Below are 133,926 nucleotides of genomic sequence, written 5' to 3' on the forward strand. Positions count from 1 at the left end.
TGGCAGACCCAATCTTGCAAAGCACGGCATCTTTTTGGGGGAAATAAAACAAAAGGGGCCTTGGTGGAAAGGTTGGCCGAGGTGAGCACTCTGTTCTCCCCCCGCTATAGAGGCTGTGATTTTGTGGTTGGGGAGGGCATGCTAAAGGAGAAACACATGCCAGAGGAGAAACCAGACGGTGTCTCCGGACAGATCCCCCCCAGCCACAGGGACCAGCATTGGGGTTTGAGATGGCCCTTTCTCCAGCCAAATTTTAGAGTCTGGAGACAGAGTTCTTCACAATTAGCAGCCAGGAACTCTCTGGCCTATGTGACACTTAACAAAGAACACCAGAAATGGGGACCATCGGTGCACTAGCTAATGAGTGACAGGATGGCCTACCCTCTTCAGAGACCCTCCTTCATCACCCCTGGATACCAGGACTGGGCTGTCGGGGGCCTGCCCAGTACATGGGTTATGGATATTGTGCACAGAACTATTTAGTCTGGATATTACAAGAGTAGACACAAGAGATGCCCATCTCCCAGACTGACAGCTTGAAGGACTCCTAGCTTCATGAATGTTCTGGTTCACTGTCAGGCAGAAAACCTTTGTAGGAAGTCTGGTTCTCCTCCCCATTAGGCCCAATCCACTTCCCTGAGCAGCAGTGTGGGAAGAAACCAACAGAAGACAGATTCTAATCCAAATCCTGCCACTCTGTGGCCTGTGACCTCGGGCCCTTGTGTCCTCGGTTATTCTGTCTGTGGAACGGCGACAACAACCTTGATCACATGGATCCAACAAGACAGTGTCTGGGGACATGCTCAGAGAACGTACTGTACAAGCCCTCCGAAGTTTCATCTGCTCCCTTTGTCCAGTACTTCGAGGGAGTAAAACAGGGTTAAGTCATTGCGTGTCCCTTACAAAAACCAACAAGCCTCCGAGCGGCATTCTCTGGACTGAGCCCTGGAAATAGTCATTTGCCAAACACGGACATTCTAGCAACATCGTGTTTTCTACAGAGAGGAGGGGGGAAATGTCCAATGAAGTTCAGGTTATCGGGGCCATGCAGCAATCACTGAGGCAATCCCATTTCCTCCCACCTCCCCGAGAGAAGCTTCGTTTCTTCAAGGTGATGCAAGTGTCCTGAGTGATAGAAAAAAACAAAGGGCCTCCTGGTCTCCATCTGTTTTCAGAGGACAGGAGCTATCTGTACCAGGGAAAGGTGTAGAGTTTGACCTCTAGGAGACCCTGAGGCCACCTGAGCTCTGACTGGCCAACTCCCTGTGGGAACCAGGCAGCGTGGGAAGGCTTTGTGCTCCCAGCTCCAGTGGACTGATGTATTTCCAGAAGCAGAAAGTAGGTACTGCACTTTCCCTTCCTCCTGTCCGTGAATAAGTAAACAGAGGCCTCCACGTGGCCTGACATCGTCTGTCACCTTGAAAGTTCGGGGGTGGGGGGAGGCTGGGTGATAACAGGAGGCCCTATGAGGAGAGGAAGGAGGACAGTACCCCCTCTTCTCTCCTCCGGGCAGGGACCCAAAGGGCAAGACCCAAAGTGTCTGCAAAGGACACTCCCTGTGCAGCTGCTCAGATGTGATGTCCCATTGTAGGACTCTGGGAAAAAGAGAATGGCCCAGAACACGTCTTGGAACAAATCTACAGGGAGTGGGCAGGAGAGGCACACCGTGTTCTCCTAGGAGAGGGTGAAGCAGAGGTGCTTAGGTAACACATAAGGAATTCCAGAATACGAACACGACGTGACAAATGGGCAGGACAACTTTCTTGTTGCTCTTTCCCAGCCATGTCACTAGGATTCACCCATTTCACCTTAACCGGCCTTCCTGGAGACTGCTGGAGATGTCCCTCCAGGCCCTGGCGTCAGGCTCCCAGGAGATTCCCCCGCTGAGAGCCCAGGCTAGCCACACCCCCTCTTGGGTCCTCAGTTTCACACCCGCATCCGTAGAAGGGGAAAGAAGACCTACTTCCAAAGCGTTGTGAGGATTCAGCGAGAGGGTGTGTGCGGAGTCTGACAGGGGAGGAAGGGTTTGCTGGGAAGTCGGCTCCTTCCGTCTCTCTGAGGTGGAAAGCAGTAGACCAGATAGCTCTAGCCGCTGCCACCGTCCTGCAGGGGAGAAGGAGGCATGCGGCACCGCTTCCCCTCACTACCCCCGTTGCTATCCTGTCCAGGCACCCCACCCCGTCCCCTCGGGATCAAGGGCCCGCCCTCCCAGTACCACTCAGATATCCCATGCCCGTATGGTGAGGGGCAGGTGGCCGCAGCCAGGACCCTCCCCGGCCAAGCCATGATGGGCCACCCGGCCCCCGCGCAGGGGGAGGCGGCCAGAACGGGCTGCCCCGCTGCTCTGGCCGGACTCGGAGGGCAGGCCCGAGTCGCTGGGCTGCCCCTCGGCTGAGAGCCGGGCGCGCAGGAGCTCCCCGGGCGGCGGCTCGGAGTAGGCCTCCCTGGGGCCAGCCCACGGCGGCAGGCAGAGCTGCGCGCAGAAGGCGGCCTGGAAGCCGCGGCGGAAGTTCTCGTTGAAGTAGCCGTAGATGATGGGGTTGGCGCTGCTGTTGAAGAAGGCCAACCAGTGCGCGAAGGGGAAGGCGTATACGGTGACCAGGTGCAGCTGAGGCTCGCTGAGCTGGCTGTAGTCAATGAGCAGCAGCAGCGCCCAGAGCGGCAGCCAGGACAGCGTGAAGACCAGCGCCACCATGACCAGCATGTGCACCACCCTGGCCCTGCGCCGGGCCCCCGGGCGGCCTTGGGGCGCGGTCTCCCCGCCGGCGCGCGCGGGCCCGGAGGCCTTGCAGAGCTTGCGGGCGATGCGCGCGTACATGAGCACGATGAGCGCCAACGGCGCCAGGTAGATGTGCGAGAAGAGCACGGTGGTGTAGACCCGGCGCATGCCCTTCTCAGGCCAGGCCTCCCAGCACGAGTAGAGCGGGTAGGAGCGGTTGCGGGCGTCCACCATGAAGTGGTGCTCCTCGCGCGTGACGGTCAGCGTGACGGCCGAGGGACACATGATGAGCAGGGCCAGGGCCCAGATGACCGCGATAGCGACCAGCGCCTTGCGCACGGTCAGCTTCTCGCGGAAAGGGTGCACGATGCAGCGGAACCTGAGGGCAGGGAGGAAAGAGAAGCCAGCTCGCCACCGGCCCCAGGGTCCCTCTCTCCCCACCTCCAAGAGGGGTGGGGGGGGGGGGGAAGCTACCCCTGGTGGGAGCTGGAGGTGTGTAGGCACCGTCGGCAGCTTCCATGGGCAGCTCAGGAAGTTCAGGTTCTTTGGCAAGCAAGTTGGTTCTCATCTGCAAGGGAGTCGGTATTGAGGAACAAAGGCAAAACCAGGAAGGGGGAAGGAACTGGGGGAGATGTGAGAAACAATCCTGTCTGTGCACTTCGGGGGCGTAGGCTGATTAGCTGGCAGCTAGCAAAAGGATCAGCCTGCACATTCTGTCCTCCAGTAGGCTGATTAGGTAGGTGCATCAAAGAACATTTTTAGCTGTTCAGGGATTCTCCAGAAAACCCCTGGTGTTCAGCGACCGACTCTACATGACCGGCTGTCCCTATGGGCCAGCATCCTTGCCTGCCTCCCATGCTCTGGGGAAAAATGCCCAGAGGAACTCTTAGTGCAAGAGCTCACGGAGGTGGGATGAGGGCAGGAGGACCTATGGCATGCATTTGAGTCAGTTTTATTGTTTGCGAAGCTTCCTTGACCCCTGGCTCCATTCCATTAACCCACTCAGTCTAATCAGATAATCTGATGCAATCAAGGGCTGGAAGAGACCAGAAGTAGCTTGAGGTAAGGAAGGGGTAGATGGGGAGCTAGGAAGGCCTGGGCTGCCAGGGACCAGCAAGGAGGCTGCAGGTGGGCTTGGGAGGAGTGGGGAAGGGCAGTGAAGGAGCAGGGCCACACTCTGACCACACCCCCACACCCCCACCCTGAAACTGATTTTCCTTGCTCAGACTCCTGGGTGGCAAGATTCTATGCTCAGGAAACAAGGACTGCCCTCAAGCTCTCATAGGACCCAGGAATCCCTAGTAAACCTTCACAGGAGCTGCCTCCCAGCCTTCTAAACGAAGGTGGTGGTATTCTTTGCAGGTCCCCTAAGTGTAGAGAGCAGCCAGCCCCACAGCCCCTCCCTTTACGGTTCACGGTTCAGTCCCAGCCTCCTGGTCGGCACAACAGTGGAGACGGTGACTCTTCCTAGAGCTGGGCCCCTGTCGGCCGAGGATGACCCAGCCAGGAGCCCTCTCACCTTTCCACAGCAATAGCCACCAGTGTGAACACGGATGCTGACACGGACATGCCCTGCACCAAGCCGCTCATCTTGCATGTGGCGTTGTCAAAGGGCCACCCTGCAATGACAGAGTCCACGACAGAATGAGTGTCTCATCCACAAAGAGATGGAGACCTTGGGCCATTTAGGCCCCTCTGTGGCTCTGATCTTTCCTCCATGTCCTGCTAGGTGGTCATCCTCTGCTTACGCACTTCCAGAAGCGACAAACTGACCAGTCTATACCACTGTGGTCAGTTCTCACTGTTAGAGAGACAGTCTTTATATTGACTAGTGATTTCTCTCCAGGAGCTCTGTACCCAGCCAGGCCTAGTCTGGCTTTCTGCTCCCGTAACCCTGCCTCAAGTTCTAGGCCAGCAGTTCTCAACCCTGGCCACTCACTAGAATCACCTGAGGGCTTTGAAAACAGCCAGTGCCCTGACCATGCCAGACCAATTACAATCAGCATCTCTAGGGGTGGGACTGGACATCAGTACTTTTCAGATCTATGCAAGGGATCTGAGTGGAGGCCAGAGTTGAGAACCACTGGGACTGAGTGAGCCTGACTCCCAGGTGGGGGAGACACTAAGCAGATCTAGCCTCGCCGGTGTCTTGCTCTGATTCCCAGGCTTTCGCTCTGTCCAGAGACCAGGACTTGGCCTCAGGACTGATAGCGGATCCACATCTTTGTTCCTTGAGGCCATGTATTGGTCACTGCCTGGTGTCTCTGCCCCTGTAGGTCTGGGGGGTCCCACCTATTCTGTCTGTTGTGCCTGGCCACAGGAGCCCTCTCCCAAGGCTGGTCCCCCCTTCCCCAGCAGCAACCCCCAGTTACCTTTCTGCCTGCATGCTTGCTAAGAGTGCCAGGCACTGTCTCGCTCCATCCTCCCAACAACCTTAATGTGACCTCCTGTTTACAGATGAGAGAGCTGAGGGGTCATGAGTTAGTTGGTTTCCTGTCTCTTTGCCCCTGAATCACTATGGGTGAGTGTGAGAGTTTGGTGTGGGTGCTGGGGAACATCACGAAAGCCCACATCACCATGAAGAGCATCTGATTCTGTTTTAGAAAAGCAGGAACATGCAAATGTCCTGATTCAGCAAGTCCTCTCCCAAGTTCATATCCCAGACGCATTCCCTCGTAGTCCAACTGTTCATAGTGCTGGAGAGTGGGAGGCATTGGTGTGCTGGTAAATCAGCTCTTAAAAAAATTAAATTTAAATTTAAAAAATGCTCTGGGGCGCCTGGGTGGCTCAGTGGGTTAAAGCCGCTGCCTTCGGCTCAGGTCATGATCTCAGGGTCCTGGGATCGAGTCCCGCATCGGGCTCTCTGCTCAGCAGGGAGCCTGCTTCCCTCTCTCTCTCTCTCTCTGCCTGCCTCTCCGTCTACTTGTGATCTCTCTCTGTCAAATAAATAAATAAAAATCTTTAAAAAAAAAAACGCTCTGATTTATAGCATTTGCCAAGTCCAATACCTCCCCACATGGCCAAGTTCCTACTACCACCATGATGTCACTGACCCAGGCAGCTGGCTTTAGCCCACCACTGAGTAGAGGACACTGGGTGTCCATCCCTAGGAGACCAGAGGGTAAAATGGGGCAGAAGTACCCCCCATCCAGGAGCGCAGCAGGGAGCTCTTAGCAATAGCAGGTGAGATGTCCGCAGGGCAAAGCAAATAGAAGCCTTAGTGGCAAAGGTCAGAAAAAGAATGAGTTCTGTAACACCAAACCACACCATCAAATTAACAACAGACCCACAAGAATAACTAGGAAAACACTGACCCAGAAAAATGACAAGGGAGTAGTTGGGGGGTGGAGGCGGGAGATGACCTTGTTCTTTATCTTGACCGTGGTGGTAGCGCCATGACTGTGTATGGCCCTCGACACCTGTGGAACTGTCCACAAAAGGAAGAGGATTTGTGTGCATATTAAATTGTACCTGGACAAAAATATTTCAATGTAAAATGTGCACACATTTGCAATGCACAATTTGTAAGAAGGCATACAAGTAAAAAGACATACGTTATGTTGAGTAGAATGTTTGCCTAGAGGGCAAGGAAGGGAATATATAGTCGGGTAGGGCCACAGAAGGGAAAGGATAAAAAATAAATGAGGGTCTTTACAACAGAATGAAGTTACATAGCACCGGGAGCAGCAGATGTAAATAATTCAACCTTTTGCACCTTCCTTCCAAAAAAGAAAAAAGAAACGCTAGCTGTACAAAGGTTTGTTCTATTGCAGAAGAGTCCATTAAAAATAACCTAGATACCCATCAGAAAGAGCCTGGCTAAGTGAGTTACAGTACGTTCATAGAATGGAATGCCAGGCAGTGGCAAAAAGAATGAAAAACTCTTTTATTTATCAATATGGAATAACTCCATGTAAACGGATTTTAATAAATCCTATTTACAATCTACACACTATATTTTTAAGCTGGAGAAAAAAGTAAAGATGCAGAACTGACTGTTTTGGAAGCCAGCGTGTCCTTAATTTGCTTGTTCTTGGATAAAAGTACTTTTAGAAAGAGGGGCACCTGGGTGGCTCAGTCAGTTAAGCATCTGCCTTCGGCTCCGGTCATGATCCCACGGTCCCGGGACGGAGTCCTGCCTTGGGCTCCCTGCTCAGCGGGGAGCCTGCTTCTCCCTCTGCCTGCCGCTCTCACTGCTTGTTTGAGCTCTCTCTCTCCATCAAACAAATAAAGTCTTAAGAAAAGATACTTTTGGAAAGCAACACAAGAAATTGGCCATACTGATTTCCTCCCAGGAGAGAAGCAGGGAGGCCAGAGGACAGGGATGGAAGCCACATTTTTCTCTGGAAACCTTTTGATAGTTTTTGACGATTGAACCATGTGAATGTGTTATTCCAACAATTTTTTAAACGTAGACGGGTGAAAAGGGCTGGCAGACACCTCTGTAACCAACTAATGGCCTCACCGTGTCATTGTTAACTAGTGCGTGTGTACGTGCGCGCCTCTAGGTTGTGCACCTCTGCGTATGTGTGTGTGCACACCTATGTGTAGGTCTAGGTGTGCTGAGAAGGAGAAAGATGAACAGTTTATGTTCAGCAGCGCTGGCGGAACCTGAGATCCAGCTGTGAGTGACGGTCCCTCCAGACAGAGCCAGCGCACTCAAAGGAAAGCTGATGGCTCTGGCTCTACTTCCTGGATCCTGAAATCTACAAAAACCCAGGCTGTGACTCCCCTGCCCCAAAGTCAGGTAAGTCACTCCCACTGGAGCGATCCAGGCTCTGCAGCTGAGCTCCCTGGCGCTCGGAGCTCAGAGCCCACAAGCTCAGATCTCTAGGCATCTCCATGGCTCTGGAAACCAGTCATTCCCCAACTAGAGTCTCAGGGTCTGAGTAACCTTATTCTGAAACAAGAAAGACTAAATCACATGAGGGAGAGTAGACGACAGTGTGAGCCTTCTGCCATTTGTGGGATGAACAGGCAGGAATTTAGAGGTTAAGTGGTTTAGTTCTGCTTCAATTCCTTCTACCAAGTCACCACTGAATGGCCAGCCAGTCTCTACTTGGATACTCCCAGTGACAGGGAGCTCACTACCTGAAGGACCGATCTCTCTTTGGTTGGAGAACAACTCAAATAAGTGGATTATTAGGTCCATGTTCAGAGGAAACCTGTGGGTTCTAGCTCTGCCCAGAGGAGCTACCCAGGAGAGTAAGACTAAATGGTGTAGTGATTAGAAATACGGGTGTGAGGACATGGGAGTGGATACTTAGCTGTGTAACTACAGACCTGTCCCTCATCACTCTGAGCATTAGTTTGCCCATCCCTTAAAATCAGGATAATAACAACAACGCATAATTCATTGGATTGGTATGAGGATTAGTTAACGATGGAAGAGTAAGTCATACAACCGCCATGAAGAGAATAATTAATTCATTGTATCTGTTATTTCTTAACCTAATCCCTCAGCCACAAGACTGTCTGGGGAGTTTGAGACAATGACATTTTGGCCAAGAGACCAGGCCAAGCAATGATTTCGGGGGTGGCGGGGGCTCCCGCTGCCTCCCTCCCTTGCCTCCACTCACCAGTGATGAGGTTGTCCACGAGGGTAGTGGGCATACAGAAGATACCCACCAGCAGGTCGCTGACGGCCAGGTTGAGGATGAACATGTTGGTTACGGTGCGCATGTGCCTGTTCTTGAGCACAACGAAGCAGACCAGGGCGTTGCCCACCATGCAGAGGAGGAAGATGAGCACGTAGGCCACAATGAACATGGCTGCCACTGGGGAGGAGTGCTGGTAGTAGGAGGAGAAGGTGAGATTTGCAGCTGGGGTGGCCTTGGCCTGACTTGTGTTCTGGCTTGGGGGCCAGCTGCTGTTAGGAGGCTGGGAGGGCTCCCCTAGAAGCAAAGGAGCATACTGGTCAGGATCGTAGGCAAAGAGGAGATGACTGACTTCTTGCCCCTGGTGACACTGTCCTGTGCTCCAAATCCCGACCATGCCCCAGTACCCCAATTAGGGGCTCAACTGCAACAGCCACTGAATGCACTTTCAACCCACAGCACCCAAACCCTGATCTCATACCTTTGTCTCGTCCCGTCCAGAACTCGTTTCCCAATGCTGGCTCTTCTCCATTCCCATAAGGCCCACCCTGCTGCCCCATCTGGGCTCCGAACTTGTTAGCCCTGCTGTCTGCCCCAGAGGCTGACCTCTAAGAACTACATCGGCCAGGTTCCCTTGCCCTCTGGTTTCTGACCCCGTTCAGCCAATGGAAAGCACTGAAGGAGATTGAGGGACGGGAGAAGACAGACATCAGGGCATTTGTCTCCCGACTCCCTCCCTGCCTGGCCCAGTTCTGCCTGCAGGGCTGTCTTTACGGATACAGCTCCTGTTAGGTGACCCTATCCCATGACTCCAGCTCTTCTGGGGCCAGAGTGACACCATGTTCTCTCCTTGCACCACAGCTTCCTGTGATTGCCAGTGCCAGTCCTTGCCCATTGTTTGCTGGTTCTCACCCTCCCCTTCCCCCTGTAAAGTCCCTCTCTTAGAGTCTTCTGAGCCCACCACCTGTTTTCTCCTGAAATAGTCTCCTGACTATTATACCCTCAAAATCTTTGTTGCCCCTCCTCAGCTCCTCCACAGAATTTTAGCTGGGAAAGGCAAGAAGGCAGTAAAGGAAGGGCTAATGGAAGAGGACTCTGAACCTGGGTAAGGAGCAAAGGCACACACGAAATTTACCAGAAGACCATCCAAAGCCAAGGCTACCACGCATCCTTCACTCTCTCCCACCATGGTCTCTATAGCTTCATTCGCACAGCCTTTAACAAAACACTTACAGATGCATTATTTTGTCTAACCCTCCCAATTAACCCCTGAGGGAAACCTGTGAGGTATGGGCCCCATTTGAAATGGGAGAACTGAGATCAGAGGGGTTCTTCTACATTCTGCTGGGAGCTCGGGAGTATGTCTCCGAGGTGGTTCCGCTCCGTGTGTCTCTGGATCCCATCCAGGCTTTAGCAGGTGCCTACCCAGCCACCTGTGGGAAGGAGCAGTTCCAGGTCTGACCACAGCTCCTCTGGGAAGCCATTAAATGTGGTGACTCATGATACCGTCTCGTAAACTCTCCTCCCGCCTTCCTCTGGGACTGGATGTAGCCTGTTCCAGGGGATGAAGAGTCTTCTGTCACATCCAGAGCTAAGCCACTAGCCTGGAGACCCACCGGAGGCTTGGGATCTGGAGGCTAGAGACGCTCTGGGGCCAAGGAGCTGGCATGACCAGGGCTGGAGGTCCCAGCAGGAGCAGCGGAGGGGAGTAGGGGAGCAGGTGGAGGGCCTGCTGGTGGAGGTGGAGATGCTGTGGGCTTTTGGGGCACAGTGAGAGGAAGAGGTGCCAGCCCCCTGCTTAGCCGCTCGCGAGCGTCCAGGTGCCCCCAAACACCTTTATGTTACTACGGAAGAAGTCAAGCTTGGACAAGAGAGAATGGTATCGTGGACATACACAAGAGTATGCAGCTTAATGAACTATTACAAGAGAGAAGAGTATAAAGAGCTCCCACGCATACATCCTCTACCTTCAACAACAATCAGTCCAAGGCTAATCTGATTTCATCCTAACCCCCACCTCTCTTTGGAATAGCACATCACCTCCTTTCATCCGTCAACATTTCCGTTCGTATCACTAAAAGATAGTACTAAAAAAATCTTCACGTAACTGGAGTATCAGTCAGTGTTCCACCTAACAAAATTGAAAACGATGTCTCATATTATCAATTGCCCAGCATCCAGCTTACAAATTCCCTGATCGCTAGATAATTTTTTTACAAGGTTGTTTATTTATTTGTAGTAATCTCTCTACCCAACGTGGGGCTTGAACTCACAAACCTGAAATCAAGAGACCCATGCTCTTCCAATGGAGGTGATCCTATTAGCTGTTCACCAATGGTTTTGGCAGCAGCCACTAAGGATTATGGCCTAGACCCCTCACTGTCCAAGCTCTGACTTCGACTGCCCGGATGTTCTGTGCTCTGATTCCTGCTGCCACCTCTGACCTCACCCCCTGCCACATGCCCGTTTGCCCACTCCACTCTGGACACCTTGCGCTGGCTCCTACACATGCCTACTTTCTCCGGCCCCAAGGATTTTACCCCTTTCTATTGCTCCTGCCTCCTCCTCCCCTTTACCTCTCCGCTTAGACTAGGCTGTCTTCTCAGAGAGAAGCCTGACCCGGTTGCTCTATTTCAAGTAGGGGCCCTCCTATTTGTTATCTCTCACAACGTCTTCTTTCTTCTCCTCCAGCTGTCAATATTTTCTTTGTTTTCAGGTTGACTGGGCTTTCTTCCCCACCCTTGAAAGTCAGGTCCTGAAGAGCAGTTGGCAGCCCAATCCACAGGGACTCATCAGTGCCTGCCTATCATCAGTGTTCAGTACATGGTTGGTGGATGGATACATAGTTGCGTGAAGGGAAAAAGGAAGGGAAGATGGACTCTGAAACCAGGTGACAGGTGACATGCTGGTGTTGGAAGGCCTTCAGGGGCTCCTCTGGAAGGAACCCCATCAAGAGTCTGTTGGGAGCTTCCCCAGGCAGCTCACTCCTCCTGAGCCCCAGATCAGCTCAGGATCGGTCCCCATGATTCAAAGAAATCTGCGCGTGTGCGCATGTAGAGGAAATTGACACAATCTGCCTCACGAGACTCCAGTCTGTCTGTCCCTGCTCTTCACTTGGCCTCAGAAAACTGCTTAGGGAGCTCATATTCTGCACTCTGTCCTGAGAAGTGCCCAGAAGTGACTCTGCCCATCTCTAGACACTCCTCTGGGCTGGGCGTCTGTCCCCACCCTCAGTGCCAGTTGTAGCATTGCAGAATGTTCCTTTCTCGGGGAGGATTCCTAGCAACTCTCCTCGGTTGGGGTGAGCTGAGCTGGGAGCAGGCAGCCCTCCGACTCCAGCGGATCCATAGCAGCATCCAGAGACCTCACTAACACCCTGGACTTGCTCTTTCTGGACAAGGGCCCTTGTGGATACATTAAAGCTGGTGAAAATCTTATCCACTGAACCCAATTAAGTCATTCCCCTACCCCAGGAGCTTCCTGGAGGTCTCAGGATATAATCGTGGTTGCCTCCAAGGCATTTTGATGATCTCAGAGATCCAGCAAGCCCTGGGCCACGGAAAGCCCAGGGCCAGAGAGAAGATGGGGGTACACTGATACCTCCATGGGTGGTCCCGGCCAGCAGCATCTGCATTGCGAACTTAGAAATGAAAGGATCTCGGGCTTCACCTCTGATCTAGGGAACCTGAACCCAACTGCTTTAACACATTTCCCAGGTGATTCTGATAGCACACTCCAGTTTGAGAACCACAGATTCAAAGGGCTTGGACCAAAGGCTCTGGAAATAGTGGACACACCCCAAATGGGAAGTCCCAGTCCTCTTTCCTGTCTCCTTCCTGGTGCCTCCAGGTAACTGACTGTGTCCACTCTGTGTCCCCTCAAAATTCACAAATTGAAACCTACTCCCCTGTGGGATGGTATTTGGAGACGGAGCCTTTTAAATTCCACTGGCAAGCTGTCATGAATGGAATTAGCACCTTTATGAAGGAGACCCCAGGGAGCTCCCTGGGTATATAGCAGAAAGAGGGCTGTGTGTGAACCAGGAATTGGGGCCTCACCAGACATCAAATTTGCACCTTGACCTTAGACCTTCCAGCCTCCAGAACTGTGAGAAACAGGTTTCTGTTGTTTTGAAGCCCCTCACACCAGTGTTTTGTCACAGCCTGCCCAACGGACTGAAACACCGCCTCCCCTCTGGGGGAACTCAGGGTTCCCATCTTGAAAATGGAAACACACAGTTCCTAGCTAGGACCTAGCACAGGGCACGTCCCCTCTCTGGAAATCAGAGTTCTGGTAAGATGGGGATAAGCTCACACGAATGAAAAGAGGTGCGGTGAGAGCCAAAGAGATGATGGGCGAGAAGACCTCAGTGCCCCATGCACTTTGGCTCCTAACCAACAGTATCAACAGTGTCAACAACACAACTGTGAGGACGAGATCTTTATGATGCTCTTGGTCTGGACCTCCCCGCCAAGCCCGAAAGATGTGCGGGAGAGAAAACACCACCAAAACCACGGTCCTGAGCACGGAATCAGACTGGGTATTTGCTTCCCGGAATTCTCAGCAGTTCCCACTAATAAAGTCATCGTTATCGCCACCTGCTGATCTCTCCTAGTACCACAGGGAGCTTCACCCCCGGCCAGAGACCTGGGGCTCACCATTCAAGAGCCACTTCCTGAGAGCCTCCTGGGGGACCTCGACTTGGATGGAGAGGCGCCAGGGACCTGCTGAAGGCTACAACACAGGAACAGCACAAATGGCTGATAAACGCGTAAGACAAAAAGTTTAAATTCGTTTGTGATTCAAAAAAGGCAATTTCAAAGAACAACGTTTTCATCGATTAGATTGTCAGAGAAGAAAAGTGCTCAGCGATGGTCAGCGGGTGACTGTGCCCTGGGGGGACGGGGAGGGCACAAAGCCCCTCAACCCTTGGCAGCTGGGGCACATCCATCCAGCGCCCTGAAAAGGGACCTGCTCCAGGATCCAGCCATTCCACTTCTAGGGACTTCTCCCAGGGGATAAGATCTGATGGTGTGGGAGGAAATACTGAACCTGGGTTGTAATAGCTACAAAATAGTATATATTATAAATCTGGATTCTATATAAAAGGGTGTGTACGTGTGTGTGAACAAATGACAAAAAAAAAAAAAAAAAAAAAAAACAAGAAGAAGAAGAAGGAGAATAGTATTTATCCACAGGGAGGTTTCAAGTGATTTTTATTTTCCTGTTCGCTAACTTGCATTCTGACCTTTCTAATCAGAAGGAAGCTCTGATAAGTGTGATTTTAAACTGACTGCATCAGTGGTTCTGAACTCTGACTCAAGTCAGAATCACCTGACTTTTAACAATACAGAACTCCCGCCCCCAAATGAATCAGAATCTCTAGGGGTCCCAGCACTGGTATTTTTCTGAAAAGCTCCCCTGGTGATTTCCAAGGACAGAACCACTGAATTTCCAAGTCCCTGCCTCCCGAGGTGCTTACAGTCAGTGCCTGGCATTGTGGGAGTTGCCAAACTCTCCGAGTCTCTGACGCATCTGAATTCACTTCACAGATGCTTTCCTAGAGCTTTGTCCTGATAGGCCAAGGAATGCCTCCTGTCCAGACAGAATCCACAGCCTTTGGCAGCTTTGGATCGTTTCTCAAAAAGTGCACTGATGGGCGCCTGGGTGGCTCAGTAGGTTAAAGCCTCTGCCTTTGGCTCAGGTCATGATCTCAAGGTCCTGGGATCCAGCCCCACATCGGGCTCTCTGCTCAGCAGGGAGCCTGCTTCCCCCCCCCCCCCCCCCCCCCCCGCTGCATCTCTGCCTACTTGTGATCTCTGTCTGTCAAATAAATAAAAAAAATCTTAAAAAAAAAAAAGCGCACTGGTTATTCAGTTTCAAGGGAACTGCAGACATTTGCGGTTGTGGTTCACCTCGACCCCATTACCCCTTCTGGCCTTAGGGAGCAAGCCCTCTCTGTGGGCCCTTTAGAGAGATTGTCAGTCAGGAGTCTGCAATGGCCCCTGGCCAAAGGATAGCTGATCAGACCTCTTCTGCTTCAGATTTGACTCTGAGTCTCAATAACACAGCTTTTCCTTCTGTTGGATGATCCGCCCCTACTCTTCCAATAAATTTGCATTATTGGTTAAATTAGCCAGAAACAGTTTCTGTTGCTTGCAGCCTATCATCTTGACTAATACAAGGAGATCAAAGCTGGTCATCCCTGGGCCTCCTCGGAATCTGGGGAGTCCAGGTTCAAAACCCCAGGGACAGCTGGAAGGGGTGTGGCTGGGTAGGATAGAAAGCCCCAGGATTCCTGCTCCCCAGATCAGATTCCAGCCCTCCCTATGCTTCGTCTCACAGGCCACACGATCTTCCACGGAGCCTTTGCTGGCGCAGACAGGAAAGGACACTGACCTTGCAGTCAGAAAACATGACTTTGAGAGTTGGCCCAGTGGTGGTCACTCCGTATAAAAGGGGCTGGTGGGGGCTAACTTGGTTTGAAGGAAAAGCTTAGCTTAGGAACTTGTCCTAAAGTTGCTTTTGCGCGGTTTTGACAAGGAGGTGTATTTAGTTTGGGATTGTTTGGGGACTGCTGATGGGGGAGCTCCATCCTGCATGCCACCCCTTGGTACTCCTCTGTGAACTTGGGAGCTCCCCGTCACCTCCTTGTGTTGTTCTTGGCTTTTAAAAGTGGACGGCCTGGACTTCTTGTATCCCCCCACCTCATGGCGTTGTTAGATAAGGCTCAGCAAGATATCAGAGTAAAATTATAAAGGGCCTCACAGACCTAAATAAGGGCTGTGTCTTGGCTATATTAGCTCTCCACCAGGCAGCTGCAGGGGACCAAGGGGTGACAGAGAGGTTCCAGCTCATTTGGGTTTATCCCCAAGGAAACCAGCCTGGGCAAGACAGGTGAGGGAAAGGTGGGTGTGTAGGGAGATCACTGCTGAGGAGGGAGGCTTTCTGAGACCTGAGACCTCACTTCCCTTCTTCCCTCCCTCCCTCCTGGCAGCTGAGCTAAAACCCACCACATCCCAGGCACCCACCACAGCAACAGGGATCTCACCAGCCAGCTCCTTGTTGGTGAGGAGAAATGGATGGGCCTCCTAAGAATCCTTTGGGTTGACAAAGGCCAAGGCCGATGGCTAAAGAGCTGCCGCGGCAGCCAATGGGAGCCAAACTAGCCTCTTTCTGCACTTTCCCTTCTACTCTAAACCCCTTTCATTTCTCCTCGCTTCCTTCTAGAGCTCTCCAGTTTTCTCTGTTTTACTCATCAAAATCTGGATTCAGGAAAGAAGGTTCTGATGCAAATTGTTTACCTCTCAGTAAAAATTGAAGTTACTGAGCTGCTCTTTACTCACATCTTAAGCTTATACTCTCAGCACACTTAGAGGAATTCCAGACCTTAGAAAAATAAGGGTAGAAGAGAGTGTCTGGATGGCTCAGTCGGTTGAGCATCTGCCTTTGGCTCAGGTCCTGATCCTATGGTCCTGGGTTCAAGCTGAGTGGGGAGCCTGCTGCTTCTTCTCCCTCTGCCCCTTCCCTTGCTTGAACTCTCTTGCTCGCTCTCTCTCTCTGTCAAATAAATAAATAAATAAAATCTTTTAAAAATAGTAAAAAATAAAAGAAAAAGAAGGGTAGGGGGCACCTGGGTGGCTCAGTTGTTAAGCACCTGCCTTAGGCTCAAGTCATGATCCCAGGGTCCTGGGATCAGGCCCCGCATCGGGCTCCCTGCTCAGTGGGAAGCCTGCTTCTCTCTCCCACTCCCTCTGCTTGTGTTCCATCTCTTGCTGTGTCTCCCTCTGTCAAATAAATAAATAAAATCTTTAAAAAAAAAAAGAAAAGAAAAAGAAGGGTAGAAAAGATTTAAGGGAAGAGCAGAAGGGGAAAGACTTTCCTCTCTCCTGCTCTAGATAAGGCCAAGCATATGCCCAGGAGCATCTTTCCAGGTTCTATGATTACTTCCTCTCTGTCTGCCTGTAGCACTGCTCATGTTCAGTTTCCTATTTCAGCTATGTACAGAAATGTTTTTTCTTCCACGAAGGTGGAAATGTCTTAGTGGCAGAAACTTTGACTCTTTCATTTCAGAGTAATCCCCACTAACTGGCACAGGGCATAGACCATGCAGACAATTAATAAATGGTTGCAATTAATACAGATCCTGAGGCTATGAATTTTCCTCTAAGGACAGCTTTAGCTGTATTCCCTAGGCTCTGATATATACTGTTTTCATTTTTTGTTGAAATAAATTTCTATACAGGGACACCTGGGTGACTCAGTTGGTTAAGCGTCTGCCTTTGGCTCAGGTCATGATCTCAAGGTCCTGGGATTGAGTCCTGCATCAGGCTCCATGTTCAGTGGGAAGTCTGGTTGTCCCTCTCCCCCTGCTCATGCTCTCTCTCTCTCATTCTTTCTCTAAAATAAATAAAATCTAAAAAAATGAAAAGAAATACTTTTTATACAGCATCAAGTTATCTCTGACAAGGAAAGGAGAATTTTTCATTTCACAGATAGGGAATCAAAGCTCAGAGCAGAGACATGCTCTTAGAACACAGGAGGCCCTTGGCTCCAGGATTCAGGGTCCCTCAAGTAGGCTGGGTGACCTAGTCTGAGTTTCAGCCCCTGCACTTTTTCTGCCACCTCTGATCATTTTCTTATCCTCTCTTGGTATTATCAGACCATCTATTACGACCTCCAGTGTCCCTTTGCAGCAACTGGGGATCTTTGATTTGAGGGGTCCCTGCCTCTCTCAGGCTCCAGCTGCAAAGCTGACACCATGAATACTACACGGGTCATCTGAAACCTTTCCTGAAGAAGCAGGCACACAATAGCCAGAGGCAGAGCCAGGCTACCTTGGGCTCAAGCGAGAAGTAATGGAAGTGAGCGCCAACTCCTTTGGGATCCATTCTTCCCCCACCCAATACTTCCCAACCAGGCATCACTGCCTGGAGCCTCAACATCCCTGTCCCAAGCTACTTATGCACTCTCTCTCCCCATTCCTAGCATGATCTTCTTTCAGGAAAGAGTCTGATGAATTTGTTCACACAGATGAGGAAATGACTCATAATGGCTTAAAGTGCAGTGTCTCTTTTTGGTGTTTGCATTTCAAAGGGAGTCAAACCTTAAATCGGAAAGAAAAACAAAGCTCGGGGCGCCTGGGTGGCTCAGTGGGTTAGGCCGCTGCCTTCGGCTCAGGTCATGATCTCTAGGGGTCCTGGGATCGAGCCCCGCATCGGGCTCTCTGCTCGGCAGGGAGCCTGGTTCCCCCTCTCTCTCTGCCTGCTTGTGATCTCTCTCTGTCAAATAAATAAATAAAATCTTTAAAAAAAAAAAAGAAAGAAAAACAAAGCTCTGGTGGTGTAATTTCAGTTATTAAAGAGAGAGTAGCAAAAGGTTTTTCAGGAGAGACTGAATTGAATTCTTTTCTATTTGTATCTTCAATAGATCTGATAGAAATTAGCTGCATTGTCAGTTCCACTCTCTGTGCCTCAGTTTCATTTCTAAAACCAGGGTTGACCACAGCTTACCCAGTCCTCTCTTGGCTCTAATAACCTGGGGTCTCTGCAATGGAATGGCCACCCAGTGACTGGAGCAGAAATATTTACTGCAATTATTGTCTCAAAGTCACTGCCAGAAGCAGGACAGACTGCCTTCGGACAGAGAGATGGCTTCAGCGAGAATCAGACATCTACCTACCTGGCCTCTGCTTCCCCAGCAGCAGCTGAGACCCCGCCCATTCCGAGTCTCATAAGACAGGAAGGGGCAGAGGTCCTCAGGACATAGCCGGAGAGCTGGACTCCACGTGGATGGCAGCCCTAAGTGTCCCTAGAATCTGGGTAGAATCTGGGTCTTTGGTGCAGAAGCCAGCAGACCTGCTTTAGTTCAAGCCCCGGCAAGCTGCACCTTCTAAGCCCAATTTTATCACCTTAAATGGAGGTGATGCTATCTCCCTGCCCACTTCCTTATCTGGATGAGCTGCTCCAAGACGTGAAGTGCTTTGCAAAAAATAACAGGACACAATGCCTCTGGCAGCATCTCCAGGGGCATGGAAAAGCAGGACCCACTTGAACCTCCAAGATACTTCTGTGTCTGGCACTGGAGGGAAACCAGCTGGCTTGCTCCTCTCCTTCTCCTTTCTCCTGTGACCTTCTCCCAGCGCCTGGGCCACTGCCCCATAGCACACCTACCTTCAGCTAGTATGAGCCTACATCCTCTCAGCCTCCAGGCCTCCCTCAGCCACAGAGCTCCCCCAGGTCCAAGCAGCAGCTAGAGAGGCTGCCACGGGCTCCAAAGGGGCCACTAGATTGGGATGGGACTGGGAGTGGGGGTGATTTGCTGTGCTCTGCTGACTTATAGTCCTGCGTACCACCGCCAAGGCCAGTGGGAAGTCTGATGGGGTTTGTTGCCTGGCAGTCCCCAAAAACTCTGCAGGTGGCTCAGCGGACCCCAGCGTCCACCTGCAGGTCCTGGGAGAAGGTTTCTGGCCCCCAAAGATCCCTCCAGGCCCTATTTTTGGTCCAGCCACCCAAGAATTCCCCCTTCAGGCCCCCACCAGACCCCCTTGTCCAAGCTGGATCATGAGATCTGGTGAGGAAATAGCTTCTAGGCCAATTTTGAGTGCTAGAAAGTTCTTCCTGACAGCTGAGTTGCATCGTCTAGTATAACTTGCCCCTACCTGTCCTAGTTCTGCTCCCTGGAGCTTCAGAGAGCAAAAGTGAGCCCCTGGCCTCCAGGATCATCTCCTTTTCCCTACCTTTGTCCCACTGGAACCACCAGGGGCTCTTCAGGGAAAGGGGTTCTAGGCTCACCACACCATCAGTCTGCTTTCATCTGCCCAGGAATTTACCCCCTTATATTGCCCAGGAATACAAACCAGAGCTCCCTCATCTTAAATGTATACAATTGACTGTTTGGACCAGAATTAAGGACTTTGCCTTCCACTTACGTTTACATTTCATTTTCTTGGTTTTGCTCTGGATGTTGAGATAGCCTCAAATCTTGAATCTGTTGCCATGTGGGTGTTGTGGCTCTTATCCAGAGATCTGATAAGCATGCCTTTTATTTTCCCTCTACATTACTTAATGTCAGGTCAAGGCCAGAGCCCGAGGGACCTCTAAGCTGCACTGAAGCCTTTAAGGAAAGCCCTGCTGGCAGTCCTCCAGCCCCTTCCCACATCTTTCTATCACTTTCCAGGGCTCTCACCAAAGATCTCTGCTATGTCCTGCTGAAATCCTGCAATCCATCTCTGTTCCTCTCAGAAACCCACTCTGAAAGATGAAATTTGGTGAGTTTGGTCTGATTTGCTTTAGTGAACACTGCTACTGGGTCTTCTTGTTATATTCTTTCTTTTTGCAAAAAAAAAAATTGGTTTTGTAAAAAATGATGTGCTTCTTATGAAATAGTTCTGAGTGCTATGAAAGAACAGAATGAATGTCATTGAAATTTCACATGCGGGGCAACTTCCAGGGCCCGTGTGTATGGGGATGCTTCTTGCCACATCTCGGCCTGAAGATCCCAGCCGTGGTGGACTGTTCCTTGTACTTCCTGTGCCTGGCCTAGCCTGCACCCAGGCATCTCTCTGCTCTGCTTTCTTTGAACCCAAGAACAGGAACCTTCTAGGAGTGCAGAAGAGGTAACCCTCAACCAGCAGAGAGGAGCAAACAGCAGGCCCTCTCCTTCTGGTGTGAGGCAAACCTTGGGTATTTTTTGCATGCTGCCCAGAGGGTCCCAAGAGGGATAGAGCCCTCAGATGCCCACAGTGAAGCCCCAGTTCATTCCTGCACCCATTTTTCTTCCTCTCCCACCTCACTCTCTAGACCTCGGCTTTCAGGCATCAAACTCCCCGGACCCGAGCCCTTGTCTTAGGGTGCACTTTCAGAGGCAGGGCAATCCACACGAAGATGTCTCTCTGCATATGGTTTACCTATATATCCAATAATAAGCCTACATAATTTTGCAAAAAGGGGATCATACTACACATGTGTTCTAAAACCTGCTTTTGAAAAATTACTCACAGTAGGCACAGAACATCTTTTCATGCCCATAAATAAAACCCTAAATGCAGTTCTACTGTCTACATACTATCCCATTGCAGATGTTTCATCCTTTAATTTACTTAATTATGGACAACTCGATGGTTTCCAGTTTTGCACTAAGCTGAAAATGCTCAGTCTCATCTCTTTGCAAGCGTACAGGATGGCATCCTTTGAAAAAATTTCGAGATGTTCCATGGCTTTATTGTCTCCTAAATGTTCACTACGTGTTTGATAATTTACTCTGGAATTTTAATAGAGGCCGATATTAACCTTAGCAGCTTAGAGATTTTTTTTTCTTCTCTAAATCTATCTTTGCTTCCTTTTTGAAAATCAGGACATCTGCCCATCTTTAGTTTTCTGGTTTCCCTTTATTCATTGTCATTTCCTTTAAGGCAGTGATTACATTCGCAAGGCCTCCCCATCCCCGGAATGTCATTTGTCTGGGCTTCGATGCCTTTTTACCATCACCTATCTTAGCTTTCAATTTCCTCCTTATGCTCTTTATTTCATCATTTGGTATAAAATTGCCTGTGTTCTGCTCTGCTTGCCCTCCCTTGTGTGTTAGATTACACCCCATATCCCCAGCCCTGAGCAGATTCCTTCATGATATTCTTACTTGGACTTTGAAAGAGCTTTGCTCTGTCTTTGTTAATTTCCCCCGGCTTCTGTTCACTCGGGCGCTGCTGTTTTGCTACCACTGTTCTTACAGATCCTGCCAGTCTTCCAGATTCATCTTGGGTTATGCATTCCTTGTTGCATCTTTGTGTGCGTGCACTTTTCAAATCCAATAAGCGCAGCATGCAAGAGGTTCTGTGAAACTCTTTTCCTTCTCACCAGCAGTGTTTGCAATTACTTCCTTGGAATTTCAGGGTTTTATTATCTCTGGAAGGAGCCTCTCTTACCGGTATGGATTTGTTCAACACATCTTATCTTATTTTACTCTCACAGCCACCTATGAAGCCAGCTAACTGTAAATTTCTCCATTCAACAGGTGGGTGAACCAGTGGCACAGAGAGGTTTCGACACCACCCCCAAAGACGCCCAGGAGGCCAGTAGACCAGCTCTTAGTCTTCCAGTTTCTTAGCCTAAATATGGTTTCCCTTGCCCACCTTGGCTGAGATGGGAGTCTGGACCTCCACTTGGTAAGGTTGGAGCAAGCAGCCTTATGCCTGCTTAGAGTCCTGGTGATCAGGTCCATAAATCCACCTTTTCTCCAGGGAGAAAAATTCTCTCTGCATGGAAGAAATCTTGTCTGGAATTCCATCTCCCCCAGAACTCCCACTCCTAGCAGGTAAAGTCAATGGGTCACAGTTCCACTGAAGCCAGCGGCCAAGCTCAGGTACATGGAGGCACCTGTCTCTCCCTCTCTCTGTCTCTCCGTCTCTGTCTCTGGCACACACACATACACCACACACAGTACAGAGCACTCTAAGTCTTTCTGCGTCTCTCAGTGTCTCTCTGTCTCTGTCATACACACACACATACACACAAACACACCACACGCATGCACACACACACACTGTCACAGTGTCTGGCTCTGGACAGCCTTCAGTGATCAGGTACCCCAGCCCCTTCGCTCTCCCTTGGCTCACTGCTCCTGAGTCAGTACCTGACCCACTCCCACCCTCAGCCCACCCTCGGCCCCAGCTCCGGGCTCACTCACCCTCCATGCTGCCCACTCCCGCCAGCTCTGGAGAGGGCACAGCGGGCCCCTCCGCCCTGGCAGGGGGAGGGGGTCTCCAGACGCTGGTTGGCCTGCCCGCGCCTCTACCTCTGCGCTCCAGGGATCCAATCTGGGACCCTGCGGATACCGGCGGAGATCGGGTGGGGGGCGGTGCGTGCGCCCTCAGGAAGAAGCCCTTCGCGGGGTCTCACTCCCCCTAGGGGCCCAGAGTTAGCCCCGCGCAGCCGCCTGCCCCACTCTGCAGCCCGCCGCCGGCTGCCCCGCGCTTCCCCTGGCGGGAGCGAGAGAGAGGGCTCGCACGGCGCCGTCGCCATGGCAACCGGCACGCCTGTGCCCGCCGCAGCGGCCCCGGCCGGCTGCGCCCCGGCCCGCCTCCCCATGCACCTCTCTCCGCAGGGGCCGAGCGCCCCTCCAAAGTAGGGGACACACCCCACTGGAGCCCTGGCAGCAATGCCCACTAACTCTGTACCTCTCCCCGCGCCCCACGTCCCAGTCCCTGTTCCCTTTCCTCCTCCTCCTTGCCCCATCCCAGCTTGACCCCCAGACACCCACCCCGGTGTCCAGGACCCTGGGTTCCTCCTGAGAAAGAAATAAGAGGCAGCTGTGAATACATGAGAGCGCCGAAGGAGGGAAGGGGTGGCTGCTGCATCAGCTCTGAGCTCTGGGAGGAGAGTGGGGACACTGTCTCCTCCATGACCACTGGCTTTGGCAGCACTTGGGGGCATTCCGCACTTTTCCCCTCAGGCAAGTCTCAGTTTCTGCGTCTGTAAAAACGGTCTCCAGGAGAGGAAATGAGATGCCACAGCCTCCGCCCAGCACATAGTAGAAGCCCAACAAACGGTCCCTCCAGCTGGATGGGAGGCCACCTCCCTCTCATTGCTCTATCCCCTGTCAAGCCCGACAACCACCACCATAGACTTGTGTCACATGAATGAAGATCCCAGGTTCCAAGCAGATGGGAGAGAGTGACTGACCCATTCCTTCCTTTACTGGGGGTGGGGCCTCTATCCAGACTTCTGAGGAAAATGTTGGAATCCAGCTTTTTCCCAGTCTCCCTCCAGCTCCTCCTCTGTCCTGAGTGGCCGGCAGACTTTCAGAGCTGGAAGACCTTGGAGACCAGGGAGTCTAACCCCACCCTGGGCCAGGGCTCCAGTTCCTAATGCCCAGTAGTGGGTAATTCTGCCTCGCATCACCCTCTCTTTGCCCAGAACAGCCCAGAGGGAGCAGCAGGGAGGGAGAGCTCCCTGTGGAGACCCCCTTCTGCAGGCCAAACATCTGATTTTCTTTGGGCTTTTTTTTCTTCCTGTGGCTTGCCTGAGGATAATCTGTAAAACGGGACTAATAACAGTACCTATCTCCCAGAGTCGCAGTGAAGATGAAAGGAGTTACTCTATGTATCGCATGTGGAACGGTGCCTCGCCCATAGTAAGTGCTCCATAAATCTTAGTTATTCGTATCATTACTATCTTGAGCCCACCTCCCTATGGAAGTGCTCACAGTTCTCAGAGTCCCTCTGACTGTCAGGACCCAGAACTGTGATAGGTGATATCAAGCCCCCTTGACTGACTCGGAGTTCAGGGCACTGCTGTAAAATCTGTATAGCCCAGCATTGCAATTTATTGTCAGCGTGACTTTCAGAATGTTATATAATCGCTTTGTGTCTCAGTTTCCCTGTCTGTATAGCCCAGCGTTGCCATTTATTGTCGGTGTGACTTTGGAAAAGTTATATAATCTCTTTGTGCCTCAGTTTCCCCAATCTACAAAATAGGGATAATAGTACCCACCATAAAGTCACGCACTGACAACAGTGCCTGGCACATAGTAGGTACTCAATAAATACGGGTTGTATGTTGGGTACTAGGCTTTGAATAATTCAATCTCACTTTTTCACTCCCCCCCACCTTCTTACCCTTTCCTCTGCCTTTCACCTTTCCTTAGCAGCCACATCATTCTAGGGCATTAACTCAGGCTTGTGGCCAAGTTCCCCCATTCCCCATCTTTTTTATTTGAGTGGTTCTGGATCATGAAGACTTTTTTTCTTCCTTCTGCCTCCTGTTCCACAGACTTCTTTCCTCCACCTTTATATGGTGCCCAAATATATGAACATGCCCAAATATATGAACACACGTCTCCGTGGGGTCAGCCTCTGCAGGGCAGGGAGGGCAGTGCCATGGATAGAAAGACATGCATGTGAATTCCTCCTCCACCGTTTATCACTGTGTGACCCAGGTGATAAGCCTTCCGACTTCATTTTCCCCACCTATATAATGGGATTCACAATCCTCCTCTCAAGGCTGCTGTGAAGACTGAGTCAAGTGCCGGTCTTACAGTGCCCTTCCTTATCCCCAAAGCCACGGGAAGAGGCCAGATAGACTCGGTAATATCTCTCCATGCAGATTTAAAAAAAAAAAAAAAAAAAAAGTGCCTCCTTTCACTCCCCTCCTTACCCCAAAGGGGCTCCCAGGAAACCAGAGGCACCTCAGTGTTCTGTTTTAGATCATGCCTTCCTCCCGGGCTCACATGATGGCAGGGCTGGGGTCCTTCCCAGTCCTAAACTGCGGATCCAGAGCCCCTCAGACAAGCAAGGCACACTTGTTCCTGTTTTGCAGGTGAACCCAGTGTCTGACCCAACCCTGCACGGCCGGGCAGTGGCAAAAAGAGGAAAAACACTCTTCTAGACTTCTTGGGCATTAACCCTGCTGCTCCTACCCCAGCCTGCCTTCAAGGTTCTTGGCCCTCTGGGAGCATCTGAGAAACTATGGGTACAGTTGTCCAGAGCACAGAAGCGATCCCTGTCCGTCTTGAGGAGGGCCACCCCCGCCTTGACCTTCAGGGGTTCTGACTTGGCCCATTCTGGCCAAGCTCTTGGCCTGGCCCTTCCTCCTGGGTTGAGGGGGGGAGCTGTGCCCCATGCTGACCTGCCTCTATCAGCTGTGGCCTAGGGAGTCTTTCCACAGAAAACCCCACTGTCCTGGAAACTGATTTCCATCTGAAAAGCTGGGAACCAGGAGGTGGCTTCTGGGCAGTGGAATTCCGAGGAGCCTTGGTGCTGAAGCATTGATGTGACCCCTGCTTGGAGAAGGGCTAGAGAAAGCAGGGGAGGACTTAGAGTGGGGGATCTTCTCAGAATCAAACTTTCTGGAGGGCAGTGAGGGAGGTCAAACGGGACCCTACCATGACTGAAGGACTTCCTTTCTCCTTGGAGGTTTAAGACCCTGGTCACAGGCCTTTGCTGGGTATGGCTGGAAGGCACATGAACTCTGTCTCTTCTCAGCCGGGTCAGAGGTGCATTTTGAGATGCCTGAGAGTTGGCAGGAGCCTGAGAGAGGGTTGGCATGAAGCCACAGAGTGCCCTGTGGGGAAGCTCCCCGGTGGTGGGGAAGCTCCCCGGTGGTGGGAAAGCCAAGCATCTCCCACAGGAGACCCAGTCTCTCTCTTCCGGGCTGGAAATGGAAATGCACTTGGGCCTGTGGAGCGAGGAAGGCCACTGGCATAGCCCTCATTTTGGAAAGGCTCAGATCCACGGGGAAGGGGAAGGGAAAGGGGACTCTGCCTGGTGGCAATATGGGGGTCCCTGGGAAGCAGAACCCAGCACACAGCTGGCGTTTTCAGCATCTACTTGGTGGTAGTGGGGGGAGTTCAGGGAGGGGGGCCTGTTTCCTGGAGGGTGAGGTCGGGAGGTGCAGAGAGGCTGGGTTGGACTGAAGCGGGGCCCCTCCCTCTCTCCTGCCAGCCTCTGCGGAGCCCTTCCTTTAGAATGCTTTCAAATGCTTATTAGTGAGCTCTCCCCAAGGAAGGAGGCCAGAGTCGTTATCTGCATTTATAAATGACAAGCGAGGACTCAAAGGACTGACTCACTTGCAGGGCAGGCACAGCTAGGGCAACACAGCCCTGGAGGAGAGGCCAAAATGAGGGCTCAGCAGAAGAACTCCCAAACGCCAGGGCCCTGCAAGGGCCCCAGAAAGAACCCAGAGCAGGAGCTAGGAAACCTGCCCCTTTGTCTGGGCTCTGCCACCTGCTCGCTGCCCATTCTTGGGCGGGTCACCCCACATGCTCTTTGGAACACTCTGTCTGGAACTCAGCATTTTCACGTGTAAGACAGGAAAGGTTTGGGTCAGAAGAACTTTCTTACTTGGACAGTTGACCTTGTCCTCTGGAGAGCCCAGGGTAAGAAGTCTCCTCTTGAGGAGGGGGTGGGCAGGCCCCCCGCCCAGGGAACCCTAGCTCTCTGGCTGGGGTCTTGCCCCCTGGGCAGTGCTGCTGTAGGCTTCTGGATCAAAGTGGGGTTCGGGTCAGGCTCCCCAGTGTCAGGAAGAACACGTACTTGGAAAAGGTGTTGAAGCCTCTTGGGAAAGGTGGGAAGATTTCTGGAGGCAGCCCAGGGGCCTCCTCCAGGGTAGGGGGGACTTTTGTAAACCATTTCCTGGGGCCCTGGACGACAATTCTAAGAAACAGGGACTCTGTTCAAAAGGCCAGTTGCACTGTCTGACCTTGGCCAGGTTCCTGGTCTACTCCAGTCCTCAGTGTCCTCTTCTAGAAAATGTAAACACAAGTGGTAGTGGGCTCAGACGTTGCTGTGGGGATTAAGTGGGAGAAGAAATGGGAAGTACTTGGCATAGTCACAGATATGTGGTAAGCTGCTAGCGTATATTTTAATTTTACTTTCACCTCCTTTGTTCCTTTTTTTACGTTCCCCCTCTGTTCCTTTTGGCAGCCCTGGTTCTTTCCTTCTCCTCAAGTTTTGGATCCTTTAACAGGAACACAGAGCTGGCCATCTGCTTGGTCCTGGGACGATTCACGCCCTTTCAGGGGAATCTGTTATTAGGAAATCCTACCCAAGCCTAGAGATGAGTTGCTGTTTAACAGGCCGGCCCCTGAGAATGTTCCACTGTGGCTTTGTTAGTTACCGTTCATGGAGGGCATAGGCTCTGAGAAGGTACAAGTGAACTTGTGGATTTGTGCTACATAAACTCCAGTTCCTCAAAAGCTCTGGGAACCAGCTTTACCGTCCCACTGATTCCTTCATCGATCAATAAAATTGAATAAAATTTTGATACCTGCTCATCCTATAAGAAGACTCATGTTTTTAGCTTCTGAAAATTATGCTTTGTCACCGTCTATCACTGGGACTTGGAGTAGGTTCTGAGATGGGGTCTCAGTTGTCAAAGTCTGGCTCTCAAACTTCAGTGGGCCCACAGATGACGTGAGGGTCTAGTTAAAACACAATTCTGACCCAGTGGTTCTGGGGAGGGACCGGGCCTCAGCAGTTCCAACACATGCCCAGGTGCTGTCGATGCTGCCTGCCCGAAGACCACACTTGGGAGTGACAAGGGCCCGGGCAAACACTCGACTTTTTTCTTGAAGGAACCCCCTTCAGCATCCTGGCAGGATTTGGCATATGATCACAGGGAGAGCCTAACCAAGAGCAGTGGTCTCATACTGGTGGGACTTCAGGCACAGTGACAGGCTGGTGGGGGTACTGGGGGAGTGCCCCCACTCTCTCGGCTTGTGCCTACTAGCTATGGACCACTCCATTTAGGAAAAACCCCAGCCACGGTACCAAGATTTGTGAAGGATGGGAAGAAGACCAAAGTAGGGAAGACGTCCCACTGCTTGTCAGTCCTTGGGAAGCAGACTTCCTTGGTGAGATGCAAAGGCCCTGAGGCACGGATGATGTGGAATATTAGAGGAACCACAGAAGCCAGTGTGCCTGGAGTGCGGTGAAGGATCCAGAGGCACGAAACGAGCAGTGATGGAGGGAAGAAAACATCAGGCTCAAAGACCATTATAAGAATGTGGCTGTTATGTTGAAGTACCATGGAGAACTGCTGCAGAACTTGGGCAGATGAGTGATTTAGGATTCAAAGGACCTTCCGGGGACACCCAGGTGGCACCATCAGTTAAGCATCTGACTGTTGGTTTCTGCTCCGGTTGTGACCTCAGGGTTTTGAGATCGAGGCCCGCGTGAGGCTCCATGCTCAGCACGGAATCAGCTTGAGATTCTCTCTCCCTCTTCCTCTGCCCCTCCCTCTCATCCTCTCTCTCTAAGATAAATAAATAAATCTTTAAAAAAATTAAAATTAAAAATTAAAAAAATAAAAGGCCCCCGTGGGTGCAGTGCAGGAGAGAAACAGGGACTCTTCAAGGAGCAGAGGCGTGGGCTTTGCTTTGAGGCTGGTGTACTGGGAACCTTCATCTCTGTGGGATCCAGAGACCCGGTGCCACACCCTGCACAACTCCAGCGGCCCCTTCACATTGTTCTCTAGGTGCCTGGCACCGATTAGCTGGAGTCCCCAGCAGGTGACATCTGCGGGGCAGGGCTGTGCAGCTGCCTGCCACATCCACCCTTGAAGACACCCACCTTGCCGGGCTTCCGGTCTACAGGAGCGAGGGTGCCCAGGCCCTTGGCTGTAAGAATTCGGATGTACACACAGTCCGCCATCAGCCCCGGCTGGCCCTGAGCCAAGGCCTGCGACAGAGTTTCAGGGGTGCCCGAACTGTGAAGGGGTGAGTCAGCGGGGGGGATCTTTCTGTCCTCTAGTGCCCTGTGGGAGTCAGCCTCCCACCAGCACCCGGTGTGCCCTGGGGCTGCGTGACAAGCAGCGCAGCCCTGCCCGGACCCCCATGAGGTTCTCAGCAGGAAGGGCTGGGCTCGCATGAGGCAGCGGTGCTCCCCTGGGAGAGGAATGTTCGAGAGTGTGAGATGGGTGTGCGGCAGCCCCCCCAGCGCTGCTTACCTGCACCATATGTTGTGAAGCCCTCTGACGTGAGGGAAGGAAGGCAGGGGTAGCACCCATTTCCCAGATGAGGAGAGTAAGGCGCAGAGAGGCCTCTTCACGGGACTGTGATGGGAAAGGAAGCGTGCGAGCTGGAGAACGGCATCGCTTGTCCTGTCTGAGCTGGTCTCCCTGTTCAAACCCCAGCTCTGCTCCTTCCCAGGCCCATGCTAAGCCCCGAACTGAGCCGGCTTCCTCATCGGCACAGCAGGCACCAGGAGGGGGACTGCTAAGAGTAATGGAGAAACATCCACGTGCCTGCCCAGTGCTCAATAAGGACTAGGAGCTCCATGGGGGCTCTCGCCCAGACCTCAGGCAGCCAGCTCGTGGCCCTTTCCTGAGGGATGGGTCTGGCTCACCTGGCGCTGAGACACAGGTCCCTAGCATGGTCCGGCTGCTCCTGGCCCCCGCCTGTCCTGGCCTTGGCATGTCTCCCAGGGCTACACTCAGGGATTCTGGGGCAGACCCTCCCAGGAGCCACTCTCCACGCCAGGGCTGGCTTTCTGAGAAGCAATAGGCACATTTGGTGTAAAAGGCAGCTCCAAAGCAGGGCTCTAGGGTCCCACATGGTATTTTGGTGAGACTGAGAATCAGTATCCTCTATGTGCCGTGATGGATGTTACCAGAATTCTGGTGCTGTTCTTTTCACAATAGCTACAGACTCAGTATCGTGGACACTTGAAGACTTGAAGCTAACATAATGTCGTATGTTAATTACATCTCAGTAATACTTAAAAAAAAAACCCTCGAGTCCCACACACCTGTCTACATTCATAAGACTTGGTTATACCCCTGTCTTCTTCAACATAATGGTATCGTTCCAGGAAACTCCTGCCCGAGAAGGGGAAGTTGTAAATAACTTTATTGTTCATTCCGGGGCTTCCTGAATCATTTAAAGGAACAAACCACTCAATTCTTCAGTAAATAGCATCGCAAGAGTTTACATCTTACAGACTTTGATTTCCTTGTCTCAAAATGCCCCTCTGCTGTGTCCGCCCATCCCAAACCAGACCATAATCCTCACCTAGTCTCAGTCAAGGTGTCGGTCTTCCACTGCATTGAAAACCCACCTGAAATCACACTCCGAAATCTAATTGCCGTGACTTCTGTCATCCCATGGGACACACTAACTAGTCAGATGCTCTCAAGGCAGAGTTTTGTCTCACCAAGGGGCCGAGCCTGTGCGATTTTCGGCGACCCAGAGTTTGACCAGAAGAAATGGAGTCCTCTGAGCTTTGGGGCGAGGGGTGGGCAGTTTGCATCCAGGCTCATCCACAGGGGACAGATACAGCAAGGCCCCAGAATCAAGAAATAGGGATCGATGTTCCAGAAAGGCCTTCAGGGATCTTCTTCTTTTTTTTTTTTTTTAAAGATTTTATTTATTTATTTGACAGAGAGAAATCACAAGTAAGCAGAGAGGCAGGCAGAGAGAGAGGAGGAAGCAGGCTCCCTGCTGAGCAGAGAGCCCGATGTGGGTCTCGAACCCAGGACCTGGGATCATGACCTGAGCCGAAGGCAGCGGCTTAACCCACTGAGCCACCCAGGCGCCCCCTTCAGGGATCTTCTGGTGCAGTCTCCTTATCAACAGGACAGAGGCCTGGAGAGGGAACAGGATCTGTCTGACTCCCAGCTTGCTAGGGTTGTTACCAGGTCAAATGAGTTCAGCTCTGCCGTGTGCTTAGACGCTGCCTGGTACCCACTAACCTCAGTGTCGTTACATAAAAATAATGGATTGCGTGGCCCACAATTCGGAATAAACTCAAGAGGCCTTTCAGATTTAGGAAACAAAACCCGACTTGAACTCCGAACTCTAACTTGAGCAGGCAGCGGACCCCCCAGAAGTCTTGATGAAACAGGGTGCCAGCCGGCTCACCCCGTGTCTGATTCTCGAGATCAGGGCAGGGGCCGAGAATGTGCGCGGTTGGCCGGCTCCCTAGGTGTGCTGGTCCAGAGGCCTCTCTCCGAGAGCCACAGACGCTGAGGAATGAACTGCTAAGGGTGTCATTTCTTGCATCGGTAAGGGAGAAACTGGGGGGACAGCAGGTGCCTTCATCCTTTCCCAGGTCTGTGGTGCCAGCCAGGGCTGGGGTCTGGCAGTCTTGTAATAGCACAGTTGCAAGCCATGTATCACACCTACCTGGTCACCTCTGCGGCCGCCTGTAATTATTCTGAGTATCACCCTAGGGTGACTCCTTTTGAAGCTCAAGCTTTCAACAAGAGGAGCCCCTCAGGTTTGACACGCAGGCTACAGGGCGGGGTCGGGGCGTTTTCTGTGTGGAAAGAAATGAACCCAGCACCAAGCAAGCAGATGAAACCAAAGCGTTCTTTATTGCAGACTGAAGCTAAGGGCTCATTTACACTGTGGGCTCTGATCTGGGGGCTTCTTCTGCACCTCAGGCTTTCCCACACAGGCAAGGGCAGACTCTCCCAGCAGAATAGAAAACAACTTCCAGAAGCAACCCCTTCAAAAGGGCCTGATGTGAGGACGTGGGGAAGCAGGAGCTGGCTATGCGGAGGGTAACCAGAAAGGCAGTGGCCAGAGGGCCAGGCAAACCCAACCCTCATCTCCTGGGGACTTCAGGTCATTCCCTTCGCTGCAAGAGTCACGTGGACTCTGAAAAGATCTGAGAGGCCTGAGGTGTCCTGGGGCTGGTTTAGGGATGGGAGTGGGCACAGCCTCAGAGACCTGGAGTAGCAGGGGAAGGGCTGAGAACCTCTGTCCTCCACTCCAAGGATGAGCCCAGGGTCACCCCTAGGCCCTGGCTTCTCAAACGATAAAGTGCTTCTAGGAATCACCTAGGAATCCTGTTGAAATGCAGGTGCTGCTGCTGGAGGTCTGGCATGGGGCCTGGGATTCTGCATTTCTAACAAGTTCCCATGGATGCCAGTGCTGCTGGTCCCCAGACCACACTCTGAGTTGCGAGGCTCTGGCCACACAGTGCCTTTGTGCCTCTCAGAAAAGTGCACTTCTTCTTTGATGCCGCGACACAGGGTCGGGAGGCCAGGCCAGGCTAGCCCGGATGGGGCCACAGTTCCCACTTGTCCACAGCGGAGCCCTGCAGGCCTGAAGATCCATCGGACCTCCCTGCCCTGCAAACCCCTTTCCCAGAGCACAGTCAACACAGCATCTCTTGGGACGCTGAGCACTCTGAGCCAACAATGGTCCAACCTGTCAGTCCTTGCTAGGAGGCAGGGGGCCTGAGCAGAGGCGGGCCCCAGGGCTGGGGAGGGGCCAAGGAACACGGCATTCTGAGAAGGAGGGTCTGGGGTTGGGAGAAGCTTGACCCTGGGTATGGAAGTGTGGCTTCCAATGTGTGGATGTAGGGTTGGGTGGCCTGGCCTGCCCCATGTCCTGGGGTCTCATGTATCTCCCACAGACCAAGACAAAGGTCCAGGCCAGATGGGCTCTAAGTCTGTTGGCTCCACAGATGAGAAGGTGGGAGGTAGATGTCTGGGGGATCAAGAGGTCGGGGTTCTCCACACCACAGATATGATCAGCAAGAGCCCCAAGCCCCTTGCTCATAGGAAACCAGCTGTCCCTGTTTGCCAGGTACTGTCTCAGCGGGAGCACTGCAGTCCCATGTCCCGGGAAACCTCTCAGTCCCAGTCGTATGGCCCGGCCACATCCTAGACCCCAGGTGGAGGGCCCAGAAGTGACTAGGTGCAGGGTTTTGGGTGGAGGCTTGGGAGTGGGCTAGCCACAAATCCGATGGTCTATAGTGCGTTCTGCCCCGGGGGGGACCAATGAGGAGGCGGCCAGGCTGCTGTCAGAAGGAGACCATGGTGGTACCCAACTACCTTGCACCCAAGCCATAGGCACGACTGGCTTGGCTTCTCCTGGGCCACCTCCTGTGTGGCTATAAGGGCTGATGCCAGGCACACCTGGTCTGTCCTGCGGAGCCCTCAGAACTGCCTGCCCCGCTCATGTCTTCATCACCAAGGACCTGATCTGCTCCTCTTCCTGGCCTGATGGGCCTTGGGCTCCTCTATAAACGTCCGCAGCCCAGCTCGAGCACAGAGCCACACTCTCCCCACAGCGTTCCCACGACTCCTGGCACCGGCTCCCGCCAATCCAGAGACCCATGGGGCTGCAGATGGCGCCCTGTAGAGGGCCCCATGCAGGTCATTCCTCAGGAAGCAATAAACAGAGGGAGGTTGTCTTCTAGTCCTCTCAGGGTGGCAGCTGGCTCTCAGTGCCAGAAGCAAGGCCTCAAACCCACAGTGGCCCAGAAAGTGATCTGCGGGCTCCGAAGGGGCCTGATGACCTGAAGGCAAGTGTTGCCCAAAAAGCCTTCAAGGAGCTCAAAGGACTGGCAAAGCCCCCACCCCCACCGCTGCCCCTTTGCCCAAACAAGGCTCGTAGAGGGTGGGCGTCTGTCCAGATGCACACAGAAGCTGCAGGTGCCCAGCATCCAGGCTCCAGCCCCTGGGGACCCCAGGGCCCACTACTGCTCTAAGCTATCTATCCCGGGCTGGCTGCGCCCCCTTCCAGCAGGGCTCTCTGGCCCACCCGCCCCCAGCACCCCCCACCCCAGGCTTGGCCTCCCAGGGGCCTGTGGGACGCCCTCCCCTCAGGGTGCCAGCCCAGGTGGCCTCAGTCCCTTGCCGGGTGGCCATGAGAAGGGAAGCCTAAGGTGGAGGGGGCCGGGCACCCTCGGGGGACACGAGCATGTCGAACTTGATGAGTGGCGGAGCGATGACGCGCACCTCAGAGCTCAGGGGGTTGAAGCGGAGGTTGACGCTGCGCAAGGCGGGCATGGTGGCCAGCTTCTCCACAGGCACATCTGTTGAGGAGAGAGAACAGGTTGGGGGGCCGGGGTAAGCAGGCAGAGAAGGACAGGCAGCAGGAAGACGTGGATACAGCTCTCCATCACCCACCGCACGTGGGGGCTCAGCGGCTAGCACCCAGGCCCGGGTGGGGGGCCCTCAGAGCCCACTGCACCGTTACACCCACATGGAGGGAAGCACCCCCCTCCCCCAACACAAACACAGTCAAACGCTAGCATTGCCTCGTCTCTCAGCACAGTCGCTTCTGGGTAGAACCGGAACAAGTGAAAACAGGTGCTCAAGCAAGGACGTGGGCACAGACGTCCCCAGCAGCTGAGTGTCCCGCCACAGGCAAGCGACAGACTCAGTTTAGTTACGTCCCAACAGCAGAACGCTTCAGCTAGGGGAAGGAATGAGGCATGAGTCCGTGCCCCGAATCTCCAACACAAGATGCTGAATGAAAAAAGTCAGACACCAAAGTTAACAAAGCATACAACTCCATTTGTAAGAAAAGTCTGGGAAAGTCACCTCCACGGAGACTGAGAGTGGACAAGCGACTGATTGCTGGGGGCTGCGGGAATGGGCGTTGGGTCTCCTTTGTGGAGGAGGAAAGTACTTTGGAACTAGGTAAAGTGATGGTTGTGAACACTGTGAACTAGATACCACTGAACTGTAGGTATGCTTTACGATGGTTAACTTTGTTACATGAGTTGTACTTCCATTAAAAAAAAAAAAGCAGGGGCACCTGGGTGGCTCAGTCATTGGACGTCTGCCTTCGTCTAGGGTCATGGTTCCAGAGTCCTGGGATTGAGCCCCACATCGGACTCCCTGTTCCCTGCTCGGTGGGAAGCCTGCTTCTCCCTCTCCCACTCTCCCTGCTTGTGTTCCCTCTCTGGGAACTTCCCTCTCTGGGAAATTTTAAAAAAATTTTTAAAAAATCTTAAAAAAAAAAAATAGCAGAGGGGCGCCTGGGTGGCTCAGTAGGTTAGAGCCTCCATCTTCAGCTCAGGTCATGACCCCAGGGTCCTGGCATCGAGCCACCCATCGGCTCTCTGCTCCGCAGGGAGCCTGCTCCCCCCCCCACCCCCTGCCTGCCTCTCTGCCTGCTTGTGATCTCTGTCTGCCAAATGAATAAATAAAATATTTTTTAAAAAAAATAGCAGAACAAGGCAGCAGCTGTATTAACTTGCTAACAGTCTACAGCACCTCACCCCTAACCTTTAGGATCACCCCATCTTTGGGTCAAGTCCCTGGAGTCCCCGTGAACAGCTGTGAGCCTAAAGGACATCACTAACTATCATCATTATCACAGGACATAACTCGCAGGGCTGCTTGGGGATGAACGGGAGAGCACATGCGTTCTGCACAGGACTCCCTGAACATCAGATGTGACTATGAAAGGAAACAGAGACCCAGAGAAGTGAAGTAACTTGCTTAAGGCCCCAAAGACATCATTAGCTGAGCCCAGATTAGAATCCAAGTTCTCAAAAAAGACAGCAGGAGTCCATGGAGAAAGGGGCCAGGCTGGACACAGAGGTGAAGGCTCAGGTAGGACCTGAAGGGTAGACGGGGTCTGAATGAGGGGAAGGGGGTATTTGTGGCCAGAGGGAAATAGGGCAGAAGAGTGGGGCTAGGATGCCAGAGCGAGAGCTGGGGGCATCGGGGGGACTGGAAGGTTCTGTCGATGGCATCTAGAATGACATCGTCCCAGCCTGGATCCTGAGGGCACAGCTCTGCACGCAGCTACGAACACCAAAGCCTGTAGGACCTCTCAGCCCAGGGAGCCAGGCCCTCCCATCTGGGCCCAGGGACATCTGTGGGACAAGCAACCTGTGCTTCTGTTCCCTGCCTTGGACCACCCATGATGGAATCTCTACTCAGGTGGCTGGAACCCAGGCCACCTGGGTTCAGGCTCTGGTTCTCCCATTTTCTAGCCATGTATCTTTGGGCAAATTGATCCAACTTTCTGTGACTCAGTTTTGTCATCTGTGAAATGGGAGAAATAACACCATCTTTCCAACAGGGTTCTTATAAGTCTTAGATAATACAAGGCACTCAGAACAGTGGCTGGACAGGGTAGGCAGCCAACAACCAGGAGTCAAGGCTCTCACACACACAGGCCTGGGGACCAGTGCCCCGGAGGCAGACAACCCCCAACCCCACCTTCCTCCAACCCTGCAAGCCGCCCACACACCATGTGACCTCCCACCCCAGCCCAAGACAGGGCCAGGACCTCACCCCTGAGTCTTGCACAACCTCGGGCCATCAGTAATGGCAAGAATCAACTTCTACCTCTTTTGGGCACCTGTATTGGGCAGAGGGAGGGTTTTCTGGTTTTGGTCTTTCATTTTAGACGACTTCGGCATGTTATATGCTATTTTTAACATCTGTTTCTGTGGTTTTTTATTAAGCACCATTTTTTTTTTTTTTTTTTTTTTAGATACACACACAGCAAAATGCCTCAAGTGCAGGTAGATGTACAAATAGGCACACACTCCTGAGACCTCTGTCCAGAACATGCTAGAACACATTTCAAGTATTTCCCCAGGGCTCTTGTGCCTCTTTGCAGCTTATCCCCACCTGCTTTTTCTCACCACTGATTCACTTGCTTGATCAACTTGACCCAAGTGGAACCTACCAGTATGTCTCGCTTTAGACCTTCATGAGACAATTTTTTACTTGGGGACATTTTAAATACGATTTTCTCAAGTTACTTTTTTCACCTTTTTACTTGGAAATAATTCCTTACTTATAAAAAGCTGCAAAGGGAGAAACAGCATAGAGAACACCACATAACCTTCCACCGAGATTCACCGGTGGTTAACACTTTATCCTATTTGCTTTATCGTTTGTGCCTGGGCCTTCTCTGCACACGCACGTGCGCGCACGCGCGCGCACACACACACACACACACACACAATTGTTCTGAGGGTAACATACATATACCATGGCCCTTCATCCCTACTTCACTGTGTATTTCCTATGAATGAAAACAGTCTCTGGGGTGCCTGGGTGGCTCAGTTGGTTAAGCGTCTGCCTTTGGCTCGGGTCATGATCCCAGGGTCCTGAGATTGAGTCCCGTATCGGGCTCCCTGCTGCTCAGTGGGGAGTCTGCTTCTCCCTCTCCCCGGGTCGTGCTCTTTCTCTCAAATAAATAAAATCTTAAAAAAAAAAAAAAGACATTTTCTGCCATAACCACAGCTATTGATTTTTTAAGTTTACACTGACAGAAAGAACCCTTCCCTAACACATGGCCCATATTTCAGTTTTCTTGCATGGCTTAATCATGTCCCTTTGAGCATCCCCCCCACCAGGATCCAGTGTAGGGACAGGTGTCGCCTCTCTGTGCTCCTTTCATTTGTCTTTTGTGACACTGACATTTTGGAAGAATATGAGGACAATCATCTCTGTCTTTAATAAAGGGTCCCATGTTTTGGGGTACCTGGCTGGCTCAGTTGATACAGCAGGTGACCCGTGATCTCAGGGTTTTGAGTTCAAGCCCCAAGCCAGGTGCTGGAGCCTACTTTAAAAAAAAAAAAATTGTAGGGGCGCCTGGGTGGCTCAGTGGGTTAAGCCTCTGCCTTCGGCTCAGGTCATGATCTCAGGGTCCTGAGATCAAGCCCCACATCAGGCTCTCTGCTTGGTGGGGAGCCTGCTTCTCCCTCTCTCTCTGCCTGCCTCTCTGCCTACTTGTGATCTCTCTCTGTCAAATAAATAAAATCTTAAAAAAAAAATTGTACTCCTCCCTCTCTCTGCCTGCTTGTGATCTCTGTCAAATTAATAAATAAAATCTAAAAAAAATAATAAAAATAAATTAAAAATTTTTTTTTAAATTGTAAAAAAGAAGAAAAAGAGTCCCATGTTTTGTGGTTGTCTGACACTGCTCGCGGCGAGACTGGGACTATGGGTCCTCGGCTGAAAGAGGTGGTAGGGTTTTGGGCTGTCACGCCGGAGGCACACAGTGTCCACCCATCAGTCCCTCAGATATGATGTTAACCATCATCACCCAGTCCGGGCGTTACTTGATTTCCCCACCGTGTGATTACTGGTTTTGTTTTGTTTTTTCCTCCCTTGCAACTTGTAAGAAGTCTGCGGGGACACACTTTAGGAGCATTCGAATATCCCGCTTGTCAGAATTAACATCCATCATCCCCAGACGTAACACCTGCTGACTCTTGCCTGATCTGATCTTTACGCAGGCTGCAAACTGATTTTCCAGCACCAGCAGCCCCTCAGCATTTTGCTATAGGCAAGAGCCTTCCCTTCTCTCCCAGGATCTATTTATTGTCAACGTGGATGCCTATGTTTCTAGCAGTTTAGGGTTCCCTGATGAATTTCATCACTTCAGTGCTCAAACTGTCCCAGATTTGGCCAGTGGGAGGCCCTCTGATCCGGCTCCCGAGTCCTGTGACCAGCTGCTCCCACGCCCTCTCTGGATGCCCTTCCTGACTTTGCAGTAAGGTTCATCTCCAGGCCTCGCTGTCCCAGCCCTGGCATCAGCCACCAGGAAGTCCTCTTCCTCTCGGTGGGAAGAGCATCCGTGCCCAATAGTCATGGTGCTGGTGATCAAACCATGTTTTACAAGCCACCCATGAGGCCCTGTGCACATCTGATCTCTCTGCTTCGGACTGTGGCCTAGAACACCAATCCTGCGTCCTCACCACACTCTAGCTCTCCACTCTGCCAGTGACGGACAGCCAGGTGCCTCTGGCCTTCAGGGTCGGTGTGCTAACGTCTTTGGGTGGATGCCGGCAGCAGGGCTGATTGCTCTGTCCAAGGATATGTGTGTATATTTCATCTCATTGCTCTCTAGAAACCGTGCTGAGTTTCCAACAGGCTCCAGCCACCCTGGAGTCCCAAGGCTTTCAAACGAGGCTGCCTGGGCCTGCCGGCCCCAACCTCCAGGCCGAGGGGCCCCTGACCTCTGGCAAGGGTTCTGCATGTTCTTCCCTTCCCCTGCACGGTGAGGGGTGGGCAGTGCCTGGGGCTCCATGGTCCAGGAAGAGGGTGAGCGGGGCCCACCCTGGGCTCTGCTGTCCACCCTTCAGAAAGTGCCCCACAACAGAATCCTCTGAAGACATCTATTCTCCTCCCTTCTGAACTTGGTGACTGGGACCCAGCTACCCCCTAGCTCTTCCAGAAGAAGGCAAGGGGAGGCCACAGGCTCAGTTAAGTTCCTCACAGGGGCCTGTCCCTCAAGTGTATGCAATGCTCCCACACTTGATTCTTCCCAGAGCCAAGGGGTAGAGCATCACAGGTGCTCCTCGACCCACCTTACAGACGAGGAATCTGACCTTCAGGGGTGGCTCATTCACAGCACCCCCCAGAGCCCAAGCCCAGCCTTGGTGGCCGCGGGTGGGGAAAAGCAATCCAAAGGCCTTAAGTCTGCCTCGGTGGGCGGCTTGGTGACCGTGGGAGCCTCCCAACCCCTCCACAGGCCGTCAAGCCCACAATGCTCCCAGCAAAGTGGGAGTTTGAGGCCATTGGGATCTCTGCTGGTGGGTTGGTGGTTTTCTGTTTAACTCATGAGTGTTGAGTGCTTGGTGACTTAAGCGCCTTAGGCTAAGTTTCTCCATCCTCACAACAGCCCTACAGCCGAGTACCAGCTTCTCTCCGTTTTATAGATGAGGAAGCTTATGGAGAGGTTAGGTAACTTGGCCACGTCACACCGGTGGCAAGTGCTGGAGCCAGGATATGAAGCCAGGGCAGCTGGCTTGAGTCTGTGCTCTTCACACCACCTCCCACTGGGCCCTCCAGCCGGGCATCCCATGCCCCCATCCCACCACCAGAGAACCCTCCACAGGTCCCCTTAGTCAACAGGAGACAGAAACCAGTCTTCCTGGGACCCAGCAGGAGTGTGTGGCTTTCAGACCCCAGCACTCACAGGTCTCTGAATCATCCAGCGAGGAACGGCTCCCTGCCATAGTCCAGGGACTCCCCCTTCAAGGGGGAAGCCAGGGGCACATAAACTCAGAGCTCTCTAATGCCGCCACAACAGGCATGGCATCTTTGCTGCCCTGCCCTGAAAGGGTTTCCTGGAGATTTCTGATTCATTCTAGAATCTTCCATGCCTCCCTGTTCTGCTCTGCATCACAATCCAGAAGAAACCTGTCCCTTTTTCTATGATAAAAATTTCTGAAACTGGTAGCCCCAGACATACTTTGGGTGCACGCCTCCCTCCCAGATTGTTTACTTCATGTGATATGTTGGGGGCAGGGAGTAGGTGGTGGTTAAGACGCTGAGCAGAGCTTTGGAAACAGAAAGGTAAGACTAGCTTTGCCATTGCCTGACAGTTGCCTCAGGCAGGAAACCCCTGAACCTCTGCTTTCTCGCCTGGGAAATGCAGGGGGACGGTGAAAGCGAGGGGATGACTTTACAGTGGCAGCGCACCTGCTGCATGGGCTGCTGGCCAGGGGATGGCTCCCTCTGCAGCCAAGCGCCCCCCTCATCCCCCCAGAACATGCCTTCCCCCGCCCCTCTGCCCCCACGCTTGGCCAGCTTGGAGGCCAGCAGTGGGTTCGAGCTCCCCAGGAGATGACCTGGAGGGAAGATCTGTGCAGGGCAGAGGTGCTGAGCCCCAGACTTCCCCACAGTTCCCCAGCCCCCCACTGATTGGAGAAGAAAGCAGAAGGCTGTCCATTATACATGGCCAGATAACCTGCAGCCCACTGACAAATACAGAGTATAACCCTCCTCCAGGAAGCTCCTGGCTTAACGTTAACGCCTTGCTGGAGGGATAAACAACCTTGGTTTGACAAAAGCAAGTCCTCAGGTATCCAGTGAGTCTTCTTTAGTATACGAAAATCCTCTTGAAAATTCCCTTATCTTTACTGCTCCCCACCCCCATCCCAAAGTGTCTCATGAGACCCTCCCTGCTCGCAATCCCAGGGCAGCAGCTCCTTCCGCCCACGGTCCCGTCCCTGGGCTTTAATAAAACCATCTTTTAGCACCGAACACATCTCAAGAATTCTTTCCTGGACGTTGGCTCTGGACCTCACCAACGGACCTCACCAACCTCACCAACATTCCAAAACGACCTCACTCACCACCACTCAGGAGAGGTCAGGAGCCTGGGATATGGCCTCCACTGAGAGGACCAACCTGAATGTCCCTCGAGCTCCTACTCATGGTTGCTGGGCAGGGGCTATACAGATTATGGCAGAGGGACTGTGAGAGCTGGGAGGAAGTTGGAAACTGAGGCACAGTGGGGGAAGGAACTTCTACCCAGATCGCCAGCCCCAGGGTGGCCAAGCTGACGAAGACACGGAGGCCTGCTCAGAACGCAGAGGAGGGCCTGCACAGGAGTCCCTGGGCTGGGCTGGGCCCAATCCCCTCCCAGGAGCTCGCCCTCCCTTGGCACTTTGAAGGACCAGGCTAAGAGCTCCTTGAGCGCCCAGCTCTCTTTGTGAGCACGGGGCCTAGTCCCTGGCCTGGTGCGCTGCCCCCCACCCCCTGCCCCAGTGGCACAGGAAACTCAGGAGCTCCTGAAGATGGGGGCTCCTCTTTGTCCTTGAATCCCCAGGGTGGGGGGTGAGCTGGTCATTACCTGTCTGAGGCAGATGCCTATATGTGAGGGAGGCAGTGGGAAGGACCCAGAGCCCAAGGCGCACCTGCAAGTTCAGGGAGAGAAGGAAGCAAAGCAAAGGCTTTCCCATAGGCAGGGTTTGAAGCACACTTCCCTCCTGGGAGCAGAGGAAAAGCAAGTTGAACCCACCCAGCATTCACCTGCACTCATTTTTGTGCTGATGTCCTGTCCCGCCTGGCCAGCAGCCTGCTCAACTCCCTGCAGTTCAGTGGGCGGGGCAGGAGTGGAGGCTCCCCACAGCCCTTCAGGCCTTCCCCAAGAGCTGCGCTCCCATTCCCCTACCCCATGGCTGGGACGAAAAGGGCTACCTACTTGCGAGCCTTACCTTCTTCACTGATCGGTGGCAGCTTTTTAACGGTCATAGCAATGGGGCCAGGGTAGGGGGGGGCCCTACACCATGCTCCCTGCCCCTGATCACCCAGGTAAGAAAACCCCTTTGCACGGGCTTTTAAGAGTTGAAGTCATTTCATGAGGTATTGTAACCTGCATGTGACACAGAAGGACATCAAGGCCCGGGAAGGCTGAGTACCTTGTGTAAATGGGCCCAGCAAAGGAGGCTGCTGGGGTCTCCAAATAACCCATTTTGCAGATGAGGAAACTGAGACTCCAATTCTTGGTGCTCACAGATTCTCTAACTCTACTCGGCTCCCCTGAATTTTTCCAATTAAAATGAAAAGCCTGACTTTTGTGCTTCTGTGTTCAATGCTCCCAGTTTAGTTTAGAATCCTGCTACATTGCCTTAGCCAGAACCCTCCCCACTTGGTATCTGATCAGATTCTTCATCTTCCTCCACAACCCCCCCAACCAGGTGATGTCTGCTTACCCTGGCCTCCAGCCACAGGAAGCCTGTGGGATCCCCCAGCCTCACTCACCTGATACCTCCTCTTTGTCATTTCCACCCAATGCCCCCACCCTGCTCCTGTGCTCTAAGTTCCCACGTGCCCATAATGCATTTGGGATAGAGCCTGGCTCTACAGTGAGTCCCCTTCTGCCCGACTGCAAGGGTGCCGGATAAAAACTGCTTTTACTGCTTCCACTACTGCCCAGCTCTGGTTTTTCTTCGACAGGGCCCAGGGTTACCAAGACAGTAAGTGGTGAAGGCCAGATAGTTCCCGATCCCAAAGTCCATGGGCTTCGTCCCCCAACACTGAGGGCAAGGCCAAGGCCAGAGCTGGTCTCTACCTGCCTGTCTCTCAGCCCCCGACAGGAAATCACAATAGGCACATTTCACTGGTGACTCACTAAGGGCTAGACCCCGGGCTGAGGGCAATATAGCCTCAACTGTCATTACGGCTTCAATTCAGGGTGCGGGCTGAGGCTCAGAGCCACTAAGTCACCCCATTTCCTCAGCTGCCACTGCAGACTGAGGTCCTGCCTCAGTTTCTCCAGAGGGGGTTCGATTGGGACATTTTTGTTTCTGGACTCCTGACTCCCCTGCATCCCTGAGCCCAGGGGTCCAGCAGCCTACAGCACGGCTGATGCTCATGAGAGTGGGAGGTGCCTTAGGTCTGCTGGATGTGACATGAAGCTCAAGTGTGGCCCCGCCTTGGAGCAGGTCCCCAGGACTCCAGGCCTAGAGACAGCAGTGCTGCCCCAGTTCCTTGCTGTTGTTTCCAAATCAACCACCCGGCCAGCCTCTCCAGGTCCTGCAGAGCTCTCCGAACCACTCAGTCTCAGTCAGCGATGGCTTCTTGAGTACAGAGCTGGGTGTAGGGGGAGCTCCTCGCCCTGATGGAACCACTCAAGTTGCAGAAGCAGCTCCGAGGCAGGAGCAATGGGGCCACCAAACTGTCAAAACCAGCAGAGTCAAAAGACTAGAGCAGCCAAGCTAGCAAGCAACAAGCCCAAGAGGCCAACTAGAAGTTTTTGGATAAGGCTTAAAGAAGAAAACTTATGTTCACAGCATCCTGACAAGAGAGACAGAGATGGTGGGAGGGTGGAGGAGGATATGAAATGATCGGCATTTTGTGGGATGGGAAACTGAGGCTGGAGAGGTTAAACAAGCTTCCCAAGGCCGCAAGATGCGTCGGCATCATGGAGGTAACAGAAGCCAGTCTTGGGACTTCGGCGCATGTGGAGAGGAAGAGGGCCTCAATTCTCCTATCTCCTGTGGGACCCACCCCAGTGACCATTGGGCAGTGTCCTGCTCACCCTCCTATTCCAGCTCCAAGGCCACCTCCTCTGTCATTCCCTGTGGTCCCCAACCAAACTCCCCTAACACTTTACCCCAGATAGGCACTGCACATTGTGTTCTGTGACCAGTGAATGTGCATCCTCGCCCTGTAAATGCAACGCCAGGCACAGTGCCCACGGGGTGCTCAGTAACTATGTCGGATGAATGAATGGATGGCTGGCTGGATGGGTGGGTGAACAGATGAATGGATGAATGAAAGGATGAATGAATGGATGGATGAAAGGATGGATGGCTGGATGGATGGCTGGCTGGCTGGCTGGATGAATGGATGGATGGATGGATGGATGGATGAAAGGATGAATGAATGGATGGATGGATGAAAGGATGGATGAATGAATGGATAGATGAATGGATGAAAGGATGGATGGATGAATGAATGGATGGATGGATGGATGGATGAATGGGTGGATGGCTGGATGAATGGATGGATGGATGGATGGATGGATGGATGAATGGATGGATGGACGGATGGATGGATGAACAAATGGATGGATGGATGGATGAATGAAAGGATGAATGAATGGATGGATGGATGGATGGATGAATGAATGGATGGATGAATGGATGGACGGATGGACGGATGAATGAAAGGATGGATGGATGGATGGATGAATGAATGAAAGGATGGATGAATGCATGATTGTTTTGTCTCCTAAACTACAGCATAAGCTCCTTCAGGCTTGGGACCATGCTGGGCTCCCACCATCACCACCATTTGCTTAAGCGATTCTGACCACAGCACACTGGAGAGGTAGGGCCCTTTCCCCGGTCTGACCCATCCTGTGCATACCTGCCGGTCAGGACCGGGCATCTGTGGACCAACTATGACAGGTTGCAGGCCTGTTAGCAGCAGTTATCCAGTTCAGAAAATGAGAAAACACTGATCATCTAGAACCAATCACTGGTAATGTGTCGGTAGATGGCCTTCCCCACTTACTAATATGCATGTGCATGTAGGTGCATCTAGATTTCAAAAAAGGCCTCCTAGTTACTACACCATAACATGAATTCTTGATGATGTAAATACCTTGTCAGATTGCAATCAGCGACATTTCTAGGACCGCACGGGAGCCCATGGCATACAGAGGGACACTCGGGTGGTTCCCAGGGTTCAGTATTACAGATAACGAGAGGCGGAGTCCACGGGCATTCTGGGCTTCCTTCATCTTTCAGCCCATGACTGCAGAATGTAGGATGGTGGGTTCTAGAATCCTTTGATGAAGCCAGAGTCCTGCTCCTCTGACTTTCCCAGGGCCCCCAGTACCTTGTGGTGATGGTAAGAAACCGCTGCTGTGAGGCCTAAAGCCACAAAGAGAGCCCTGGTGGAGAAGAAGGCCCTCAGCCTGGACTGAACACCATGACTGCCGTCTGGGTGAGGCACAGGACACTGCCTCTTCCTGTCACCTCACACGGCTGCAGCCGGTGACCCCAAGCCCTGCCAGACTCTCCTCTCATGGCAGACAGCCATCTAGACTCTTGCCTGTGTCTGTGGAAGCGTAAGGTAATCAATAATAGCAGAATCCGAGCGGGAAATGTTTAGAGGAAATTACCTCCCTGAGGTCGGCTTGACCTTACCTCCCCAATCATTAGCATTACTGCCTGGCAAACTTGTTTCGTGCTGATGAGACCTGCTGGAGACAGGATGATAAAAACGATCACTCCAGAGCGCTAATCTTCATACCTGTGGTGTTCAGGGTGTAACAAGACCCTGAGAGGAGGAGGGGTCTGGGCGCAGGGAGTGGGCAAGGGGTACTAAGGGAGCCGCCCAGCAGAGGCCAGCCCTCTAATTCCTGCTTTGGGTGCAGCTGAGCCCCATGACCTCTGAGGTCCCTTCTGCAATCAGGGTCTGAGGCTCCCCAGCCTGGTGGCCCAGGGCACAAGCTCTCTGGATTCCCAGGCAGCTTAGAAACCAACACTGGGGGCACCTGGGTGGCTCAGAGGCTTAAGCCTCTGCCTTCGGCTCAGGTCATTGTCTCAGGGTCCTGGGATGGAGCCCCACATCGGGCTCTCTGCTCAGCGGGGAGTCTGCTTCCCCCTCTTTCTGCCTGCCTCTCTGCCTACTTCTGATCTCTCTGTGTCAAATAAATAAATAAAATCTTAAAAAAAAAAAAAAAAAGAAAATCATTAAAAAAAAAAAAAAAAAGAAAGAAACCAACCATGGCGCCCCACGCCCTGCCACAGGCTGGAGTATCCTAGAGCGTTCACAGGAGGCAGCTGGCTCACCTCTGATCTGGACAAAAGTCTCTGGTCAGAATTCCTGCCTTTGCAGGACTCTGGGGAGTGTGGAGTCTGCACCTTTGGGATACGCCCTCACAATGGCACCCGAGGCACTGGGTAAAGATGCGGGGGGTGGCACCCCAGCCTAGTGCCTGAGAAGCCATCTCAGCCTTTCCAGGTGACTGTGGGCACATTCATGCTCAAGAATCCAGACTGTCTCGAGGCTGGGGTCTGTCCCCATTCCTCGGCCTGGATGCGACAGTCGGCAGCTAGAAACCTAACCAAGGTTAAGGATGCAGTGCTGAGCTGAGCTGAGCTTCGTGTCCCCACTCGAAATGCCGCAAGAGACAAGCAGGCAAACTATGGTAACATAGCAGAAAAGTCAGGCCTGTAACCAGAGAGCTCCTGAGGCACACTCTCATTCACATCCCTCGCTCTTGTCATGCCCGGGTCTGTCCCTCTCAAAGGCGGGGGCAGGGACTGAACCCACCCCAGAGCCCAGGCCTGAGCATCCTAGTGGGGGTGGGAGGGGTCAGATGGTGCAGGAAGAACGCGGAGCGCACAGCCCTGCTCCTCCTGCAAGCTGAGACCCATGGCCCTCAGGGAAGATGGTGTGGACCGGGAGTTGGAAGCCCCCCGCTGACAGAGAGACCAGCTGGGTGGGGGTGGACAGGGCAGAGATCCCATCCTTAACCTTGGATCTGCCATTTAGAGTCCCGGGAACTCAGGCACGCCCCTTGACCTCCCTGGAGCCCCACCTCTTGTCTTTCAAATGCTTCTCTGCCTCCTGGGGTTACAGGGGCCACCATGGAGGGGACCATCAGATACACCCCAAGGAGAACACGGTTACCAAGCCGTGGAGGGTGCGGCAGATACCCCGGTGAGCAGACGGGGCACACAGAGTGTGGAAGAACCCATGACCGAAGCAGCACAGTGTACGAGCTAGACAGCAGCTCCCCTGGTGTGAGCATTGCGTAAGGGGTAGACTTGCGGGGTCACTGTCGTACAGCTGAAACCCCTGTTGCATCGTGTGTCAACTGTACTCAGGAAAAAAGAGAATCCACTGATGAACCTAGAGACACTTTTTTCCTCTTCACTACAAGCTTCGGGGAAAGAAAGGAGGAGGAGAAAAGTCCATGCCGTGAGCCCCCCCACCCTGCATCCATCCCCAGCTGGGCCGGCAAAGGTGGGCTGAAGGGGCATCAACCCCTGCACACTCCCCCCTGCCAGGCTGAGAAGCGGTCAAAACCGCATCATGACAATTTTCTTCATAAGTGATAGAGTCTTACTGGCTGCTCTGGAGAAGGGAGTCAAGGCAGCTGCCCCTTATCTTCCCAGTAGGATTTCCAGTCTTTGCTCTGCTGTCCTCTCCTTACCCCCTGCCGAGGTCCCTGTTCCCCCCCCCCCCCATATCCCTTTCACTTGGGCCACTGGAAGGCACCTCCAGGGCCACCACCCCCACCCTGCCCCCAACCCCAGGCTGTTCCAGGTCTCTTTTAGGGCTTCCAAATGCCCAGAGAATGACGGTTTGGTTGTCAGCTCTAAGTGTCTGCCATGTGCTCCCTCCACTGGCAGGGTGCGAATGGAGGACCCGAACTGTCTAATCTGCGGTGTGTGTATGGCCAGCATCTAGGGGCGGGACAGGATATGCAGATGGAAGACTAATCACCTCTCATAAAAGTTCTTCTCCCTGGGCGGGGGTCGGGGGGGGGCAGTGAAAATGGCTCCTTTGAAAAATCCTTCTCCATGCTTGCAAAATAAGGTTGCTAACACTAACTTTACAAAACTGCTCAGGTTTTAGGCCATTGTCAGAGAACTAAGACCTCCCTGACTATTGGAAAAAATAAGAAGAAAAGCTCCTAAGATAACCACCAGGTAGGAATGAGCTACCTAACCCACCCCCAGGGAAACCAGCTTCTGGGAAACAAAACTTAGGTGGAAGGTAGGAGATGGGGAGATCACCAGGGGTGTGCTGGCTAATAGTTCACAATCCACTCCCCGAGGAGGATGTATATGTATATGCAAATGTATAGCTGATGTATAGCATCTTCGATGTGTCCTGTGCAACATACTCCCACTATGGCCAATTTCAAGCTACTTCACCTGATTGAGCACCCCCAGAACACCATGGGGGAGCCATGTTGAGAAGCCCACCCCAGGACTGCTGCATGACAGATGCTGGCGCTCAGGCCAACTCCACACTTAAACTAGAAATCTCTGACATAAGCTTGTACTCTGGGAACTGGCCCACTGTTTTATTACCCATATGTTGGTGGTTGCCTTTGGCTTCTGGATCAAGTTCCTTCAGAAAATGCTAGGTAAGCATGCTGTGCCATGGGCAGAAGAGAGTAATTTGTGGGTGTTGGGGGAGCAGAGCACCATGCTCAGAGTGGGGTACATGTAGGGGACAGCAGGGTCGGTGTAAAAGGGGAACCCCAAGGGAAAGATGCAAATCCACAGAGCTCACCCCTGCCCCCCTTCCAGCCAAGTGTCAGCTGTCAAGGCCAGGCTGTGGCTTTCCTCATCCTGATGGAGCTACAGACACACACAGCAGACAGACACTGGGAGGAGGAGGAAGGCTACAGCTTCTTCAGGAGGGAATGTGGGTGATGATGGAAGGTCTGGTCCAGCTCCATGGTTCTATCACGCCTGCATTTTGGAACAAGCTGGAGAGTTTTGTGGGAGGCCGCAATAAGGCTTGACATGAGGACCAAACCAGGCCCTGACTTGTGCCTCCTTTAAAGTCCAAATAACCTAACAAAAGGTTTAGGACAGGAAAAGTTGAGTAGCACTGAGAAAGGGTCTGTGCTATGTGTTGTGCACTCACCTATGTGACTTCCCACACGCTTGCTAAACAAATGAGAACAATTCGGTTGGGGTCATAGTTCATGGCTGGTCCTTGCTGCCCTAGTACAGCCCATAAATTACTTTCAGGTTTGCTGTATCAATACAGAACAATTGTACTGGCATCAGCCATTTGGCGTCACGAGGTCTGCTTATAGTTAATTGTGAAACTTATTATGGGAACCCGTGGTTGTTTAACTAGACACAGATGTATTGCTTCTCCTATTGTAATCTCATTATATATATGGCCTTAATGCTTTGAATAAACTTAAGCACTGTTGGACATCCTCCTCAGTGCTCCTCCTGCCCCCATGTCTTTGTCTCTTAATTTCTTTTCACCATCCTCTTACCCTCATGTTCCTGGTCAATTTGTTGTGCTGGCTGCGACAGAGTTTGAAAAAAATTTTCAATCCCAAAACCCACCAGCAGAGAACCTGACTTAATTGGCACGGAGTGTGCTCCGGACATGAGGGTTTCTACAAGCTCCCCAGATGATCTGAACGTATGACTTAGCTTGAGCACCACTGGTCTTACCTGTGAGGCTTAATGGGAGAATCTGGTGAAAATCCAAAATAGCACTTCTGTCCTTACATCCTTCTCTCTACCCCAAGGGAGCTTCCTTCTGACCAAAGTTGTGTGTCTCAGCTGTGACATTGCTGCAGCTTTCTATCTCCCTACAGTGATGTGCAAAATCTGCTCTCCCTGCACAAAGTGCGGTCCTGAATAACCAGAGTTCTGCGGCAAGGCCATTTGGGCTGGAACCCTGGCTCTGCGTAGGCATCACGGCCAAGTTACTCAACTTCCCTGTGCCCCGGTTTCCTCGCCTAGGGAGAAAGACCGTACCTGCCTTACAAGGTTGTCATGACAATTCAACAAGAGCACACTTGAAAAATGCTTAGAGAAGGTCCGACGCAAAGTAAACAGTCTCTGAGTACCAGCAGGCGTCACCAACCATTCCATAAGCCCTGGGAGACCGTGGCACGTGCTCTGCCCATCTCTGACTCCGGCGCGGCGCCTGGCACACGGCAAGCTCTTTGATCGGAAAACGACCATTGAACCAACGGACATTTCTAATACCTCGGTTTGTGCCCGTGCCCCCACACACCGCGTTTCCTGAGTCGGGCACGTGCGGGGCTGAGCTCTGTGGCTCAAAGCGAAGTAGCTGCTCTCCAGCACACTCTGGACGGGGCCAGAAGGCTGGCCGGAGACCGGCTGGCTGGCTCATGGAGCATGCAAGTGTTTTATTGTTTTAAACAAACGTCGAACAACCCTTTTCTTTCTTGCTGTTTCCCTGTGTGCTGCCGACAGAATGCCAAGAACATCCTGGATAATTGGAGGCTCCCAGTAATCGAGGCTTTACCACACAGTGGTTGGCACAGAGAAAGCCATTCCGTTTGGGCAGAGACCCAGGGTGTGAGGTGTTTTGCCCAGAGACCCACTTGCTTGGTTCCTGTGGGCAGACAACACATGAGCAGGGGCCGAGAACAGGAGCTTGCCTCCCCTGCTGTCCAGGGTGGGGGCATGCCTAACTTGCACTAATTGCTGTTAAAGCCTGTTTATTTACTCTCCCTCATCCTGGCTCTGTGGGTGGCCCGTGCTCCCTGCACCGTGTGTCTGATGATTACCTCCCCGAACTGCCTGCCAGCTCGAGGGATGCCTGCACCCGCCGCTCACTGCCTGTGGGCACAGTGTGGTACTCTGCGGTGCTGGACAAGGGCATGCCGGGACATGGCAGGAGTCTGCTGTGGCACTCAGTCATTGTCCCCTGGGCCCTGTGACAGTGCTTGAGGGAGGGGGCAGGGCAAGGCTCAGACAGCTATCAGCTGGCTGTGCTCAAGGGACAGCCAAGGCCAGTGCCCAGGGTGGGGACTGGCTCCATGTTCCCCCAGTCTGGGTTGGAGCCCCAGGTCCAGACTTAAGAGAGAAGTGCCAGGGGTGTGACTTCATCCTCCCAGACCTGCCAGCCTTGTTGAATCCCTGCCTGGCTTGAAGGCTGCACCCAGTGATCACGCCCTCTTCTCAGCTACTAAGTGCCCTTCTTAAATCCCTTCCCACCGGAAGCAAGAGTGGTACCAGGAATGACACGGCAGCCTGCTACAGGGTGTGTGTGTATCTGGTGGGGGTAGGTGAGGTGGGTTTCAGGGGACCTGGGTGGGTGCCACGATCCTGCAAGGGGCTGGCCACTCAGAATCCTCTGGAAGGACAATTCTGGCAAACGTTTCTTGGCCAGCTGAGCCCTGCCCTGGATGCTGTGGCTCACTCATCAGCCTCTATCCAACCCTTCAGCTGCGGCCCCTGCAGCCTGTCCTGGCCCCTGGGTAATTGCAAGAAGAGGTCTAGCAGGCTGGAGGGCAAGGAGTGAGGGAAGAGGTTGAGCAGGCCGCACGAGGTTGGGACTCCAGGCTGGAGTGGCAGAAGGACCAGCTGGTGGGACGTGACTGCAGTGAATCCGGACACCAGCTCCAAAGGGGGAAACTGCCCTCCCCACTATGCAGCAGGGATGAAACAGAGGTGTGCAGAGGGGAGGTGATGTGTTCGTGCTAATGATTTAAGTGGAGCCCCGGCCCTATGCCTTTTTAGCTACAAAACTCTGCTTCTGTGATCACCATGGTGGGGGGGGGGGGGGCTTCCCTTCTGTCCAGAGTGACAACAGGCAGGTAGGCAGGCCAGGGAGGTGGGGTGGGGTGGGGGGCAGGGAGTGGGGGGGGCGGGGAGTGGGGAGGGCGGGGAGGGAGGTAAACTCTAAGAAGCTGGAATTCCCTGCCTGTTGTTTAAGCTTCCTCCTGGGCCCAGGGTGGGTTCGAAGGCGGCACGTGTTAACAGATCAAGGCACTTGCCCTGGAAAGCTGGGGAGATGGAAGCGCCCCCATTATGTCACTGCCTGGTTGGCCAGGAGGCAGGGTCTTGGGTCCAGAAGCTTTTGTTTCCCTACTCGTTGCTCCCTTTTCCCATGGAGTGTTGGTGGGAGGGAAGGGCTGGTGCAGGGTGGGTAGCAAGCCCGACCTCTCAAAGCCCTTGCGGGCTGGACACAGCCCCTCTCTGGCCATGGCAGTTCGGAGGGACAAGGACCAGAGCCTGGCTAAACCCGGAGTGGGACGAGGTGGAAACTGCAGGAGCTCAGAAGAGATAACCAGCTGATTCCATAAGTTACTTCTGTAGCTCTGGGCACAGGCTGCTGGCCGAGCAGCTTGTTGGCACTGGAGGGCACAGAATACACCACTGACTCATCCGTGGGCACACCAGACCAGCCCCCTCCCCCAGTAGAGCCCGGCAGCCCGGCAGAGAAGGGAAAGGAGGGCCAGAGGCCAGCTTCTCGGCTTAGGGGCTGACAGGCCTCTCACAGCAGGCAGCGAGCTACAGGAAGTCGGTCCTCTTGGAAACCACCTGATAATGAGGACTTGCAATGTATCCTCTCCTGGGAGAGCTTTCTCTGCAGCCTCAGGCTCATTCCAGGGCTGAGGGAGGCCAGTGGGCCAAAGCTGTCCCTTTATAACCTGCCAACTTATTTGTGGGTGCCTATCAGACACATGGCATCCCTCACTTGTCCCTTCACACAGCTACCCACACCCTCCTCTCCCATCGAATGAAGCCACGTGGGCTTCAATGGCCAAAGACCTGGGTGAGAATCCCGCCACCATCGAGTCCTTGTGTGGGCTGCCTGACCTCTGCGAGCCTCTCTTCTCAGCTGTCAAGGGGTGGTCCAGAGTCCTAGCCAGAAGAGAGGCTGGAGCAGGTTGAATGAGATCGTTGCAGGAGACCTGAGCTAGGCACCCAGAGCGATTAGGTTTTGCAAAGTCCATGCACTTCTGTCTTTTTAGCTCAAATAGAATATTATTTCTGCTTCTGCTCGTCCAGGGTTTTCTCTGTTTAAAAAAACATTTTCCAGGCTCTAGTGAAAGAACTAGGGAGACTCCCTGCCATCCCACCAGAGGGACCTGTCCCGCTCACTTCACCTACTCCAGGAAGTCCTCCCCACCCCGCCTCCAAGGGCACCACTCCCTCAGGGCGTGGAACTCAACACGTCTGCCCCGCTGGCTGCCACACAGGTGACACACAGGTGAGTTCCGAGAGCAACCACAGTGAAACAAAGCCACCTTCCCTCTGCCTGTGACACTGATCGCTCTTCTCTGTGGCACAGACAAGGCTGGAACAGCCCTGTGAACTTCGGGGAGGGCGACCCTGAGGTCCTGGCTGGCATCCATGCCCCCAGGCTAGGAGGATAGCGGAGGAGGCTGCCTTCCTGAGGATCTCTCCTCCTGCTGGAGGCCAGGGCAGAGCTGCGGCTGCCTGGAAGGATCTGCCCTCCCCTGCCTGCCGGAGAAGGGAGAGGATGCTGGGACCCAGGGTCCAGGCCCCCTGGGATACACTGGGCCAGGGCAGTGGTACAGGTGACTTCTAGGCCAGCCATGCTCCCTCCAAGTCCCCATGGTGTCCCCACTCCCATCCTTGTATTGCAGGGACAACAGGGGTCCTGTCCTTGGGGAAAACCTGCCCTGTGAGGGCTGGTACCATGGGCCAGATAAACTACAACAAAGGACTAAAGCCCGTGATGTGGGGGTGGGGCCCAGATTCTCAGTCAGCACACGGATGCCCACCTCCCTCCCCCTCCGCCCCCGGCCCTTTAACAAATGTGGGTTCCTGGGCCCATGTGCACAGATTCTGACAGAGGACCTGGGAGCCCTCCTCTCTAGCCAGCACTCTGGGGGGACCAGGATGTGGAATCTGTGAGGCTTACAGAGCAGTTATGCTTAGGGGTGGGGGGTGGGGACAAAAGCACAGCTGGTGGCACCTGGTGGTTTGTGGGGTGGGGAGTCCCCACCCCCAGCACTTCCCAGCCTGCAGGATGCACAGAAATCACCTGGGGATTGTGCTCAGATACAGGTTCTGACTCTGAGGCGAGGTGTAGAGCCTGGGGCTCTGTATTTCTTTTGTTTTTGAAAGATTTTATTTACTTGTTTGGCAGAGAGCACACGAGCAGGGAGAGCAGCAGGCGGAGGGGGAGGGGCCAGCTTGCTGCTGAGCAGGGAGCCAGATGCTGGACTCTATCCCAGGACCCTGGGATTACAACCTGAGCCAAACGCAGATGCTTAAGTGACGGAGGCACCCAGGCGCCCTGCGAACGTGACTTTCTAATGAGTTCTCAGGCGCTCCAAGACCCCCCTTGAAGAAATAAGAGTAACCAGATGCACAGCCTGAGTGAGGGTAGTCAGCTCCCGGGGAGCACCAAGGACTGGCACCAGCACTGGCTGGCGGTTGGCATCAGAAAGCAGACGGGAGCATCCCTGTCTCTCCCAGCCTACGGACTTAGTGAGGCCCCCTCCCTGCTCCCCTCCATGAACTGGAGCCCTCATTCTGGGCCAGAGAGGAGGAGGATCAGGTAACAGCCCTACTGAGAAAGCAGAAGAGGATGGAGTTGCCCTCGGCCTCTCTCGGAGTGCTGCAAGTCTCCCGGGCTCCCGGGGGCCAGGCGGGAGGCATCCTCAGGGCAGTCCCTTCAGACAGTCTACTGATGCGCGTGGGGGCTCGCTTCCAAGCTGCCCGTTCTCTTCTCACCGAACTAAAGCTTTAAAGCAACCCATGCACCTCAGATTTATTTCTCAGAAGAAAAAACCAAAATGTTTCCAACATCTTCTGTGGGCTCTTCAGGGGGAAAAGAAGCCACGCTTAATGCATCCTAAGCTCCTACTACAATTTTCCCAATGCGATCCTGCAGGAGACGAGCTAAAAGTGTAGCAAGGGCAAAGCTATTTCAGTAATGAAGGCTGGCGCAGCCGTCACCTTCCGCACTGTGATCACGGCCCCCTCTGTGCGGCCAGGCTAGGAAGGCGGGCCTGCCACGGCTTTGCGAGTTAGAAGCAATCCAAGAAACAGGGACGGATCAAGGAGAGGCAGAGAATGGAAGCGAGGAGACTCCAGCAAGGTTACAGGAGCCGCCTCCATGGGCCCCTTCTCTCCGTGAGGGATATATGGCAGAACAGCCAAGGCCTCCTGCAGCGGAGTGGGTCCTAGGATCAGTATAGCACCTCGGGGAGCCTCTGCTGCCCAGGGCAGTCCCCAGCACCCCTATATCCCCTGCACCTGGCCAGGCTGGCCTGCACCTCTGCTGCAGGTGGACCTGGCCGGAAACAGCCCAGGGTCTGATGCCTCTTTCACCCGGCCCGCCATACGACAGGCACCTGGCCACAAAGGCAAGGGAAAATCTCTTCCAGTCAAGGCTTCTACATCTATCAGATGGGCCTTGGCCCTGTGCCTGAGCATTCTTGGTAAACTGTAAGAGGCTCCCACATGTAGCTGTTACTGTCACTGTGCAGAAGGGAAGAGATATCTACACAAGAGAACGTATCAAAACAGCCCATCTTTGTTGTGGGAACTGTTGCTGCTAAGGGATGTCGTGGGCCTTGTGGGAGGGGAAGGACGGGAGGATCTGGACCATGCCCTGTGCACCCTGCTTCCTACAGCAGCCGGCACAGGAGATCATGTGCCCTGCTCCCCGGCTTGGGGCCGAGCTCCGTTCTGGGGTGGGGTGGGGAGAATCTCGGTTTAAAAGCAGAGAAGAAGCCGGGGCTCAGAGAGGTGACATGGGACTTCCGAGGCAGCTGTCGGGAAGTGGGGAAGCCAATGGCCAGCACTCACCCTCACCTGCTGCCCGAACCTACAGCTCTGGGCTCAGCATCAGCTGGCTGATGGCCCTGCTTGGGAACTACCCCATTCAGAGAAGCAGCAGAAGGAAGCAGAGCCATCAGCAATGGCCTCAAAGAACAGGAGGCAGAGAAGGAAAGACTCAGCAAGGAGGGCCTGGCCGAGGATGAAGAGCTCGGGGCCAGACCCCAGACAGTGATGGCAGTGTGGGAGGGAGGGAAAGCTTCATGGTGGAAAGGCCCTTCTGCGCATGCTCCTTCCAGCTAATGATGGCACAAGGGCTCAAGGGACAGGTGACCAACTCTGGAGCAAGGTACTCAGGGATCCTGGTCTTGGGAGGGAAAAGACCAAACCAGAGCCCATCCGTGGGGCTTTTGGAGTCCAGACAAGGAAACTCATCCCAGGCATAGGACTGAATCTGAGAGTTACATATCCTCATCCCAGCGGCATCTCTACCGTCTCCCTGTCCGACCCGATGCCCCCTCGTGACTCCTCCCAGCCTTGGTCTACTCATCTGTAAAAGACTGGATCCCAAACCTCAGAGGTTAAGTGGTCCCACGCCCCCTCAGCCAGGGCCAGTGTCCTGCTGGCGGCATTGCTGACAGATGGGACATTCAGCACCCCATGCTGGCGACAGGCACTCTCCATCCAGCTCCAAGCCACTGGAGAGCTCTTGCTTTTAGTCAGATGGCATAATGGCTGTGAAAGCAATTACATAAACAAAAGCGGCTCTGAAGGGGGCTATTATGGACACTGCCAACATTAGAGGCGACATGAGCAGGCACCAAACAGGGCTGAAGACAGCTTCTGAGGAAGCCAAGGCAGCTGGAGGAGGGAGATGAGGAGGTGGGGCTCCTCTGTCAGGGGAGATCAGGCAGCAGTGGGAGAGGATGCTCATATGGACATGCCTCAGGAGGAGGAAAGGACCACTCGCTGGGCCTGCCCTCTGCAGAAGGCAGAAGGTGCTCTGAGCCCAGGGAGGGAGACCCTCAGGTTCTTTGGGGCAAGTATGTGTGTGCACTGGAAAGCTCCGAGAGGCTCTTCTGAGCACGGCTGCCTAGTGGCTCCTGGGTACTAACAATTTAGAGCTCACTGTGGAGGCCAGGGCAGGGGGAGATGGGGGCCCTCAGAGGGGAGTACATGGATACAGGGTCCCAGCTGGAGAGTCTGGGAGGCAGCCTGGGCCGGCAGACAGTGAAGTGAGACAGAGCTCGTGGGCCAAGGCAGCGTGCTGGCTCAGGGCAGGCTGGGAGGAAGCCAAGGCTTTCCACCTGCCAGGTGAAAGCAGCGGTCCGTCCCAGCCCCAGCAGGCAGCAGGGTCTCCTCATGCTTCCCTTCCCAGGCTCAGGGCCTGTGCTCAGGTGTCTCAGACCAGAAAGCTCACCCTTACCCTCTTGTCTGTGACAGTCTGACCCAAAAGCCCCATGTCCCCCTCAGGGGGAGGAAGTGCAGGCAGTGGGAGCTGCAGAGGCCACATGGCCAGGGCCGCTCACCCACGATGTAGTTCTCCTCCAGGTTGATGGTCTCTAGTGCTGGCAAGGTGGTGAGCTGCTCGGGGAAGTCACGGAACTGGTTCCGGGAGAGGTCGATGGCCTTGAGGTGCTGCAGGGTGCTGACCTCATTGGGGAGGCGGTGCAGGAAGTTCCCTTCCAGGCGGAGCTCTGCCGTTGTGGGGGGAAGAGAGAGAGCGGTGAAAGGGGGCAACCAGCCACAGGCAGTCTTCCCAACGGGGCTCAGTCCGTGTGTGTGCAGGAGGGCCTGCCCCACCATGTCAGCTGGGCTCCCGGGGGGCTTGGCTCTCTGGAACAGAAGACTCTCCCGACAGAAGGGCGGCCTAGACAAAAGGTCAGGATGGGCCGACTCCTCCCTCAGACGAGGCCTCAACTCTGGGCCTCACAGGACAGGTCAGGGTGGGCAGTCCCTGGACTCCCCACATCCACAGCCCAGCCGAGGGACATCACTTTCTAGCACCTTCCCTGCTTGAGGAGCCACCAGGGCTGGCCAAGGCCTTTTGTGTCATGTGACCCGGCTCCCCTGCTCAGCCACAGACGAGGGTGGTCCTCTGCAGGAGTCCCTCTGCTGGGGGTAGGGGAAGCCGGAAAGCTGTGTTCTGCAGACAGAAGCCGGGGGGGGGGGGGGGGGGGGGGGGGGTGGGGGAGCCTGGGCAGGGAGAGGGATGAGGGGCAGAAACCAAGAGTCAATGGGGAGGGAGTTTAAGGCAGGGCCCTGCGCTCCCCACTGCCTGGCTCACATCCCAGCTGTGCTGCCTGAAAGCTGTTCCCTCCATCATGGAACCACGTTCCATCTTAGTTGCCTCATCCGCAGACAGGGACTAATACCACTACCACTGGCCTCGTACTGTTTGTCACCGGGGAGGGCCCTCCGTTGGCGTGGGTAAAGCATGTGGTGTGGTACCCAGCACGGTGAGCGTTCATACACGCTGCCGTTCCCATCGCAGCACGGGGCTCTACGAAGATGGGGGAATGCCAAGGGCTTAGCACACGGCTGGCACACAGTAGATGCTCAATAAACACTGGGGAACAGCCTAAGGAAGCAGAGGAAGCCAGCTGGCAGCAGGAGAACAGGGGAGACAGAGAAGCAGAACCATCACGAGCCTGAGATAAAGAGGCTGGGCCAGCGGAGGCCTTGGTTCCCGCTGCTCTCCCAGCCCCGTCCACATGGGACCTTGCCGTCCCCCCCTCCTTTGCTACCTGACTCAGGCACATCCTGTCACCTTGTCTGACCTAAAGGAAACCGAGGCCCAGAAATGGCAAGGGACCTGAACAACCTCACTCTTCTCCCCGGGGCTGGTTTCGCGGGCCTGGGACTGGTGGAGTCACGTGGGGTCCTAGGCTCAGAAGGGTCGCACACCCGAGATTGAACGTTCTATGCTGCCATTCTGAGAGTCTTAATTTTATCCTGGAATCTGTGTTTGATAATTAGAGCTGGGGTCATGGAGAGTCAGGACTCCCCCTGCCTCCCTAGGACACGTTCTCAGCAGCCGGCTCTCCCTGCCTCTGGGCTGGCCTCACCAAAGTATGTCTGGTAGGGGGCAGCTGGTGACTGGGTCCAGGCGGGAGGGAGCCTCTCGTCCACCCCAAGGTTTGAGCATGTCCTGAGGTAGAGGCTTAAAGATCCTTAAGGGGCCCCTGGGTGGTTCAGTCGGTTAAGCATTCAACTCTTGATCTCAGCTCAGGTCATGATCTTGGGGTTATGGGATCAAGCCCTGTGTCGGGCTCTGTGCTCAGCAGGGAGTCTGAGGGTCTCTCCCTCTCCCTCTGCCCATTCACACATGCTCTCTCTCTCTCAAATAAACATATCTTAAAAAAAAAAAAAAAAGATCCTTGAGATGTGGGCTGAGCCTTCCTAGATCCCATCCCTGGTTGGAGGAGAGTTCAGGGGTCCCGCACACCGTGGGAGCCATCAGGCCTGAAGGTTCATGCACGTGGTCCTGCATCACAGGGACAGGAAGGGCTTACACACCTACGAGAGGCTGCCCTCCCTGCCTCCCTCCATCCAAACTTTGTGAGCCTAGCTTGAATCTGTCCTGGCCCACTCAAGGCACCCTCTAGAAATGGGTCACAAAATACGAGTTGTGTAATTTCTTAATACATACAAGTTAGATGCTCTGATACCCGCATCTCAAAACGGCAATGTATAGTCTAAAGATGAAAGGTAAAATTCACACGAATCACTTGAAGTGTTAATTTCTCCTTACACAGAAGGACCTTCAGCGGCAAATGAAAAGCACCATGACGCCCTGAGAGCGACCTCGGGAAGAAGGGAAATGCTTACGTACCTTTAATGGCAATTCTCTCTTGCTTTTTGAATGAGGATCCTGCATTTTCATTTTGCACTGGGCCCCAGTGATTATGTGTCTGGTCGTGCTCCTCCCTCCTCCCTCGGGTCCTCCAGGATGCAGCCCTGAGCTGTGGGAGATGAGCTGCTCTCAGGTGCCAACAGCCCATCCCAGGGCTCGGCAGTGAGGGCAGAGCCCCCCGCCCTGCCCCCCGTGCACTCTCTGTACCCACACACCTGAGTACCGGCCACACCCGGGCCCCCGCTCTGCCATGCTGGGGCTCAGGCAGACAGGAACTGTACCTGATTCATCTTTGTCCCCTTCACCCAGCCCTCTGAGGGGCACATTGTGGTCACTCAGCAAATACCAGATGACTAACGGCTCTTCCCACCCCCAACCCTGGGGGCAAACAGATAAAGCTGGGGGCCTAACTGGTCTGCCTCTCATTTTCCCACCTTTGGGGACATCCTGAACCCAAAGCTCCAGCAGCAGAACCACAGCTCACCCCCCACAAACCCAGGGCCCCCCCAGCAGCAAACTTCTTAGATAGCCACGCCTTAAACCAGAACACACTCCTATCCAGATCACATTTACAAGTTCGCCGTGTTGGAAGGGATGCCGGAGAGCGTCCGGGCCAGTGCTTCCCAGGCCTGCCTTTGCCAGACATTCCAAGCATGCTGCTGCCTCGGGGTCTTTGCACCTGTAGTCCTCTCTTTCTAGAATGCTCCTGACTGGTGTATTTGCAGTGCTCGTCCTTGTCCAATGTCACTGTATCTATACTAGGGTCCCCTCCCATGGGTTTCTGCCCCCTCCCCTGTAGGTTTTCCCTCCACAGCATCCATGGTCACCTAACGCTGACCTGTTGGCACACTGCCTCCCCCGTTATGGCCGGAGCCGCACGATGCTGGGGCTTTGCTCTGCTGTGGAAAGGTGCCCATGGCACAGCGCCCGGTCCGCGTGGCGGACTCCATGTTGGAAGAGTGTGCAAATGAATAAATGAATGAATCAGAGTATCACCCTCACAATTTTGCTAAACTTCTGTTCCACGTATACACTTTCTCTTAAAATTGAGTTGGTCTTTTTTATTACGTAAGAATGAGAAAAGTTGTTATTACTTTCCATAAGAGTAATGTTACTCAACGTTCACTGGCCGCTGAGGCCGGATGAAGACTCTGGGCTCTCGGTGCATTTACACCAGCGGAGGGTGGGAGAGTGGAGGGCAGGGGGTTGGCTGCCTCCCAGAGGCTCTCCAAAGCCGCATGCCTAGAAGGGACATTTGTTCTCAGATGAGAATTGGCCCGATTTTCCTGGCTGTTCGGTTCTTGTTGGGTGTGTTTCCCTGAGCCATCATTTTCTGAGAATCTGCCTGCCACGCTCTGTGTGGTCTGGCAGCCGCCACACCCCCAAACCCCTAATTCGAAGACCATCTGCCAGTGCAGGCTGTCACAGGTCCCTCAGGGAGCCTGTCCGGCCCTCACGAGGTAGGTGCTGGTGACAAAGAGGGCAGTCTTGAGGGCACGGTGCTATGTGCTGAGCTTGGTAGCACGTGCCAGTCAGTGTTCTAGCAGGGAGGTGGCAGATGTCAACCGTCCCCAGGTTTGTTTTCATTCCCATGGTCAGGAATGCCAACTCTGGGAAGGCCTTCCCACACCTGGGTGCTGGACCCTCCCCTCCCGGAACGTGCCGCATCCCCCAGCAGCTCTTGCCTGCTAGGAGACACTGATGCAGCCGGGGTACGGCCCCACGTAGACAGGGGGGCCATGCGGTACGTGTGTGACCGTGCCAGGCTCCAGGGTCTGGAACCTGTAGGTTCAGTCAGGCTCTGCCACTTCCTGACTACATGACCTTGGGCAAATTGTGTATCTTGGCCTCAATTTCTTCATCTGTAAGATGAGGACAGTACTGGACTCTTCTATAGGACTGCTGTGAATTTAAGTGAATTAATACACGAAAAAGGCTCTGAACAGCACTAGGCACACAGTCAGCCCTGTGTAAGTATGTGAGGCAGACAGACGGACAGATGTGGCAGATGATGTCAGGTACTGCCAGTGAACACAGAAGTCCAGTTAGGAAGGAGTTACCTGCTAGGTGTGTATTTCTAACTGCCCAAACTTGGAAGAGAATGATCTTTGCCTGAAGCGACAGTGAACACGGAGGACTTTGGGGAGCAGTGGGGAGCTGAGAAGCACGGCCCAGCATCACAGCTGTGAGGGTGGGGAAAGGAATCTCCCCTTTCTTGGTTTTGTTATCCTCAATTTTTTTAAAAAAATTTATTTATTTATTTGATAGAGGGAGACACAGCAAGAGAGAGAACACAAGCAGTGGGAGAGGGAGAAGCAGGCTCCCCACTGAGCAAGGAGCCCGAGGTGGGGCTCAATCCCAGGACCCTGGAATCACGAACTGAGCCAAAGGCAGATGCTTAACGACTAAGCCACCCAGGCGCCAATCCTCAATTTTTGACATGTTCCAAATTGCTATTTAAAAAAAAAAAAAGAGAGACTTTCATGAAAGCATTTTGGACCTGAGTCTAATGACAGCCCCAAACTGGCTCAGAACTGGGAGAAGCAGCCACCACTGCAGGCAGCTACTGGGTGCCCAGCACCAGGCCTGACACAGAGAGGGTGCTCTGGAAAAGCTTGACAGATAAGGAACAAAAAGATTGCCATAGGCTGACTTGACCACAAATGCTCCAAATTCTTCCCGCTTCTCCCAGCCTGACACAGGGCTAACCCCAAATCATGGTGTGTGTGAATGTGAACAACCCGTATGAAATTTGATAGGAATGAGTGTTGCCTTTTCCCAGAATGGGGTCCAACTAAATGGAGTCAAAACAGAAAGTCACGAGGGCCAAAGGAGCTTAGGAAGAAGAGCCAGCTGTTCAGAGTGGTTCTCAGGCAAACCTTTCTGGAGGCAGGAATGTCTTGTTGGGCTTATACTTTTTAATTAATCATGCTGGGTGATGGTGCAGTCTTGGCCTTCTGATAACCTAGACCCTCCACAGGTAGGGACATTGACATTTTGTAAAGCTTGGAAGAATTAAGTCTTTCATGGGTCTGTCATCATTCTCTGCATTCAACTCTGCTTATAAAGTCCTTCACCCACCCTTTTGGAAGCAGCCCACAGTGTTTTTGGAATGAGACAGATCCAGTGTCAGATTTCAGCTGCCCCACTCCCTAGCTGTGTGGTGTTGAGCAAATCACCAAACCTCTCTGAGTCATTTCGTTCATCTCTAAAAGAGATGCTAAAAGGTGCTAGGAAAATTAAAGGTGATGATACGTGTACAGTACCTGGCACATAGTAGGTGCTCAATACACACTTAACTCTGTCCTTGCCTAAGGTGTAGGAAAGAGAAAGGACATAAATCATTTTACAGTCCAGAAAACCCAGATCATAGGAGTGTGGTAGCCCACTGCCCTTGGGGCGACCAGGAACCGGAGAGAGCAGGGATTTAATAAGGGTCAGGTCTTTCCATATACTGAACCCATAGCACTGTTCGTAGTTCCAGGCCCAGCTCAAGAAATGTGTACTGAGCTTTCCAGGCAGAGAGAGCTCCTGTCCACCTGCTCCTCCCACAGCCTGAAGAGGAGGGCCGGTGATTCTACAAAAGCCTCCCGATGACGTTCATTCTAGGAGCGTGAGAGGGAAGAATATATGCAGAGCCCTTGAGTCATAGCTGGGGCAAGACAGAAACGCAGAGAAAAGCAACTGAACAGTAGGAAAGAAACGGCAGGACATGCAGAGCATTTATGAGTGCCACCAGTCAGATGAAAAGCTTGTTAGCTCCCTGGCTCTGGGGGACCCCCCGGGCTGATCCCGGCAGGGCTCCCAGCAGAGGGGCTCGCCTTGCTCTTCTGCCCTGAGCATGTGCCAAACGGGCTTCCCACAGACGGGTCTTCAGCCTTCCTCGGACCCCGCCCCTCCTTCCGCTCCACCCAGCCCGGGCCCCATCTTGGTGTCTGGACGCCTCCTCCTTCCTGGAGGATAGGGGGTGCTCATTCCATTTCCCCTTCCCTTGTCTATGAATCTCCAGGAACACGGGGAGCATCTGCACAGAGACCCTGTCTGTGCCATCATGACGCTCAAGGCAAGTCAGGGCCCAGCCCTCGGTCATCACTGAAGGCAGCAGGAAGCCTAGCACTTGGAGGGTCTGATCACTGTTGCAGAAACCAAACGCCATGCCCACTGGAACTACAGCATTTTGTTGTTTTAGCTCCTGAGATTTGGAATTATTGGTTCCTGAGGTGCAGCCAGCCCGTCCCGACTGATATGGTTTGTTGAACTTCAGATGCGTATCCTTGCTTACAAAAGCAGTGCGCGCTCGTTGTAGAAATAAAGACCTCATGAAAACACGGGGCAGAGGAAGGTGAAACTCCCATGTATTTCCACCCCTAGAGAGTATCAGAGTTGTTTGCTCTTCATTCTTCCATATTTTTTTAAGTATATACTCACGGATGGATGGATTTAAAAAAAAAATGCAAAAATGTAGGGGCACCTGCATTGGTTTCGACTCAGGTCCTGAGCCCCATGTCAGCAGGGGGTCTGTTTCCCCTCTACCTCTGCCCTTCCCCCAGCCCCAATCAATCAATCAATCAATCAATGTTTTTTAAAAATGCAATCATAGACTATACACTCTTTTGAGACCAGCCTTTTTCACTCAACAGAGCTTAGGCAGCCTTCTAAGTCATCACTTACTGCATCCTCTGGGGATCACGGCTCTAAAGATTAAGAAAATTGTGGATACAGTCAGCCCGGCCCCAGCTTCCCGCCCCCCAGGAAAGGCTGCTCTCTGAAGTCCGGCCTTCTTTAGCGGCAGGCTCTTGAAGAGGAAAAGCTCCAGCAAGGAGGTGGGGCTGGGTCTGCCGGGAGGGTGGACTCTCTCGCAGCTCAGAAGCTTTTCTGAAAAGTGTGAGGCCCCAGGAAAGGCTGATCTTGCACCCTTGGCGGATGGGTCCTTAAAGGCCTTAAGCTCGTCAAAGGGGCTGCATTGAAGCTGGGGCCAAAGGAGGGTTTTCCACTGCTGAGCTTCAAAGGGGGCCTGGAGGTGCTCCTGCGAGGCCGAGGCCATGCCAGCCCACTCAGGTGAATTGGTGAATCGGGCTCCTGCTGCCTTGGCTAAGTGTTGCGGCGCTAAGCTGGAGTTGGGGAGGGATTCCTGGAAAGAGCTCTCCTGCTGGACACCAAAAGTTCAACTCATGGGGTCTGGGGCTGATAACAAAAAGTAATAAGGACATGGGACGCCTGGGTGGCTGTGTCTGCCTTCGGCTCAGGTCATGATCCCATGGTCCTGGGATCGAGTCCCACATCGGGCTCCCTGCTTGGCGGGGAGTCTGCTTCTCTCTCTGCCTCTGCCCCCTGCTTGTGCTCTCTCTCTCTCTCTCATGACCTCTCTCTCTCACGTGAATAAATAAAATAGCTTTTTAAAAAGTAATAAGGACACTAAAAGCTCTTGAGCACTGCTATGTTTCATGTGCTTGTTCTCAGGGCTTCCCTGCAATCAATGTGTTCATTTTCTCATAACTTATGAGCCCTAGTTTGCAGAGAGATAGTGAAGTAATGTGTCCCAGGTCAAATCCCAGCCTCTCCCCCAGGTATCTGACTTTCCTCCCCCAATTCCCAAAACCAGGATTTGAACCCCAGCCAGACTCCCCGAGAGAAGAGGGCCCCTCGGGCACCTCTTTTTTTCCAGCACTGCTTCTCTAACCCTGCCGTTCTCAGAGGAGAGACTGAGCAAATCCCTACTTCTGACCTGAATGGAGTCCCTCTCCTCCTGTGTCTGTGGCCTCCCGCTGAGGCCCGCTGAGAAGGTCTCCCATGCTGTGGACAGCAGGGCTGAGAGGATGCCCTGACAGAGGGCTGTGAACTACAGACAGGCTGCCTGATAGATAGGATTAGTTAAGCAGCCCCTAGACACTCAGCCTGGCACTTGAACATGAAATGGATACCCTTTGAAAAGTAAAAGCCCTCAATCAATGGCATTCTTTCTGTTAAGGAGGTATAAGACCCATGAAACTTCATTCTTGGATTCTGGAGCCTTTGCTGGAAACAAAATTGAAAGCAAACATTAAAGCAGGAATCGAAAGGGAAAATAAAAGAAAAGGTGGGTGTGGCTGGGACACGTGACTTATGGGAAAGTCACTGAGACACGGTGCCACCGGAATAGCCCACACTCCCTCACTTGACCCCCACTCACTGGGCACCTGCCATGGGGTTCACTGCTGCATGACCATGGGGAGGGTGCGGGGAACACTAGTGTCTCCCCTTAACAAGCTTATACACATGTGCAGCGGGTGGGGGGACAAAAATAAGTAAGATTATTTCAGAAGGCACTTAAGATCCAAGTGAAGAATGAGAAGGAAAGAGCCCAGGGGAAAGCTATCAGGAAATCACACCCAAAGTAGGGAGGACCTACACATCCAAGGAACAGAAAAGGGGGGCAGTGTGTCGGGAGAGGGGAGCAAAAGAAGAACAGTGTTGGCGGGGCTGGAACCAGGTTAGACAGGACCCCAGAGACGTGTGAAAGACAGTGGGTTTACTCTCTGACAGATAGGAAGCCAAGGGAAGCATTTCGAGAGTAAGTCTGCATGTTTTGTGTTGATTTTGTATCCCTGGGAACTTGCTGAACTCGTTGATGCATTCTAGGAGGGTTTTTTTTGTTTTGATTTTGTTTTGTTTTGTTTTGTTTATTCATTGGAGTTTTCTACGCAGACAATCATGTCATGTGCAAATAGTGGCAATTTTTTAAAAAAAGATTTTATTTACTTGAACGAGAGAGAGAGCATGCCCACAAGCAGGGGAAAGGGGCAGAGGCAGAAGGAGAAGCAGGCTTCTCGCAGACAGGGAGCCTGATGCAGGGCTCGACCCCAGGACCCTGAGATCATGACCTGAGCTGACACTTCACCAACTGAGCCACCCAGGTGCCCCAAAGAGGGGTAGTTTTATTTCGTAATTTCCAATCTATGCCTTTCTTTATCTTGTCTTGGTGTAGTAGTTAAAACTCTTAGGATGGGGGCAGACATCCTGGCCTCGTTCTCAGATTTACAGGGAAAACATTTCAGCATTAAGTCTGATGTTAGCTATAGGATTTTTATAGATGGGCTTCACCAATTTAAGGCATTTCCCCTGTACTCCTAGTCGGTCAAATGCTTTATCTTTGTCAACAAATAGGATCACATGATTCTTTTTCTTTAGCCTTTGATGTGATAGAAAACACTGATTTTTCAAAAGCTTTTCAAATGACACATCTGGAAAATGAATAAATCCCATTTGCACATCTGGAAAAATGAATAAATCCCACTTGGCTGTGGCATGTAATTCTTTTTATACTTTGCTGTATTTGATCACTAATGTGTTGCTGAAAATTACTGTGTCTTAGTTCATGAAAGACACCAGCTGATAGTTTTCTTTGAAGACCGTCTTTATCTAAATTTGAAATCAAAGCTCCACGGGCTTCATAGCATGGGCTGGAAAGAATGCCCTTCCTTTCTCTTTTCTGGAAGAGGCTATGTAAAATTGATGCTAGTTCTTGTTTAAACATTTCCTAGAATTCTCCAGTGAAATCAATTGGGCCTAGAGAGTGTATTTTTTTTTGCTATTTTTTTTTAAAATTTACATTCAATTAGCCAACACATTAATTTCAGATGCAGTGTTCAGTAATTCATCAGTTTGCATATCACCCCCAGTTGGGCTAGGGAATTTACGCAGAGTTTACAAATGCCACACTGTTCGCAGTGGACTTGGTGAGTTTTGAGCAGGAACCAAACCAAGGAGCAGCAGCTCCCAGGCCCCCATTAAAAGGGGAGGGAGGGCAAAGCACACAGGTTCCTTGGAATCCACCACACCCATCGAAGTTCTAGCCCTGTCTAACCCCGGGACATTATGTCACCCTACCCTGGATGCCTGAGGTTTTTTCTGATGTGTCCACGTCAGAGGAATAACAAAAGTGTGGCGAGACCCCAGCTACTCGGTGCGCTGGTGCGCTAAGCTTCCAGAAACCCACTGCAGCAGCCACGGGGGCCCTGCTGCTTACCCCGGGGGCCACGACACACTTCTACATTGTTGAGTCACAACGGTGCACCAGCCTGGCCAGTCTCTCTTGTGGACACAGAGGGCTGAGGTCCTCTGGCCCCGGGGGCTGTGTGAGTGGGGGCGCCGTGTGTTTCTTTCTGCTCTCTCTTATGCCAGGGCTCAGAGTCCAACAACCTGGGCTCCCAGCATGGATGGGGGCTCTGGGAGGAAACCTATTCCATCCGGCTCCCAACACTGTCCACGGCCTAGGAGCAACCCGTCATGACATTCCCTTATTTATCATCCCTGCTGAAGTGTGCTTTCTTGTGTCTGCTTAATGGACCTCTCCTCCCCCAAGTTCTTCTTATTACTTCCGCATCCTCCTCATCTTGGACAACCGCCAGGTCTGACTCCGAGGCCTTAGACTGACCCCAGGGGATGGAGGAAGCCTGCTGATTCCACGAAAGGGCAGACGAAGCCGGCCTGCAGTAATTAGGCAGCCGGGCAGCGAGGGACTGTGCCGGCCCCAGAAATACCTGTCCACTGAGGATCCATCAGCACCTTGGCCGTGACCCTGCGTCAATGAGCAATCATGTTCCTGCCTGCAAGGGCCCCCTGCGGGGCGGTGGGCTGGTGGGGCAAGGCAGTCGGTGTCCTTCCATTGGCCCACGCTTGGCACACAGACAGCTGCTGGCCACAGCGAACAGAGGGGCCAAGAGACAATTCAGGTTTCTAAAAGCCACATCTGCATGGACAGACAAAAGGAAGGGGAGGGAAACCGGGTCTGGAACTCATGAAAGCCAAGTTGCTAACCATCTGCCTCAGTAAAAGAGTAAGGGGAGTCTCGTTGTACCAACAGGGGCCACCTGCTAAAATATACTGCTAAGTGAAAAAGACAAGGAGCAAAACAAGAAGCTCCACAAAGGGATTCTGGCTGTGGGCCCGCAGTCCCAACCCTCCTTCCTTGCTGTGAGGCCTGGGGCAAGTTCCTGATCTCGTCCCTGCCTCAGGTTCCTCATCAGAAACAAAGCGATGACCAAGGTAGAAATTTAAATGACTTCATACTTGCAAAGTGCTTTTCCCAGTGCCTGCCCATGGCAATACACTGTAAATGTGACCAACATTTAAATAAATTTATGTTCACACTGGCACGGATTATCTCTAGAACTGGTAAAGTAAGTTGCCTATGGGTGGAGGAAATGGGTATCTGGGGATGGGAATAAGAAGGAGACTTATTCTCCCCTTGGAATACTGTACTGTGTCCACTGCCCATTCAAAACAGAACAGGAACTGCAAAGGAAGCCTTACAGTCTTACAGCGACTAGAGAAACGAATGGGGAGTGGAGTGCTCAGAGCAGTTCAATCATTTGCCCAAGGTCACACAGCTGGGAAATGCCAGGGCGAGGTTGCCAGTGGTAAACCAGTTCCTCCAGGGTCCTAGCACAGTGCCTGGCAAAGTGCGGACGCAGACAGCTGTTCTGTTCTGGTGGCCCCAGCGACCGGATGCTCGCACACAAGGCAGCCCTGCCTTCCACCTCCTCGGCCCACCCACCATACTTGGAGTGAATGCCTGCCGTGCCACCCCTCGGGGCTTAGGTGGCGGTCTGCTTCCACACCTGCCTCCCCCGAGAGACTGGAGACTCCTCAAGGACCGCGTCTAGGTCTTTGTCATCCTGTCCACCCCAGATGGCTGGTGCTAGGAGGGTTAACTGAGATGACATGTGTCAATCCCTCTGCGAGAAGCTTTGAGGGCTAAGTGCCCCCACAAATCTGGACCCTCGGGTTACTACTCACGTGTCTGTGCCCACAGCCGGGCCACAAGAGATGCTCCCGAGGACCAGCTGCACAGAGCTAAGAGGCCGGCTGTGAGCAACTGAACAGACACACAGATAGCAGCCAGGTTGCTTATGAAGACAGCACGCCGACCCCACCCTGCAGCCCCCCACCCAGGGAACCAATCCAGCCTCTGTGGGAACCAGCCCCGGCTGCCAGTCTGCTCTCACTCACACTCGTAGGGACTCAGACAATGGTCTCTCCAGGAAGCCAGATATGACTCCCATAACAATCAGCCCCCAAAATGGCCAGGACTTGATTACCAACAGACAGTCTCCCTAATTCTTGTTCCAATGTCCAACTTCGGGTTTAAACTGGAGAAAGGCAAAAATGTACCCAAACCAATCCCACGGGATGCTTGCTGCAAGCTGGCCTGCCTCCAGCTCCCCTCTCCCTTGCAAGCAGGGCACAGCCTTCCCTTTTATCCTCTTCCCTTTTATCCCACTCCTCTGCCTGCCTTTGAGTCTCTGCCAGATGCCAGTGACAGCTGCTGGCTCCCCACCCCCCACTACCGCACCAGAGCCAGTTCTGAATAAACAGCCTCTGCTGCTCATCTGGGTGGCTTTTGTGGATTTCCACAGGTGTGCAAGCCCTGGGCACAGTCATAAGAAGAGCTGAATGGCCCAGATTGGGAGGAAGTGGGGAGACGGGCACCTGGGAGAACAGGGAACAGAGGAGCCGGAGTCAGACAATGAGACATGCGCCACAGGGCATGCCTGCCCTTTGCACGGATTCCATTGGTGCCGCGGGCTTTCTTGGGTTTTGCTTTCTTCTTCTAGAACATGGGTGAAGGGCATCAAGGTGATGGAGTCATTTAAAGATGACCTAACTCTGAGGGGGCTATGAGCCTGGCAGAAGCCAGTCCCCAGGGTGCCCACCGGAGACAATGTGGCAGGTGGAGAGGAGACAGACGGCTTTCTCCTCAGCACCGAGGCAGTCTGCCTCCTCTGTCAAGAACCAAGAAGAGGAAGCTGGCAAACCAGCAAAGCCTTATTCAAGCTTCCCCTTCATACATAAAAGGGGAGCATTTTTCGATTTGAAAGAGAAACCACAAATCCTGGTTGGGGCCCAGGGCCATCGCTCGGGGAGCCAGGTGCGGCTCTCAGCTCCAGCCCCTCCCTGCCCCTGGTTACCAGCCCGCCATCGGGGGCTGCCACTGCCACCACCACCTCTGTGAGGTCCAATGACGGTGCACAGCACAGCTTTCCCTTTGTGATCGGGGAGGCATGGGGGAGGGCTGCCAGCCACACGGAGGGAGTGCAAACTGCGTCTGACCAGAAGGGTATTATGAGAAACACTTCTGTAGCGAAGGCACAAAGGTGCGGGGCTCCAGGTGCGTTTCTCTGGCATGTGTCACCGTCCCCCCTAGAGAGGGCCTATTCACCCCCCAAGGCACTGCCAAATGTCAAGTCCTTTGAAAGCCCTTGCTTTCCATGCCCACCTGCCGCCCACGCCACTCACAGGGAGCATGACGATGTTTCCTTCCCAGCGGCCTCAGCACGCCGTCCGTACCAGTGCACAGGACGACCCTGGGCTCCTTAAGGGACACCCTGGCCTACCAGTCTCTTCCCCAGCCTCCAGACACACACCTGGAACACAGCAGGGACCCAAGGGAAAGCAGAATGAAGGGAAACACAAGCGAACTCGGGCGTTAGCTGGCTGGCCTTCTTGGAGGTCCCTGCCAAGCCCCGCCGTGCAGTTTCGATCCTTCTACTCTCCTCTGGGAAGCAAACATCTCTAGGGGACCCGTGGGCTACCGCAGGAGGGCCCGGAAAGACAGCCCTAGCCTGCACGGTGGAGCACGTGGTGTGTGGCTCTGAGATTCCTAACAAGCCTCCTCTCCCTGACTTTCCTTTCCCAGGCACCAAAGGACGTGGCAGAGACGGCTCTAATCATGGGAGAGACTTCCAACTTAACAGCCCATGGGCTGGATCCACCATGCAGGAGTTTTATCAGCTTCCAGACTATATAAAAATTGGTACAGCCCCCATTAAGCCCCTCTCTCTAGCTTCTACTGAATAAAACAGAACATTCTCATGGCGTATCTGGCTGAAGCTGAGTGGGGCATGTTTTAGTTTGTCACAGTCCCCCCCCACCCGCCACCCAAGCTCAAGTCCTGATGCTCATCGCTCACACGCGAGGTATTTGCTGAGCCATGGCCTCAGTTTTGGCATTTCAGAACGACTGGAACAGGTTTTAAAACGCGCTCACAAGGCCCAGGCCCATACTCAGACATTCTGGCTCAACTGGCCGTGGGGTAGAGCTAAGGCGTCTATGTTTGTAGAAAAGTGCCCCAGACGATTCTAATTTCCTCCAGGGCCAAGCACAGTGGTCCACAGGGCCTGCAGGCTGTGAGGGCCCCTCTTGCCCGTGCAGAGAGGCAGCCACGAGAAAAGGGCAGAAGACGGGGAAAGTTAGCCTGGTTCAAAGTGCCCGGGGTGCCTCCAGGGAGCCAAGTGCCGCTCTAGGATCCGCCACCCCCCAGGGGTTTAGGCCCCAAAGCAGTGAGCCCTGTGAGCATCACTCAGAAATGACAACATAGGCCAATCCCTCCCCACTGGGCCGCGTGTGTGAAGCTAGCCAGTGGCCTTTCCAGGCCCTACCTGTAGACCATTCCTGAGCCTTATACAACCTGCTTCTTGTCCCAGGGTTGTGTTTGCCAAGTCATGCCTCCCTCTCCCCTCGGGGCTCTGCCTGATGCCCTCACCTCCCCTACGAGGCCTGAAATCAGCCGTGTGAGGTATGCCTGTGCGCGGCCTCCTGCTGCATCAGCATGTGACTTACTGGTTTCTCGAAACAGGCCCTGACCTGTCTCATGCCCCTACCAGACAGAATTCCAGAAGGCAGGAGTTGCCTCTCCTCTGCTCCCTGGGCCCTCCCCAGTTTTCCCACCCATGGCTCACCGAGCGGCAGGGGACTCTCATGGAAGGGTAGAGGGGCTGCTCTGCGGGGAAGAGCGGAGCAGGTACTGCAGTGGCCACCATACCTGGCTCGCCCAGCCAGAGGAGCTGTTTCAAGAGAATCCATGATGCCATCTGCCGGCCGCAAGGCATGCAGGAAAGCAGGGCTAGGGTGGCAGGGTACAAAGGGGACTGGTTCAAGCCTACTGAGAAATAACTACTTATGGGCATCAGGGCCCCACACCGTCCTCTGGTCTGCTCTGAACAAGACAGTCACTCCAGGACCCCACACCCTTGACCATCGGTCGATCTGATTCACAGCCAGCTCAACGGAGGAGCGATGCTTACAGTCCTCCAGGCCATAGGGACGACATGGTTCCAGCCTCGAAGCCTCTCCCAGGAATGATTTCCAGAGTCTAGCTGACCGGACCCTGGCCCCAGTGGACACTGTCCACACAGAGCTGGCACCTGAAGGCCAAGGGCTGGCCACGCCCTCCCAGCGGGTCTGAGCAGGGCCTACCTCGGAGCTGACAGAACGTGGTCATGAACTTGCTGGTGAGGGACTTGAGCTCGTTGTTGGCCAGCGTGATGAGGTGGATCTGGTCGGTGACATTCCGCAGGACCTTGTAGATGCCGATGGGGAAGGAAACCAGCTTGCACTCGGCCAGATCTGCAGCGAGAGAGTAGAGACAGAGCAGAGTCAGCCCTGGCTGCTCGGGGACTCGCCCCACACCGCGAGGCCCCCAACCCCGCCTCTGCTCCCCACCTCCTTTCTCTCTCCCCTGTGCCAGGCTCGAAATTCTGCCCTCCCTCTCCCGACAGCCCTCATCACCATGGGTCATAGCCCTCTCTCTCTGGTACCTGGAACCATGGGTTTGGAACCATCGACCAAGCAGTTATCAGGAAAGTTAAATATGAAAAAGACTCAATGTGCTAACAAAATGCCTGGCAGGTGTGCAGTGGGGGTGGGGATGCCGTTTCTCTCCACCTCCTCCACTTTACCCTCCCCTTCCCACTCTACCCAAATCCTCTCTATGCTTCAAGGCCCGCTCCCATCCCACCTCTTTGGAAATCTTCCTGAACCATCCCCATTACTGGGATCACCCTCCTCCAACCCATGAACCCCAGGAGCTCTAATCAACTCGTCTGGGAGCAGGGCCTGGGAGCTGAAGTACAGCAGGAGTGGCCGTGCCCGCTCAGGACCACGGACACTCACGGTGGTGTCCTTGAGCCCCTGTGAGTCTGCCATCGCCAGAGACCTCATGGTGAGGCCGCCGTCTCCACACTACTTTGTAACAGTCACCTTGGAAAACAGGCAGCTCACACAGACTGTGTGGTCTGCCCTTCCTCCCAGCGCTGAGCCTCTGAAGGCCAGCCTAAGCCAGAGGCAGTGGGGCAGGCCCCGTGGAGCACAGTCCGGCAGTTTCCCAAATGGGTAAGCCCAGTGTTACCCCGTGACCCAGCAAGTCCACGCGAGGGGTCCACCGGAGAGAACTGAAAACACCGCACATGGGGGCGTTACTCCCAACAGCCCCCACGTGCAAACCACCGCCTGTCCATCCGCAGAATGATTGACTAAGCAAAATGTAGTATCATCCATCAAAAATAATATCGTTTGGCCAGAAAAAGAAGCAAAGTATCCATACGAGCCAGAGTGTGGATAACCCTTGACAACCAGAGGCTCAGCGGCAAGAGCCAGTCAGAAAATGATCACAGATTTTATGAGGCCATTGACACGAAATGTCCAAAGCAGGCGGATGTCTAGACATGGAAGGTAGGGCAGTGGCTGCCTAGGGCTGGAAGGCCTGGGGGTCAGCAGCTGGGGGTGAGGGCTCTAACACTGGATGCTGATGACAGTTGCACAGCTCCGGGAATGTGCCCGAACCGCTGAACTGTTTGAGTACATATGACAGCAGGGATGCACTAATGGCACGGAAGCTCAGAAATCAGGTTCTCCAGCTGCACACTACGTCACTTAAAGTCCCCAAGCCTCAGTTTCCTCATCTGCAGAACAGGCGTGCTAATACCATCGACCAAGCAGAGTTGATAGGAAAGTTAAATATGAAAAAGACAACGTGCTAACAAAATGCCTGGCAGGTGCGCAGTGGGGGTAGGGATGCTGTTTCTATCCACCTCCTCCACTTTAACCTCTCCTTCCCACTCTACCCAAATCCTCTCTATGCTTCAAGGCTAGCTCCCATCCCACCTCTTTGGAAATCTTCTTGAACCATCCCCATTACTGGGATCACCCTCCTCTAACCCATGAAGCTCAGGAGCACTAACCAACTCAGACAGCACTGTCCGGTCTCTCTGCAAACTTGTCTTGGCCCCAAAGAGGCTGGACTCCCCTGGGCCCCTAAGCCTTTAAAGATTGCTCCAAAATAAATATGCAAAATTTAGTTAATATTCCTACATGCCAATAATGATATGTAGTGTTTATAGATCCCATTCTGAACAGCAACAGTAAATGGAAAGTCTGTCAAAATATTCATAATTGGGGGCGCCTGGGTGGCTCAGTGGGTTAAGGCTCTGCCTTTGGCTCAGGTCATGATCTTGGCTCCTGGGATTGAGCCTCACATGGGGCTCTCTGCTCAGCGGGGGGCCTGCTTCCCCCTTCCCCTCTGCCTGCCTCTCTGCCTACTTGTGATCTCTCTCTCTGTCTGATAAATGGATAGAATCTTTAAAAAAAAATAGTCATAATTGAAGCCCTTCTCCCTCAACCACCTCATAGAATTTCTACTCTTGCTCTAGGAGCAGCTCAAATGTCACCTCCTCTAAAAACCTTTTCTGGTTGCTCTAGGCAGTTAGTGGCTCCAGGCGTGGAGTCTCAGAGCGGGGATGAGACCCCTTCATCTTGTGCCGTGGTAACCTTGTTTTGTGTCTGCTTTCCCACTGGACTGGGAAGACCTCCAGCGCACAGGGCCGGCAGTGTCCCGCATGCTCGGAGGGTAAAGTAGGGGGACTGGCAACCTCTCAGAGCTGGGCTGGGAAAAGAAAGGGGACAGACGGGGCAAGGGCAGAAGTCCAGACAACTGAGAATCCATAGGTGTCTTCTATAGGGCATGTTATTAAGAAGTGTCCTGGGGCACCTGGGTGGCTCGGTTGGTTAAGCATCTGGCTCTTGATTTCGGCCCAGGTCATGGTCTTGAGGTCGTGAGGTAGAGCCCCAAGTGGGGCTCTGAGCTCAGTGGGGAGTCTGCTTGAGTGACTCTAGCCCTGCCACTGTCCAATGTCAGGCACTGGCTCTTACATCAGCCAGTAGGGCTGGCAGAAGAGGGTTTGCGGTCCTGCTAGGGAGGAACGAATTCCCTGGAAGTCAGGCTTTCGGTAGAGGGAAATCAAGGGCTGGAAATAGACTAGCGCTGTAGGCTCAAAGTTTGGAGCAGGCTAGGGATTCTAGAAAGAACAAACACATCCAAACAATTAGTCTCCTAGTACTTTGTGCCAGATGTGCAATGGGCTAGGGCTAGAAAAGAATCTTTGTTGTGGTTGTAAATCATAACAGCCCCTTTGAGTAAAAGTGACAGATCTCATTCAAGCTAGAGGCAACATCAAGGAAAATGTCAGAAGCTTTCCCTTGAAAGCAAAGAGCAAAATAAAGGATGCCTTCCATCACCAGAATCTCTGACTATGATCTTGGAAGTTTTGGCCAAAGAAACAAAAGACACAAACACTGGAAACAGACAGAATGATTATCATGCACATATGAAATGACTACGTAACCTCAAAAAACCAAAGCAGTCATCTGACAAACTACACAAATTTAAAAGGTCTCAGCAAAGTGGCTAATCAAAATACATACGTAAAATTCAGTAGTAGTCCCACATGTCAGCAATAAAATACAATTTTTAAAGAGCCTACTTCAAACAGCAATAATAATATGAAATATATAGAGATAACCAGAATGGGAAATGTATCTAACCAATATTAAGGAGAAAAGTGCACAAAGATGTCTTTGGAACTAGAGGGTATTACGCTAAGCGAAATAAGTCAATCACAGAAAGACAAATACCATAGGATCTCACTCATATGTGGAATTTAAGAAACAAAACAGATGAACATAGGGGAAGGGAAGGAAAAGTAAAATAAGATGAAATCAGAGAGGGAGACAAACCATAGGAGACTCACTTATAGGGACCAAACTGAGGGTGGCCGGAGGGAAGGTGCGTGCAGGAGATGGGTTAAACAGGTGATGGGTGTTAATGAGGGCATGTGATGGAATAAGCACTGGGTGTTACATGCAACTGATGAAACACTAACTTTTACTCCTGAAACTAATAATACACTCTATGTCAACTAAATTGAATTTAAATAAATTTTTAAAAAATTAAGAAACGCTAAAAAGAATAGACTTGTATGTGAACATACAGAACATGCTCGCTAGTGACAAAAGATTGAAATGATAGTGATTTGTTTCAGAAATCACTTTATAGGGGCACCTGGGTGGCTCAGTGGGTTAAGCCGCTGCCTTCGGCTCAGGTCATGATCTCAGGGTCCTGGGATGGAGCCCTGCATCGGGCTCTCTGCTCAGCAGGGAGCCTGCTTCTCCCTCTCTCTCTGCTTGCCTCTCTGCCTACTTGTGATCTCTGTCCATCAAATAAATAAATAAAATCATTTTTTAAAAAAAGAAATCACTTTATAGATTGTTTAATGTAATTCCTACTGAAAATCCAGAAAGTTTTTTATTTTTTTTAACTTTAAAACCCAAAACCATTTTTTGAAATGCTTTTAAATTTCAGCTAGGGAATTAAGCAAGCAAGGCTCCCTAAGAGAGGAGAAGATAAGGGGATGACCAATATTTTAAGACTACAATAACTACAACAGAGGGCAACAGGAAAAATAGATTATAGAAAGAAAATAGTTTGGAAAATGTAGCCTATAAAAAAAAGTCACAATTTAATAAACACTAAAGGAGACCTCATAAATAAATTGGGGAAGGGAAGGATTAATAACTGATATCACAACAGCCAATTAACAATTCTGGGAAAACAAAAGAGACTCTCAATTAACCTAAGAATCAAAGCAAACTTAGGATGCCTGGGTGGCTCAGTCAGTTAGGAGTCGGACTCTTGATTTCAGTTTAGGTCATGATCTCAAGAGTTGTGAAATCAAGTCCCACATCATGGAGCCTGCTTAAGATCTCTCTCTCCTTCTCCCTCTGACCTCCCCCTCTTCCCTATTTAAAAAAAAAAAGAATCAAAGTAAATTCTAGAGAGAATTACACTTGAAATATTTTTGAAGTCAAACAAAAAATCACAAGTGAACAGAATTTAATATTTATACAACCTCCTAAGTGATGATGACTAGAAAGTCACCTAGGAGCAGTAACAGAATCACAACGAACAGATCAACAGACCTACTGCATAAACCACACAGCACACCTGGATGTTTAAAAAAAAATAAGGCAACAGATTTCGAAAAGGATTTACAGATAGGATAAAGAGCTATGTTCAGGGGTGCCTGGCTGGTTCAGGTGGTCGAGCATACAACTCTTGATCGAAGGATTGTGAGTTTAAGTCCCTGTTGGGTATAGAGATTACTTAAATAAATAAACTTTTAAAAAAAGTTATCTTTGGGGTACCTGGGTTGCTCAGTTGGATAAGTGTCTGACTCCTGGTTTTGGCTCAGGTCATGATCTCAGGAGTATGAGATCGAGCCCTACGTTGGGCTCCATGCTTGAGAGTTTCTCTCCCCCTCTCTCTGCTTCTCCAGCTCACGTGCTCTCTCATAAATAAATAAAATTTTTTTAAAAAGTTATCTTTATTATTTAAAGTTCTCAACATAATTCAATTTTAAAAAATGAAGACTACCAGGGAGACATAAGAAAAGAACATACAGTATTTGCAAGCAGAAAAATATAATTAGTAAACAAACAAACATATGGTTCCTGATGTATTGTCAAACTGCTTTCCAGAGTATTTATGCCAATTAACATACATCCTGTCCAATAAGTAAAAGGATCATTAAAAAAAATCTTTGCTAATATGATCAGGGGAAATGGCATCCCTTGCTTTTAATTAGCAAGTCTTTCAATAATGAGATGGATTATCATTCATGGGTAATTACCCATTTTTATTTCCCCTGTGGCAGATCCTGTTCACATCTCTTGCCTTTTTTCTATCTGGAGTTCAGGCATTTCTCCCCACCCTCTCCAATGTTGGTAGACTTTCTTAAGTAGTATTGTCGACCTACATTTGTCCATTGTTTTTCTTGTTTAATAATTCAAGTTATAGCATTTTTAAAAGCAGAATAAAAAAATTATATGCACTCTGTAACACTTGTAAAACTAAGTAAAAGTATATATACCTGGGAAAGAGGCAAATAACCACGATGTTAACCAGTTATTACAAAGGATTGGAGCAACTGGTGATTACTTACAGTCCCGATGTTTCTTTTACATAAAACAGGCAAAGTACCACCCTCCATTTCAATAAAAATATTTCTCAAGCATATATACTGATATTTTACTTTTAAAATAGAAAAGTTAATTTATCATAAAAACTGCTTTTATTGGAAAAAATAACCTGGCAAACTCAAGTATAAACTGAGGACAGCCAGCTCCTCTTCAATAAGAGAAACAAGAAAGACCCAGAAAAGAAACTCTCTTGTTATTGGAGCAGAGCAAAAGCTAGGAGATGGAACTTTTAGGACTCAGGCACCAAGAATCAATTGCACGGTACAATTGTACAGTCAATTGTACAATCAATTGTACAGCTGGGAGAGAAAGTGCTCGAGATGGAGGCAGAAGAGATGCAAAGCCATAAGGCCATCTGAGTTATTTCCAAGGGTCATCAAAGCAGCTGTCTTCCCTGAGACAGTAGCCCAGGAATGCCCAGCCCACAACCTCCTTCCTGCCACCTGGGCCACCCACGCAGCATCCTGAACACACACACTCCCCTTCTCTAGTCTCTAATTCAAGCAGCCCGGGCTTCGGCACCCTCATCTAGTCGACTGACCTACATCACAGACGCATGTGCCACCGCCCATCCCCGCCGCCATCTGAAGGTCCTGAGGGCCTAGAACGTATTCACGCCTGCTGCTCTCCTTTCTTCTTCGTTACAGCCCTACTGTGTGCCAGGCACTGCTCCCCACTTTGCCTAGAGATTTCCCTAGGATTTTTGTTGTTGTTGTTCTTAGGGTTGCCATCTGTTCCATCCCCGTTTTGATCCCAGAACAGCCTCCCAGAGGCTGGCGTGCATGTGGGAGGGGTACAGCACCCCAACGATGGCATAGGGCTCTGCTGGAATGTGACACAAACGCACCCCGTCCAGGCCACATCACCAGCCACTAACACTGCATAGGGACTCCAATCCCTGCTGAGAGGACAGGTCCATGATCTCAGGAACAGTTCTCCACGATTCCCGGGACAAGAATATGGAGACCCAGGCACCCAGACATGCAGGAACAGGTCTCAGCACTGCCCAGTATTCTTCCCACCTGTGCACAAGGAGCAATATAGCTCATGTTTATTCCTTCGGGGACGGGGATAATAATAACCATAAATAGTATCACTTATTATTTCACATGTCCTAGGTTGTAAGAATTTTCCTTGCTGTACACATGATGAAACTGCAAGGGAATGACTTGCCCAAAGTCATACAGCTAAAAGCAGAGGAGGAAGATTGAGATGGTGAAGATGTGAAGGAAGCCATGGGTCCTAACCATTTTACTATCCTACCCCCTTGAGTTAAGAAGGACCTAGGTGCCTGTCTTGGGGCCCAGCCAGAGAAATGGGAATCCATGCAGAGCATCGCAAAGGGAAACCAGGGCCTTGGCTAAAAAATCCTTTCTAGTAAGCCTTTCTAGTGTGATTGTGGGGACCGAGGCCAGTCACCTTTTGTTCTCAGGAAATTCTTCTCAGATCTAATGCAGAGGATGGGCACCATATCTACCCACCATACCTGTCTGCAGTAGAGAAAAGCCTGCTAAGCCTGAGCCAAGTTCAACGTTGGGACCTGGGGCTTACGGGAGCAGGCAACACTCCTTCCAGAAGACATAGCTAGCATACAGTTAGGGGCCATGTCTCACTAATGGAGGGGGTACCCTGCCCAGGGAAGAGAAGACTGAGACTGGAGGCAGGTGAGTCATCCTCAAGAAGCCATGGGATGCCACCAAGAAGGGGGTCCCATTCTTTATGGAACAGCTGACAGTATAGGGAATAGCTCACCAGTCATAAAGGAAAGGCATCCCACATGAGGAAGTGAGGGCGACATCAGGGGGTTTGACCAAGCAGTCACCACCCACAGGGTTCATGAACCACATGGAGGCCAGGGGATCTCAAAAGTCTCCCTCGATTCAACAAAACAAACACAGCTAACATCACTGAGTATTCACTACGTGGCGGGCACGGTAATAGGCACTTCTTAAAATTAACTCAGTAAATTCCCATGATAACCATGAGTTACCCTCACGGGTAGAAAGTGAGCCCAATGTTGATAGGTAAATTGTTCAAGAGCATTTTGACAAAACGATGAAGGACAAAGAATCTGAATGCAAAGATTCTAGTACGGTGACCAGCTTATCCTGGTTTGCTCAGAACGTTCCCAGTTTTGGCACTGAAAGTCCCATGTCCTGGGGGACCACTGCTCAGTCCCAGGCAATTCTGGAGAGTTGGTCCCCCTTGATGCATGCTAGATGCTGATGGATGAGAGATTACTAGAGGCACGGGAGAGGGAAGGGAACCCAGATGTGGGCCAAGCCACAAGGAAAGGCCCAGAGAACTTCAATCACCCCGGGATAACCCGTTTGAGCCCACCCTGTCCTACAATTTCATAGGGCCCCACCCTTGCTCAGTGAGTCCTCAGAGAGGAAGGCTCTGGCTCGGAAACATTTCATGTGACCGGGTGGTACATGAACACCCACAGACCCCAAGTGAGACTCAGGGGTACCAACAACAGGGGACAATACCAGCATTTGGACAGCAGCTGGTTTCACGCATGACTTTCCCCAGTGCTCCCGCTACCACCCGCTGATATCTGAGCTGCAGCAGAGAACAGAGAAGCTTGAGGGAAGGCATGGTAATAAACACAAAGCAAGATTATTCTCATAATTATAATTATTATTGCGAGAAAGCCAAAATGCATCTCCCTAAACCTCTAATTACAATAGTGTTGGTGTTAATAAAGCAGTTTTTATTCACAATGCCCCGGTCTTTCATTAAAGGTTATCTTGTTAATCCTAATGAATGCCTAATGAAAAGTCACTGGTGGGCAGAACCAGGGCAAAACAAGCAAAATCTGGGAAGTAAACAAAACGGAGTGCAGGGAGCCAGGAGGGCTGGGTCAGACTCCTGGTTTCTCAGAAACATGGAAGTGTGCCCTGGCTCAGTCCCTGCTCAGAGCTGGGCCTGGTGACAGGGTCCTGTAGGGGGAGGCAGAGAGGGTTGCAGAGCCCCTGCCCACCAGTTATAGGCCCAAAGGAGAAAGTGTTGGGGACTCAAGTTGGCGTGCACATGGGCTCTGAGGCCTGGCCAAGAAGCAGCACTGCCAAGGCTGTGGGAGTGTGACCTGAGCCTGCCCATAGCTTCTTGTTTCTATATACTCTTTTTTTCACAGACTCTCAGAGTTAGAAGGAGACTGGAGGTCATTAGCCCATGTTTTCCAAACTTCCCAGTAAGAATCATGTGGAAAGGCAAATCCTAGGCTTCTACCCCTGAAATTCTGCTTTAGTGTGTCTGTAATGATCACTGGGCAATTTGCATTTTTAATAAATATTCCCAGGTGATTCTTAGCAATAAGCAAACTTGGAGAACACGATGTAGCCTCTGATCTCAGCCCTGAAATTCTCTTAATGTCTCCACCAGAGGGCATAAAGTTCCTGAATACCTCTGGTGATGGGGAGCTCACCCTTCCTTTCTACAAAATGGTTTTAACCATTAGAGAGTTCCTTCATGAGCTACATGCTAACTGCTACTCACACATAGTGTATCTGCCCTGGCATGGCAATCTTTTACATCAGTGAGGATGAGGGACATTATAAGCTTTTCTGCAGACAAAAACATCCCAGAAAACTTCAATCCCCATTATTTTAGATGCTCCCTCTGGAGATTCAGGACTGGCCCAACTCAGAGCCTGCCCCAGCCAGAACTTCCTCTTGTTCAGGCTTTTAGTCTGTGAACAAGGCCTCAGCCACTGTTTGTGGAGGCTAACTGGGTGCAGGAAACTGGCCTGGGGCTTCAGACTCACGATTTCACCTCCTCCTCACAACCACCCTGTGAGGTCAGTTCTCTGTTTACCTCCATTTAGCAGAGGAGGAATCAGAGTCACAGAGAAGTGAAAGGACCTGGACTGCTCAAGGTCACAGGACTTATCCAAGGTCACCCCATTACTGACATACTATTTAACATTTATGAAGTGTTCCCCTGAGCGAGTCCCTGATTGTCACATTAACCCTTAATCCTCACCACAGCTCCAAGGATGGGTACTATTATCACCATCCCCATTGTCAGAGGAAGAACTGGAGGCATGGAGCCACAGGCCTTGGTCAGTAAGTGACAGGGCTGGCCTTTGGCACGTGGCCTTAACCACTTGAATGGACAACGTGCACGCAGCACGGAAGGCTGCTGTGGGATACAACAGGAGGCCGTTTCCAAGGAGCAGACCTGTCTTCCAAGGTGTGACGGGTGCCCGCGGACACAGGTATATTAACAGCAACTAAGAGGGACCTATATACTTAGGGGACTTGGAATTTAAAGAGCTCGTGAAAGAACGATCCAGACTCAGGAGCCTGGACGTTTCACTTCCCAGCCACGGGACCTCGGGCAGGCCGCTGTGGCTCTCCTGCCTTTGGTTTACATCTCAGTCAAATGCCAGGGTTAGAACTTACGGTCCCGGAGGCCCCTCCTGGCTGCCACTGCGGACTCTAGCTGCTGGTTCTCACACTCGGCCATGCTGGAAACAAACTTCTGATGTCCGAGTCTCACTCCCAGAGACTCTGACTTATTAGTAGGAGCTGGAGCCCGGGAGTCCGGGGCCTCTGAAGGTCTCCTGGCACTTCTACTTCATAGCCACGGTAGGGAATTCTGCACCATGCTATTGCTTCTTGAACCACGATATGCGCACAGACGCCTGGGGACCCCGTTAAGGTGAGGCTTCTGATGCCGCAGGTCTGGGGGTGGGCCCTGAGATTCTGCATCTCTACCAGGCAGGTCCCAGGACCATGCTTGGTGGCAAGGGCCAGGCCAATGCAGTGGTTCTCAAAGTGGGAACCCTGGACCTACTGCATCAGCATCACCCCAGAATTGTTAGAAATGCACATTCTCAGGCCCCAGCCCAGACCTGCAGAATCTGAAGCTCTGGGAGCGGGTTCCAGCCACCTGTGTTTTAACAAGCCCTCCATCTCTGAGACATCCTCGTGTTCAGGAGTCACTGGCAGAGAGGGACCGGGCCTACCACCAACTGTGGCAACTTGGCCCTAAGGACGATAACGGGGGCAGTAATGACAGTAACTCACATTTGCAGAGGGCTGGCTGATCCAGGCCTGTGGAGGGGAGTTAGGTTTACCCTGCACACCTCCTGTTTCCCTTCAGACCAGCCTATTTCAAAACAGAGCCACTGTCTTCCAATCTTCTCTCTGGTCTGGTTTGCGGTTCTGGGTCTGAAAGAGGCACAGGTGACTCTCGGTGGGGAAGCTGTGATGGGCTAGGCTCAGGAGGCCCCCATTGTCCTCTGGGCCCCTCTGCTATCAGCCAGGGAGTCTCAGGGAAACACCTTCCCCAAAAGCCTTGTCTCCTCTTCTGTAAAATGAGCATTGGAACCATGGGGTTTTTCAACCAGCACTGGAGAGGCCGTGACTCTGTGATTTTACTAAACAAAGGTTCTCTGGTCAACGTTCCCATCAGAGAGGAGAGGCTGCAAGCTGCAGTCAAATATTTCTGAGCTGTCTGCCTTGGAACATGCTAGAATGTGCACTGTCATGGAGAGATGGGAGGCTTGCTGAAGTTGGCAACCCATGCCCATGAGTATAGAGCTGCGATTAGAACCCAGAGTAACCCAACTCCAAAGCCCATGGTCTTCCCATGGCATTGGCCTACACTACACTACACTCATTCTTACCATGGTCAGAAGACAGTCCTTGAAACTAGAAGGTATATAATAACAGCTTACCCTTATGTGGTATTCCTAGGCACCGTACGTAGCTATGGAGCTGTGCCAGAGACTTTTCTAAGTACCTAACACACTTTGCCTAATTTAACAACCCAGAAAAACAAACAAACAAAAATGTTTGTCCCCATTTTATCATCGTGGAAACTGAGGCACGGCACACAAATAGAAGAGCTGTGACTCAAACCCAGGCCCCCTCCCCTGACAGAGCTCAGCTGAACAGAATAAGACGTGGGACTGTGTGAGGGCTTCAGAGCAGGGGTCTTATGCAGCATGGGGATCCCATCTAGGAGGCTGATGGAGAGAAGAGAGATTTTTCTGGAACGTGAAAATGAAAACTTACACTGGTGCCTGCATCCCTTCCAGAAGAACCAACTCCCAGCACCTACAGGTATGCTCAGGAGCCAAGGGTGGGGGGGCAGCCTGGAGCAAGACGCAAGCCCTATGGATCTGATAAAAACCATGGAACGCCGCACTTTACAATGGAGAATTTTACAGAAAGGGATTATTCCTCAATTATAAAGAAATAAGAACAAGGTGATCCAACTAACTAATAGGGTTGTTCTGAGCATGAAATAAAACTGGGTGCGGAGGGCAGCAGATGGTGTCACTCAGGGGACAGGAGGCACCACCCTGAGAAGGCAAAGACATGGTTTCCAGGTAAGACTTCAGGGCCAGGCTGAGCTCTAGCTCTGCGGCTGGCTGAGGGAGGGGCAGGACCCCTGGCAGCCGCCCCCTTCACTGCCTCACAGCAAGGAGACCACCGCGTGTGCTACCGTGCAGGATCTGGAACTTGCCGCATCAGTCCCGGCGTCTTCCTGGTGAGCCAGCCAATCCACAAACACCTATCTAATTAAAATCAGAAGGAACTAAATCCCACGCAGAAAACAACCAAGTGACACACAGTCAACATGTGAGAGATTAAATTATTTTGATTTATGAGATGACTCATGGCTAACACACTGGGACCCAGGAGAACAGATACCGCAGCCGTGATGATGCTGACAGCATGGCCGCCAACACCTCTGCCAGCAGCGCTGGCCCGGCAGAGGCCGCCTGTGGAGCCAGACCCTGGAGAAGGCCGGGACAGGCCCTGAAGTCTCCTACAAAGACAAGGGCAGCCAACACAGACGGAACAGCTGCTCCAGATAATCCTAAAAACCACCTCAGAGGGAGGGCGTCATTATCAGTCTCTTCTTGCAGATGAGGAAAGGAAGCCTCAGAGAGGTTAAGAATCTGTTCAGGGGCACCTGGGTGGCTCAGTGGGTTAAAGCCTCTGCCTTCGTCTCAGGTCGTGGTCTCAGGGTCCCGGGATCGAGCCCCGCATCGGGGTCTCTGCTCGGCGGGGAGACTTCCCCCTCTTTCTCTGCCTGTGGCTCTGCCTACTTGTGACCTCTATCAAATAAATAAATAAAATCTTAAAAAAAAAAAAAGAATCTGTTCAAAGATCACATAGTAAGTGAAGACCTGTTGGAGCTTGTCTTCCTTTAAGGATACTGCCCTGCAGAGGGAGTTTGGGGACCTGGATTCTGACACGCTGCTGTTCGTAACTCCTCGGGTCACTCTTGAACCTTAAGCTCCCTGCGCCTCAAGTACAAAGAATGAACTCGGCCTCTGGGCCCGTCTCCCTCCAAGTGTGGCACATATGCACTGGTGACTACCGACCAGACGTCTCAAAACAGAAGAGCCCCACGAGTCACCTGGAGACCTTGCTAGGACGCAGGTTCTGATTCAGCAGACCCAGGATGGGACCTAGGAATCTGCATTTCTAATGAACCGCCTGGCAATGCTGATGTTGGCCCCACTTTGAGAAGCAGGACTTGGAGGGTAATCGCCATGCAAATGGCAGCCAGCCACGGGGTGAAAAATGGCTACTTCAAACTCTTAGTTCGGAGCTGGCCTTCACCCCTCTACCTTTGCCTTAGCCCCTTCCCGACGAGGGAGCAGATGTAAGCCCAACCTACATACCTAAGATTTCCCAACTATGCGTTGTTTTCATATTTATTTTTACAGTTACCAGCTACTGATTTTACATTTATAGTCGTAATATAAAGTCTTTTCAAATTTTACTTAAGCTAACTTCATTTAAAGAAAAACGTTAAGTGACCATAATCATGACGAATACTTTTATGGCACTGAGTAGAGGCCACTCGTCCTTCTAAATATAAAATAATTTTCATCCTTACGACTCTAGAAAGTGAGGACCTTTTAGAGGGAGCGAATGGAAACCTAACTGCGATCAGACTTCACCTGATCAGAGAGTTAAGTCACTTGCCCAAGGTCACCCAGCCAACAGGTGGCAGAGCCAAGCTTCGAGTCAGGGCAGCCGGATTTCAGGGTCAATCACATCATTCCACCTATGAATGAGCACAGCTGGCCCTCTGACGAGGCGAAAACTGTGACTGTCCCCTGGGTGCGGTCAAAGCGAGGCAAATGCTTGTTTCCAGCTGCAGGAATGGTGTTCAGACGCCCCTCAGCTTCCCTGACACCTGCAGTGCTCAGCACAAGGCCTCATCCACAGTGGGGGCCGAGGTGTGTCCCACGATAAATTTCTCTGGCCCGATGTGCCAGGCACCAGAGAAGCCTGGGGTCTGACAGAGTCATACCCCTGCCCTGGCAGAGGCACTGGCCACGGGGCAGGCACCCACATGTAGGTACATGAGGACACCTGTGGGGGCGATGAGATTCTGGACAGCTCTGCTCGCCTGGAGACCACTTCTGAGCAAGGTGGATGGTGAGGGGGCTGTGGCTAACAGCGGGGAGACCGCACTTAGCAACAAAGGCAGGGCCCCAGGCACAAGAGAACTGCTCGCTTAATGGCTGGCTAAATTTTCATTTTTTCTCCTCAATTGTCAGGGTCTGAGTTCTCCGAGCAGTAACCGGGCTTCCTGAGGTCACAGCTGGTTGAAGGGACCAGGGAACAACAGCAAACACCTCCAAAGAGCATCTGTGCTCAGCATCTGACTCCGTCAGACAACAGCACCTGGCCACCAGCCTTCTCTGTCTCGCCTGCCTGCCAGTCTGCGAGCTCGCTAGACCTGGTCCACGCCATTCCCCCAGTCTGGAACACCCTTCCCTCTACCCTCTGCCCCCCACAAATCCTCCGGCCGGCCAGCCTGCCCCACCTCCCCCAGGAAGGGTGCCCTAACCACCTCGCCTCCAGGACACCGGCCTTAGTGCTCGTCCCAGATCATCTTCTCCCAGCTGGTAACTATCTTCGGTCTTGTCTCTGAGATCCATAAGCGGTGAACTTGACAGGAGAAGTGTGCATCCCTTCTGCTGACGACCCTTTAGGCCTGGCACCGAGCTGGGCAAACACTTCCGGACTCAACTATCCCCGTCACCACTGAGAGAAGCTTTGCCCTGGGATTCTCCTTTGTAAAATGGGGGCATAGAGGCCCTTTTGGGGAATGAGGAAAACAACGAGGTAATACCTCTCTAAGGTTTGAGTTCACAGCAAGAACCAAGCCCTCTGCAGCCAAGATGTGAAGATTCCAACTAAAATGCTCTTCCTGTTACCTGAAACCAGCTTTTTAACCCTGGAATCCACCTTGACAATGACCAAGGCTGTTCCTTTATTAAAGAATCCCTTTCGGGGCGCCTGGGTGGCTCAGTGGGTTAAAGCCTCTGCCTTCGGCTCAGGTCATGATCCCAGGGTCCTGGTATCGAGCCCCGCATCGGGCTCTCTGCTCAGTGGGGAGCCTACTTCCTCCTCTCTCTCTCTCTGCCTACTTGTGATCTCTGTCTGTCAAATAAATAAATAAAATCTTAAAAAAAAAAAAAAAGAATCCCTTTCCCTGGTTTTGCACCCCGCTCCCACCCTTCCATCCCCATCACCTGAATACCCCTAAGCAATTGAGAACCTTCAGGACGCCCCACAGCACATGAGTGGAACCCACCCTCTGCAGACCTGCATTCCTGCCAAGGGGTCTGGGTCCGACCTCCCTTTCCAGAAGTCCCTCGCACAGCTCACATGAGTTCCCACCCCCAGGCCAAGCCAGCAAAATCCCTTTACTTCCCACCTCTGTATTTTTGCTGGTGCTACTCCCTTAGCCTCAGAAACCTTGTTTTTCATCAACACCATACTACAATGCCTTGTAACGGCTGCCTTTCCATGAAGCCTTTGCTCTTCTCATCTAGGGATGTCATTACTTCCACCCTCAAGCCCCCTTCGTGAGTCTGCTGCCTCTGTCAGGGTGTCCACGCTTCTTGGCAGGGCATAGAGCTCCCCAAGAGCAGGGATCAGGTCCCACTGAGGTGGGGGGCATGTTACAAGGGACGTGAGAGGCCCAAAGACTCAAGTGCAAAGTCCCACACAAGATCTGCTGGCTGTGAGGGGCGCCTGGGTGGCTCAGCGGGTGAAAGCCTCTGTCTTCGGGGATGCCTGGGTGGCTCAGTTGGTTAAGCAGCTGCCTTCAGCTCAGGTCATGATCCCAGCGTCCTGGGATCGAGTCCCACATCGGGCTCCTTGCTTGGCAGGGAGCCTGCTTCTCCCTCTGCCTCTGCCTGCCACTCTGCCTGTGCTCTCTCTAGCTCCTCTCTCTCTGACAAATAAATAAATAAAATCTTTAAAAAAAAAAAAAAAAAAAAAAAGAAAGCCTCTGTCTTCGGAGATCCCAGGGTCCTGGGATCAAGCCCCACATCAGGCTCTCTGCTCAGCAGGGAGCCTGCTTCCCTCTCTCTCTCTGTCTGCCTCTCTGCCTACTTGTGATCTCTGTCCATCAAAAAAATAAATAAAATCTTCAAAAAAAAAAAAAAAAAAAAGATTTGCTGGCTGTGAAAATCCAGGCAAAGCAGGGGTGCTCCCAGAGCCTCAGCTTCCCCTTCTATGAGTGATGGGAAAACACCACCTGTCCACAGCTGTTGAGAAAATCAGATGCAGTCATTCACCTGACAGAGGTCTCCTGAGTACGTGCTCTATGCTGGCACTGTCCAGGCTGACGGTGGTGAGCAGGACAGAGTCCCTGACTTCAAGGAGCTTACACTCTAGTGTGGGGAGAAGAGCAGTAATACAGACAAATACCTGAGGGAATGTCAAGCAGCAATACTGCTCTCAAGAAACTGAAACAGTGTGATGGCAGACCAGGTGACTGCGGCGGAGGCAGGGGCCACCCTAACTAGGGTGATCAGGGAGGGCTTCTCAGAGGAAGCAGCACTTAGCTGAGACAAGAGTAGGAAGGAGCAGGGCATGCAAAAATCTAGGCAAAGGACAGCCCAGGAAGAAACACAAGTGCGCGCGCGCACACGCACACGCACGCACGCACGCACTGCACGCAGTGTAATGGGATTCCTCCCAGAGCTGAGTAATTAGCTCCCTCCTCCTTCCCTCACCTTTCCATCCTCTGCAGAGCGTTCCAGAGCCTGACAGCCCACCGTGAATAAAGGCCTGCTGAAATGAACTTGACAGAATAAGGAAGCTTGGGGATAAACTGGTGCGTGACAAAAACAGGCGCCTTAGCGAAACAGTCAACCAAGATGAGGCAAGTGCCAATGACAAGTCTATTGAAACCAACCTGTCTTCAGAGATAATGACTTTCCGGCGCACTTGCCTCTGGGAAGGAACCACGTTTCCCAGCCCGCAGAGGAGAGCGGGGATCACTCATTTCAATCACTCCCCACACTCCTGGCGAGGGGTGTCAGAGCCCCACCATGGGGCACTCTGCCCCGGGCCACTTCGGCAGCCGCAGCCATGGAGGTGTTTCTGGAAATATTTTATTTTAATCAACTCCTCTGTCTCCCTAAATCACCTTCCCAAGGCTAACACTCGCCTCCGGAGCAACCCAGCGTTTGATGCTACAACACCTTCTATCTGGTTCTCTCTCTGAGGCAGAAAGTTTTCAGTTTTCTGCCAACACGTATCTTGGGAGGCTGCGTAATTATCCAAGTGAGGTCAGTATTTCTCTTCACCTTCAAACAACACTGCTTCAGGTGCCAGTGGCACTAGGGTAGCCGGGTGTCTGGGGGTCTACGCTGGAGGGAGACGTGAAGGATGTTCTGGGGGCTGTCAGGGACCCCGCAATTAGTAGGGTGGGGGGCTGAGACAGAAAGCACTGGTCCTTGGGCAGCAACCCTTCTACAGAATTCTCCACTTCCAGCTGGCTGTGCTAATATTTCCAGTCCCCTTGCCGTGCATTTCTTCAGGGACGTGTCCCTTGGGGACCCTAACTCATCAGAATCCCTTCACCTGCCCCAAACAGCCCAGACTTCCCTATCTCTGCTATGGCATGACCAGGCTTCAAATTGCATATCCCCACCACCAATCAGCTGCCCACCCCCATCCGCAGCCTTCCCTGCCCGTCTACCCCTGCCCCCAGCCTGTCCCACTCCAGGCCCCACTCAGGACAAAGTTACACCAGCTCAGGCCTGGCCCACAGACAGTGCCTCTTCCCTGGGTTCCCTCCTGCTGTTCTCACACCATCCTCGGCCCAGTGGTGATCTTCCTTAACCTGACCCGTATCATGTCACTCATGATACTCTGCTCAGAAACAGCCAGATCTAATACAGCAGACGCCCTCAGGCCCCATGGAACTTTTGGACCTCAGAGGCTGAGCGTGACTTGAGTGTTTGAAAGCTGGTTTTTCCCTACAACGCGGGTCTGCTGTCCACAGCCAGGGAATTCCCCTGATTCCCAGCCATCCGTGCGCTCTATCCCATGCTGTTGGTTAAGCCAGGGGTGAGAACGTGGCCTCTGCAGCGGGAGTGCCTGGGTTAGGATCCCCCCTCCTCCCTTGGAGAAGCAGCTAGCCCTTCTGTGTGGCGTCTCCTCCCTCTGGAAGCTGGGAGAACAGCAGCTCCCTCACAGGCTGAGTGAACAGATCACAGGGCCCCGGTGAGGACTGAACAAGACATACACAAAACAACTGGGACAGTTTAGCATGTTGTAGGCATTAAATAAATGTGAGTCATTAGTATTCATGGGTCATTTTGACTCCAGGTGATGTTCATTCTTAGGCTGTCTTTAGAATATAACCCCTGTGTAGAGAGTGATGAGAGAAATATTCTCGAAAGGCCTGATATATAAAAGAAGCCACTTTAGATTTCTTTCTTCCTTTTCTTTTTTTTAAAGATTTTATTTGAGGGACACTTGGGTGGCTCACTTGGCTAAGTGTCTGGCTTCGGCTCAGGTCATAATCCCCAGGTCCTGGGATCGAGCCCCAGGTCGGGCTCCCTGCTCAGCAGGGAGTCAGCTTCTCCCCCTCTCTCTACAGCTCCCCCTCCTTGTACTCTCCCTCAAATAAATAAATAAAAATAAATAAATCATTTAAAAAAAAGATTTTATCTGAGAGAGAGAGAGAGCAGAAGCAAGGGGAGTGGCAGAGAGAGAGGGAGAAGCAGAATTCCTGCTGAATGGGGAGTCCGACACGGGGCTCCATCCCAGGACCCTGGGATCACGACCTGAGCTGAAGGCAGTCGCTTAACTGACTGAGCCACCCAGGTGCCCCTTTAGATTTCTTTCCAGATCAACACGACTGTATATAAACTTTGTTCAAAAGCCTGATTTACAGCCTGCCACACGTGCACTGTCCATCTGCTCTGTGAGCGAGTAGCCTAAAGAAAAACCGTCCTGTCCTTGAGACAGTGATCAGTGTTCGGGCTCCCTGCATTCCTTTGAAACTGGTGACTGTGTCTACATGCACATCAACACTCTTCCGAGCTTTTCCAAGATATAAGAATTACACACCCCTGTAAAAACCATTCATTCTCTGGGGCACTTTCTTCCCTATGAAGAGCGTGTTTCCTGAGGCAGCTGTCCTAACCTGGCTCGAATGAAACTCTTTCTTCCTTTCAGAATACTAAGGGTTTATTCATTTTTTCATCTCCATTTCTGGGTGTAGACAGCAGGATATCAGAGCAAGGCTCCCGGGGACACCTGGAGGCCGTCTGGAACTCTGAGCTCTACACCAGCACGGGCTCCCTGTGCCCCTCTGACTTCTCCACATGTCTGGAGCTCCTCGATTTGAGTTAATGCTCTTGACTTTTATTGGAGCTGTTGAGGGTTCCTGGTAATGTTCTTGAGGTGGGAATGACTTCGAGGGGCTGGAGTGGATGAGGTAGTTGTTTTAACTTGGCATTGTTTGGACTTGTGTTATTAATATAAGCCTTGAATCAATTTTTTGGCTGGAGATATGAGAGACTGAGTCAGCTCCGAAGAGAAGGGACTCGGGCCTTCGGGCCAAATGGTGCTTTCCAGTGACTAAAAGCCTAGTGCAAGTGTCTGAGGATATTCCTCGAGATATGTAGCAGTCCCGTAGGAATCTCCCATCACATAAGGTCATTAACAACTGGCTTGTCTAGGGACACACACGTAAGGACCCATCACCCAGCGCTCTGAGCCCTCTTGGTGGTCTCAGACCTTGCTGGGAGAGGTCAAGACACAAAACAGAGCGCACCATGGCCCTTTGGAAGTGACGTTCACCGGCACCACTCTCTCGATCCGTCACACTTAATATCCTTGGATTTTGCTCAAGCCCTGTCCACCACCGAAACTCACATGAATGGGGAATCTCTCTCCAAACGTGGAAGAGCTCCCTGAAAACCAACAACCACTCATGGGAACCCCAGTAGGTTGTACATACGACATATATGGCGCCTCCCCTTACTGAAATAGGTAAATGTAGCCACGGATAAGTCGCAGATGACCCCAGTGGGGTTCCTCTGACATGTCTAAATTAGTTTTCCTGCCTGTGCAATTAAAGAAAGCTGAGCAGCCAGAAACTAGGGAGTCGTCTGGGCCGCTCAGTGAAGCTCCCAGCTTTTCGGGAGGAACCAACACTCATGGAGGTATTTTGGGATTCTTCTGGTTTGTTTGTGGGTGCAGCTTTTGGCATCTCTGGACAAAACTGGCCATGTTCTAACTGGAAAATGGGAAGTAACTAATTAATGGACCCATAAATTATAATGGTATCTTACAATTAGATCTGTTTCTATAAAAGAGAGGTATTTGGAAATTGGGCCTTTAATGTCTGCACAAACAGTAACGAAACAAAGGCTATATTTTGTTTGCACCATGTTTGTCCACGTGTGTTATAAACGTGAGATCTTTTTTCTATTTTCCGGTGGCACTGCTAAAATTAATTTCTAAAAGAACTCTAATTGGTTAAAAGGCAAGGCCTTATAAGAATCAGGCATTCTAAAACTCAGATGGAGATTAATGCAAATGTTTTTCAAGTTCACAGGATGTGGAAAATGATTCAGTATTAAAACTAATTTAAGGGGGCGCCTGAGTGGCTCAGTGGGTTAAAGCCTCTGCCTTCGGCTCAGGTCATGGTCCCAGGGTCCTGAGATCGAGCCCGCATCGGGCTCTCTGCTCAGTGGGGAGCCTGCCTCTCCCCCAGCCCCACCTGCCTCTCTGCCTACTTGTGATCTCTGTCTGTCAAATAAATAAATAAAATCTTAAAAAAAAAAAACAAAACATGGGGCGCCTGGGTGGCTCAGTGGGTTAAGCCGCTGCCTTCGGCTCAGGTCATGATCCCAGGTCCTGGGTTCAAGCCCCACATCGGGCTTTCTGCTCAGCGGGGAGCCTGCTTCCTCCTCTCTCTCTGCCTGCCTCTCTGCCTACTTGTGATTTCTCTCTGTCAAATAAAAAAAAAAAAAAAAAAAAACAAAACTAGCTTAAGTGTGTTGGTTTAACTAAAATAGCCATGTCTTGGGGCACCTGGGTGGCTCACTGGGTTAAGCCTCTGCCTTGGGCTCAGGTCATGATCTCAGGGTCCTGGGATCGAGCCCCGCATTGGGCTCTCTGCTCAGCAGGGGGCCTGCCTCCCCCTCCCGCTCTGACTGCTTCTCTGCCTACTTGTGATCTCTCTCTCTCTGTCAAATAAATAAAATCTTAAAAAAATAAAATAAAATAGCTATGTCTTTTGGTGTTCTCAACATCAAACAGAATACAGATAATCAACTTCTGAGGTTATTAAATTCATCTTTTACCTGCTGTAATCTGTCAGTAAAAATGACTAAAATGATGGTTAATTTTGTCTGTCTCATAAAGTTTTCATGGGTAACTGTTGAAAACAAATAGATTGAGGGGCTCCTGGCTGGTTCAGTCAGAAGAGCATGCAATTCTTGAGCTCAGGGTTGTGAGTTCAAACCCCATGTTGGGGGTAGAGATTACTTAAAAATAAGTAACCAAAAAAATAGGTTGAATAAATTAAAAGGTATATAGCTTTCAAAACCTTTGGTAACCTGAAACTTTGAAGTTTTGCTAAGTTATTTTAAACAGGGTTGAATTCACTGGTTAGAGAAGTCTTTTCCAAATAAGACAGAATACAAAAGCACTGAATAATGAACATAGGTTTGCCTGCTTTTGGCTTCTTACTGCAGAGAAACTGAGGATACTTGGATCTGTTGGTAAATGTGCTTTGCGCTTTATTGAAAGTTGTACTATAAGAAAACCAACAACAGACATTTCTAGGAATTATGAAATGCTGGGGCACCTGGATGGCTCAGTCAGTTAAGCATCTACCTTCAGCTCAGGTCATGATCCCAAGGTCCTGGCATTGAGCCCCTCATTGGGCTCCCTGCTCAGAGGGGAGCCTGCTTCTCCCTCTCTCTCTGCCTGTTGCTGCTCCTGCTTGTGCTCTCTCTCTCAAATACGTAAATAAAATCTTTTTTTTTAAAGTTGTTTTTTTCTTTAATTTATTTGACAGACAGAGATCACAAGTAGGCAGAGAGGCAGGCAGAGAGAGAGGAGGAAGCTGGCTTCCCGCCGAGCAGAAAGTCCGATTCGGGGCTCCATCCCAGGACTCTGGGATCATGAACTGAGCCAAAGGCAGAGGCTTTAACCCAATGAGCCACCCAGGAGCCCCCGTAAATAAAATCTTCAAAAAAAAATTAGAATAAAATAAAAAAGAAAGAAAAAAAAAGGATTGAGATTTGGCCTTTCTCTGTGTTTTGTTTTTTTTTAAGATTTTATTTATTTATTTGACAGACAGAGATCACAGGTAGGCAGAGAGGCAGGCAGAGAAGCAGGATCCCCACCGAGCAGACAGCCCGATGTGGGGCTCGATCCCAGAACCCTGGGATCACGACCTGAGCCAAAGGCAGAGGCTTTAACCCACTGAGCTACCCAGGTGCCCCGCCTTTCTCTATGTTAAAAAGACCAAGTTTTCTTAGGTTGTTGGTCTGCTCTTGATAAGAAATTATAAACAAAGTTGTTGCTTTTTTCCCTTATCTGCCCAGAAAATCACAGTTCCTGTGCTTTGTCTATCTGGTATTTGATTACTTAAGAGAACTAAAAGTTCTCGATATTAGAGGAGCTACGTTTTGCTAACAACTAGGTAAAGTTCTGTGTTTGCTTTTGGAATCTATAATTGCCACCCTGGTTAAACAGATCATTAAACCATAAGAGATTCTTAATCTCACAAAACAAACTGAGGTTTGCCAGTGGTTGGGTTATGGACATTGGGGAAGATATGTGCTATGGTGAGTGCTGTGAAGCATGTAAACTTGGCAATTCACAGACCTGTACCCCTAGGGCTAATACATTATATGTTCATTAAAAAATAAAAATTTTTTTTAAAAAATTTTAAAAAATTAAGTTTTGTAATGATCTGTAGTCCTATTCAGGTATGTGCTTGAAAACCTTCAGAGGTTTTTAACAAACGTTCCCAAATATTCAAATTCTAAACGAAATCTTTTTGACTAATCGGGGCACCTGGCTGGCTCAGTAGGTAGGAATGTGCCTTTTGATCTTGGGGTCGTTAAGTTCATGCCCTACTTGGGGCACAGAGTTCACTTTAAAAAAAAAAAAAAAGGAACACTTTTTGACTAATTAGGCTTGTTTATTCAGCATGTTGGGTTACAGGGGAAGTGTTGTCAAACAGATGGTGATAGCCTTCTTAGGTTACACTGCATGAGTAAATGCTATAACTGTTCCAGAAGTTATATGAAATCCCTAAAGTTTTAACATGTCCTGTTATAAGGTCATCTCTTGACATTCTAGTTACTGAAATGTGTGACAGATGTAACTGCATTTCCTTGTGAACCGCACTATAATGAACTGTCGTCCAGTATTTCACCATGTCCTTCTTTTAGTCTTTTGTTATTGTTCTGACGCTCTTGAAAGCCTATTTTATCTTCGAGGAGATTCATGAAAAAGACTTCTTGACAAATACAGGTTTCTAATATGTCTAAGATCACAAAACCGAAGTGGGTAAGAATTCCTGGAACTAATGGAAAAGCTGCATTTAATCAGAACAAGAATTAGTAACGGGGACTAAATGAATGGAGAAAGATGATGATAGTTTCTATGAACGTTTCTTTGAAATATTGCTCGCTCTAATGTGTGCTCTTCCAGATTCAAGAGAACTTTTTCTCTTAAGATACAACTTATTGGGGCACCTGGATAGCTCAGCTGGTGAAGTGTCTGACTCTTGATTTTGGCTCAGGTCATGATCCCAGGATGGTGAGATCGAGCCCAGCATCGGGCTCCATGCGGAGTGTGGAACTTGCTTAAGATTCTCTCTCTTCGGGACGCCTGGGTGGCTCAGTTGGTTAAGTGGCTGCCTTCGGCTCAGGTCATGGTCCCAGCGTCCTAGGAACGAGTCCCACATCGGGCTCCTTGCTTGGCGGGGAGCCTGCTTCTCCCTCTGCCTCTGCCTGCCACTCTGCCTGTGCTCGTGCTCTCTCTCTCTCTCTCTCTCTAACAAATAAATAAATAAAATCTTTAAAAAAAAAGATTCTCTCTCTTCCTCTACTCCTCCCCTAGCTCTCTCTCTCTCTCTCTCTCTCAAATAAATAAATAAATCTTAAAAAAAAAAAAATCTGTTCTCTTAACAGGACACCTTGGCTATATTACCAAGGCTTTAACTGGAAGGTCATATTTAGAGAAAGATGCATAGTTGTAGATATTCAGCTTTAAGGACCTAAGGTGGACTTTATGGAGCCAGTGGAGCCCCTGGGAAATGCTGGCCTGACATCTTGCTAACAGAGCTCCCAGCAATCTTACCCAGTGAGTAAAGAAGGTCACTTCCTGACAGATGCAGGAACCTCATGATATTTGGGGAAATCTGAGAAGAGGAATTCACTCAAATTTACAAGTCTTGTGGACAAACTGATGGCAAATATCTGGCTTGGCTTCTGGCTTTGAGAAGCTATTAAAAGTTCAATCTAAAATTCCTTATAAAAAGTTCTAGCAAGAGGGGCACCTGGGTGGCTCAGTGGGTTAAAGCCTCTGCCTTCAAAGAAGAAGTCAAACTATCACTCTTTGCAGATGATATGATACTCTATGTGGAAAACCCAAAAGACTCCACTCCAAAACTGCTAGAACTTGTACAGGAATTCAGTAAAGTGTCAGGATATAAAATCAATGCACAGAAATCAGTTGCATTTCTCTACACCAACAACAAGACAGAAGAAAGAGAAATTAAGGAGTCCATCCCATTTACAATTGCACCCAAAACTATAAGATACCTAGGAATAAACCTAACCAAAGAGACTAAGAATCTATACACAGAAAACTATAAAGTACTCATGAAAGAAATTGAGGAAGACACAAAGAAATGGAAAAATATTCCATGCTCTTGGATTGGAAGAATAAATATTGTGAAAATGTCTATGCTACCTAAAGCAATCTACACATTTAATGCAATTCCGATCAAAGTACCATCCATTTTTTACAAAGAAATGGAACAAATAATCCTAAAATTTATATGGAACCAGAAAAGACTTCGAATAGCCAAAGGAATATTGAAAAAGAAAGCCAAAGTTGGTGGCATCACAATCCCGGACTTCAAGCTCTATTACAAAGCTGTCATCATCAAGACAGCATGGTACTGGCACAAAAACAGACACATAGATCAATGGAACAGAATAGAGAGCCCAGAAATAGACCCTCAACTCTATGGTCAACTCATCTTCGACAAAGCAGGAAAGAATGTCCAATGGAACAAAGACAGCCTCTTCAATAAATGGTGTTGGGAAAATTGGACAGCCACATGCAGAAAAATGAAATTGGATCATTTCCTTACACCACACACGAAAATAGACTCAAAATGGATGAAGGATCTCAATGTGAGAAAGGAATCCATCAAAATCCTTGAGGAGAACACAGGCAGCAACCTCTTCGACCTCAGCCGCAGCAACATCTTCCTAGGAACATCACCAAAGGCAAGGGAAGCAAGGGCAAAAATGAACTATTGGGATTTTATCAAGATCAAAAGCTTTTGCACAGCAAAGGAAACAGTTAACAAAACCAAAAGACAGCTGACAGAATGGGAGAAGATATTTGCAAACGACATATCAGATAAAGGGCTAGTGTCCAAAATCTATAAAGAACTTAGCAAACTCAACACCCAAAGAACAAATAATCCAATCAAGAAATGGGCAGAGGACATGAACAGACATTTCTGCAAAGAAGACATCCAGATGGCCAAGAGACACATGAAAAAGTGCTCCATATCACTCGGCATCAGGGAAATACAAATCAAAACCACCATGAGATATCACCTCACACCAGTCAGAATGGCTAAAATTAACAAGTCAGGAAATGACAGATGCTGGCGAGGATGCGGAGAAAGGGGAACCCTCCTACACTGTTGGTGGGAATGCAAGCTGGTGCAACCACTCTGGAAAACAGCATGGAGGTTCCTCAAAATATTGAAAATAGAACTACCCTATGACCCAGCAATTGCACTGCTGGGTATTTACCCTAAAGATACAAACGTAGTGATCCGAAGGGGCACGTGCACCCGAATATTTATAGCAGCAATGTCTACAATAGCCAAACTATGGAAAGAACCTAGATGTCCATCAACAGACGAATGGATAAAGAAGATGTGGTATATATACACAATGGAATACTATGCAGCCATCAAAAGAAATGAAATCTTGCCATTTGCGATGACGTGGATGGAACTAGAGGGTATCATGCTTAGCGAAATAAGTCAATCGGAGAAAGACAACTATCATATGATCTCCCTGATATGAGGGAGAGGAGATGCAACATGGGGGGTTAAGGGGGTAGGAGAAGAGCAAATGTAACAAGATGGGATTGGGAGGGAGACAAACCATAAGTGACTCTTAATCTCACAAAACAAACTGAGGGTTGATCGGGGGAGGGGGGTTGGGGGGGGTGGGGTTATGGATATTGGGGAGGGTATGTGCTATGGTGAGTACTGTGAAGTGTGTAAACATGGCGATTCGCAGACCTGTACCCCTGGGGATAAAAATATATGTTTAAATAAAGTGTTCAAGCAAACAAACAAACAAACAAACAAACAAAAAAAGCCTCTGCCTTCAGCTCAGGTCATGATCCCAGGGTCCTAGGATCGAGTCCCGCATCGGGCTCTCTGCTCAGCGGGGAGCCTGCTTCCTCCTCTCTCTCTGCCTGCCTCTCTGCCTACTTGCGATCTCTGTCTGTCAAATAAATAAATAAAATCTTAAAAAAAAAAAAGTTCTAGCAAGAAATAGATTTAAAAGAACTTACATGGTCAATCACTATTCTTTCTTTGCTTATATAAGTAAATTAGGCCAAGTTGGTTAACATTGGACTTACTTTACAAAGAAATTTGTCTTCTTTTGGCTATTTTTGGTAAAAATGAGGGTGATCATAGAAAGAAAATGTTTCAATAACACATCTTTGTAGACATTAGATTTTAATACCACTCATTATAAAGTAGATCAGACCCTAATTTTTTCTAGTGTCCTCCAATGCCTGGCTACAATTCTCCAGACTAACATGCTGATTTTTCTCCCACCCTTTTGACCTGAAATCATTTGAGAGCTACAATTGCCCTTTTTCTTGAAGCCCTACAAACTAAATTTGATGTAAGGAAATCAGCCACAATAGCTCACGCATTCACAATCTCTGAGCCCATTGCTCGGCGGGCCACTAAAGATCATCAGAGCCACCTGAATTACAAACCAGGATGAGAAGGAGATGACATCAGAGTAGACTACTTTCCCAAGATACGGCACCAGGCCTGTGATTCTACTCCTCTTTCTTTTTAAATCGTAATATTAGAAGACAATAAAAACCTACTTATTTGCTTTCATCTCCCCCTTTATTACATCCTGGTAAAATATCACAGTTACTCATGAATTTAACTAATATAACTTCAAATACTCCCCTAGTATCTTATTATAATGAGAACTTAGGTAGAATGTTTATGACCTCTTAGACACACTCCAACGTTCTGTTAGCTTCTGGTGCTTATACATTACGAAGGGCCTCCATTTGGAAAAACCTTTCAAGAAGTACCATCTAATTCAAATGTAAGCTGCATTATATGTAACATTCAATGGACTGACCCTTGTGTCTCTATAAACTTGGGCAATAATTTATTAAGAAAAGCTCCCAGACACAAGGGGAGAAACTTGCCCAACATGCCAGAATTTCCAACGTAATCACTAACCATGTTTTTGTGGATGGAAGGACCTAAGACGAAATAAGAAAAAAACACAGGTATCTTTCAGAGACGCTGCTCTGGGAGTGACCTGGATTCAGCCACCTCACAAATCTAACTTTGCCGTACGACCCAGAAGATTCTAAGGTAACAACTGGTCAATGGCCTTCTTTACTAACTCCAGAAACCCCAAATGTACAGCTCTCCTAATCTGTAGAAAACCACTAAAGACTCCTGTATCTTATATAAATGTTCAATTATTGTCTTCGGTACCCAAATGTATGGCCAACCAGGCTTATGATATTCTTCAATGTCTTAATAGGAATAGGAACTATTGTAAATACCTCCAGAGTTCTTCCCATTGGGGGCACATGGGCCTCATCAGTCAATGATTCTTTCTGGATTCTAATATCTACTGACATCTGCAAATTCAGGCAAGATACATCATTATGCCCTGAACAACAATGGAACCAAGAATTCACTCCAGATTGACCTATAATAGCTATGCCCAAACAAATGCCTATGCCCATAACATAGGGTATATAGGAAAAGGAAGATTTTGTTGGAAAGGTTTATAAAATACCTCTGTAATACTCCCTGACTTATTTTGTAACCAGAGTACTTTTCATCATAATGCTACTGTTACAGGGTGTTAATAGTAGCTTTGCAACTCAAATAGAATTGCCTGATGCTAACAAAAATTACGCTGGAGTGCCTGGGTGGCTCAGTCAGTTAAACATCCAACTCTTGTTGATGTCAGCTCAGTTCACCATCTCAAAGTCATGAGATAGAGCCCCATGTCAGGCTCCACACTCACTGGAGAGTCTGCTTGAGATTCTCTCTCCCTCTCCCTTTGCTCCTCCCCCTGCTCAGGTCCTGTCTCTCAAATAAACAAAATCTTTTTAAAAATTATGCTAATAGGGCGCCTGGGTGGCTCAGTGGGTTAAAGTCTCTGCCTTTGGCTCAGGTCATGATCCCAGGGTCCTGGGATTGAGCCTCGCATCGGGCTCTCTGCTCAGCAGGGAGCCTGCTTCCTTCTCTCTCTCTGCCTGCCTCTCTGCCTACTTGTGATCTCTGTCTGTCAAATAAATAAATAAAATCTTTTTAAAAAATTATGCTAATATTGAGGTACCAAGGTGGCTCAGTCAGTTAAGTGTATGTCTTCAGCTCAGGTCATGATCTTGGGGTCCTGAGATCAAGCCCCATGTTGGGCTCCCTGCCCTGAAGGGAGTCTGCTTATCTCTCTCCCTCTGCCCCTCCCCCCGCTAGTGAGCAAGCGCTCTCTTTCTGTCTCTCTCAAACAAATGAATAAGTAAAATATTTTTAAAATTATGTTAATATTAATATTGATGCATATTATACCAAATGTTTTGGGAGACAGAACTACAACTACCACAAGAGGTAATATTTACGGAAAATAACTGGCGAGGGACATTGCTACAGATATTAACAAAATTTAATTACCAATTAAGCCCGTCAACTTATCACAAAGCACACATAACTGTACATAAAGAAGGTAAACAGATGCTCTAATTTAAAATGACCAAATAACTTATGATGGATTTTTTTTCCTTCTCTCGTCTTTCTAATTCTGTACCTATTCACTGGTGATAACTTCAAATGTGTGTGGTTTTTTTATTTTTATTATTATTATTTTTTTTACGTACAGAGATCACTAGTAGGCAAAGAGGCAGGCAAAGAGAGAGGGGGAAGCAGGCTCCCTGCGGAGCAGAGAGCCCGATGCGGGGCTCGATCCCAGGACTCTGAGATCATGGCCTGAGCTAAAGGCAGAGGCTTAACCCACTGAGCCACCCAGGCGCCCTGAATTCAAATGTTATTAATTGGGCTTTTATTACTATTTCTGTATTTATGCTATAATCAATACCCCCAAAATGTAAAGGCAAAACTCACCACAAAGCACACACACACATTTGCATGACAATTTGGTCTCACCAAAAATATATATATCAATTGTAGTATTCCCTATTAGAGGCCCCACTACTGACCCCCCCACCCCCCGCATAGACTCCTAGGTGACCTAAATTGGTCCTAGCATTGAGGAACATGACGGGCCCAGGGCAGATAAGCAATCACCCTGGCACTGAGGGGCAGGACAATGACCCTCAATGCTTTCTGTCAAAAGATTATAGGTCAAAAGGGGGAAATGATGACAGGAAAACTCTCTAAAGGCCTGCTATACAAAGAAAGCCGTTTTAGATTCCTTTCTCAGTCAATGTGACTCAAACCAAAAGTCTGATGTACAGCCCGCCACGTGTGCACTGTACATCTCCTTTGTGAATGAGTGAGATATCCATCAATGCTCCTACTCCCCTCAGTCCTTTATCATAGCACTCGTGATTCCTGCTTCTATGCTCATCTACAATCTTTTGAGCTTCTCCAAGATGTAAAAAGTATGGAACCTCTAATATACAGCCCTGTAAAAACCTTTTATTATGCGGAGCACTTTCTTCCCTGCAAAAAGTGTGCTTCCTGGACAGCTGTCCTAAGTTGGACTCTAGTAAAACTCTTTCTTGCTTTTAGAGATTCTAAAAGGTCTGTTCATTTGCATCGAAAATAGGACCTCACTGCAGAAACTACTGAAGGTGACACTTGAGGGCTCCCCTTACTCTCCCGGGTCACAGCCTTGCCGACCCCCATGCTAGTGCCTGCCTAAGGCCACATCTTTTGTCCACAGAGACGCCCTCTCCTAGAATGGCCTTCCCTGCATGCCTTACCCTCCCCCACACCTGCTCCATCCTCGGGGGCTCAGCCACAATGCCCCCTCTTCTGTGCCACCCTCAGCACGGGTGCTCAGCCAGACCGGGCATGTATCCAACTACAGACAGTAGAGGTGGGACTCATCCACCCAGTTCATTTTCCTCCCTGCAGGTGTTTCACACCTGGCTAATGGCCTCCTTGCGATACAGAGCTCTCTGCTCCCACAGGGCCACCCTGGAGCCCACTCAGGGTTGGACCAGTTCTCATGGCTGGACAGTTTCCTTTCCACAGATGGAAGGGTGAGGGGAGCAGGTTAAGTGAGGAGCCCTGAGTGGTCAGCACACACTGGAGGGGCTGAGGGCACCTGTCCATGCACCCAGAAGATGCCTGCTGAGCCCCCTGTGTGGGGAGCACTGCAGTGACCTAGAATGCAAGACACAGGCTGGCCATACCAGAGGTTACCCACCACTGACCCCCACTCTTAGCTCCCATCCCCCCAGAAGTCTAAAGTCCACAGAGGGGAGGGAGGTGGGGGGCAGGTGGGGACTCATGGCCACTGGAGTTCCCAAAGCTCTAGCAGGGGATTCAGGGAAGCCCAGCAGAGAGACCTGGGCCACGCCTGTCAGGTTTTGGAGTCCCTTCCCGGCCACTGGTGGAAAACAGTCCAGAAAAAGCCTCAGGACCCCAGCTAACCATCATCACCCCTAGCAGTCCAGAGCTTGCCAGTCTAACCCCAACAGGGCCTTATAACTAGTCCTCTGCTTCCACAAGACATGATACCAAGGAGGAAGGGGCCAGGGCACAGAGGAGAGGGTGGGAAGAAGCCTGGCTTCCCACTGTTTATCCTTTGGATCTCATGCTCTGTACACCAGGCACACGGAACACCTACAGATTTGTTTGTAATCAAATGATTATAGTGAGAGCAGTATGCCTTCCCAGCTGAGAGGCAGGAAGCTGAGGACACAGATCAGAAGCTTCCAGCCCTTGTGGTAAACAGACAGGTAGCCCAGGCCCGGTGGAGGGCTGCCCTCTGAGAGCCCGCTCCCTCTTCCGCACATTCAGAGCTGACCTGTGTCTAGATGACCCTCAGGATGCCCCAGCCCAGGGCACATCCGAGCAACAGGCACACCTGTCATCCCTGCCAGCACCAGCCTCCTGGGCTCAGGGCCCAGCCATGGTGTGCAGACCCCTGCCTAGGGTCAAGAAAAACTGTTCCCCCACAGTCCCTGGCAGCTCCCCTCCCTGACAGCGTGCCTGAGAGAGCATAAATGTATGTGTGTGTGTGTGTGTGTGTGTGTGTCTGCCTCCCCCTCCAGACTGGGTACTCGTGGCCATGTGGTTCCTCTAAGTGGGGTACACACAGTAGGTGCTCAATGTGGTGTTTTTGAAAAGGGGCAGTGTCTGATGCAAGGGAAGATATTATTCTCATTTAGTGAGTGTATATATTAAGTGCTTCCTGAATACCCTTTCTCAAGAAAGGGACTGCAAAATCAGATCCCCCGTGGGAGTCAGCTAGGAATGTAAATACAGGATGTGAGCTGGCCTGGAGTGGAGGCCCTCCTCGGGAAGTCAGGACTGGGTCACTGACGCTGGCCCAGCAACAGTCTGGTCAAGGTCCAGTCTCAGCCACTGGTCACCTGCTTGGTGGGCACCATCTGCTGGTGAGAGCAGGAGCAGCAAAGTGGGGATGAGCCTGGGATCTGAGGGAAGTTGGGAAGGGGGGATGTGTCCCTTCCCTCACTAGCTTTGGTCTGCCCACATGACTATCTCACAGCTCCTGGCCTAGCTGCTCAGTTGCCTGAGAATGGATCACACCCCGTTCACATTCATTCTCTCTCTCTCTCACACATGCACACACCCACCCAGCCCTGCCCAGACAACACCCCTTCCTGCCCAGCCCCGCAGAACCCACCACCAGAAGGAAGTTCCAGATTGGAAATCATAAGCCAGTGGTTTATTCAAGGCAGGGAAAAATCATACAAGGTTCATGTTCAAATGCAGATACCATGCTCCCCCGAGACGTCACCTTCAAAGCTCTCGAGTGGGGTCCACGGATCTGTCTGTAAACAGAAGCAGCCCATGGCGGCTGTCCCCATCATGACCTGAGACATTGTAAATGATCCAGCAGACACTAAGCTTCCAATAACTTCCTTCCTTTTCAAGGAACATAGTAGACCCAACTGTGGTTCCAACCCGGTGTGAGTAGAGAGGCCAGCATGTAGGGGAGCAGGGGTCCCCGTTCTCATCTTCTCCCGTGGCCCTCAGCAGGAAAGGCCACCCAGGGCTGGGACAGAACTTGCTCCACCTCTCAACACCTACATCCTTAGCCTTAACTCCAGCTTCTAAAAGACCAGAAAAGGCGTAGTTCAGAAGCCACATGGCCAAGGAGACAAGCTGCACACCCTCTTAAGAACCACAACCACTTAAGAAACCCACGATTTAAAAAGCTCTGCCTTGGTTTCTTCATCTGTAAAATGGGGATATTAAGACCACCCCCGTCACAAAGTCACTGCGGGGGTTCAACGGGGTTCAACACCAGCCAAAGTGCTGACAACACTGCCTGATGTTTAATCACAGCCAGCCGCAGGCGCGGAGAGAGAGGACCGTCCATGAGACGGTGACAGGCAGCTACCAATGTTTTGCTGGCGGCCGTGAGGCTGGGTTGCCGGGGGCTTGGGCTGAAAGGCCTAGAAGGGGGCAGGAAGGCTGCTCTGGGCCTGCCTGAGGGACGTTGCAGCCGAGAGCCCGTGGAAAGCTGGAGTTCTGAAGGACCGCCGCCAGAGAAAGAACGGACTAGGGATAAAATGCACTTTTTCATAATAAGAACACTGCTTTGTCTTTGCCTGGACCCTGAAGTGAGAAAGAAAACAAAGTCACAGGCCTGCCCTCACAGTGCATGTGGGGTTTGACTATTCCTTTCCCTTATGGCCCAGAAACCCTTCAGGCTGAGAAAGATTGTTTCTAACGAAAGAGGTGCTCCTAACCTGGTCTCGGGCAGGTGTCTGAGGGAAGAGACGGCAACCCTTCTGCAGGACAGCCCCTCAGCCCACACAAGGCTCCATCAGACAAGGGTAGGGGGTCTAATACTACACCAAATCCACCCGGAACAACCCACTGTGAGCTATAGTCAGCAGAACAGCAGACGTGGGCTGCTGAGAGCTGCCTGTGATAGAGGGAGTACAAAAGATAAAAAAGACAAGAAGAGTCAAATGATTGAAGAAATAAAAGATAGATTTTAACACATAAGAAGGGAACGAGATATTATCCCCTCAAATAGGATTTTTTTTTTTTTTTAAGTAAAAGGTAAAACACTTACCAGATCTGGAGAGAAAAGAGAGTATACAAAATCAGATTTTTAAAAGAACTAAACAGAACTTTTTTTTTTTTTTTTTTTTTTAAAGTAGGCTCCAAACCCAGCACAGAGCCCAACGCAGGGCTTGAACTCATCACCCTGAGATCAAGACCTGAGCTAAGATGAAGAATCGTTCACCTAACCAATGGAGCCACCAACGCCCCCCCCTCCGAACTTTTGAAAATAAAATATGTAGCCTTAAAACTCAATGATGGATGCAAGAGCAGACTGAACACAAATGGAGAAGCAAACCATGAAATGGCAGACGGATCTCAGAATGTGGCAGAAAGACGAAGAGAAAGGAAATACGCTCGAGGCACGGACACCCAGAATGGAGGCCCCAAGAGGAATTCCAGGCAAAAGAGACCCAAGGGATGGAGGGAAGCAACATGCCCAGAGTTAATGACTCAGAATTTTCTTGAAATGAACACGGACAGGAATCCTCCTGCAGGAAGTACAGAAAACGAGAGAAAGGATGAAAAGAGGGCTCAGACCTCTGTGTCCAGCACACAGCAGGCCTGGGAAATGCCCGCTCCCTCCTTTGCAGCTGACTCCGGGCGCTCCTTCCCGCCAGTTTTGCCAGCGTCTCTGTCCCAGCCAGACCTTTCCAAGTCCCGCTCCTCAGCAAGTGTGATCCATTCTTACAAGTCATCCCCAAAGGTCCAGGAGCCTCTCCCCTGGAGAGGAGTGGGGTGCAGGGTGGCCTGGTCTGCCGATCCAGCCACTGGCCAGAGGGAACAGTGAGGTCAGAGAGATGCCCCTAGGGGTCTGAGGACCCAGGAAGCCCAACTGGGCGTGAGGCCCTGACAAAGACAACTAACTTGGGGACACAAGGAGAGGACGGAGAGGAAAGCCTGAGGACAGTGCAGAGCTCCCATCTCTGTACAAACTCATTCAAAAGTGCTGAGGTTGGGTTAAGGGGCTGGGGAAAAGTGGCTTCAGCTCAAGCTGAGAAGCAGACCAGAGGGGTCAGGGGGACAAAGAGGCCTGGGGTGGGAGACCAGTGCCAGGAGCCATGTCTCAGGTTGCAGGAGGAGCAAGCCTGGCTCCAGAGGGCACCCACGAGCACCTGGGGGATGCCCATGATGCTTACCTGAGTAAGGTGAGAGCCTGTAACTGAGCCCTCTCAGCCCAGTCTTCGTCTCCCTGTCTCCACAGGGATCTTCTGCCCTGCGAACACCTGCGGCTTCTGAGCCAGCCATCCCAGGGCTGCACCCCAGGCCTGCGCACAGGGAGGCAGGCTGGGGAAGCCAGCAGAGGGGGAGAAGCCCCGTCCACACCCAAGGGCTGAGAGAAGCAGTGATCGCCGTAACGCTCGTCTGCCGATGGGAGGTGTTCCTTCTACCTCCTACAGTGACAGGTAGCCCTTTCCCTAAAATCTCTACTTCCCTCCTTAAAAGAGTAATATGTTTATCATAGAATGTTCAGGAAGCACACAAGGGTATTTTCTCACATCCATTTGTGTCCTGTTTGATTTCCTTTCCATTTCTTCTCCTGTATATACACGTGTTTAACATAACAGCGTCTCGCTATCTCTACAGATGGGGATCCTTGCCTTTTTCCAATCCATGTTCTAAGGAATATGCCAGTCTTTGTTCAAGCATGTAATTAGATTTTACGCACCACTTTTAATAGCTCCATGAATGGCATTGTACAGCTCTAACAAAATCTATTTAAGCCATTTTCTGGGGCTAGTTGTTTCAGGCTGCATCAGATTGCTTGCTGTTTTACATGAGAACCACACTGGGTTAGCTGGCACCTCTTTCAGGACCCATTTCAATGCCCACCTCCTCCAGAAAGCCTTCCCAGACTCCTTCAACATCTCCCACCTCTGAACCCTGACCACCTGCGGTGTGTCTGACCTGGCTTAGCATGGAAACCTCGTGTCCCTCACTGCTCTCTGTCCCACAGTGGTGGGCTAGTGTCACATCCAGAACTCTACTGCACACAGTCTGAGGGAGCCTCCCAGCACCTCGCACACAGCAGGTGCTCAATACATGCAGACAGCTTCGACCCCAGCCCCCTCAGACTGCACGACCCCAGAGAGCTCCACCCGCTGAAGTGTAAGCACCCCCAGGGGCCTGGTCTTGGCATTCTGCATCTTCACTGGGCACTGAGAGACAAATGGGCCTCCATTGGTCTGCCCTAACTTTCAAGACCCAGGCACCTCCCTGTGAAAGTTCCAAGCTCCAGTCGAGATAGCCAAGGCTAAATAAGACGTTCAACTCCTCTATGACCAGGCCACTGGGTCCTACCTTGACCAGGTAGGCACGGTCACCATCCTCGTTATAGACATGAAGAAATCAGGTGCGTTAGGGCTAGCAGGTTTGCTAAGGTAGTGGGCGAGTGGGTGGCGGAGTGGGGATTCGAATCCAGGCCGTGTGAGTGGTAGAGAGCCTTCAACACTGGGCTAAGTACGCCTGCGTCAGGAACTGGCCTGGGATTCCAGAATTCCTTTCCTGCAGGCCCATGCCCATCAGCTCACCAGAAAGTCCCCTCCAAAACCAACCACAGGCCTCAAGTTTGTCTGCCACGGCAGATGCTTCTGCTTTAGCTCAGTTCAGCAAACACTATGTGCTTACCAAGTACCTGACACTGCTCTGGCTCTTGGAGGATGGGGGCAAAAATCTCTGCCCTCTAGGGACACTGAATGAATGTTACAGAGGAAGAAAGGGTGAGGGGTGGATGGTGTAGGGCTGAGGGCTTCCTGAAAGAGGCAGTGACCAAGCTCATCTTTTTTTTTTTTTTTAAGATTTTATTTGTTTGAGAGAGAGACAGACATAGTGACAGATAGCAAGAGAGAGCACAAGCGGGGAGCAGAGGGAGAAGCAGGCTCCCCACTGAGCAGGGAACCCAACATGGGGCTCAATCCCAGGACCCTGGGGTCATGACCCAAGCAGAAGGCAGACGCTTAACTGACTGAGCCACCCAGGCGCCCCCAAGCTCCTCTTGAAGGCTGAGTGACCCTCCACTTTCGAGACCACCACCACTTGCCCGGGAACCTCAGACACACTTGACCAATGGCTGTTTACAGAAATGCTCTACCGTCCCAGGTCTGGATCTTTGGTCAGGCAATAACCTCCATGGAAATGCTCCTTGAAGAGACAGACACAAACCCACATGGGCACACACACCTGCCTGTGCAACTCCTCTCCACGTGCCAAAGGCACCACTCAAATCCCACCCTATGTACACCATCATCCCCAAGGCAGGAATGTGCTCCCCTTCCTCTGGGTTCCCACAGTATGTCAATGGCTCTAAGGGGTACACACATTCCAGCGCATGAGCCCCCCCCCCCCACACACGCATATCATCCTTGCACATGCAAACAGTCCAGAAATATCTGTTGAATTCAGTTAGATGCTTGAAGCCTTGGCATAATTGTATGGGCTAAAATGCTATGACCAAGTCAAAGCAAAAAATATAAGACACAATTCAAGTAAAACAGTGGCGTGAAAAGCGGCCTCCAGGCTGGATGGCCTGGGGAAAGCCCCCTTTGCCTTTGACCCTCCATCACCTCCTCATCTGAAGACCAAGGCTAGTCATGCTTGGCGGGGATCCGCCATCACACGGCCGCAGTGAGGATTCAATATGGCGACACTCCTCAGGCCCCTGCATGGGGCCTAGGGCCTGAGGCTCCTCGGCAGTGGCAGCTATGGTCACCTGGGCCAAGGGCACACATCCACTCAGAGTTGGCAGCCCTGTACACAGGCTCCTGGTTGCTCCCACACCAAGCACGAGTGTGTAAAACTCCATGGGACGCATCTTCTCAGGACAAGGTGCTGATACAAGACAAGGTGTCTCTTTGTTCCTGTTTCAATTCCCCACCTAAACTGATTTCACACACTGCCTACGGGGCGCCCTGCAGTTGGAAAGGCACTGGCCTCACTCACCCAGGGTATCAGAGCCACTCTCCACAGTCTCGTTGACCTTCCTTGCAACTCTGGCCACGGCCTCACCCATCTTCTTCAGCATGCAGGCGAGGGGGTCCTGCCACCAGCCACCAGGCCGGTCTGCTGCTCACAAGGGGGCCCGTGCCTGGGGAAGACACAGGACCATGAAGCACCAACCGTCCAGCTGGGGACATGCCCCCGATGCCATTCTTCCCAGGGACCCAGGCTGCAGGAAGCCTGTAGGGAGGCCGCCAGGCCACTCACTTCCACCCAGGAGGCCCAGAGACCATGCCACGTGCAGCTAATCTGCCCATCAGGGGTGGGGGCAGCCCAGCCCAACCAGTTTCCTGGGTGGGTCCACATGTCTGACCTCTCCAGACTCAGGGCAAGGGCCTGAAACAGTGGCCAGGCAGGTGTGAGGATTCAGGTGTGTGCTGCCTGTGACTCACTGAGCAGGTGGAACAATGGAGGAGAAGCTGGGCGCGGGGGGGGGGGGGGGCAGCCAACTGTGGGGGAAAGACACTTGTCCCTCCATCCAACAGCGTCTGGGCTGGTGCCCTGTCCACAACCACAGGGACAAGCTCCCCAGCTCCCAGCTCACCGCACCTGCCTCCGCTGGGTACCTCCTGCATGCTGGGAAGTGCGGGTACAGAGGCAAATGTAGCTAGCCTGCCAGGTCAGAGGTCACAGTCGGAGAGGGAAGGGGTCATTAAGCATTCCCTTCCCACCTGTCAACAAGGACGGATGGCTAGGGTTGATTCCGGTTGTTTAAGCCCACAGATGTGATGATCAGCCTGGCGCAGAGTTTATCTGCCAAACCCGAGGGAGAAGAGGGCGGGGCGAGGAAAGGAGAGAAGAGAAATTGGATCACTGAGGGGGAAAAGGCTTCAAGAAGGGTGAGGAACACAATCAAAGCTATTTGGGGTTAAAGACACAAGGGACTCTAGAAAGGTCTCCAACTCCCTGTTTAATTACAGAGAGGGTAACTAAGGCACAGAGCCGGACCAAGGCCAAAGTGAGTCAACAGCAACAATGTTAACAGCTCAGCTCCACATTCAGTGCTCACCTCTTTATAAAAATCGCCCACAACATGGGCAGCAGCACCCCAGGGACAGAAGGAACTTGGGGCCAAGGCCAGTGCCCTTTTTTGCCTCTGGATCCCAGTCTCAGCTTCAAAGACAGCTCTGAGTGTCAGAGGCCGAAGAAGGTGAGGACAGAGAGAAGGGGGTAAGGGGAGTGCTCGCCGTTGTTACCAGACACCACGTCAAAGTCCAAATGTGCTCAGCTACACAGGCAGGACAGGCAAGGCTGAGCCGGGGCTGGCCAGGCCCAGCCATCTGCTGAGTGACTCTGGTACGTGGCTGCATCTCACCACGGAGGCTGACTCGGAAGGTCTGAGACCCACAGTGCAGTAGAATTAGAGCAGTGGCCTCACGCCCAACTCTGCCATTTATTACTTCAGGGGCCTTGGGAAAGATATTTAACTACTCTGAGCTGTAGTTTCTTCATCTGAGTAGGAGATCTAGTAATACCTCACTGGATTCATTTGAGAAATGAACAAAAATATTTACATCTTTCCAGCCCAGGGCCCAGGACATGTAGGTCTTAACAAATTCTAGTCAAGAGGATAAAACAGTACACATGCAGATAGGACACTGGCCTCTAATCCCAATTTCATACCCATGTGACTTGAACAAATAACTCAGTGGAACTCATCTTTAAGGAATGACTAGAATCTCCTTCTCCACCTCCAGGAAGCTTTCCCTGATTGCCTCAGCCCTCAGTGTTTTCTCCTCCCTCTGAGTTTCAGCACCACTTAATGACTTAGCACAAACCATTTGGGTTACTTAGGAGCTTTTTAAAATATACAAATTTGTCTCCCTAATCAGCCTGTGGGCAGCTGGGCACAGGGAGCAGCTCTCTACTGTGCTTCCCCTCCCCCCCAATTTACACCACAAACCGAATAAAAATGTCTAGGTAGGATATCCCAATGGTGATGATGATGATCAACAGCCACCACTTGGGTTTCAAATCTAAATACAAGTCAATGGACTCTTATAATAAATCCAAGACAGCGTCTAAATGAGAAGGGTCATAGAGTCAAATGTCCAATGGTGCTAGGTAGACAACTTGCATAAGGTGGGCCAGGGTAGGATAGTTGGGAATAGTGAGGACTATGGCAAACTAAACCCAACACCTCCACCATGCTGCCCTTGGGACCATCCCCTAAGCCTGAGTCACAGCAATGTTGCTGGGATCTTGGTGACTTACTCTAACCACTATGAATGGGAACGCTGAGGGCTCAAGAGGGGAGGTAAATGAGCTAGGTGGAAGACAAAAAAGCTCAGTCTCCTAACTCCCAGCCTAGGATTCTTCCTACTGTACCATGCTCCTGCCTTGCCCTCTCCCTAATACTTATCATCCATAATCACAAACACATATGGAGCAGCTACTAGGTATAGGGCATAAGAATGAAGAGGACAGAAACACAGGAAAAAGCTCGGACTTATGGTTCTGATGGACAGCTTTCTAGGAAACATCACTGAGTCATTCCTGGCCTCCCAGCACAAGGGAAAAGGAAGGTCGATCTCCAAGCTGCCCAGGGTCTGTGCTAACCCTGAGGGGGGCTGTCTGGGCTGATTACTTTCAGCCAGGCACTATGCTTACAATTCTAGCTGCCACCAGGTTGGGGGGGAGGCGCTGGGGGAGGAAGGGAGCAGGGCAGGGGCTGCCTCAGGCCATACAGCCCACTGATGACAATCAATCAAATTAAAAACATCACCCCCGGTGGTAAGCGAAGACACTCTACGGTGTAGATCAGAGAATGGACATCAAAGTGGGAACAGGAGCAAGCTATAAGGTCTGGCTGTCAGAGCCAGTCATTAGTAGGAAGGGCCCCTTACATCCCAGAGGATGCTCTGGGTACCACACAGATGTGTCCTAGTCCTCTGACAGATGCCATCTGTCCCAAACTGCCAACCGCAGTAACTGACCAGGAACCCACCTTCCCTTCACCTAACACGACCCCTCCCCTCTTCAGGGAGCATTCCTTCTTACAGTCCAGCTGACCGTCCCTCTCTCAGGTCAGATGACAAAATTTGTCACTCTGGCACAGCCAGGGTTGTGAGAGAGGAGAATGGCAGGGTCACGTGTGGTATAAGACCTGAGGTGGGGTCAGGGGGCCCTGGATTGAGGGAAGAATAAACAGGATGACAGAAGTCTGGAGTGGGTCCCCAAAAGGGCACCTAAGAGGTTGTCCAACTTCACAACGGCTCCTTTCAGATCTAACCCAACACTGGGCCTCTTTCACAAAAAAGAAAAAAAAAAGCAACATTTATTTAGCATGTAACAGAAACCCCAAGAAAGAGGAGGTTGGGGGGGTAGAAATAAAGCTATTCTTTTGTTTTACAGTGTTTTTGAGAAAAATAGAAAACTGTCTGGGTCACATTTGAGTGGCAGAGAGAGCTATGGACCTACTGTGGATGGAGTGCAAAAGCCCATAGGCAGGGCAGCCCCTAGGGTGGGGGAACCCTTGTCTTTATAAAAAACAACACGAGGGGTGCCTGGGTGGCTCAGTGGGTTAAACCTCTGCCTTCGGCTCAGGTCATGATATCGGGGTCCTGGGATCGAGCCCCGCATCAGGCTCTCTGCTCAGTGGGGAGCCTGCTTCCCCCCACCCCCCCGCCTCTCTGTGTACCTGTGATCTCTGTCTGTCAAATGAATACATAAAATCTTAAAAAATGAATAAATAAACACGAGTCAACCAAAATCAGCATGTCAGCACCACTCTGGCCACCCATTTCTTGCAATCCCACAAGAGAAGTATCATGCCAGCCAGCGGGAGCGATCAGTATGCGAGGGAGCCTTCCTGGAACTGGAACCCAACTACAAGGCCCCAGGAGAACCCCACAGGCTCAACCTCTGGGCTCTTTGAGGCATCTGGCCAAACCCACAGGCAGAGTGATAGTAGAAGAAAGTCAGAGAGTATTCCCAAGGGACTGCAGGGAAGCCTTAGCTAATTTCAAGGCTAAGTGCTCCAAGTCCTGGAGACCCTTCAGCACAAGCTCCAAAGCCATACTCACAGGGCTGCTGTCCCCAGCCATACATCCCTCTCCCTACATCCCCAATTCCCCTTTCCTCGGAGTGGGCATCATAGCCTCAGGAAAGGTTTAAATCCAACAAACATTGCAGCGCTTGGGTGGCTCAGTGGGTTAAGCCGCTGCCTTCGGCTCAGGTCATGATCTCAGGGTCCTGGGATCGAGTCCCACATCGGGCTCTCTGCTCAGCAGGGAGCCTGCTTCTCTCTCTCTCTCTCTCTCTCTGCCTGCCTCTCCATCTATTTGTGATCTCTGTCAAATAAATAAATAAAATCTTTTAAAAAATAAATAAATAAATCCAACAAACATCTCCTGGGCACCTTCTCAAAGGGCCACACAGGGGAATAAAGTTATAGAGATGGGGCACAGGCCAGAATGAGCTTCCCACAACTAGGAGAAACTGGGTGACAAGAGGAAGAATGAGCTAGACGCTAGTAGGGCTGTGACACCAGGCCCAAGGGGCATGTGTGCCCTCCTCACGAAGGCAAGAGAGACACAGACTGAGCAGAAGGACCCAAAGAAATGAGAGAAAGTGGGAGACAGCTAGCCAATCCATCCCCAGACTACTGGGGGAGGAGGAGGAGGCTGTAGGCCCTCCAGACACTCTGTCCAGTTTCTCTGCAAGGAGCTAGGGAAAGTTTTCTGAGGGCAGCAGCCTAAGATCAGAGTTTGGAAAAGTTCTCAGTGTTTGGAGAGCAGCAAATGATCTATAACTTTTGAGAAAGATCTTTGCAAATGTTAAGCATTTCCCACATTAATTGCATTAAATGTAGGTGATTCAGGACACAATAAGTTAAACAACAGAAAAGTGGTTTTCCTTTGTGGGAGCTGGCAACAGGCCCTTCTGATCTATAACCTAGTTTCACCGGGATACAAGGCTGGAGTTGGGTGGTTTTTGCTTAAACTCTGCCTGCAGCCCCCTGCTGGCGCTCCTGCTCTCCCCAGTGAGGACTCTGCCCTATCTGGAGCCCAGAGATCTGTTTGGAGGAGCTGCTGCGGACACCCCGTCCGCACCAGCTGCTCCTATATTTAGTTACATGTGGTCACTTGGGAACTTTAGAGCCTGGCAGCCGCTCCGAAGGGCAACTCGAGCCTCCTGGGCCAGGTGTGCAAGCTCCCCCACCGCGGGCTCCCGCGCGTCCCACCCGGCCACGCCAGGTGGGGAAGCAGGTGGGAAGGTGAGAGACGGAGGGCTGGATGATATCCAAGTAGCCCCGAAAGCCCTGGAGACCTGGACGGAGTTGACCCACTTTCCCACCCCAGGGAAGCAGACCGCTGGGGCGCGAGCGGGACCGGCTGGCGCCTGGTGTTGAGCCTTGGGGTATGCAGCGCCGCGCGCGCACTCGGCTCTGGGCACCTATGCATCCTCCGGCAGCGCCTCCCAGGAATGCGCGCAGGGCCAGGCCGGGGTCCTAGCGCCTAGCGCAAGGGGCCCGCCTTACCCGTCTACCCCACCCCCCGGAACCCGCAGCCAATGGCTCTTCGTCGCCGGCCCTCCGCTCGCGCGGCAGGCGGAGACTGGGGAGAATAAAGCAGGGAGAGGGGCGAAAGCTGGCGATCGCAGAAGATCGGGGACTCCCGCGCTTCCCGGAGGCCGGGAGACATGCTCTGGGGCAGGCATCTGCGGCTCCCGGAACGGAAGCGAATCCCGACAGCGCTGCTTCTGGAACGAAATACACCACAGCTTCTCCCGGCCGGGGCGCCTCCCGCGGGGACGGAGGCCCTGAGCCGCTCCCCCGGGCTCCCTACTCCCTGCCACCGCGGCGCCCACTCCCGCGGGCCAGCCGGGGTCCCGCCGCAGTTTGCAAGCAGAAGCCAGCAGGCGCCGGGCCCCTGGGCACTGCAGAAGCCGCAGCTGATGCACCGCTGCCCTTTCCACCCGGTGACCTGGGGGAGGGGAGGGGACGCTGCAGAACCGGGGGCACTTCTCTCCCTCTCGCCCCCAGCCCTCCAGCGCTCAGTCTCAGACTGCATTTACTTTGCGGGGCACGAAGCGTGGGGCCCCGTTCTGGGCCGCTTTCTGCTCCACTTACAGCGACAATGCCTCCTAGCGCCCTGCGCAGCGCAGTCACGCTCCCTCGGCCGCCGGCGGCGCCCCATGCAACTGCGGCGCGCTGGAGCGGGCGGGGCGGGGCGCGCGAAACCGCGGTCTGTGCGCGCACGGCCGCTCCGCCAATCGCCGCGCCAGGATACGTGCTGGGGCGGGAGCGGGCCGCAGGCCTGGCCGCGAGCAGCCAATCAGCGCGCCAGTCCTCACGCCGCGCCCGGGAGCGGCGCGCGCGGAAAAGCGACCCGCGCGCTCTCGTGCGCAGGGTGGATCCGCTTTGTGTGCGGCTTCTGGAGGGAAAGCGCTGGGGAGGGCGGGCGTGTAGACCCGAACGTGCTACACAGTCCCTGAGGTAAATAGGACTGAGGCTCCAGGTTCTTCTCAAGGGAATGGAGTTGAATCAGCCAGATCAGGGGTACTTTGAGAAATGGGGATTGAAAACTTTCCATGGGACGCCTTGAGGTGCCCATTTGGGTTTTTAGAGACGATAACAATGGCTACCCTAAGTTATCTCACCTTTCTAAATCCCAACATTCTCCATGATAAAGTAGGAGTTAAAGTACAAATATACAGGGGTCATTGCGAGGACTAATATGTGACAAGTTTCCTGCAGTGCTGAGCTTGACAGCTCAGGGAAAGGCGGTGGCTTCATTGGGGGACTCACCATATACATAAGGCACTATAGAGACCACAAAAGAGGCGAGGCCCCTCACTCAGCCAATGACAATGATCAACATGTCCCATGCTCTAGTAAACAGAGCATGTACTATGTAGAAGTCCTGAAGAAAGACCATTTAATTCCGCCTCTGGGGCATTGGGGGCGGGGGGGGGGGGGGTGGAGCTTGGGGCACTCAGTTAAGGAACACACATTCCCCCCGTGGTCTTGATGGATGTTATTAGTTGGGTCATCTGCCCCAAAAGAGGTACCTCAGAATGTGACCTTATTCGGAAATAGGGTCACTGCAGAGATTAGTTAAGGTAAGGTCATACTGGAGTAAGGTGTGTATAGTGTTCTGATGAGAAGAGACACATACGGGGAGAAGGACATGTGAAGACAGAGGCAGATTTGGCAGTGATGTGCCTATAAGCCAAGGAATCCCAAGGACTGTGTGGGCAAGACTCCTAAGCTAGGAAGGGGCAAGACAAGAAACAACTCTGAAGACACCTCGATTTGGACTTCCAGCCACCAGAACTATGAGAAAAGATATTTCTTTAGTTTTAAGTCACATTGTTTCTGGCAATACAGGGAAGGGGATGAGAAACGTCTCCAAAGAAAGTCTTTAAACCTGAATGCCTAGGATATGCAAGGTCCCCATGTCTCTGGGTATGCCAAGATCAATGAGACCCAGACCCAGCCCTCAAGGGGTTACCACTTGGGGATGCCTGAATGGCCATGTGTCTGACTCCATCCCAGGAAGACTATCTGTGGAGACCTTTCCCCAACCTCATCATCACTCTATCCCTGCCACATATGTACCAGGTTCCAGGTATTAATAAATAATTAATAAACAGGTTGAGTCCTGTTCTGCCCAAGCCAAGATCCTTACTACTCTGGACAAAGAGGACTCGGCCACTTGTTACACTTAAAACCACCCTTAGAGGGCGCCTGGCTGGCTCAATCAGTAGAGCATGTGACTCAGTCTCTGGGCTTTGAGTTCCAGCCCCATGCTGGGTGTAGAGCTTAATTTAAAAACAAAAACAAAAACAAAAACAAAAACAGCCTTACATCTTTGGCTAATTTCCACACATGGGAGTCTTCTCTTCTCTTCCAGGCCATACACAGACCTGAGATCGCCAGACTAGTGCTTCTGTGCATATAGTAAGGGCACCCCATATTCGTTCCTTATACTCAGTCCTCTCTCCCAAGAATTTCATCCTGGACCCTCCAACTCCACAGGGAGAAGACTCCTGCCCAGCTCAAATACCACGGTTCCTGTGGCTGGTGAGTTTGCTTCTCCAGAGTACTTACTGCACCATGCCCATTACTATGCCGTCTCTACAAATGTCTTTTCTCCCAAGACTCTGCTTGATTTTAGATCAGCCAGAGCTTGGCACATAGTAAGTTCAGGTATCAGTCAGTACTTTCTGTTCCTGCATCATAAAACACCCCAAAGTGCAGAAGAGTCTTTTTTTAAGGGAGGGAAGGGGCAGAGGGAGATAGAGAATCTGAGCAGGCTCCACGCCTAGCGTAGAGCCCAACACAGGGCTCCATCTCAGGACCCTGAGATCATGACCTGAGCCAAATTCAAGAGATAGACCCTTAACCAGATGAAACACCCAGGCACCCCAGAAGTGTCTTAAAATAATAAATATTTATTTAGTTTATTATTTTTATGGGTCAGCCTTTTAGGTTGGGCTCACCTAGGCAGTTCTGGCCTCAGCTGGACTCCCTCATGCATCTGGGGTCGGCAGATGCTTCTGGGAAGCCAGAGGCTTCTGCTTCTGGGGAGATGGCTAGCTGTCACTTGAGGTAACTGGGTCACATGTCTCTCATCTGCCAGCAAGCTAGCCCAGGTTCACACGGAGCTGTGCGGTTCCAAGAGCAAGAATGGACTCGTGCAAGATCTTTAAAGGTCGAGGCTCAAAGCTGGCATTACATTACTTCCATAGTCGTATTGACTAAACCAAGTCACGAGTCTAACCCACGTTCAAGGGTGGGGAAATAGACTCCATCTTCTGATGGTCAAGAGCAGCAAGGTCACATTGCAAGGAACATGGATACGGGGATGGGTAGACAATCAAGGCTAGTTTTGCAATCTACTGTAGTGCTTGATAAATATTCCCATGACACCCAGCCCACAGTGGGTGCTCAGTATTTATCACGGCGCTAAGATTTTCAATCGTGATGTTTACTGATCTCATTCAACACAGTCAATTGGCAAAATGTTATCCATTGCCACCTTCGGTTCCAGAGTAACAAATGAGGCGATCAGGAAGACAGGGCTGTGCAAGAGAAAGCCCCACTGAGGCTTCTCAGTGAAGAAGCTCCGTGGGCCCCAAACAGGCTCCTGCCGCCAAACAGAGCATCTTTGAAGACCTGGTCACGTGAGCTGGAAGCCATACACTTTCACCTATAAACAGAGAGCGGCTTTTTTCTTTTTTGCCAGAGCTTAAATATAGCCCTTGTTAATTTCCTCAAAGCCTTGCTGCTACCTGCTTGGTAGGAAGCCCCTTATTTGGCTAGTGTCTGTGGGTTTTCCCCTCATCAAGCAGGATAAACTCTCAGGGTACTTGTGAGGGGTACTTTCCTGTCGCCAAAGCCAACAGCTCAACTCCAAAGACTAGGATCCCTGATGGGAACCACTTCCCAACCAAAAATTACTAGAATCAATCTCAAGACCTATTGTGGGTTTACTGATACCGCTCTCCTGCCACCAAAAGATGTGTTAGGAGTCCTAACCCCCAGGATTCCAGACTGTGGCCTTATTTCAAGACAGGGTTTTTTACATTAATAATCAAATCAAAATGACATCAGTAGGGTGGATCATAATCCAATATGACTAGGTCCTTGTCAAGAGGGGAAATTAAGACACAGACAAATAGGCACAGAGGGAAGACACTGTGAAGAGACACACAGAGAAGAGGGGCATCTACAGACCAAGGACGGAGGCCTGGAACAGGTCTTCCCTCAGCCTCATAAGGCACCAGTCCTGCCAACGCCATGATTTCAGACTTCCAGCCTCCAGAACTGTTTGACGTTTGTGATTCTTTATTACAGCAGCCCTAAACAATGAAAACCAGGCCTCAAATCTCTCCTTTTCCATTTTGGCTCAGGTCTTGATCTCAGGGTCGTGAGATCCAGCCCCAGGTCGGGCTCCATGCTGAGGGCAGAGCCTGCTTGGGATTCTCTCTGCCCCTCCCCACCCTCCCTCTCCTAAAAAAAAAAAAAAAAAAAAAAAAAAAAAAAGAAAAAAATAACAGAAAACCACATATCCTTACTAGAAATGAAAAGTAGTATCATTTGCCATAGATAGAATGTAACCTGAAAAATAAATACTGCAAGTTAACTCTATTCCAATAGAACTGGAAAAACTTGTTAAATATAATTAAGTGAATAAAATGAAACATTATGGTTGCCTACTAACGGCCTGCTCTTGAGGCTCTTCTCTTTGTTCTAAAAGGAGGCTAGCAAGTGCTAGGGAGCTAGAAAAGACATGGCAGTGCCTTGGTTGATTCAAAATGCTTGGAAGAAATTTAAAAAGGGAATCACTCTCTCTAAGCAGTGCTCCTGGACCTCCAAGAATGTACGTCCCACCTTGGGAAAGACTGTCCCACAACCACAGAGAACTAGGAGTTCCGCAGTACCAAGTGAAGAGTTCCAAGGGTGCACTGCTCCATTTGGCTCACCAACCACAGGGAACTTGACCCCTCGAAGAAGTCTGAAGATGCCTTCAAGGATCTGATGAATTACAATAGACAGAGAAGACCAAGTAGGACATGAGACAGGGAAAGGAGGAGGGCAGGGAAGAGCACTCCCAGAGTGGGGCTCGGCCCCAGCACAGGGTGAGAAGCCAGAAAGCATAAAGCATTCATGGGAACACCCAAGGGCTCACTCTGGCTGAGGCTGGGGGTGGGAGGAGTGGATGAGGGGATGGGGGGGACGGGACGGGTGCCTAAGGAGCCATGGGACTGGTCCACCAAGCTACGCTGACCCCTCGTGAGAGCCTTTGCTCCCAGATGACAAAGTGGCACTTGATTTCCTGGGGTTTCAGTTAGCTTTTGCTTTGCAACAAACCACCCTGAAATTCAGCAGCTCACAGGAACAAACATGTGTCATTTCTCACAATTCTGTAAGTCAGCTGGGTGGTTCTGGTCTGAACTGGCTGGGCTGAACTCTGCAGTCAGCTGGCAGCCAGCAGGGGCTGGATGGTCTAGAACAGCCTCACTCCCGCATCCGGCAGTCAGCAGGCTGTTGGCCGAGGGGCCTCAGCGGGGACAGACGGGGGCCTCTGCTCCACATGGTCACTTACCAGGGGACCAGCCCGGTCTAAAAGGCAAGCCCATCATGAAAAAACTTTTCAAGCCTCAGCTAGTGGCACAAACTCTGTTAGCTTATTAGCCAAACCGTGGCCGAGCCCAGAGACAATATGGAAGGGCCCCTGAGGGGTAGATATGGGGAGGAGTAAACATATTGGTCAAGGGAGTGACAGGTCACTTCCTTCCAGAAGCACTATGGAAGGAAGGAACAGAGAACAGGGTGATTTGAAACAATAATGCTAATAACAGCAGCAATAACAGTTCACACTTAAAATCTCACTTTTTCCACCACATACTTTGTGTTATCTATTCCATCTTTACACACACACACACACACACACACCTGCTAGCAGCCCCGTTTTAAAGACGAGGAAACAAAGGCACACAGAAGGTAAAGAGTTTGTCAAAGGTCACACAGCTACTGAGTGGTAGAATTAGAATTCAACCTCAGCTAGCCCAGCCCCACAGCCTGCGTGCATGGTGGCCAAAGTCTAGAAGGGCCCATGTAAGGTCGTCCTGTGGGTGGTCCACATGAGGAAGTCAAGGACTTGACTGTAGAGAGAACAGAAAAGGGACAGATGCAAGAGATACTGCCAAGGTAGACAGGGCAGCGCTTGGAAATGATGTGGGGATGAAGGGGAAAAATGTTTGGGGGAGGGGTCAGGAGCAGGGGCCTGGGCTGTGCCCTGTACAGAACAAAGGACATGTGGGTCTAGGGCTGACTAGCAGCAGGATTTAGGGTATATTCCGAAGACCATTAAGGGCACATCCACTGGGAGCTGTCCAACAAGGTCTTGGAAGTAGCATCAGGAGGTCCGGAGACAGACCAGGGCTAGAGCTCAGGGGGCAGTGTCACTGGTCCCAGGCCCGGTGGAAAGCCGTGATAGAAGACCCCTCAGAGACAAAAGAGGGTGGCCACAACAAATCTATGGCTTCTGGCAATCCTAGACTAGGGAGTGGTGCCAGAGGCTCCCAGGGTACAACGTTTAAGGGACCACTCCCTCTCAGCTGCTAATCCCATGGAGGCACAGCCTGAAAGTGCCTCTTTAAGGCTTGCCTGGCACGGCTCCGCCCCCAGCCCTAGCTCGGGGGTGGGGGGGATAAGGGGGTGGGGGGGGGTGTCCCAGTGAGAAACTGAAAGCCAGAGACAGGCCTGCGTTGGGACTTGGAAACAAAGTCCGAGGAAGCAATGTCACCCCTGAGAGTATTCCCCACCCCCCACAGCGTTAGAGGTCAGTATGTCTGCAAGCACTCATGGGGCACCCCTACTCTGTTCTCAGGGAGTATCTCAACTAGCGGACAGCTAGGCTGCTGTAAAAAAAGATCCAAAAATACTTCAACTTGAATAAAAGAATCTGTTTCCTTCTCTCTTGGAAACGGGTGATCTAGGGAAGGTTGACAGCTTTGTTCCTACAAGTCATCCAAAAACCACCATGGCCAGCTGACAGGGTCCTCTTCAGTATGCTTTTCCCACCTCTGGGTCCCAGAGTGCTGCAGCAGTTAGACCCTTTCTGAGCTGGCAGGAAGGAGAAAAGAAGGCATCCTGACCAAGCCAGTTTGCCTTTAAGGGGATGACCCGTTTATATTGCCGGCCTCACTCTCCTTCACTCCCCATGGCCCAGACTGGGTCATGTGATCACACCTAATTTGGAGGGAGGCTGGGAATATAGTCTACAGCTGGGTGGTCAAGTGCTCAGTTAAAACTTGTAGATTTCATTATGGAAAAGAGGAAGGGGCAATGGATACTAGGGAACAACTAGCATCTCTGCCCGAGGGAGGGATTTGGGATGGGGGCATCCTACAGTTCAGTAGATGGGGACCAAGCCAAAGAAATAAACCTTGCTTTTCATGCTCAGACTACTGGAGCCCAGGGAAACATGGCTCATAAGCATAGATCTTGTGTCTGCAGTCTACTTATGAGCTGCTCGAGGGAAGGCCAGAGATTGACAATGGAAATAACCTCTACCTGGAATGGGGCTGGTGACCCTACAGGCTTAGGGAGTGCTTATTAACCAACTCTTTGTTCATCAGTGGTCCAGGAAATTATTAATGCATCCATTCTCTTCACCCTTTCTTGTAGATCAGCTTTTCTTGTCCCTGACTCCACAGGATATCAGCAGATGCTACTGGCACCCATTCCAACATCCACTGTCTTCTTTTTTCTCATCAGCAGAATCCCAGTTTGTTCGGGGCAGCTCTATGTCAATGAAGTCCTTGCTTTCCTGCCTCTCTTGAAACCAGAGGGAGCCATGTGTCATGGTCTGCTCGATTGTGTCCATTTCCTAGGGCTGCCATGACAAGGTGCCACAGACTGGTAGCTTGAGCAGTGGGCATTTACTGTCACACAGTACTGCAGTGTTGCAGGACTGGCTCCTTGTGAGGGCTGTGCGGGAAGGCTCTCCTCCAGGTCTCTCTCCTTGGCCTGTAGATGGCCAACTTCTTCCACTGTTCCTTCACATCGCCTTCCTCCTGTGCCTCTCTGTCCAAATTTCCCTGTTTTACAGGGACACCAGTCATATGGGGTTAGAACCCACCCCAATGACCTCTTTTTACCCTGACTACCTCTTTCAAGTTGCAGTCTCCAAATAAGGTCATATTCTTAGGTCCTGGTGCTCAGGGCTCCAACCAATCTTTTTCGGAGGGACACCCATCATGGCAGTGAAATAAAAACAGAAATCAACGGGAGGTATTTGGGCAAGTGTTCGCTTTCCTGATAAAATGAGACCGTTTTCTTCCTGCCTCGAGTGTGACTATGATAGCTACAACCTCGGCTGCCATCTCTGACTGTGTCAGTGGCCCTGAACCCACTCCAGCAACCTCAGAACTCTGGACATTTTGTCACATGGCTTTGATTCAGGATTTTGAGGAGCCGTTTTTCTTATCTGTGGCTGAAAGCATTTCTAACCAGTCTAGCATCTCCTTGGATGGTCATTCGCTCCCCTGCATCCATTAGCAGACATTCTGAACCTCGTATAAGAACGTCCCCACTCATCTATCTTGCAATGTCTCACTCTGCGAGTCACGTAACCTCCGGCGAGACATGGGCACACATCCTCTACCGAAATACCTGAAGAGGCTGGGCTCCGAAGAGCCACGCTATTAGAGCTGAGTGGACCACAGAGAACTGAAGACCTTAACCAGAAGAGTATTTGGAACAGGAACACGAGTGGGGTGGACAGGAAAGGGACATGGTGGGTAGAGGCAAAAAGCGGACAGGTCCAGTTACACTTCTTACTGCAGAGACAAGGGAAGGGGGACCTTCCGGGACTAGTGACATGGCCGAGCCTCGAGGAAATCCCAGGGGAACTTTCTTCATTGCTGAAATATGGTAGTGTAAAATCGCAGGCTGGATGGAAACAGGGGAATATCTAGTTCGGGTTTAGCAAACTCAGATGCTTCCAGGGTCCAGGCAGCAGCATGAGTGACCGAAGCCGCAAGTAGACACTGTGGGGAACAGTCCACCAGATGCAGCAGCTGTTAAGTCACCTCCCAGTCCTGATCCTGGGCTCTCGGCCTGGAATTGCTAATTCTGATTTTTCCAGAAAAGCTAAAAATCCGTTTTCTTATGTTTAAATCTCCAGGTGTTTTTTTTTTTAAATTTTAAAGCAAACTGTTTTATTGATTTCTTAAAGATTTTATTTATTTATTAGAGAGAGAGAGAGGAGAGAGAGAGTGGGGGAGGGGCAGAAGGAGAAGCAGACACCCTATGGAGAAGGGAGCCTGATGTGGGACTCGATCTTAAGACTCTGGGATTATGACCTGAGCCTAAGGCAGATGCTTAACCAACTGGGCCACCTGGGTTTTGAATGTTGGAAACTCATTAAACAATTTTGAACCATCCATGAGCCAAATAGAACACATCTGTGAGCTAGATGTGGTCACCAAAGTGCCACATTGGGTCCAGCCCCACGTTACACCCAAAGGAGTAGACCACACTATAGTATCCTCTCCTTGAGTGCCTCCAATGACACAGAGTTCATTAAAAATCCACTAAAAACCCTGCACCTCCAGACATCAATCCACTTCTCTCCTACAGCTTTAGAAAGAGTGAAAGATCATTTCCTCAGTGCACCCATTCTACTTTTCCCTTTGCCTGTTTAGCGGCAACAGATACACTGGAGTCTTTCAGGGTCTCTATATGGGACGAAGAGGCAGAGGAGATAGGAATGAATGGGTGTATGTAAATATTTAGGAGGCCAAGAAGTCAGGTCACTGTGCCTTACTAGAGCTGAGGAATGAGGGAAAAAAGGAATGGAGGTTGACCTGTAGTCTCTGACTGGAGCGATCAGAGGATGATGATGCCATGTTCCAGGAAATGACATGCGGGAAGGGAGAGGACTTGGAGCTGGGTGGGAGGAGAGGGAGCAGTAGGCTTGGCTTACAGGACGTACAGTTAAATGTGTTTGAGGGACATCCAGGCAGCCTCAAGGAATCTGGGCTGAAGATTCCTTGGTGTGGGAGCCCTCAGTGGATGTGGAGGTGTGGGAGCCCTCAGCAGATGCTGGAGCAAAAGGAGTGGGACGGCTCCCTGGTGAGAAAGGAAGGGGACCAAGGACAAAACCTAGAGAATGTCAACATTTCCATGAGGGGCAGTAGGGTAGCAGAGGGCAGATGAAGACCGCAAAGGAGATGCCAGGAAGAGATAAAGGGAAGCAGAAGAGAACAGTGTCCAGAAACTTTGAGGAGGAGGGCGGGCTGAGAAAAAGAGAAGAGTCAGATGAGGACCAAAGGGAATCTGATGGATGTAACAGCAAAGCAGATTCCGAGCTATTGCGGGGTGGAAGCCCAGCCGAAGGGACCGAAGAGTGAATACATGGAAATGAGAGTGTGCTAATCCTGCAAGTGTAGACAACGCCAGAAGCTTGGCTGGAAGGTGGGGAGGAAAATGTGGCTATCACTAGGAAGGGCGCTGGGACCCAGAGAGGGATATTTAAAGCTATAGAGACTTGGGCATGTTTAAACTCTGGTGTTGAAAAAAAAAAATCAGAGGAGACAGAAAAAGTCCAGTTGAAGATACGAGAGAACACAAGCCTAAACTCAGGTTCCTCAACCTTATATTTATACCATAAACTGCCTCCTGATAACCCCATGTCTTAGTCTGTTCAGGCTTCCAGAACAAAAATACCATGGTCTGGGTGACGTAGACAACAGAAATGTATTGTCTTACAGTCAGTAAGTTCAAGAGGGAAGTTCAAGAGGAAGATGCCAGTTGATTTGGTTTCTGGTGAGGACTCTTTTCCTGGCAGTAGACAGCTGCCTTCTTGCTGCATTCTCACATGGCAGAGAGAGAGTTCTGGAGTTCTCTTCCTCTTCTTTTTTTTTTAATATTTTATTTATTTGACGGACAGAGATCACAAATAGGCAGAGAGGCAGGCAGAGAGAGAGGAGGAAGCAGGCTCCCTGCTGAGCAGAGAGCCCAATGCGGGGCTCTATCCCAGGACCCTGGGATCATGACCTGAGCCGAAAGCAGAGGCTTTAACCCACTGAGCCACCCAGGCGCCCCTCTCTTCCTCTTCTTATAAAGGCACCAGCCCTATGGACTGAAGCCTTACCTTTATGACCTCCTTTAACCTTAATTACCTCCTTATAGGTCCCATCTCCAAATATAATACTGTATCTGAGATTAGAACTTCAGCACACGGGTTGGGGGGAGAGTGGAGACAACCCAGTCCCTAGCACCATGTACTTACCTATCTATCTCTTATGGGGGCAAGCTATTTGGCATTTTGTGGACCTTCCCGCAACTGCCAAGCTGAAGTTTACCTTACCTACCCCTCCTTTCTCCCCCTGCATTTTCTGTTCTCCAAGTAGGAACTCAAAGGGAGGACATTGTAAGAGAGTTGCCTGGTAATCAAAATACAAGACATTCTTCTGAAAGGAGAAGGGAGCCTGGAGCTTCCAAGAGAAACACACTTGTCTTGAATCCTCCTGATAAATTATTTATTTATTCACCAGGCACTGTGCTAGTCCCTGGGGAAAATCAGAGACCATGATAGGCTGCTTTCTTGGACCTTACAGTCCAGTGAAGGGGCAGATAGTAATTAATCACACAGCTGTAACTGGACAGGTCATCCAGGTGAGGCACACAATGACCTGAGAGCCACTAACAGGACACCGGGCCCTGGCAGACAGGAAAGGGAAGTCTGCCCTGAGAAAATGCATCCGAGTGGGATGGGAATGATAAGGAATGAGTAGAAGTCAACTAGGTGAATATCGGAGAATATATTGGTTTTCTATGCTGCACACAGGAAACAGAAACACATTTATACAGCTTTCTTTTTTTAAATAAAAATTTACTGACTTAAAACAACACATTTATTGTCTCATAGTTTCTGTGGGTCGGGAGTCCGGGCATGGCTTTGCTGGGTCTTCGGCAAAGCTGCCATCAGGTGTGATGCGGGGCTGCATTCTCACATGGAGGGCTGACTGGGGAAGGATCCACTTCCAAGCACGTTCAGGCTTTGGCAGAACTCGTTTTCTTGTGGCAGCAGGACTCATGGAAGCTTGCTTTTCCAAAGCCAGTGAGAGCCAGAGTGACAGAGATGGAGATAGGGAAGGACCCTAAAGTGAGTCCACTAGTGAGATGGAGTCGTACCTAACATAATCCCAGCAGGGACATTCCATCGCCTTTGCCATATTCTATTGGTTAGAAACAAGTCACAGGTCCCCCCACACTCAAGGATGTGAAGGCCAGGAGATGAGCATCATGGTGGTCCCCTTAAAATCTGTTCACCACAGAGATCAACTAGGCAAAGGGAATGGCCCATGCAAAGGCCCCGTCATGAGAGGGAGTGTGGTCCATGTGAGGAACGGGGGCACAGAGAATGAGACAGAGAAACTAAGGGGCTGAGGCCAGACCATGCAGGGCCTTCCTCAAGATTCTAAGAATAATGGCAAGCCATGGGAGAGAGAGTGGTGACATAACCCAGTGGTGCATTTCCCATCAATGCTGCCCCAGGGCTTCTAGGTGAATTCAGAGTGGAAGGATGAACCCCCGTCCAAATTAAGCTGGAAGACCTAAGATACAAGGAGGTGTGACCAAGACAGGTATGTCCCATAGCTAGACAGAAGCTCCATGAGGTCTGTCCTTGTCCACCCCTGAACTGAGAGCTGGGGCCACACAAGGATCAGAGCAAATATTTCTGAATGTATTCGCTGATGGAGAGACGGAGGCCAGGACTCTTGCTCAGAGCCTGCATGGACAATCAGATACCCGGAGTCAGAGGCTTTCACCCTGAATCTGACAGCACCTACTTAGTCATCATAAAAGGATTCCCACTGATGCATCTGAGTGGCTAGTGAGTTAAGCTTCTGCCTTCAGCTTAGGTCATGATCTCAGGGTCCTGGGATCACAAACCCCGTGTCTGGCTCTCTGTTCGGCAGGGAGCCTGCTTCCCCCCTTTTCTCTCTGCCTGCTGCTCTGCCTACTTGTGATCTCTCTGTCAATGAATAAATAAAATCTTAAAAAAAAAAAAAAAAGGATTCCCACTGAGGATTAAAAAAAAAAAAGAGCTCCCATTGTGTCCTGGATGGCTTAGTCAGGTGAGTGTCCAACTCTTGGTTTCCCCTCAGGTTGTGATCTCACAGATGTGGGATTGAGCCCCACATAGGGTTCTGTGCTCAGTGGGGAGTCTGCTTCGGATTCTCTCTGTCACTCATTCTCTCAAGTAAATAAGTAAAAATCTTTAAACAAAAGAAAAGGGAAGGGAAGGGGAGGGAAAGGGAGAGGAGGGGAGGGGAAGGAGAGGAGAGGAAACCAAACCTTGGGATCCACCCAAAAGAGAGCAGAGCTCCCTGGGGCAGAGTACCTCTTGCTCCAACATGGCAGGCACCCATTCTTGGCTCCTGATTCTCAGGCTCTGTACACTGTGCGTGCTTTGCCATTGGGCTGTGGCTGGCACCGGGCATGGCACATCATTTATTGTTTGGATGACAGTACATTTCCATGTCAAAAGTGCTCTCTCTGGTTGGACCTCAAGCTATCAGAACCAGAACATATCACTGGATGTGGTGTGGCATTAAAGTGTCCTGCCCACTTCTTCCCTGCAGGTCTGGGGTCATACGGGGAGGACTGTACCACGAAGAATCTTCTATTTAATATTGGGATGGAGAGGGAGAAAGACAGGCAAGGCAGGTGTTGAACTGTAGTAAACAGGCAGAGAGTAAACTGACTTTGATGGAGGACTTCATTATGTTGAAGTAACCTTGAACAACCCAACCTCACTTTCTGAAGTTATAGCTACAGACTTCTGTTGGCATCACCCAACAAAACCTCCCGAGAAGGAAATGCTGAGGCCCAGCCCCTCTGGCATGCCCAACAGTCACACACGCCGCTACACCAACTGCCCCTCTTCTCCCAGCCTCCTGGCCCCCAGCACCTTCTTGGATCTGGATTGGTGCCTAATCACCTGGCTTGTTGGCCAAACCTTGGCTGGGCCTGACATGTAATCCTTAGAACAGTCTGGGTATGGGTGGGGGGTCACCCTCTCCTCTTTTGGAGGACAGAATGGCTTCAAAGTTCATGGTCATACAGCAGCAGGTGGGAAACCCAGCACTGGAATTAAGGCACATGAAAGCCTGTCCACTGGAGACCGTTCCTGATCACAGCGAGAGGCTAGAGAATTTCTAGAGATACAGCAGGTGACCTTGGGCAAGCTAGCTTCTCTAAGGCTGTTCCCTCATCTGTAAAACATGCATAATAATACCTACCTTGTATGGCAGTGGGAATATAGAGATAAGATCTCTAGAGGGCCTGGTACAGCACCTGACTCAGCCCTGATGCCCATAAAAGTTATCTGTGATTGTTATCACTTTCTAACACATTCTGTCTCTTATATTTCAGGAGCTCCAGAAATGGATGCTGTTCATTGCCCAGTGCACTCAGAAATGTGATGATAAAGAACAGGTACCCAAGGGGCACCTTCACCCAAGCTGAAGGAAGAGATGTGCAGGATGGCTAGCCAGGAGAAGGAACACTAGTCCCAGCTCCATGGATCCTGGCTGCATGGCTTTAGTGAAGTCATAGCCTCTTTGAACCTCAGTTTCTTTATCTGTAAAACGTAGGTGAGAATAATAAGCAGCTTGGCTCCATCATAGGGCTGTGGCTCAGCTTACGTGGGATTGATGGCCTGAAAGTGCTTTGAAAGGGGCAAAGTGTTATCCAAAGGTAAGGGGTGATTATCCTTACTTATGACAATACAGATCTTGTGTGGGTGGCCTCATTACAGAGGACCGGCCTCCCTCTGCCCTTGGGGAAGGTAGAACCAGAGGGAACACGGGCATCAGATAAATGCAGGGAGAAGGAATGAGTTTTGGAAAGCCCGGGTGGCTAACCACTGAAATAGTAGACTCTAGGAAGGATATCCCCGGGTTGGGATAACCAGGCAAGTTCCGTTTTTTGCAACCCCAATTATATCAGTGCATGTTAACCGTTCCAAGAAAGGGCTGCCCAAATGCAGTATATTTTGCATGTTCGACCAATAATTTGCATGTTCAGTGGCAATGGGGTCACGATTGCCCTGGCAGCTTCCCAATCCTGAACCATCTAGATAACCTCATTCTGTGATAATACCCTACTAGCATATTTGAGCCATGAGACCCTCTTAGTCCCCCATGGTAAGCTCTAGGGGAGGAGGCAGAGAGGTATCTTTAAATTCTTATCTGACAAACAGACTGTGGTATATCCACGAGGACTACTATTCGGTCATAAAAAGGAATGGACTACTCAGAGAGGCAAAACGTTATGCCGCATGAAGAAGTGACATCTGAAACAATACATGTGGTATGATTCCATTTATACAAAGTTTTAGAACAAACAAAGTGAATCAGTTGTATAGGAAGCAAATCAGTGATTCTTACCTGGGGTTTGGGCTTTGATGGGACGGTTGATTGCAAAAAGGAGGTTGAGGGGAACTTCTGGGTGTGATGAAATGTTCTGTATCTTGGTGTTTTCATGAATGGAAACATTCCTCAAAACTCAGAGGCAAGCACACTTTGAGAGAAGTGCATGTCAATTACACCATCATGCAACTGAGAAACAAAAATTCTCTTCTGAATGGGGAGAGCCACACGAGACCAAATGGCCCTCAACTGTCTCCTGTTTATACCTTAGCTTCCACAGAAGCGTTTTAAAATCAGCTCAGCACGTACAGACCACAGGCTTGTTCCGAGCCAGGTCCCCGGGGAATGTGAGGCAAGGTAGTCCTTGTCCTTGCAGAGTTAGCAGGCCTGCAGGGGACCAGAAGCAGAAGCAGACAGCACCCCTGCACAAGGTGGGTACAAGGGATCTCAGTGTGCACAGGGCACTGCGGGTGCTCGGAGGGAGGGAACCGACCCTGGCTGGGGAGAGGAAAGTCAAGGAAGGTCAACCTAAATGGAGTATTGAATAAGTGTGGGCTAGAAGGAGGGGGGGCGGTGGGTAGAGGAGACCATCACTCCAGGTAGGATGTTACACTCCATGGGACCTGGGGTGCCTCTATCTTGTTTACTGCCATATCCCCTCCCCCAGAAAGTACCCTACACATAGTAGGTGCTCATTAAAGATCTGTTAAAGGACAGGGGTGCCTAGGTGGCCCAGTTGGTTGAGCAACTGCTTTTGGCTCAGGTCATGATCCCAGGATCCTGGGATCGAGCCCCGCATCGGGCTCCCTGCTTGGCAGGAAGCCTGCTTCCCTCTCTCCGTCTGCCTGCCACTTCCCCTGCTTGTGCTCTCTCTCTCTCTCTGTGTCAAACAAATAAATGAATAACCTTTAAAAAAAAAAAAAGGATTTGTTAAAGGACTGTATGAGCAAATATGGGAGTCTACAAACTATGGTCCGTGGGCTAAATCCAGCTGTCTAGTTCCCTGCTTTTTTATTGTCGTTGTTTAAAGATTTTATTTATTTATTTGACAGAGCCAGAGAGCACAAGCAGGGGGACGGGCAGAGAGAGAGGGAGAAGTAGGCTCCCCACTGAGCAGGGAGCCTGATGTGGGGCTTGATCCCAGGACCCTGAGATCATGACCTGAGCCCAAGACAGACACTTAACCATCTGAGCCACCCAGGTGCCCTGGCTGCCTGCTTTTGTTAAGAAAATCTTACTGGGGGGGCACCTGGGCGGCTCAGTCATTAAAGCGTCTGCCTTCAGCTCAGGTCACGATCCCAGGGGAAGCCTGCTTCTCCCTCTCCCACTCCTCTTGCTTGTGTTCCCTCTCTTGCTGTGTCTCCCTCTCTGTCAAATAAATTTAAAAAAAAAAGAAAGAAAGTAAGTCTTACTGGACCCACACTCATTTGTTCCCACGTGGTCTCTGGCTTCCCTCTTGCTACAAAAATAAAGTTGAATATTTGTGACAGAGACCATCTAGCCTGCGAATCCTAGAATATTTACTCTCTGACCTCTTACAGGAAAAGGCTGCAAACCTCTGACCAAAGGCAAGAGGGGATGCCCCTGGAGTTTAACCCCTTAAGGGCTAGGAGAAAGGATATTAGAGGAGGTGAGAAGAGCAGTGGGAATGAATCCTAGTGTCCAGTTACAAAATGTTCATACACATTTCCTTACCCTTCATGGAGGATAGGCAGATTGGCACACTCAATGCCTGTTCTAACTTCCTTCTGCTGTGCCTTCTCACAATGCAGAGGCTTGAAAGCTTAAAAAATGGCATTTTCATGTTTCTTTACAGCAAGACCCCCAGATGTGTGTTTCGGGGATTGGGGTTATACCAGCAGATGCCTTCACACAAAGCTTGAATTCAGAACTGAGTTAAGTGGGGAAGGAGGTGCAGCGTTGTTGCCCCAGACATCCGTTATCTGGATGGATCTAGCAGGTCTGGTGTGGCTTTGAAGCCACCAGCCCAACAAGAGCTCCATGATCCCTCATCGGGGCTACAGTGGGGCTGGCGGCTGGGCCAGTAGCTGCTTACTCCCCAGCCTCCTGACTCCGGTCCAGGTAGTGGCTCTCCCGGAGGGTCAGTTCTATAGGGTTCTAAGGGTCATTCCTGGAGGTCCAGCCTGGACCCCCCCCTTCTGGAGCACACCCAGTTTGTTTTAAGCACCCACTCCTCTGAATAAACCTCTTCTGTTACTACAACAGACTCCTAACTGATAGACTGTTTAAAAACATGTGTCGTGTTCTTTAAATGAAACCAGGGAAACATACACATTTAGCTATTATTGTTTTCCCATTAGACACCCCCCAAAGTGACACTGGAGGAATTTTTTTTTTAAAGCACAAACCCATAAGGACTAAGAAGTCAGGACAGGATATGGCCAAGGACCAGAGAGAGCAACAACATTCTGGAAGCTGGAATGCAGACAGATGTAGGGCGACGGACCCAAGGGAGTGGGAAAGTGGGGCGGGGGGAGCAGCTAACAACAGAAAGACCAGTTTTTATCAGCATTCCAGGAAGGCTCACGGATCCATGGCTCCAGGTACCTCTGGGGTCAAGGATGCAAGGTATGGCTGGATAGAGAAAGACTGGCTTAAAGTCTTTAAAAGGAACAGCTTGGGGGCACCTGGGTGGCTCAGTGGGTTAAGCCTCTGCCTTCAGCTCAGGTCATGATCTCAGGGTCCTGGGATGGAGCCCTGCATCATTGGGCTCTCTGCTCAGCAGGGGGCCTGCTTCCCCCCACCCCCGCCACCCCTCTGCCTGCCTCTCTGCCTACTTGTGATCTCTAATAGATAAATAAAATCTTAAAAAAAAAAAAAAGGAACAGCTGGAACCCCCACATCTCTTCCACTATCCAACCCAGCCAAGGACCTTTCCCTCCAGGACACCCACAGGGGATGGGAGGTTTACCTTTGAGAGAAGTGGAACAAGAGATAGAGCAGGACTTGGGGACACCTG

The 133,926-nt window shown here is 51.3% G+C and overlaps 2 protein-coding genes across 5 annotated transcripts; both read right to left on the reverse strand.

The window, feature by feature from the left end:
* Positions 1–2,218: 2,218 nt before the first annotated feature.
* NPFFR1 (neuropeptide FF receptor 1) lies at positions 2,219–22,096 on the reverse strand. The gene is made up of 4 exons (XM_047703637.1): positions 22,000–22,096; positions 8,299–8,613; positions 4,239–4,338; positions 2,219–3,098 (listed from the first exon to the last, which is right to left on the reverse strand). The coding sequence occupies exons 1-4, from the start codon at positions 22,004–22,006 to the stop codon at positions 2,219–2,221; spliced, it is 1,302 nt and encodes a 433-aa protein (XP_047559593.1). The 5' UTR covers positions 22,007–22,096.
* A 9,009-nt stretch (positions 22,097–31,105) lies between these two features.
* On the reverse strand, positions 31,106–116,233 carry LRRC20 (leucine rich repeat containing 20). Of its 4 annotated transcripts, XM_047702933.1 has the most exons (6): positions 116,116–116,233; positions 109,986–110,130; positions 72,099–72,248; positions 56,536–56,703; positions 44,918–44,973; positions 31,106–33,580 (listed from the first exon to the last, which is right to left on the reverse strand). In XM_047702933.1, the coding sequence occupies exons 2-6, from the start codon at positions 110,065–110,067 to the stop codon at positions 33,512–33,514; spliced, it is 525 nt and encodes a 174-aa protein (XP_047558889.1). In that variant the 5' UTR covers positions 110,068–110,130; positions 116,116–116,233; the 3' UTR covers positions 31,106–33,511. The 4 variants fall into 4 exon arrangements, with proteins under 4 accessions (XP_047558889.1, XP_047558888.1, XP_047558887.1 ...); XM_047702932.1 differs by lacking the exon at positions 44,918–44,973; XM_047702931.1 differs by lacking the exon at positions 44,918–44,973 and having other exon boundaries at positions 56,433–56,703.
* Positions 116,234–133,926: the final 17,693 nt, after the last annotated feature.

Source organism: Lutra lutra, chromosome 14 (genome assembly GCF_902655055.1).
Source record: "Lutra lutra chromosome 14, mLutLut1.2, whole genome shotgun sequence".
Lineage (NCBI taxonomy): Eukaryota > Metazoa > Chordata > Mammalia > Carnivora > Mustelidae > Lutra > Lutra lutra.

Bases quoted from the DNA above. Each gene is read 5' to 3' on its own strand.
- LRRC20 (XM_047702931.1), bottom strand. From the start codon at position 110,067: ATGCTGAAGAAGATGGGTGAGGCCGTGGCCAGAGTTGCAAGGAAGGTC. The intron at 72,249-109,985 runs GTGAGTGAGGCC...CTCTCGCTGCAG, and splicing joins GAGTGGCTCTGATACCCTGG to ATCTGGCCGAGTGCAAGCTG. The intron at 56,704-72,098 runs GTAGGCCCTGCT...CCACAACGGCAG, and splicing joins CACGTTCTGTCAGCTCCGAG to AGCTCCGCCTGGAAGGGAAC.
- NPFFR1 (XM_047703637.1), bottom strand. The intron at 4,339-8,298 runs GTGAGTGGAGGC...CTGTCATTGCAG, and splicing joins CGTGGACAACCTCATCACTG to GGTGGCCCTTTGACAACGCC. The intron at 3,099-4,238 runs GTGAGAGGGCTC...CCCTGCCCTCAG, and splicing joins GTGGCTATTGCTGTGGAAAG to GTTCCGCTGCATCGTGCACC.